Source organism: Nelumbo lutea, chromosome 1, assembly GCF_056320005.1.
Source record: "Nelumbo lutea isolate HS-2025 chromosome 1, American lotus-T2T, whole genome shotgun sequence".
NCBI lineage: Eukaryota > Viridiplantae > Streptophyta > Magnoliopsida > Proteales > Nelumbonaceae > Nelumbo > Nelumbo lutea.
Window position 1 is genome coordinate 177,345,041 of NC_142684.1, and position 144,179 is coordinate 177,489,219.

The window sequence follows — 144,179 nt, forward strand, 5'->3', positions numbered from 1 at the left end:
TTATTATTTAATTTTGTTAGAATATTTAAATAATTCTTAAATTTTTTTAGTCCAAACTTTCTTTAGATAGATATAGATAAAAAGTATGGGAGAGGATAAATAAGAATTAGAGATAATTTAGAAGATAAATAGGAATTAGAGATAATTTTGGAGAAAGTGGGGGATAGTGAGAGAGGTAGTTTCGGATAAATTTTAGGAGAAGAGATTATTTAGGTTATGGGGAAAGTGCATCTCATTGGTTGTTTTGAAAATGACATGGAATAAAAAAAATTAAAAAAATTCAGAAAAATGAGAAAATTTCTTAACCGCTTTATATATATATATATATGGGGTAGCTATATCAACCCTATTTCACATTCCTCTCTATTTGGTGCTATATTAATTTGATCAAAAGTTCAAGACATTTATTGATGAAGTCCATGCTTTGCACCAATTTCAAACAAACAAGAAGATGAAAAAAACGGGTTACACTTAAATTCATTTTACATTCTTAAACTGAGAAAAAAAAAAAGGTATTTATATAGAGTATATATTTGCATTTGCATCACAACCACTCAGCCTAAATCATTTATTACTACTAGGGGTGTCAATTGGACTGGATTTGGTCCAATCCAATCCAGTCCTATGTGAGTCCATTACAAATGGGACTGGTCCAATCCAGTCCAATGAATATTTTGGATCATTTTGGACTGGTCCAGAGACTGTCCAATCTGTTCAAATTCTTGTTAATTTAGATTGGTTTCAACTCAAACCTGATCCATTGACACCTATGTTCTTATCTTCTATCAATAGACGATATCGGCTCAATCTAATATAAATTCATTATGGACAGACCAGGTCCAATCCAATATGTCATTTTGATCCATCTAATCCATCCAAATTCAATATATATTATTGGTCCATCCAATCCGTCCAAATGAATTTTGATTTAAACTGAATCCAACCCAAAACCAGTCCATTAACACCCCTAATTACCACTTCAACTCGTATTGATATAGGTATAGAACAGGTTGTGCTTGGTAGTTGGCACAGTGCCTGTGTGTATAAAATTTCCTGCCAACCCATGTGTTGGGCCCCTCCCTGATTTATTGGGCCAGTATGGCCCTTTACAGCGAGGACGCCACACCAAAACCATTTCTTCTAGATGGTATCACATTGTATTGATATTAATAGAAAATTCACTAACATTCTTCAGGATACTTTTTCTTGAAAATTTTCTTCTTTTTTATTTTCATGCGAAATTATGTCTTTTATTGGTTCATCAGTTTCATTCTCTTGCTCATTTGTTTCTTTCTTAGTATTTTCTTGGCTCATATTTTCCTTTTATTTTTCTGTTTGAGCCTTTAATTAATTGTTAAGGTTGTGTTTGGTTGCAATGCAAATAAATTTGCACTGATGCAAAACTATGACAATACAAGTGATTTGAGTGTATATTCTGACCTATTTTTATTTCAAATATTAGCCTATTTTGTTTGATTGCAGTGCAAATGAAGTAAATTAAGACATGAAGCAGAATAAAGTAAAATCCAAAACAAAATTAAATAAGAATTTGCATTTTCTTACATTTGCACTCCCATGTATTTGTATTAGTGCAAATAAAATTGCACTGACACAGCCTAATGATCACATACTCACTAGGGAATGGGGATATGTATGTATCCACCATGAAAAACCAAGCAGATGATACATATAACCTTGTGGTTAGCTTTAGAGCTTCTGCAGCCTCTTTACTATCACTGGGGAAGTTAATTTCATACACACACACATATATATATATATATATTTATATATATGAATACCATAATAAATAATGTTAATAAATATAATTTTGATAAATTTTGTCAATAAATATTACTATTAATTATCGTTATTGACAATTAACATTATTGGTAATTGTTGTTAATTATTAGAACATTTTTGAAACACTGGAATTAAAAATTACAAATTAAACATGTGTCCTTATATACTGGTAATGGGCACTAATAATAAATACTATTTATAGGATAAAGTTTTAAAATATAAACTGCTATATTAAATACTGTTAATTAATACTGCTAACATTTAAAGAATGTATTACACGTGGGATGCATAGAGTGTTGGATTTGCCTTTTGCTATTTAATCATTTTTCTAATTAATCATATTTAATTATTTAATCATTTTTCTTTTATCAATTTTTTTAGTTTTTAAACATTTTATTAATTGCTCAATTATTTTCTTATTGAATTAGTCAATATTAATTGCTTGATCAATTATTTATTTGAATAAAATAAATTATTCAATATTTTTCTTGTTGATTTAATTCTTAATTAGTAAATTACTTAATCATTTTATTATTTAACTATCCATTAAATAGTGATTAATCAATTATATTTGTTTAATCATATTATAGTACTTGTCTCAATTTATTAATTGTTTAATAATGTTTTGTTTAAGTAAATGTTTTGAATTATTTAATCATTTTTGTTTATAATTGAATAATTTTGTATTTCTCTTATCAATTTGTTACTTATCTAAATGAATTAATTAATTCAGTTAAATTAATTGAATTAAGGTAATTATTGATTATGGAGAAAGCAAAGCGTGCTTATTTTTTTGTCTTCTAAAAGTAAGCAACGTGTGTTTACCCATGAATGAATTGAAATTGTGGATAGTTGAATTTAAATTCTATTTTCTATAGAAATGGGAAACTGGGCAGTTGAATTGAAATTTTATTTCTTGTAAAAATGGGATGACACGTGTCTGACTAGGAGGAGGCTTTGGCCTGAAAGATTTACGTAGCTAATCATACTTTCTTTACTTGAGTAGATAGAGGAGAGGCATCTCAAAACTCCTAGTTTTTTCATTTATGTAACTATGTAATTTTTTTTCAGTTCAAAATGGTACGTATTTCTTTTTAAACTAAACCATTACTTAAGGCTACATTTGGTTTGTGAGAAGATTTTGGTGAGATGGGATGGGATGAAAAAGGGAAAATGGGTGGAAATTTTTAAGTCCCATTGTTTGGTTCCAAAGGGAATGATAGTGGGAAAATCAACCCTAGTAACAATTATTAAGTAATAAATTAGTATTATTTTAAATTTTACTATTATTAATTATTAATATTTAAATGAAGTAATTCAATAATTAATTAATATTGATAATTATCTCATTAATTATTAATTACAAATTAATATTTCCAAAATTATTTTATAAATATTTACTATGAATTAATTAATAATTTTGTTTGTGTTATTAACTATTTTGAATTATTAATTTTTTTATTATATAATTATTTTTATTCAATCATTAATTATATTAATAATACTAGTTTATTATTAATATTATATTTTATTAATACCCGGGACTTAATTAATAATTTTAATATTTTTATATTAACTCTTGACAAATTATTAAATTATTTTTCATTGATAAATTATTTCTTTTAATTTCTTTTAATTAAATTTTTAATTATAAAAAAATCATTTAATTATTCATTAATTAGTAAATTAATGAATTAATAAATATTTTGTCTTTAATTCTTAATTAATTAATTAATAATATTTTATAATTTAGTATTTTATTGTTAATTATAAATTTGGAATTAGTTAATATTTTATTTTTTAGTTTATATTTATTATTATTTTTTGTTAATACTTATGAATTAAATAATAACTTTAATATTTTATTTTAAAAAATAATTAATTATTAAATTTTTATTAAAACTATTGATGTATGTTATTTATTAATTATTTTAATTAAATTGTTTTACTAATATGTTATTAAATAATTAATAATTTATTTGTGGATCATGGATCTAATATTAATTCTTAGAAATACTACAAGGAAGGTGTTTTTTCTTTTTTGTTAAACAAGCTTCCCCCAACATTCCCAGTTATTTCCTAGTGGGACTTCACATCCCAAGAATTGGGATCTATAATCCTACCTTTTTCCATCCCATTACCCATAAACCAAACATGGGAAGGGAGAAATATTTTAGAATATTCTATAATTTCTAATGTTTTCAAATTGCCATTGACGTGGATGGTCAGACCATTTGGCTCGGAAACCATCCAAGAAATTGGTTCTGTTTTACCCCAAACCTGGTCCCTAGCCAAAAATCGTTGAATTGATTGGCGACCCACTGACCTAAGTGGTCGAATCGTCGACCCATTCAATGGTTTTGGCCACTTTTTTATTTTTTTTATTTTTTTGTTAGAATGGGTCATCTGTTTGAACCGTCAACCCAGAAATCGATGGCCATAACGGTTTTGATTCCTAGCCAGTTTTTGAAACCTTAATAATTTCCCTTCACATTCCACAAACCAAACAGAGCCTAAAGGCACAAACTAAGGCTTCTATGGTACTAGTAGTCTGAGAGCACCAAGGCCATGGATGCAAACAGATCGGGTCAAATTTAAATCAAGGTATATCCGAATCTAATACAATCCGAATATCCAACCCAATCTCATAAATTTGGATTTGAATTTGAATCTAATGAAACCGTCGAATCTTCATATCTGATTTGATCCGATCTAATTTGTAAAAAATAAATAAATTATTAAAAGAAAAAAGAAATATAACAATTTAAATAAAGAAACATAAAAAATACAAGTATCTTTTCAACTATTTTGATCATATATACATGTTTTATAATAAATAAATAATATAATAAATTTACAAAAATGCAATATAAATAATATATTTATAAATAAGTAAATAAATAACATATATATCGAATCGGATAGGGGTGATTCGAATCCGATCTTATTTCTTATCAGATCCTATTATCCAATCTAATCCGAAGATCCAAATGGGATCCAAATTCAACAAAATAAGATCGGATCTTGGATCGGATCAGATCATTTGCACCCGCAACCAAGGCTATTAGAAAATAAGAGAAGAATGAAAGTTGAGTGAAGGTTCAAGGAAATTCACAAATTTTGTTATTTTGTTAATAGAGAAACAGAAAGTTTGGAGGAAGTTCTTTGAGTAATTTTACAAAATCTTTTAAGAACTCTCTCTCTCTCTCTCTCTCTCCTATTTTATTTATTTTAACTTATAACAAAACAACAGAGACAAAAGGAACCTCCACGTCTCATATATTGGCCAACAGGTCAGAAGGGAGTTCCGCAATGGACCCCAGTAGATCCCTGTCACTACAACCAATTTTGCAGCCTCTAATTCAAGAACTTAGGCATTAGACCTGTTCAGGGGATTGACGGTCCAGCCTGGCCTGGCTCATTCTTGGTCAGGCTTGGACAGGATTTTAGGCCCACAGGGTTAGGTTTGGGCTCAAAAAGACTAGGCCCGATCTTCTGTCAATAAAAAAATGTATAATACATGTTTTCTTCTTTGTCCCTCTTCTCATTTTTTCAAACGAGATCTTTTCAGTATTTTTAGAGTTTGAGGCCATTTAATATAAATAAATTTGTTTTATTGTTAAATAAAAATTAAAAAAAAAAAAACTATGCAAGATTTAGGCCCGATGGCCAGACCGGGCTCGGACTCATTAATATAAAGGCAAAGCTCCGCCCGTGAATTTAACACAATAAAAACTTGAAAAGACGAACTCAATTGCCCGGTCAAGGCTCCAGGAACGGCTGAACTGAACTGGAACCATCGTTTTCCAGTAGCTACTATTTTCCACAGAACCTTGATGGTGGAAAAGTTTTTTGCTCCAACCAGTCAAGAGACAAGACTAAAGCATTCAAAATAGCTATTGTCACTGGAATGGAGTTATTCAGCTGCTTGACCACTGCACATTTCTAAGAAAAAAGTTGATGAATTCATAACATTCTGATTCTAGTCATTATTATTAATTAGTCATATTAAAATCTGTTGTGTTCATTGTGTTTATGGTCTCTACAGGTTCTCCCCCATTGGCTTGGCTTCATTCCCCGTCAATTGCAGTCCTTCCCCAGCACCCTACTGGCTACTGATTGGACGCGTACCCAGCACGAAATTTTTGTTCCAGGCTGACGTGAGAACGACTTACGTCTTCAGTCTTCACAAGTGAATGCTCGGAAGTCGGAAGGAAGCTTGCTCGACTAATATATATACAAATTTCACAGTGGATTTCAGAGTAAAAATCCTTCATTTCACAGTTGGCCGTTGCTAGTTGCGACCTTTAGAGACATGAGTTACAGAGAATGTTGGCCGTTTCTCATCTTTGTTGTTCTCTCGAGTGTGTGCATGAACTCATCGCCATACTCAGCGTCTTTCGCTGCCACCACTTCGGCCACAACCACTGCCATCACTTTTGGTGGAAATGAAACTGATAAGATTGCCTTACTAGCCTTCAAGGCTCGAATCACCAGGGATCCTCTCCTGGCCATGAGCTCGTGGAATGATTCTCTCCATTTCTGTAAGTGGGAAGGTGTTGAATGCGGTCGTCGACACACAGGAAGGATCGTATCCTTGGATCTGGAGTCACGGGGATTGGTGGGCTCCTTGGCCCCAGAGATAGGAAACCTCAGCTTCCTTAGGAAGATCATGCTCCTGAACAATAGCTTCCATGGTGAAATCCCTCAACAAATCGGTCGTTTGTTCAGGCTACGAGTTTTGGACCTTGCCAATAATTCACTTGGAGGGCAGATTCCAGCCAATCTGTCTCGCTGCTCCAACCTCAAATTCCTCTGTTTACATGGCAATAGTCTTACAGGTAAGGTTCCAACAGAACTTGGCTCTTTGTACAAGCTTCAGGTCCTTGCAGTCCACCACAACAATCTATCTGGTCTGGTTCCTTTCTCACTGTATAATCTTTCATCCCTTACCCATCTTGATCTAGGAAATAATCAATTGAAGGGGAACCTACCACACGACATTGGCTTGACTCTTCCCAATCTTCAATTGTTTTCAGTTGGGGGAAATCAGCTAACTGGACTTGTTCCAGTTTCGTTCTCCAATGCTTCAAAACTTGAGCTCTTGAACCTGAAAGCTAACAATATTTTTGGGAGAGTGCCTATTGATTTTGGAGGCTTACCACATCTCACAGAGTTGATTATAGGTTATAATCATCTGGGAAGTGAGCAAATCGATGACTTGAGTTTTATGAACACCATGACCAACTGCAGTAATTTACAGGTGCTTTGTTTAGAAGAGAACAATTTTGGGGGACAGTTGCCCAATTCTATAGTCAACCTCTCAACCCAACGCAGAATATTAGCTCTTGGAGAAAATCTAATTCATGGGAGCATTCCGTTAGGAATTGAGAACCTTGTCAACTTATCTTGGCTGGGATTAGAACAAAACACATTAACGGGCAGCATTCCTAGCTCCATTGGAAAGCTCCAAAAGCTGCAAAAGCTTTTGTTAAATGGAAACAAGCTATCAGGACAGATCCCGTCATCTCTAGGGAATTTAACACTATTGAATATACTGGGTTTAAATGTAAACAACTTCAGTGGTAACATACCCCCATCCCTGGGCGAATGCCAAAATCTGTTTGAGTTGTATCTCAATGAAAATAATCTTAGTGGTGCCATACCTCCCGCGCTTTTTGATCTCTCCTCCCTTCTGGTTTCCCTGAATCTATCACAAAATCATTTGGCTGGCCCCCTACCTGTGGAAGTAGGACAGTTAACAAATCTGGGAGAATTAGATGTTTCAGAGAACATGTTGATTGGTGAAATTCCCAGTACCCTTGGTAGTTGTAGGGGTCTACTATACCTTTCTATGCAGGGAAACTTAATTCGTGGATCCATTCCACCATTCCTTGGTTCATTGGAAAATCTTCAATTTTTAGATCTTTCACACAACAGTCTTTCTGGTACCATTCCAAAATATCTACAATATTTTGATTTACAGAGATTGGATCTTTCTTTCAACAATCTCAACGGTGAGGTACCAACAGATGGTGTCTTCCAAAATGCAAGTGCAATTTCTGTTACAGGGAACCCTGTGCTTTGTGGAGGTATTCCCCAATTGCATTTGTTGGCATGCCCCCAGAAGACGAAGGAAAAAATAACGTCTCAAAGAATTCAAGCTAATAGTTATCATTAGTAGCACTATTGTTATCTTGTGCTTTATTTCAGTCCTGGCTTTTCTTATTCTTCACCAGAGGAAAAAACCAAAGCAGGAGACTTCTTTAGCATCATCAATGGAGCATCGTTATTCAATTGTATCTTATGAGACCCTTCTAAAAGCAACTAGAGGATTTTGTTCAGCTAATTTGATTGGTGCGGGTAGCTTTGGATCAGTGTACAAAGGAATTTTGGACCAAGATGAAACAATTGTTGCAGTCAAGGTATTAAACCTTCAACAGAAGGGAGGTTATAAGAGCTTTGCATCTGAGTGTGAAACATTGAGAAATATTCGCCATCGGAATCTAGTAAAGATTGTAACTTCTTGCTCAAGCATAGATTTTAAAGGCAATGACTTCAGGGCTTTGGTGTATGAATTCATGCCTAATGGGAGTTTAGAGGAGTGGTTACAGCCAAAAGAAAATTGTACTTGGGACAAACCGAGGCATTTGGACATTTTTCAAAGATTGAACATTGTCATTGATGTGGCTTCTGCACTGGATTATCTTCATCACCACTGTCAAACTCCAATAATTCATTGTGATATAAAGCCAAGCGTGGCTGACTTTGGCTTGTCAAGGTTTCTTTTGAAGAGAAGCAACACAACTTCTCTGGACCAAAGTAGTTCAGTTAGAATAAAGGGGTCTATTGGGTATGTTCCTCCAGGTAATGTAGGCTTTAAACAAGTTTTCTTGAATCTTTATCATATAGACTAGGGATAATAACATCCTTGTCTCATGTCTCATGTTATTCCTATTAATTAGAACAAGATTTTGTTATTGTATGGATTACAGAGTACGGTGTTGGTGCCGATGTATCAATCCATGGGGACATATACAGCTATGGTATTACTTTGTTGGAGATTTTTACAGGTAAGCGACCCACAGATGAAATTTTTAAAGATGGTTTAAATCTTCATGACTTCAGTAAGATGGCTTTTCCTGACAAAGTGATGGAAATTATGGATCCAATGCTTCTCCCTGAGGAAGAAAGCAAAGAAAAAGCGGCAGCCATTCACCCCATCGCAAACCAGAGATACATAAAAGATGAGTTGCAAGAATTGTTGATTTCAGTATTAGGACTTGGAGTTGCATGTTCGGTTGAAACACCAAGAGAGCGAATGGACATGACAAATGTGACCAAGAAACTACAATTAATTAGGCGCATTTACCTTGGACTCGACGAAAAAAAAGGACAAATGAATGATGACTGAACTGCCATTTCAAAATTACTAGCTGGGGAATGGGAATCGCTTGCCATGTTGCATGCATACAGAGGTGGTTGTGGTGGGGTCTGTAAATAAGCCATTTATGGAATGTTGCCAATGTTGCAAAGATTTCTTAAGATTGGAAGAGGATTCCAGAAATAGACTTGCGATAAATGACCCTTTATTTAGTTTCTAATTTGGTGATTTGGGTCTAATCTACTTAGCCCTTCTATGGGTTATTCGAGTAAAACTTCTATCTTGGAGAAGTTCTACTCTTTAAAAATAGGATTCATACTTCAATCTAATGAAAACATGCTAATAGCCTAATACACGAAATTGCTGGAATAGGAACTCTTACACCAATACTTAGGATGTATAATTTGTCTTGAGTAGATAATTAGGAACTTCAATTTATGCATTGATACATTCGATACTGAAAAAATCAGAGCATTGAGCAACTAAAGCATCGATATTCAGTAGGTAACCTTCTGTCCATTATTCACACCTACTTATACATCGACATATGTCCCCAATTCTTAGTATTTAGTGTATCGTTCATGCAACACCATATGCATTGCAGTACTGTAAAGTGTAAAACCTTGTATATAAAAGCAACTAAGCACAGAGAGACAGAGAGAGAGAGATTTACTGCAAAGCAACATAACGTAAGTCCTGGTACCCAAACACCACAAATTATTACAGGAATAGGGGCAGGCAAAGGATTAAGACAAGGGACTACCATGCACCATGGCAAAATGGCCTCAGAGAACCGCTAGAGAGCGGGCTGAGTGAGCAAAGAGTCTGAAATTGAGAATTAGGTTATACAGATCTTGCAATCACTGTACAAAAAATACCATAAGCACAAGACCTGACTGTTGCATTTCGTTGAAAAAGAGGACGCCTCAACATAGATGCGACGTGACTAGTTTTTTACAAACTTGAGTCTACAGACTCAAAATTCAAAAGCCCCCAACTTGTTGCTTAAAACCACCACCATCATATCGCCCAGCAACACCAGTACTTACATATGTTGATGTTACACCGCTTGATCCAGGACAGTCTCTCGCCCAGTGCCCAAATTGGTGGCATTTGAAGCACTCTGAAGAGCTGCCACCACCTGCTCCAGGAGGAACTCTATTAACAAAACCCCCGCCCATGTGTTGTCCCTGTCCAGTCATGATACTGGGGCAATTGTTGGAATTATGCCCTGTACCACCACAGCTGTTACAGCTAAGATACCCACCCATAGACCCAGCCACAGGCACCCTTGCACTACCATATTGGTTTCCATACTGTCCCACTTGATTAGACTGTGCACCTATGCCCCTACCAGCATTGTTGCTACTCCATGTGTTGTTTGCTGCAGGAGCAATAGGTCTTGATCCCATATTCCCGTATCCAATGTTGGTTATTCCCGAGTCTGGAATGACAGCTGCTCTTTGGGGTAGAGCACTAGGACCTTCACCTTTAAGTTTAGTTATCATATCCAAAAGAAATCTTGACTCAGCTGAGGGATCCACCCTCTCTGCTTTGATCACTGTTACTTTTAAACGTTGTTCATCACTGAAAGTCTCCTCCTTTACCTTCAACTTGAATAAATACCGAGTAAACAGAACCTTCCGTATAATTTCGGCAAATTTCTCATCATCTTGTTCTTCATATTTCAAATAATACAGGTCTCTTGCTGAAATACCCATCATTTCCTCACCACATTCTTGGAATGCAGTTACCCAAGTTAAACCTGTATGGTCCTGTATCTGGAACTGTATAAGGTATCTGTACTCACAATCATCGACAGACTGATCGCACCTGTCACACCGCCATTTCCCATCTCCATTATTAATGACCTTTTTGTTGCATGGACGATCCCCAATCATGATGGGACAGGCTGTGTAACAGAAATTATCAACCTTTATGAATGAAACTGTAGCATTAACAGTAACCCAATCTGGCTTATCAGATGTTCCAAGCTTCTCATCTTTGATTTGCGAGACAGTCTTGCGGACATCAGTCTTTCCAATACCTGATGTTTCCCTGGAAATAGAGACAGAAGGAGTGTTCATTCCTTCATTGTCAAACCACTGTCTTAACCTGTGGGCCTCTGGGAAGTCTGGATTTATGAACAGCTGACTTGAAGAGATTGTCCCCACTGCTTTCCCATTAAAATCACTTACTCTACCGGTTTTTACAGCCAAAACAGGAAAAATTCCTGAATCACATATTTCTTGCATCCTTTGTCCTTCAGCATTGCAGAAATTTCCCCATAGAGTCAACTCAACACTTCGGCCAGACATGTCCTTCAACTGGAGTGTTCTCTTCTGAGTTTCAGTTCCATTTTTCCTCATTATTGAACCAGAGGGATTAATGGATGAAACAATACCAATCACATCCACATAAGAATTATTCTCCATGCCTTCCACTTCACTTATAGGGCGAAAATTAAACTGCTGCCGGGGTATGGAGCTGTCATCTTCCATGCAAAGCTGTACTGTTGAAGTGCTCTCTAAAAGAATCTCATGATCATTATTAAGATGATTGAAGTTCTTTTGAGCTGGTTTCAAACTCCCCTTGGATATCAAATATACTCTTCCTACCTCAATTTGGTTGTAGAACTGATCAGCCACTGCATTGAAGCAGGTCACCCGTATCTCTCCACCATGAGAGTCAAGAAGATCAAAAGAGAATACCTTTCCATCACCCCGAGGGTTGTTATAGTGTCTCAGTTCCCCCTTTGCTGTCACCCTGGCTTTGATTGTCCACCTACCCTGGTAGGGATTTAGAGCTGCAATGGGGATGATCCTGGCCGGTGCTTCATTTTTAGCTACAGGCCCCCTGTTCACGTACATTGGGGGTGGTTGCTGATATGAAGATTGCATTGGGCGTGCACAAGTATTTGAAGAAGCACGTGATCCATCTGTTCTTGGATTGCAAAAACCTTGATTCTGATCACTGTAACTTATGGGTAATGGTCCTGATGCTGGAATATTGCCACTTGGTTCGGTTTTAGGATATACAGGAGGTCCATTATTCACAGTATATCGTCCTGAGTCAGGATTTCCAGCAAATGAACTATTATAAGATTGAGGGTTTGCAACAGGATCTGTCTTAGAATGATGCAGAGGAGGTCCACCAGAAACATTTTGTCCACCAGTTTGACCACCAGGAAGTGAAGTGCCAACATAAGATTGAGGATTTCCAGTTGCTGCCCCAGTTTGATTCACAGATGACTGTATGGGCATGGAAGGTCTTACTGCCTGAGAAGCACCACTAGCAGCACCACCTTGCACGTATTGCTTTGGTTCTCCAATAGGATCACACTTTTCCAGTATCACCTCCAACTCAATTATAATAATTATCCTGATACAAGTGAGCATGATCAGAGGAGGATATACAAGAAAATACCAAATTGAATAATGAAAGCAGTTATTAATATCAACCAAGGACAGAATTTGGTAGCACTATGTAGGAAAAGGAATTCATGATGCCGAGTGTTTAGAAAACCAGACAGGAGGTAGAACCACTTCCCCCCTCTGGGTCACTGGAAGTCCAAGCACAAAGTTATGCCCTCCAGTTTGATCAGCCAATTTTTTTATGACTTCCAGTACTGGGGGTATGACCAAGCTGGCCACTTGACTGGTTCATGGTTTTTCTGAACCAACCAGCCAGTCCAGCCGATTCTCATTCTCTAAACACTGCTACCAACTACACTAAAGTGAGATAAGAAGATGACAATAACAATAAGTGCATCCCAAAAATAGTCTCACTTGTTTAATAAACTGTGGCATATATTTTGGTACTTCAATCTGAAAACAGAAAGAATAGAAGCTAAGACCAAGGTTCAAAGTATCAATACAATAAGCCCCATTTCGAGTGTATGGTATTATCTTTTGGTTGCCTAAATGTCATTTGAGGGAATGACCATTCCTTCCCCCTCCCTTGGGAATGACAACCCCATTCCAGCTTATTCCAATTCTGATTTCAATTCCCATCTGAACCAAACAGGTGGAGAAATAGACCATTTTGGTTCTGATTCTGATTCTGATTTTAATGGATTCCGACTGCAAGCCAAACATACCCAAAATTTTGATAAAGTATCAATACTTTGAACCTTGGTTGAGAATTTTAAAGCTTACCTTAATTAGCAAAGCAACCTAATATACAAAATACAAAAATAAAAGTCAATTTGAACTACATAATGAGAAAACAGTTAGAAAATTACAATTCTGGATCTAAATATAAGGTTCTCCCAAGACTCAAAAGCTTTAGCCTTTGTTGCCTTTTTTGCAAGGTACTTCTTTTGCCTTTTTTACAACTCGTCGCCCACATCTAAACCCTAGATCCTTGGAGATTGTTCCCTTGTGCCTTCAAGGCTAAGTCAAGTCAATTGCCTCAATTGAAGATTTCAGAATAGGCTGGTTCCACCTATGATGAGGGAATTCTGTTCAGAAGTGTTCCTTTTTTTTTTTTTTGATCAATAACTGGAACTCATTAGATTAAAAGAATTTAGTTACAGCGCTCCGAAGAGAGATAAACAGGCTTAACTCTCTCTGGGAAGATAACAAAAAGGAAAAATTTACAGAACAGCCCAAAAACGTTTGATCCCTTCCCACCCCCTGCTTTGCCAAAGCATCAGCAAATGCATTTGCTGTTCTCTTGACCCACTGAAACTTGATTTCCAGTCCTTTAGTTAGCCACTTAATCTCCCTCCTCTCATTCTAACAACAATCCCAAAACATCAATCCCAAAGCTTTCATTCTAACAACAAACCCAAAACATCTGCACCCTGTTTAAAGTTTTTTCATCAACTATAATTGAAGGAAACAAAAGTTGTATTTAGACCATTTACTTATTTATATTAAAGGGGAAAATGAGTATAATTATTTTTATCGGTAACAGTGAAAATTTTATTAACTTCAAAGGCTAAAAGTGCATATCTGTAACAGAACCGTAAGCCTCAACTAATCATCCTTACGAGATTAATAACACTTGCCCAAAGCTTTCATTCTAACAACAACCCCAAAACATCTGCACCCTGTTTACCCCTTGCCTAGCCATTTCATCAGCTAGCCTATTTGCTTATCTGCAAGTCCAAATGAATTTTGCATTTACTTCAGCTGCCAGCTTCCTAAGCCCCTTCAACTGATACCAATATTGCTATGGGACTTGCTTGTTTTGATGCAGCCATTGCACAACCACCCTTGAATCCCTCTTCACTGTCACTGTGACATCTCTCAAATTCAGAGACCTCGCCATTATTAGACCATGCAGCACTTCTGGCAGTTCTTCCCCCATTGAGTTTCCCATCCATATACGACCTGAACATATTGCCATGATGATCCCAGTATAATCCCTATAGAGTATAGACCCACCTATACCATATTCCCCTAGATTCTTCAAACTGTATTCATCAAAGTTTAACTTAAATTCACCAGAAACTGGTGGAGAGATGGGGACCACCCCAAAGATATTAAACCTCTTTGGACAGGTGCCTGGTATTAATGTATTATACCCCAACTCCTTGGCAGATCATCACAGGAAAAGTCATCAAATTCATATAATCATTTTATTCTTTTATAAATGGAAGAATGTATCAAAGGTGAAGTGGAGGGAGATAAAAGGTATCATGAAAGGACAAAAAAAAAATTCAAGGGTAAAAGAATGAAAAAGATAGACAGGGATCCATACAATGTTGGAATCCAGCACCTGTTTGATAGATGCTTCATCCAAGTAAAGGAGCATGTGAAACAAATTCAAAAATTGTGTAATTTACTCACCATTAGAACTACCTTTCTCCAATATGTTCAAAGAACATCCTTACAGTCGCTTTTTTGCTAACACTGATTCCCTGAATGCATCTCTACTTAAATTGACCCAGCAGCATGCAACAGAGGAAAACACCAAACTTCAGCTTTCCATTACTCTATCATCTTCTTGGTTAAAGTTGCAATTTCAAATGAAGGGGCCTTCTTTTGGATAATTGAAACTTCTATTAGGTAAAAGGGAAAAGGAAAATGAAAAAAAAAATGATGAGAAGACCAACAAAAATGAAAAAGAGTTGAGAACCAAGAATTCCATCCTATGATTTCCAAAGAGACAAATGGTAATCGTAAGTCAAGGCTTCCCTCAAGTTGGAATCCAGTTAATGTCATATTCATGAGAATGACAAGGCAAGTGAAGAGTACAACCTAACCAACTATTGATCAGTTTACTGCTTCCTACTTGTACAGTTGTACTAGGTTTTGGTTATACCTAGTAATTTAGTATTTGGATTAGTTCTGAACTGTAACCATCACAGGGTCCATCTGGCAGATTAGTTTTTCTATAGAAAGAGGAGCAAGCACTTAGGCCACATAAAGAAGAACCACTTGGAGACCAAGAAAAACTAAAATACATAGTGTTTCTCTCATACCAAAGACAATCATGCGATATCTTTGAACCATCTAAGATATTAACATCAATAAGGCTATTTTTGGAAGACACAAACAGAAATATTTATCAGATGTCCCCAATTGACTTCAGAATGTCTGAATTCTTCTCCTTTTCAGACATCTGCCCTCAATGAAAATAGAAACTAGATGACACCGATGCTCAAAAGATATGCATAAAAGCTAAGCATTACTGAGATCCACTGGAAAATGGAATCGAACCTATTATTCATTCTTGTCCTCAGAAATTCCAAATCAAAGGTATTTTTCTGCTTCGAAAAGAAGTATAAATAAGCCTGAGCAATTGATTTTTTTTTCTTTCTTCTTCTCCATTATTTAATAAACACGGCTGCTTGCTAACAACAAGAAACGATTGGAGCAAGTTGCAGGAAAACAAAGTAACAAACAATTAGATAAAAGGACGAAAAAATCTAACCTAATGGACTTTCATAAAGCTAAACACTAGTGAGAAAAGAAAGGATTCTGAACTCACATTCGGCCCTGTATTACATTGCAGACAAACTGGGTAAGCCGAACGACCGAGCCTTTCTGCAGTTTCCCCGATTTAACCAAACTATTCATCTGGGTTGCAAGCATTCCTTGCTGCAGATGCGTCGCATCCGAGAGCAGTATCCGGTACCGCTCGTTGTTGCTTTGCTGCTGGGTGTTCACTAACCTAATATCGACAACTTGAAGAATGGGTTTCAAGTCAGCTCCTTGCGCCTCCCCATTAGAAAGCATGGCTATGGCACCATCCGTCAGATTAATCGCCATTGCGCTTCCCAATAACTTCCCCCTCACTGAAGAAAGATATGAAAAAAGAACCGCAATATTAGATCAAGATCTGCGACCGAATCTTCTAACAACCGAGGCTTGTTATCCCCAGAAGAACATAAAGATACAGTACATTTCAGGAAGCAAACTTTTTTCAGCCCTTTTTTCTAACTTAAATATCCGATCGATGAACCCTTCCTTGTTATAACCTTCTTTGTCGACGTTTCAATCTCTGCAACTTGAAACGAAGAGGATCTTAAATAAGCAAATGAGTAAATCCTCGTAGTCGTAGATTGGCAGAGAAATCGATCATAAATTGAAATAAGAGATAAGAGTTTTAAAACCCTAGAAATAGAACGAGAACCGCCACATTTGAGAGGGAAACCGCGAAACCCACTTTTTTTCAGAATTTGAGTTTCATAGCTTTTTACACTATAATATAAAAATGATAGAAATTTTTATAAAACCCTGTTAGCGTCTTGTAGAAGTGTTTGGTACGTCATGGAACACCGTACTAAAATGGTCACGAGAAATCAAAGCTTCCTCGATGCATATGATCTGAGACCTATAAGCCCTAATTTAAGAATTTTCTTGTGTATGTATGTTCCGTATTGGTCAATAAAAATCGGACGTTCAATATTAAATCAGCACATCAGCCATTCAACGAGCTTGCAACTTCTTTAGTAAGCCAATGATAACAAAAAGGGTGCCTCTCCCCGTAACGAATGGAGTCCCGATCGGCAGTGTTGCTTAGGTTCTTGATGTGGTTGGGCAGATCAACTTAGCCAACCGGGAGATCTGTCTGTTGTAAACCCACTTTGGATCTTAGGCCTCTCACCCTTCAAGTTCAAGTCATCATATTCATCGGTCCCTTGCACTTCAAACCCACTATAGTGTCGGCCCACACAGATACAAGCCATTCGTTATTTGCATGGTTTAAGCGCTTCAAGCACCTAAATGGCTGAACCTGAACGACAAGGGTATCTGAAATGAGAAAACAAAATATCAGAGAACAGGGGTAATACCTGATCAAGGTGAACTCACCGAAGCGTCACCGGTACCGAAGAAGGGGAGCTCAGGTGGAGGTGAGAAGAATGGGTCAGGGGACGACTAGTTCAAGCACAAGGGATCAGTTGAGCTGTCCCGTTAACCCTGAACATGGGAATGCTGACCGCATGCGAGTGGACAGGTGGTGGACGCTCGGTGTGTGGGGCACAAATTTGAACTCCATCTACTTACGTAACATTACAATCACTCATCGAAAACATTTCATCCTCTTAATTCACAGGATAGTGTATTGTGAGTAAACATGATTTAGAGATTCGAACTCATAACAAAATACCTCTAAACATTTTTCAGGATCTTATTATGAGATTGGAATCCACTATGTATGAGATGTACGATGTCAAATCATGGTTAGAAGGTTGTTGTAACGTGGGAAATCCCAACTCTAATGCTGAACATTTGTTTGCATGTGAAAGTGTGGTTAATATTGGAATTGGAATTAGTTGAATGCTTTGCCTGTCAAGCGGGTTGTATAACAATGATAGTTTTCTATGGGATTTGAACCTTTTTCTTAACTAGCAAGTGTATAAGTGTTTGGTACATGACAACTCTAAATTATGATAATATATACATATATATATATATATGATTTTTTATTATTAATCAGATATAAATTGCAAAATCCAAATCTTATTATATAAACACTTCATCTAAATATGCATAATCATATTGAATTGTAAAGTTTCAAATATTATTGAAAGGCCTATCTTTTTGTGCATCTTTTTTCTTTGGGTAAATTACAAAGACCCCCCTTGTCTTGTGGGGTTAGTGATAAAGTCCCCCCTGTACTTTTTTTTGCAACAAAGACCCTCCCTAAAATTTAACCATTAGACAAAGACCTCCTTCCATTAACGTTCTGTCAGTTAACTTCAAAAAAAATCATCCAACTGTTTAAAGTTTTTTTAATATCCAAACTACCCTTTTATATTGTTGATTCTCTTCTCCATTGAAGTTAGGTGAAATGGCTACAATAAAAGCAATAGTTTTGAAACATTTAGGGAATTTTCTCGGTTAAGGAATTGGATTCTATAGACAACATTATGAGACTATGTAGATTCCCAATTTCTTTTGGTATATTTTCCTTGAAGATGATTTTCACCCATTGCTAGCAGAGAAAGCTGAGTTGAGAGATTACCTATCGAGGAGGGAATAGGACCAGTGAATTGGTTTGTAGCAACAGAAAAACTTGTAGAAGGGTGGAATTTTGCAATGAGGTGATGAAATCCAATCCGTTTTCACTGTTGCTTACCAAACCATTGACCTCAAGATTCAGAATTAAAAGATTTGGAAGATTCCAGAGTAGGGAAACCTGTCTTGTCACTTCAGGCTTGAAGCATTGGTGTCGCAAGTTAGCACCCACAAACAAGGTATCTAGATTGGGTAAAGTAGAGAACAAATTGGATGGAAAATGACCTGAAAACTTGTTCTTGGCCAAACTCATGATTATTAAAGAAAGAAAGGTTGTATAGAAAGGTGGGAATCTCACCTGAGAGATTGTTATCAGCTAAGCTTAATTGTAACAAGAAATGGAGCTGACCTAATTCATTTGGAATGAATCCCTGTAGATTGTTTGAGAGAAAGATGAGATTGTTAAGAGAGGAAAGGTTTCCAAAGGAAGAAGGGATTGAACCCGTAACTTATTCTTTGCAATAGTCAAATCTTGAAGGCTGGATAGCACACCTAATTCTGGTGGGATTGACCCGTGAAACTGATTATCAGACAAATCAAGAAGTCGAAGTTTAGAATAGAGGCTAAGCAAGGAGGGTATGGTTCCACGGATGACATAGGAAGCTAAGAACGAGCGTCTCTAGCTGAAAGAGCTTGCCCAAGTCTATTGGAAGGTAACCGCTGAAGCTATTGTACTACAAGTCGATTAGGCGGAGGAAAGAGAGATTGGTGATGAGAGGGGTGATTGTTCGGGCAAGAGTGAGATACCCACCCTTGCAACTATCCAACCCGGGTTTATTGGGGTATTTTAGTAATTTAACACTTTTATCATCTGACTTAGCGGATAAGAGGGTCTCTGTCTAATGGCTAAAGTTCAGGGGGATCTTTGTCATAAAAAAAAAAGTACAAGGGGAATTTTGTCACTAACCCCATAGAAGAAGGGGGTCTTTGTAATTTATCCTTTTTTTATTTATTTATCAAAAAAAGGTAACATTTAAATAAAGTGAATTGAATGAGATGAAGACCTGGCAAAAAATTGACCCAACCCACAAACCCGACCCAACCTAACCCGAAAAAGCAGGGTTACGGTCTCATATTTAGCTACCCAAATGTGAAATGACCCGACCCGACCCGACCCGAAAAAATCAGGTTGGGTCATGGGTCAACCCGCTAACCCGATTGTTAAGTCTAATTGGGATTATTTATGCATTATTAGAAGTTTCCACTCTTTAAATTTTTTCTATTTAGTCTTTACTTTTTATTGTTTACTCTTTAAATTGTTAAATGTTCAAGTTTTTTATTTTATATTTGGAATTTTAAGGTTAATTCTTTTAATTTTGACATTTTTCATGTATTTTTTCTTTATTTTTTTTTATTTCAATTATTTTTTGGGATGTCTCAAATTGACCCATGGGTCAACCCCAACCCGAACATTTAGGGTTAGGGTCTAGCATGTGACAACCCAACCCGAAATCAACCCGAAGTACCTTGACCCAACCCGAACCCAATCCACCCAACCCAATTGCTAGGTCTAGATGAAAAGTAGTAGTTCAATTTACAATTTAAATATGACATAATTAAATAGGGAATGAATTCAAAAATGAGTAGTTTAGTCACTCTTTTAAAAATTAAACCAAACTGAATGGTCGGATTGTTTGGCCTGGGAATCGGTCAGGTCAATGGTTCCGTGTTGGCCTTGAACTGCTATTTTACAAAAACAACTATCGAAATGGTTAGAAAACCATTGACACAGGTTGTTTAAGAGTTAAAATGTTTGACCTTGCTAGCGGTTCTCAAGTTACTTTTAAACTAATTCCAAAATTTTTATTTATTTTAAAATAGAAATTAGAAAATAAAAAAAATGGAATAATGAAACTTTCATATCTCATAATCTTATTCAGTTATTCCGAATGGCCAAAATTAGTTAGGTTTTTTAGTTTGTCTCAATGTTTTAAAAACTGACTCGAAGGCCAAACCATTTTTGTTTTCGATCGTGGGTCACCGGTTTGATCGTCTAGGTCGAACGGGTCAAACCGCCGCACATATACCTAAGGGGTGTGTGTGTGTGTGTAAATATATATTTCATCAATAAATAATGTATAATTATGTTTTAGATATGTTATATGTATTTTATATTTAATTTATGTTGTTTTAATTAGTTTTTAATTTTTTATTTATAAAAATATCAAAAAATGCAAATTGATGTCAAAAGAGGGGGTTTTCACAAAAATAGTAGGGTAGTGTTATGGGATGCATAGATCTCGAAGAGTTACCCAAAAAAAAAAAGAAAAAGATCACCCCAATCAGACATCGAAGTACAAAGTTATGGCCTCTGAAAGTGTATGTATTGAGTGTTCACCCCACACCCCGATGACTAGGTCAAATGGGTCAATGGTTGAACCAAACGGGTTAAACAGTTCTTGACCAAGTAAATGATTTTGGATTGCCTGACGGGTTTTAAGTGAACTGGACTTGGAGTCTTGATTGGGTGATGGTTCGAACAGTTCAATTGGCCGAGTCACTGGTTTTTCCATTTTGATTTTGAGTTTTCTCATTTATGTGATTCTTTTTTAGGACCCTTCTTTTTAAGTTGTAATAGCAAAAACAATTATAACTCCAATGAAGAAATCGAAAAAATCGATGCAAGAGATGAGAGATTAAACACCAATCTTATATTCAAAAATTTAAGATACAAATGAAGCAAACAATATACGATTTGAGAGAGATTTAGAGAGACGAGAGAGATGTAAAGGGCAAACAGTGTTGTAGCGGCAGTGATGATGAATATAGATAGCCACTAGTGGTGATTCCTTCTTCCTCTTCTCTTTATTTTTTCTCACTTATCAACTTTAATAAGCCACCTCATTCACAAAGTTTCACACTCCCCTCTCATAATAATGTATATATACGATGGACCAAGGTTTTTAAAATCGGATTGGATAGGGAACCATTATGGAGACCAATTCCTGGGTTGAACGGTTTGATTGTCCGATTCACACGAGCAACCTATTTTGACTTAACAAACACAAAAAATAATGAAAAAGGCCAAAACCGTTGTCCAAGTCGATGGTTTCACTACTTGGGTCAGTGGGTTGTTGACCAAACCAAAGGTTTTTAGCCAAAAAGCGATTTTAGGGTGAAACGAAATCGATTACCTAATCAATTTCTGGTTTTTCCAATCTGGTCCAATTTTCAAAACCATGCGGTCGACTTTAACCTAATCTCAAAATAAAAAGTTACATTATATTATACATCTTACCAGTTTGACCGACTCAAATTGGACAGTTGAATCGTTGACCCAAAAACCAAAAGCCAAAGTGTTCCACAATCTTATTCATATTTTTAATAGTCGTGTAAATATAGAATAATAGATACGTTTGATTTTTTTTATAATTTTTTTTGTATTTTTGTGTATAAAAATAATTATAATATGCTACACTTACTTTTTGTTTAGCATGATAATTATATGATATTATACATGTACTTGAATTTTTTTTTTCAAATTTTAGGTATTTTTTCTTTGTGCATTTTTATATTTTATTAATTTTTATTATTTATTTCTGATATTAAAGGTTAACACATTTAACCCAAAAGTTGAACTATTTATTATTAAATTTTATATTTCATTTGTTGTCAATTCTAAATTATGATTTCATTTTCATTATTAATAAAAATATTTTTCGTTTATTACACTTAATTTTTAATTTAATTAAAAATATCATTAATGTGTCTATTTTTTTTACACTTTTTGTAATTTTCTATATTTATTTCTATTTTAAAATTTTTATTATCTAATTATGACTTCATAGGTTGATTAATTTAATTCAGATGGTTGAATTGCTTAGCCACCACTTGGATAAAGAATGGTTTTGTTTTTGAGTCAATTTTAAAATATATGGGTTTATATTGTTAAAAATATTGACATAGATCTAATTAGTAGCATTTATTAGTGAAAAATAACTTAAAAAATATAGAATTTAATAAGAGAAAATGGGATTTAATACATTAAGTATAAGACTTAATGAAAGGGGATTAAATGAGGTGGAAAGTAATGATTGTAGTTACATTTTCAACCCTTACAAATAGAGATGGATTAAAGACACAAATATGATCATTTTAGTAGCCATTAAAGTTGGCATTAAAGCTATAATAAAATAATATTTATACCATTTCTCAATTAGGGAAATAGAGGGTAATTTTAGTCCAAAAAAATTTCACACTACATTCACATTTTTACATATAGTATAGATATCAAGGGAAATCTATGATACAAGAAGATACATGATGTGCACCCATGGTTGAATTAACTTGTAATAGAGTTAATTTTGTTTAGGCCAGGGTGCAATTGAAGCCAAAGGGCCCATGAAATTAAAGTAGAAGTATTGATGAATATGAGTCAAGCTAATTCTAAGACATTTGATTATCAGTTCGGGACCTGTTTTGAGCGGTGTTGGCTGTTTTGAACCGACTAGACCCGAACCGATTATATATATCTATTATATTTTACATATTTTGTTATTTTACATGTAACAACATTGTAATGTTATGCAGGTTTAAAACCCAAAATCCTTTTCATTTTCCTATTAGTCACATGTACTAATTATAGGTTATTGAATAAAATAATTTTTCTTATAAAAAAATAGAGGTCTTAAGTATTAATAGGGTTTTTTGTTTAATCAGGTCCAGTCGGGTTAGACCCGATTGTCTCAGTTACTAAATGGTTCGGTACCGGTTTTGAAATAAGAGAACTGATCGAATCTGATTCAGTTCCGATATTATCGATTTTAACAATCGGTTGAAAACAGTTCTACCTTGTTTTGAACCAGACCCGGCCCATTGACAGCTCTACTTTTAATGCCCATTTGGGAGGGTTTTTGGGACCTAGCTTTCGGCATTTTGAGCTAGGCCCCACACGGAAATGCCAAAAGTTGTGTTTTAAAAGTCACAAAAGCCAACATGAGATTTCCAAACGCCCAACCCACTACTCAAATATAGAGCTACTTTGAATAGCTTCTCCAAAACAATAATCCTCAACCATCGCAACTCAATTCACTCAATGCACCCTAAACGAAGAAGCCCTCCCACCGATTGCAAACTTTGTAATGAGTGTTAGATTGAAAAAGTATGCATCCTCACACATAACACCCCCATAAAAAGTTTAATTCAAGGTTATAAAATCCGATAAAAAAAGGGAACCACTTTGGCCCCCAGTTTTCAGGTCAGCGATTTGATCATTTTGGTCAAATGGTTCAAACGTTTTAACAGTATTTCATCCTACCATTTGGATTGGAATATTGGAGTAAGATGGTAGATGAATATAAATGATGTTATGAGATGGGGTGAGAATGAGAATGAAGAGAATTCTATCAGCTCTGATAGGGAAAAAAAGAAGGTTGGAGGAAGAAAGAGACTGGAAGAAGAAGAAGAAACGAGGAAAATGAATAGGTGTGGCTGTGTGGGTGACTTGTGCGAGTGATGGTGATAGCGACGGTGACCTGCAGTAGCAATAGATCTTGTCTCTAAGATCTCTTTCACATACTCATCTATGAGATCTCTCTCCTCTCTCTCATATATGATTTATCCCTTGGATCTCTCTCTCTAATCTCAAATCTTGATATCGCTTTCCTCTATTTTCTTCTCTTTTTTGTTATTTTATTTTTTTAATTTTAAATAAGATATATTAGATTGCAAATCATTGTTTGGGTCAAACGGCTTAATGATCAGACCGTATGGATCAATAATTTGTTGACCAATTCAATAATTTTTAATAAAATAGTGGTTCACCACTAAAATGGAACCGATACCTTGACCAATTTCCAGGTCAAACGAACCAACCATCCAATTCAACGACAATTTTAAAGCATCAATGAGTATCACTAATATGCTCACTTTTTTTTTCAAATTAATTTAATTTATTAATTCAACTTTGAATTTGTTTCTTTAATTCAACTTGGGATTCTAAGCCAATGGCTCAGTTTGAAAGGAGTACAAATACATACAAAATAATATAAAATATAAGATTTTATACTCTATATATTTGTATTTGTACTCCTTCCAAACTGAGCTAAAGGAGAATTGGGGGCCTAGGCGTAATTGATGTGGGTGGAAGACATAAAGCCTTAGTCACAAAATTTTAATTGTTGGTATTTTTGTACTCTCAGCTAAATACCTCTCTTTCTCTCTAATGGAAGCAATTTTTGGACAATGGAAGGAAAAGTTAATATTCTTGTGCTTGGACTAGCATGCTGAAATGTAGGTAAGTCATTGTCAATGGTAGCAGATGGAAAATTGGAGATGGGTTCCTAATAATAAGGGTTAGCTGAATCCATTAACTCAAGTAATAAAGAGGGGAATGTCAAAGTGGTGCAATTAATTGACCATATATGAAACAACGCAGTGGAGAAGGGAGATATTGAGACAACATTTTGAAGAAAATATCAAAATACAGTTCAAAGAATATTAAATATCCTACTCCCTCACCCTGAAACTTTTGCTACCGATTGTCTTGCATGGATTTACACCCCAACATATGAGATCAAATCAGCCCCCCTACAAGATTGTCCCTCACAATGTCCCACAACACATCCTCGTCGTGTATTGGAAACATCGTGAGAGGTGTTCCCAATATTGAGTATTCAGGTGGAGCTGCTACACACTAGGAAATCCTTGAGGGATTCATTGGTTAGAGGTGTGATGGAACAAAAAGTGCCTACTTTAGCCACGAAGTTTGGGTTGTAACTATGGTAAACATATTTACTCACGATTTATTCCTCTTCCTTGTAGCATATCATTGGTGGAGGCGATGGCATTCTTTCTTGGGATCAAATTTGCTAATGAAGGTGATGCTTTACAAGTAACAAAAATCTTCTGTTGGTGTTGGTGGAGTCTATGATTCCACCGTGGCGCATTCATACAATGATTGCAAGCTACAGCCTACAGGAGTTTCTCAGAAGCCTTCAGTTCATCTCAATCAACCATGTTAAGTGAATTGCAAATCAAGTGGCTCACTATTTGGCTCGACTTGTTGTGATTTCTTCCAGAGTTTGTACTTAGGCGATAGGGGTGGCCATGAGCCGAGCCTAATAAAGCTCGGTTTGTGAGGTTTACGAGCCGAGCTCGAATAGCTACATACATACATACATACATATATACATATAATAATAATAATAATAATAATAATAATAATAATAATATTATTATTATTATTATTATTATTATATATAATATTTTTATTCTTATATATAATAATAACTAATTATTATAATTCTTAATTTTAAAATATCAAATGAAAAATATTTTTATGTATCTTTTTTTTATTTTTGTAAAACATTTTTCTTAAGTCGAGCTCAAGCTTACGAGCTTTTGACCCGAGCCAAGCTCGAACTCAAAGTTCTAGCTTGAACTGAGCTCGAGCCGCATACTACCTTGGCAAGCCGAACTCGAATAACTAGCTATTCGGCTCGGCTCGGTTTGAATCCACCCCAACTAGGCAAATAGCCTGAATTTAATTGCTAACTCTCTAGCCATTGATATTTCAATGAGATGAACGAATTTTGTGCTTTAGCACTTTCAAAAAAATGTTTATTCAATTAACTCTCATTTGCTCTATGCATTAACTCGCACCATTGACTCTCGCCCCTTTCAACAACTCACACCACTAATATCCTCTCCCCTCTCTCTCAATAATTCCATTAACTCTCTATACTATACCTAATAAATCTAATCTTATGGTTACAAAAACCTGAAAGGAGATATCTATAAGTTAAAAACAATAGATCTACCAACATGACATGCTTTAATCACTTATTATAACCATTAGTTTTAAAGTTCAACTTATATTGTATGCTTATAAACAAGTGGCCAAGCAGATTTCCTAATCACTTTCTCTACCTGTGTCTTACCCATAATACACAATGGCGATGTGTGGTTGGTTGCAATTTGGGGCGGGTAGAGAGTAGTGGGCAGGAAATCTGGTTTGTATCAACAAATTAAAAAAAAATGATTGTTATAATTTATATTTATAAATGTTTGCAATAGTTATATTATTTTCCTAATAATTAAAATATACACATTTATCAATTTTTTGCCCACCTCACTCTAACTAACCCAACGATATTCCAACCCACTCGGGATTTCTTACTCACTTTTCCTATCCACTCTCTACCCGTTGTGAATTGGAGCCACACTTTTTATTATGAACTGAGAGATGTATAGCTCCAATTCATGACGGGTAGAGAGTGGGTAGGAAATGTGGGCTCTATTCCAACCACCATCCTTATTTCCCCATCCGAAGTTATGATGGATCTTAGCCATTTTCTTGCACATAATTTTAGGGAGCAAACATAGGCATCTCTTGAATTCTTGACTACTTCTGCTTCTATTGTCAACAAATAATTGAGCAATTTTGTATTGGACCTACCAAAGTCAGTAGGAATATCCCAAGACAAATGGGCTTTTCAACTTTCTTTAGGACAGTTTTTGCAATCATTCTTCAATTTATGATATAAATTAGAGTTGAAGATTTTTTTTTTAATTACTGGAAGTTAACCTACTGACCAAAAGATCTACCATCCTTGTTAACTGCATCCATGATTTTTTCTTCCCTTGGGGTCTGATTTGGTGAATATGTACAAAATCATTGCATAAAAATGACATTCAAAGCAAATGAGCAATATGTAGGGAGACAACTCTGTGGTATGCCTTCATTGTATTTGGCTTAACCATTTGCTATTTGTGTGCATATCTCATCAGTAATAAGAATGTTGTTACTTGTTATATATATCATTATATAGGATGGATGTACTTTGATTTGGAATAATGATTTGGATCAAAATTGATTTCTACCTGTCAACCTAAATTTGTGCAATGATATTCACCAATATAAAACTTATTTGTTTTTTTGGAATCATAGCCATGTAAGTATTAAAATTTTGGAGAAGTATGGGCAGGTCCAATGCAGATTTCTGATTTCCACAGCAGAATTATAAGCATTTAAAAGGTCAAAAACCCACACTTTATGCACCCATATCCGCCCGTGAATTGGTATCAATTCCGAGTTAGCATCTATCCCAAATATACTTTGAGACTACAAATTCTGACCCTGGGCTGAATCGTCATTCTCCCTTAAAGCTTTCATTCATAAACCCAAATTGAAAAAAAAAAAAAAAACTCTAGACTACATTAAGGATGTCACACCCCATAATGCTTCAATGTTTTTTTAAGAATTTAACAAATCATTTATCCCGGAAGCCTTGTTTGGAGTCATTTGGAAGAGGAATTTCCTCGGTAGCTTGAGCATCACCACCCGCCACATTTCCTATAACACTAGCAACTCTCATGAATAGACCAACTATATTCAAATCCAAAAGGTTTTCTAATTTTCTCCAAGATTGAGATTGCATTAAGCAAAACTAATTGATGGTTCAAACCTCCAAACACTAAATTGATTACTCTCACTTCTTCAAGCAAAGTCCTCGTCCAATTCTTGTTTCAAAGATAAGTTAATATTTTTATCATTGACTTAAAGGCCGGAAGCATCCTCCCAAGCATGATAGTCAAATAATCAGGTAAACCATTAGTTTGAGGGGAAGATGAAAACCTTAATGATGTTGTCTGAATCGAAGTGGACGCACAATAGATAAATCCTGCCAATTTGGATGAGGCAAGATGAAAGGTGAGTAGAGCTGTAAAATGGATCTTGTGCCTTCCATCATTGGGATATTTTGGGGGGTCAGCCCATAACGACCCACGGCCCGAGCCCGCATAGGCTAGTGCCATAGGTCTAGGCTGGGCGGGCTGCAGGCCGTGCCACGAGCTTGGGCTCAACCTTGGGCTAGGGCCAAACCAGGCCAAAAAGCCCAAACTTTTTTTTGTTGTTTTTTGACATTTTGATTTTTTTTTCATTTTTTTTCTAAGCAAAACTAAAATACTTAATTTTCCTTTGGAAACGAATTGAAAAAAAAAATAAAAAAGAAAACAAATCTAATAAGGAAATAAAAAATGCTTACCAAAATACAAAATGGACAAAAAATTGGAAAAAACAGAAATTTTATTTCATTTAAAACATAAAAAAAATTACAAATTGCAAATAAAAAATTACATTATTGAAAAAATAACAAATAATTTAAATAAAACTGAAAAAAACTACTCCATCTCCTTGACTTCAATCATCTGTTATTCTGCTTCATCAGGTGTAGTAGTGTCATGCCCTTCTTTATCTTGTAATTTATCCTCAACATCCAGCAAATCTTTAAAGTATTTGTCTTTTTCTTGTTTCTCATGGAAGGGCAAATGTCTGCCCAAGTGGCCAGTACCACCCTTGGTACTAAAGCTAAAGTCAATCTTACATCTTTGGCAAGTGGCTCTTTTTCCCTTCCCCTCAACCTCCTCTCTTTTAAATACTTTCCAAATCGGGCTAGTGAACTTACTATTGGGAATTGGTTTTAGGAGGAGGAGCCAATTATTATTTTTTAATTCTAAAAAAATAAAAATGTATTTAATTGCACTTACCCGGATGCTGGATTACCGATTCAGCATCTCAACTTGATTTCAACAATTGAAGCCTTAAAGGCCAAAGCCTCCTAAATTGGTAAAATTGCTAAGTGTATGACACTGTCACAATATGAGATAAGAGACTAATAGAGTATGAGATAATGAGAATAAAGAATTAAGAAGAGAATTCAAAATTGCTGAATTATGAGAATGGTGGAGGATAGGGCAATTTATGAGAACTGAAAATAATTCAATTGCCCCAAATACCCTAAAAATTAGTAGTTTTTTAATTGTTGGGAGGGCTATTTTGGTTATTATAAAGTCATTTATCGCTTTACCCAAATGCCCTCAAAGTCCCAAACTAGTGGTTATATTATAGGATATATAGTTGTAGAGGAGCATTAATGTTTTTTTCCTCCCCAAAGCAAAAATACATAAATACCCCCTGTATAGCTATTTATAGACTTATAGTTGTTGATTGAGGGGTATTTCTATAAAGACCCCCTAAAAAAAGCTAAAACTAGCCATTTGGGGGGGTCCCCCAAGGACCCTAATGGCTAGTTTTCTTGGACAGGCTGCACTCGGCCCGTTGTGGGCCCGTGGGCCGGGCCATTCCACATCGTGCTACGAGTTGGGCCATACTGGAACGTGGGCCAAGGGGTGGACCTGAAACCTCCCACTGAGCCTCACATGATCGCGTTTTTCTTGGCATGGCCCGCATGCCATCATGTTGGCCCATGCTGAGTTGCAAGCAACATGGCTCGATTTATAGCTCTAACGATGAGGAGCACTAAGTGGAATCTGCAACCAAAGTGTGGTCAGAGGTCCCTGGGGAAGGCACTTTGATGCTCAAGTTAATAAGTTGTGGGTAAAGGTCAGTCGGGCCAAGCTGTTAAGGGTGAGCTAGTTTGGGCCGAGGAAAGTAGAGGAAATAGAAGAGCAAGAGGGCTGAAAAGCATGAGAAATTAGAAATCTTGAGGAGAGATGTCTTTAAATAACCGAGTGCCATGGTGCACTGAGACTAGTCCCTTGTGGGGCTTAAGGGAGGAGATCACCTGCCAAGGTCTTTGGATGGCTTTGTATTCCCCGATGGGGATGCTTATCAGTGAGATATATCACCCATCACGCTTCCTTCCAAGGTTCTCGCTTGTTGGATCATCTGCTAACCTCGATGCGTTGTATATTAGCCTGCTAACGTGGCCCAAAGAGGTCAATTGAGCCTGGAACATGACAGTAGCCACGTGGCAACTTCAACCGACTGAGACACGACCCGAACACTTAAAATACTGATTATATTTCCATCTTGATGTGCTCAATCCTTCATTCAAGGAGCAATATTAAACTCAAAAGGTTACATTATGAGTATTTCAGTATTTGAAGAAATGGTTTGGGATGAAATAAAATGGGCCAATTGACAATTGCATATATAGATCTATGTAGCACCACCAACTTGGAATAAAATGAGCATCCACTATTGGTTGAAAATCAAATGCATCATCTAACTTGTTATGGGCTGTGCAGCCTAAGCTGGACTTTCTAGGTTGGGCTAAGAATGATGAATTTAGAGGAATGGATCTGCTCCTCACACATGGGGTGCCTCATAGGCACATCCACCCTGCATTGAGAACATCTCCCATGAATAATAACTTATAAGTACGAGAGATGTTTCCAATGCATGGTAGGATGTGCGTGTGAGGTTGGTGTGAGGCACCCTATGTGAGAAGTAGATCCGGTCTCGATTTTAGATTAACTTCTCATAGATTAGGAACATCTCCTAATACTTGTTATGGGGAATTGTTCCCAATGCACAGTTGGGATGTGGTACGAGGCATGTGCCGGACATGTTCTATGGGGAGGACATCTGAATTTGAAAATGATCACCCCCTAAACCCCATTAAACAATGCAAATTGCATACACTTTATTTAAATCATCATGATCTGAAACAATCTTATCAATAATATTTAAGTACATATGCATAAAAGTAATATGCATCTATAAACAAAGTTGATTTGTATGTTGTATTTTGTATGTTTACTAATCAGGAATTATAGTTTAAAGTGTCGCAGAAATTATTTTCAAGTAATTTTTTTATGATATACAACATTATTTTAGCTTATTTACATGGTGTTTGGAAGCGTGGGCGCTTTTTGGGACCGATTTTCAAGAAAAAACGCCCATGCTTCCAAGACCCATTTTTCACAAAAAAAAACGCTTCTGCCACGTAGGCAGTGAGCAACATTATACTGTTTGGTAAGGTGATTTTCATCACCGTTTTTCACGTATGTGCTGACAGGTAAGCACCACATCAGTGGAGTCCGCATGCCCGATTTTTTAATAATCGACTGAACAAACAATGAGATACATGGACGTTTCTTGAAATGCCTATTAGGATCTAACGTGGCATCATTTTTTTTGAAAAACGACCACGGTTCCAAACATCCCCTTAATTAATAACATATATTATTTTAATGATTTTACATTTGATTCATTAATAATAAAAATCAATTGTGGTGCATTTTGAATATTAGTTGTACATTAAATCAAAATTTCAACCAATCATATTAAACATGTCACATGGTCTATTTACTTTTCTTTGATTCATGTTTCACAAGATGTGTTTACCATTAAAACTTTAATAACACTAAAAATTCAATTGTAATGTATAACTTTATCCCTATTTTGTTTTTCCTTTTTTGCTTAATGGTACAGTTTATGTAGATTTTGCATTAATAGTATAAGTCAACCTTAACAAATTTCCTTGGCAAAGGGCTAAAGGCAGGGTTCTAGCTACCAATAACCTTCTGAAAAAAGATTACGGAGGTTAATAACTCCTAATACTTTCGATTTAGTTGACTACTCCCCTCTTATGTTGATTGTGGAGGATGATGAATTCTGACTAATGGAACATCCCTCCCAAGTTCAATAACCTTTTGAAATTCCTTGTATCACCTTATTGCTTTATAATTTCATATCGTTAGAACAATTGGAAAATATACATTTTCTTCTTCTAGTTTATATCAACCGTGACAGTGTGGTGTGGGTGTTTGGCATCAACACGTTTTTAAATGATTCCTTTTAGTCACGTGGTTATAGACTTATAGTGCCACATCAACAAATAAATGGAATCACTTGAAGAATAATCGCCTTCGGAAAGTTGTTTTTCAAAAAAAAAAACAAAAGAATCAAAAAAACACTTATGCCGTTGCATTCACCGGCCAAATCCAGTCTCGTTGAGCAAGGTAAATGCCACCATAACCATTATTTTTTCGTGTTTTCCGTTATTTTCCTTATATTAGGCTATTGAATTTTTTATGTCATATTTGTTATTTTTAAACTTTTATCTTTTAATTGGTTATGTTATTTACATTTTTCAATCCTATTTAACAATATTTTTTAGGATAAATTTTTAAGCTACCCTTACGATTTAGTTAACTGACTAATTCTATCCTTATTGTTTATATATTCTCTTAAAATAAATTTTAAGTTTTTTGACAATTGACTAATTACTCTCCTCGGTTAGTATTCCCTCACAATTCACTCATATGCCACACTACATGACTAACATATTCTAGAAAATGATAGAAATACCCTCAAACTCATATCTATCGTTGTGATCTTCCTCACCAATATCTTAGGTATATCTTTGCTAGTGATTCTGCTTTTGTCTCTACATGTCAAAGATGTAACACCGGAAGATCCTAAATTCCTGATGTTGTTGTTGTTGGAAGATTAGTCACTATTACGATCAAAAACCACCAAGTGTCTCAGATTTTGGCGGGTGCGAAGAATAGAAGCTCGAAGAAGACTAAAAGGTTTTCCGATCCACATACACACACATAGAGGAGGTGAGAAAGTGAGAAGTGAGGAGCAGCGTTAGCCCAATCGAAAAGCAAGTTGCAATGGAAACCTTTCACCCTCTTTCACTTGCCCTATTCCGCCACTGTCGTAGTATTCAAACCGAAAAGCAACAACTGTGTATCGGTAGCTCTAATAACTACCAAAAAAGTGAAATTTCACAATCCTAACTCCTTAATCGAATAAACTAAGCCCATATCTTGCAAATAATAAAAAAATAAAGACAATTGATAACATTGTTCAAGCAATCGACATATATTCTAAAGTATAAGCCAAATAGAAATAAATGCATTGTAGACAAGTCGGTTTAAAGAATACTTCATCAGACTCTTCTCTCTCTTCCTTCTTTGACTTAGCCGTAGTAGGTGCAGCAACAGCTCCGGCACCAACGACACCACTGGTAGAAACAACAACAGTGACACCATTGTCCGAAGGAACCAAGGCAAGCTTCTCCCTACCATAGGAGATGAACTCGATAATGTCCTTTCCCTTGATTTTGGTAAGGAGTTTTATTCTATCATCGTCTGCTTTTGCCCCAACTACAAAATGAAGAGATGAAAAAAAAAATAAAGATTTAGAATGAAGATGAAGATGCAAAAAACCCAACTCCAAATCTATAAAAAAACCCATATTCAAATACATGACCCCACTATCCCAGGGTGATTTTAAGGTCATCAGCGAAAGGTTGGAGGTTTCTACCCAAGACAAAGAGCAAGTACGCAACAATGACCTTCATCTCGAAAACTTGGGGGTACTTTAAGACAATATGTAACAATAAGGGTAGAGTTAGTCAATTAGCTAAACCAAAAGGGAGTTTAAGAAATTTTCCCTATTTTCTAACGCATATTTGCTTTTAGTGCAATATTTTAACAAAATATTTTAAAATCTTACTATTAATTTGTGCATATTAATGGTATTTCAATCTATACTATATATAAAAGTGCGGATGTAGCGTGAAAGTTTTTTTGGACTAAAATTATCCTCTATTTCTTTGTTTGAGAAAGGGTATAAAAGTCATTTTATTAGATTTTTAAAGGTTGAAAATGTTCATATTTCTATATTTAAAGGTTGAAAATGTAGCTTTAATTATTACATTCCACCTCATCTAATCCCTTCTCATTAAGTCTTATAATTAAGGTATTAATTCCTATTTTCTCTTATTAAATCTTATATTTAAATTATTCTTCACTAATAAATGCTACTAATTAAACATATGTCAATATTTTTTAACAATACAAACTCATATATTTTAAAATTGACTCAAAAACAAAACCATTCTTTATCTAAGTGGTGGCTAAGTAATTCAACCACTCGAATCAAATTGATCAACCTATGAAGTCATAATTAGGTAATATTTTTTAAATATAAATACATATAAAAAATTACGAAAATTTTAGAAAAATTACACATTTATAAAATTTTTATTAATCGAATTTAAAAATAAGTGTAATAAACAAAAAATATTTTATTTTACTATTTGGAAAAGTTCAATAGTTCAATTTTTGGGTCAAACACGTTAACCATTAATGCCATAAATAAATAATAAATTTTAATAAAATATAAAAATAAAAATAAAAAACATAAGTTTTGCAAAAAAAAAAACATTTCAACACATCTATTATATTAAACAAAAAGTAAATGCGACATATCAAAATTATTTTTACACAAATAAAAAATATAAAAAGTTGAACACATCTATAATTTTATATTTAGACTATTATTAAAAATATGAATAAGATTGTGAAACCTTCTTTTGACTAAAATACTCATTTTTAAATTTAGTCCATGTATAATTGTGATGCTTAAATTATAAATTGAATTGCAACTTTTCACCTCATTCGATTTTTCCTATTTAAATCTTACATTTTTTTTTTTTTGTAAATGAACAGAAACAAGATACACCAAAAAGAATAAAACATTATAAAAAGAAATGTCTAACCAAACAGATAAGCCTATCAATGATATTTGAAACTTCACAATTCGATCTGATTATCACATATTTAGATGAGGCATTTATGTAATCATATTTGGATTTTGCAATATGCATTAAATTAATAATAAAAAATAAAAAATAAAAATAAAAATTTGAATAACATAAAGTTTATAAAAAAACTTTGAATACATTATTATTATTATCGTTTTCATATCTAGAATTGTTATATAGAAAGCACGTGCATATTTATCAATATTAGTAAATGTCTAAAATCTATAGTCGTTACGCTGGGATGGTCCAGTGCATATCATGCATTTAAAATTGTGTTTCATGGTAGATATCAGTAAAAAAAAAAACGCCTGAGCAAAAACACCTCGGCAACAAATGCATTTTAAAAACAAAAAATCTATGCTGTAGATACAACAAAGCCAAACAAACGGTCCAAAAGCGTTTCTCAACCTTTTGCAACTCTCCGAAAAAATGCAATGCTGTGAAACAACGCTATGATGCCAAATACTATGAATATATAATATCCCTGAAAAGCGTTCCCATGTGAGATATTTAAGGAATCATGGGCTAAGCAAATGCAATCTGTCGTTGAATAAGAATAATTTTTCAGCATTCTGTAAACATGTTTTTGCCTTGTGAAAAAGTTGGTCTGTCATGACTATGACCCTAGCTAGAAGTGAAAGACCAAACATCTCAATCTCATATTCCCTGACATAGAAAATTACATACAGGTGCTGTTGTGCAAAGGTTACTCAGAAGTCAAGAATCAACAGTAATGGGTAGGCGGTAGACCGAACAATGAGGGGAGGAAAAAAGAAAAGAGCAGAACCAACATAGAGACACGAGTGCCGAACCCCATTCCATTACGGCTGCTTTTTCTCTTGACAATTGACGTTTTCTTATTTGCTTTTTATGATATAGATAATTTATCTTCGTTCCTTGTCATTCTGCTGTCATTAAATGGAACGACTTTATTTTTATAGATTGACCATTCAAAACCTCCCCCACCTTCACTGACCATGTCCAAAACTTCCCCTCAACTTAAGATACCTTCAGGAAACCCCTTAGAAGGTTGTATGAATTACATATACAACAATGTATAGTTAACCCATAAATAAGCAAAAAAAAAAAAATCACATTAATCTGGCTCTCCAACTGTAACCTAAAACCTAAGCATTGAACTGGATCACCTAAATAGTAGCACAAATCTAGGTTGACCAGTACCATACATTTAATGTACCAAGGACCTAGAATTGATCTGTCCTCAAGCATACATTCATATGGAGGGTACCCAGTGAATGATGAATAGAGTAATAATTTATGCTAATTGATATACTCTCTGATACACATCTAGAAATTGGGGAAAGTTTTAGACACTGTCACTAAAGTCAAGGGGAGTTTTAGATAATCTCCCATCAACTTGTAAGTAAATCTGGATAGCAAAACACTGAGATTTCAGTCTATTGGTTGCCATAAATGCACAACTGCACATATTTCTTCTGACCAAGGCAAAACAATTCCAGTTCTGTTCCTCAGAAATAAAAGAGGAAACAAAAGTGTGATGGTGCGGTGGACTGGTGATGATGCTCAATAATACGAAATGGATAGAAAATTCTGTACCAGCTTGGTTAGAGATATTGACTAGTGAGTAGAATTATTTTCCAACATGTAAAGTCCTATACTGGAACTTATGTTGCTCTTCGCTTTTGTCAGTATTTTGAATCACTGCAGTTTGTGATGCCTTTCATGCTGTCAACACATCATCCCCATGCACAAAATTTGTATGCAAAATGCAGGCTATCAGGAAGGCATTTGTCTCCAAGAACAATCATAAATCTAGAAATTATGCATTTTGGTAAGAACATTTCAAGACACTTTATTATTTAATTTTCCCCCTTTATAGCAGAGCAAAATGAGAGAATTAAAATGTTAGGAAATACTATTTCAAGAAGCATGCATATTATTCGGAAACCTTGTTCTTCAATTTGGCAAGGGCTATCAGGAATACCAACCTTAGAAGCAAGGGATCAAAAAAAGCAAGGCTTACAGAAGATATTTTTGTTAAGAAAAAGAAAAGAAATTTATTAAAATAAAAAAAAAAAACAGAGAAATACAAAGGAAGGTGACTAGAAGCCACCCAAGAGAACAAAAACAGAACTACACCTCCAAAAGACAACTCTAGCATCTATAAATCAAAACAGCCAACCACCAGACACAAAGAACAAATACCAACAAACCACCCCTAACAAGAACAAGATACAACAGCACCCTACATCAACGGAACAAAAGTGCCCAACTCTCCACATGCTTAATTAGAAACCCTTGGAATTCTGTAAGGCTTAAGATCACCAAGCTGAAGCAGAACTAAGTTACATTTAAGAACCAACTCAGCAGAACCTAGATGACTACCATACTATTGGAATTCCGTAAGCCCTACACAAGCAGAATTTGAGAGCATAACATAGCCCCTCTTGGAACTCCAACCCAAAATACGGAATTTGAAATACCGTGTCTCAAGTTCAAGACTTCAAGTTCCATCAATCTGAGAATATCCTAGAACCCAACAAGGCAGTACTCAGATCGATGAGAAAAAAGTGATGAACAACCAGTTTCATGTTGTTCAGATGCAAAAACCAACTAGCTACGTTCTATTCCAACCAAAAAATGAAACAAGTGTTATATAAATGTTGAACTGTTTGTTAGTTTCTATTCTTTATGGTAGGCAAGCTTTCTCTACTTATGGAAAAGACTTTTTATAAGAAAATGATATCTGGGTCCAGCATGTGCCTATATACCTCTTTTATTTATCTACCCTAAACCATTCTAGTCAGACCATCTGCTATTACTTCACCACTTGCCCCATTTATTTAGGTTGAATAAATAGTGATTCATTTCAGATTTGTGAATATGTGAAACAAAAGTAGAATTCAGAAAAGAAACAAATACAAGCAAATCATTTCCAAATTCCAATGCATGTGACCCAAACCCAACCCCTTTTTTGTTTAGTATTTGAAAATAGGGCAATGCTTACAGGCCTTGTCCCTCACATATATCTTAACTCACAAGAGTGAAAAATGTTGAAAATACAAAATTACTCCAATAGAAAAGAAAGCTCAAGGAAGATAATTGAATGAAGCTCACAAGATTGACTACCAAAATATCATCATCATCACCCAAGCCTTGTCCCAACTAGATGGGGTCAACTACACGAATCCTGTTTTGACATTCCATTCTATTTAGTGCCATCCATTGATTAGCTACCACAACATACAGGACAGATTTGATTGACTATGAAAGGCAGCCAAGACCAAAAGAGATTTTGTTCCAACATACCAAGCATAACAACAGCATGAAGTTGTGTGACTACTGTCAGCATGTGTTCCTTGAATACATGCAAGAAGGCTGCCAGTAATGAAATAATATGATTCTAACTAACAAAAATGTAAACTGAATGCAAGAGTTCAATAAAGCTAGGACTGCATGGCAAAAGATAGAACCAGAACTAAATCCACATCACTAAAATGCAAGTGAATAAGATTTGAATCCAGAATAACAGATCATAAATCAATAAAAGATCTGAATTGATTCTAACATTAAGACAACTAATAACAATAATTTAAACAAGGGCTAGGATGCACATGATGGTCACCTACAAAAAGAGAAGCTAAGAAAGCATGTATTATGCAAAGAGAACAAGTAAAAAAATCAGAGACATTTACCAGTTGAGAGTTGCAATTAAACCAGGATGCAACAAGCTAGTCCATTAAGCAGAATTCCTACAAGCTAGTCCTCTTTTGTACTCTAATCCAACAAATAAATCAGATAACCATAACAATATAGCAGATTACATGAAGGAGGACTCACTAAACCAATCATATGAACGTGACCCCACAAATAAATTGACTGTAAAAAAGATATGTATGTATATATACATCGACTCATAATTGTCAAGGTGATACCTAGGCTACAAGTAGGGTTGTCAATGGGTCAGGTCCAATCCAATGGACCCGAACCGAATGGGCTGGCTCTGGTTCCAAGATTCGTTATCGATGGGTTGGCTCTGGTTCCTGATCCATTTTATCGGTTCAGAACCGGTTCTACTAAATCCCATACTGACCTAGACCCAACCAGACCCATATATACCGGGTTCATTATGATTGGCTCCATCGGGTCAGACCCGATTGTCCCGAGAACCAATCAGTTCAGTTCTGGTTCCTTAATATTTCTTGCTGGGCCAGTTCCAGTTCTACCTAGACCCAGCCCATTGACAACCCTAACAACAAGGCACTCTTGGAGGGTCACCTCGCCCAAGTGCCCAAGTGCCCAAGTGCCTAGCCAATATGTATAAAGTATTTTTGTATTTTTTTTATGATATTTATAATACTAGAAAGGATATTACTGCACTAAATTATTCATTTTAAGGGTTTATGACATTTTAAAATTCTTATACTAGTTGCTTTGGATTATTTTCTTATTTGTCAGTTTAGGTTTTATAATTCTTCCTTTTATTCTCATAAATATGTTGATGATTACTTTGACACCTAGGGAATTATCCAAGGATTTATAATTTTTTATAAGAAATCCACCGCCTAGGCAACTAGGCAACAAGGTGCCTCCCCTATCACCTAGGTTCGCTTTGGTAGTTAGTACCTTGTAAACTATGGTAAAGTTATGCAATAGGGAGGACCTCTAGTCACCTGCATGGGTGTTGCCTAGGCAATGTATTAAAAAAACTAAATCATAGGGTAACGCTTGAGGTTCCATAGCAACCGCCAACCAGTAATAATATCTAACTAATAATTACCAATAATCTTCATCAAACAGGTATAACGTCCATATCAAAATATAGAAAATCAATGTATTCATGAGAAGAAAGAAAGCTTAGAAGAAGAAAGAAAAGGGGTGGAAGAAGAAGGGCTTACAATAAAAAAGGAACAGAGGTGGAGCCAATGAGGTCCCTAGAAAAAGAAGAAACAAAAGAGGTGAAGAAGAAGAAGGCATACCTCAGTTGCCCTTGTGTGACAATCAAACCCTAACAAGTAAGAAAATAATAAAAAGAAACTAGTATATGAATTATGAAAATATTATAAACCCACAAAATGACTAATGTAGTGTCATAATGTCTAGTTTAATATTACAATCTAACAAAAAATTTAAAATATATATATATATATATATATATACGGTACCTTATACGAAAACAACCTGGCACTTGGGCAACCACCTTCCATGGGCACCTTGTCGTCTAGGTGTCACCTTGACAACTCTGTATTGATCATGACAAAGAGAATCCTAATCATTCTATCATATTGATTTACTTATTTTTTGTTTTCTTTTTTTTTCTTTCTCATTTATTCTATTTGGGGGTTGGAGGCTGGGGTTAGGTAGACAAATGTTTTCAACCTGTCCTTACCCTAGACAGTTGGACCAGTTGACCCATTATCCAGACAGGATCCCAGGTCCATTTAACTCCTAAACCATTTTCTTGGACAAAAAATTGACAGGATCATGGTAACCTAGCCAATCGAACTACTCACCTGGTCAGCAGGTCACTTGTTAGACATTATATCTCTTTTTCTGTATTTTTAGCCATTTCCATCTTTAATGACAAACTGGCAATTTTCAAATTCATTGCATTTATTTTTGTTTAATATGGTGAACATACAAGATAGGAGATATGCCCAATTTATGCAAAATTTCTGTGTTCTTACATTTTTTTATCTATTTTCACATTTTCATTATACGATTTATGACATCATAAATTGACCCATTTGACACAGACAGTTGAACCATTTTTATCTAGTACATCTTCAAGATGGAGTCCTACCTACAATGTACACTAACAGCTTTTATTAATCACGGTTGCTATCTACAGTACCGATTACTGAAATCATCAAAAAGAATGAAATGAAATGACCAGAAGAGAACTCTAGTTGTTGTTTGACCGATTGGGTATTTAACAAATGACAGTTGATTTAATTTGACAAGGAACATTAAGAGAAACCAATATCATACCAAGTGAACGAGTTCTTACATTTTCTTAATCAAGAACCAGGCTGTACGTAATAATCAAACATTAGATTACAACTGCATTCGAAACGGAGATAGATAATCTGTCATACAGAACAAACAGCAGAATGCCAAAACATGTAAATACAAGTCCATGTAGTAAATCGCCTAAGATAGATCACTTTTCTCCCGGTACTTACTCCTCCGCACCGTTGTTGGTCCAGAGTGAAACAAGGCTCTGGACATAAGTATGTGTTGGGTGCATAATCCAATTTGGTAGATCATGTATCGCGAGATGTCTAACCATTTTAGTGTTTGGATTGTAACAAAACAATCTCTTGATTGTGTGCTCTAGTAGTATTTCACCGTTCTTCAACAGGCACAGTAGTTGAAGATAATTCATAGGTGGGAATACTGCTCCTCGTTGGATGACAAATTGTTTAGTCCACGACTCCTTGACTCCATATTCTTTCATCACCCAAACCACAAGACTTCCCCCATCATCAGGGGCATAAGCTAAAGAAAGGCAGCCTTCTAACACAACAAGTGAGGCACAACCCTTCTCTCGACTTGGGTTAAGTTCAGAAGGAGGATCCAGAACTCGAAACTCTTCATCCCCAACATCAAAATAGACGATTAAATAAATCCCCGACCCAAGGTGATAACCCGACAACCAATGTATAGCTCCGTTGACAAGCGAACTTGGAGAGGCCCAAAGCAGGAACTCTGTATCTTCCAACCTTCGCCACGACTTGGAGCCAAGGGTATAGACTTCGACTTTGGTTTGATAAGAGCCGGTCAAAGGATTAGTTCCAGTGAAAAGTGTTCTTACGACCTTGTACTCATCAGTGGCGGGATGGTAACCGAATGCATAATCAGCTCTGGAAGTGTGTGCGATGCAAGGTTCCGGAAGCATCGTGCATTCTCTAGTGATGGGATTGAAAATGTAGATATCGGGATCACTCGGCAAACTGAAGCCACGCGCTACACATACCAAACCATTGCACGAACCCAATATGGAAAAAGGATTCGGTGAACCAGAGGAAAGGAAGGGCAACTCTATGGTTACTGCCTCACAGCCCTCTTCGTTGAGATCAAAAAGATAAAGAACACGATTTCCATTAACATGGAAATTGAGGATGAGATTAAGGTCTGCGGTTCCATTATCACGGAAATTGAAGATAAGACTAGGGTTTCTGTGCTGGGATGCTCGAGCGAGGTGCATTTTAGCGAGACGGGGATCGCGTACCAAAGTGAGCCAGGATTTGCATACGCACCTGCATTGAAGGAGAAACCTAGCGGGAAGTCTTGAGAGGATCTCGAGGAGGATATCGTAAGGGAGGTTCATCAGCTTCCCTCTTCTTTGCCCTTCCTTCCTCTCTTTCCCCATCGCCGCCTTCTCCAAACCAAAACCCTCTAATTGCAGACCTGAATTCTGATGATGATCCATGGCAGCATGCCCTAGACCTTGCTGTTGCAGGGCTCCAGGCTCCAGGCTCCAGGGAGTGTCGACCCTCTCCCCTCACTTCCACTCATTCAACGATGACGACCATTTTTGCTTTTCTTTTTTTTTTTTTTTTTTTTGATCCAGATTTGTTTGTTTGTTTCTTTGTTTTTAACCCCAGTTTCAGAACTCAGCACAGGTAGGTCTGCCTCCCGGCCCCGGGATGCTTACTTGCGTGGGCCCCACCCCGAAACTCGGCCTCCCCAAAGCTAGGGTTCCGGTACATGACCCTACCTATTTCTCTGCTGACATGGCGCTCAATCCACACCGTCCATCCAAGACCAAAATATCTTCTGCTTTTTCTCTCTGCTCTGCAAAACGGGGGAAATTCCTTTTTTTTTCTAACTATAATTTTTTTTTTTTTTTGCTTTTCTTGGAAAATAGGATATTCAACAGAAAATCGAAAACGATTTATTTTTCTTCAAACGTGAATTGTTCATTTATTCCTCCTCATAAATATACGGGTGCCATAATAAATAAATTTGATTGGAACCAGGAGGACCACTCGCAGCCGCGGGAGACGCATTGGGATTTTTCCTAATCTCAAGCCAACAAGGCAATAAACACGTTCTCATTGGCTCCCCACAGTACATCACAGCACGTAATCTGGCATAACACAATTGTTATAGGGAGATGTTTACAAATTACAATGCACCGTGAGGATGTGGTGTGTTCTATGGAGGTCAATGAAAATTCAGTTCCAACAACCTTCTAACAACTTGGATGTATTCACAAATCACAACAAAATAATTTTTTAACATATTTACATTGATTCGGGATCTGCTACCCACAAGTTGTTCTTACATTCATACTCACAGAGCACCACCACTATGTATTGGGAGCATCTCCCCATAAATGACGATGGAAATATTTTCAATGCACAGTTGTCATGTGCGGTAGGTAGAGAGATGTTGGAACATCTCGTGGGTAACTGATCGAAGCTCATTCACATCTCACTATGGTAGTTCCAGTTTCATGGTCAGATATTGGAAAAGTATTTTATTGTGAGCATATTCAGATTCCTCAACATGACATTGGGATTCAGCAATGGATGAGATGTACAGTGTCAGATGTGTCCAATCATCTAAACTGATTGGACCAACCCTCATTTTAGAAAACGACTAATAGAAAATCAGAAGAAAAAAGAAAAGCCATTTTCTTACGACCGTTAGTCACTTTCTGGAAAATGTTTGATTTCCATCGTCTTTTTATTTTTTAATCTTTCATTTTGAACTCATGAGATGATGATATTATAATAGAATAAATACCCATTTTCAATCTAACTTTTGTCCTGAGGTCGTTTCCAAGGTCAGACCATCCGCTACAACTATATTAATCAATCAATTTATTCCATTCGTTTCTGTTTTACTGGGCATTTTTAGAATGTGATGGAAACTAAAGGTTCTGTTTGTTTGTTTTTTGCAGTGCAAACCTGAATTGGATGCAAAATTTGCACCTGATTCAGCTCTGCATACATTTGTTTATAACTATGATCTACACTTTAACCCCATGCAAAATTTGCACTTTTTGATTTTTTTTTTTTTATCTCATTGTTAGTTGTTGCCCATTGGTGGTGCAAATATTGCACTACTTTCCTCTTACATTGATTCTCTCTCGCGTAAAGTGAGCACTATATCATTTTCTTTTCCCTCTTATTCCTTTCAAGCAATAACTTCCTGCTCCGTTCTCTTTCTAGGGATCGACCACATCATTTTACTTCTCACCAGCCAAAAGAATAGTTCGAAGCAAAACTAAATCAGACATTCAGCCCATTTGCACTCCCTTGCATTTACCCCAATGCAAAAGAAATTTGTTAAGCAAACAAATGGAGCCTAAGAAAAGAATAAAAATCTGAGCAATTGCTTCTAAAGTTCTAATGCATATGATTTAATTCCTATTTTTTAGCTTTGTGGTCTTTGAAAAAGTTAAATTCAAAAGCTTCATTCTTGATTAAGGCCATCTTGATCAAGAATTTTATCAATATTCCAATTCACCAAGGTTCGAAATTCCGTTATGTATCAGGATGCACCATGCATATCATATCATTCCCATAGCACCACAAAAATATTTTGGGTTTTGGGTAATTTCAGGGTGTGGTCAGACCTAAGACCAACACCGTGTAAACTTTTTTGAGTTTGAATACGTAGATTTTCTACTAGGGACCTGACCAAGTGACCAGCTCAAAGGATAAAATATTCAAATACTTGAGATGCCAATCAAACAAACAAAAATAAGATCATGCAGTTGAATGCAGATTGATTAACCATGAGATACAACAAGGGCCAGGACTCAGGAGAGAAACATCATTGTACCATGAAATCAAAATAAAGGGTAGAAACTAATACATAGCTTATATTTCTTGAATCAAGGTTCAAAAATCATGTAGATAGATACATACATACATACATACATGGACTATTTCAATAGTTTATACTTTTTTATATGGAACGTACCTCAGAGTTCTTATCTTCTTGTATTGTCAAGTCTGATTCCTGGAGACGAATCGCATTCTGATTCCTGTGTTCATGCAACACTGGCATGAATTGTCAACCAATTAAAGAATGAAACAACCAGCCCTTGTTCAAATTCAATCATGATGCAAAGCAGAGAGTAATAAAGCAGCTACAACAGCATGAATGTGAAAACAGAATGGCAACCAAATGCAAATGGCCAGAATGGACAACACTCTAATTTAGACCAGCATGCCATGATTCTGTAAGGTCTCATTGGGTCCTAAAAATGGCACAACTGAGCTACAACTTTTCTTTTCTCTTGGGTAAAAGTAAAATTCCATTACAAATTTAAGAATGGTACATTTAAAAGGTAAAGAGATTTCAGACTTTCGGCCAAGGAGAAAACAAAAATAAAAGACAAACAGAAGACCAATTCTACCTTTCAATACCGTTTCTTCCATTTTATTGATCTCAATACCTTGTACTGAAACAAAGTGCATTGTTCCTGGTTTTGGCAGCACAAAGCATTCTCTGTTTCTGGAGGAAGCTCCAGTAACGCTCCCCTTCTGCTTTCTTTTTCCTCTTGCACTTTCTTCAACTTTACATTTCTCCATTTACATCCAGTTAGATGGATTAAATTGTCTCACGAGACTTCAACCAATGTGGGGTCTGGGGGAGGGACAGATGCATGGCCTTAACCCCCTACATATTCTAAGAGCCGCAGAGGTTGTTTCCAAGATTTGAACCCTGATCATCCCAGGCGGCACTAGCACAATCCAACCATTGCGACACGGCCCCACCATCACAAGTCACAAGGCAATTCCTGTTTCTCTGCACGTTTAAGCCATTACTAGAAGGTAAAATTAACTCTTAATTAAATGAAAACGATTTAAACTCTTTGAATTTTTTTTAGCAAAACAAATTAGAAATCTAAGAGGGTACAGAGAATTATTTGATCAGTCGTTACATACATGCATTACATTCCAGATGGAACAAGAGCCTTGTATCATTTCCTTCTTTGTGTAAGCACAGTGACAAGTAAAACAAGATTGCACTCTCTCTAATAGGGAGACCCCTTGTCATTTAATCCCCAGCCTTCATTCCTACCTTGTACCCAAAGCTATCCTTTCTTCAGAAACAGAATGGCATGGAAGACAACAGTCATTCGGAACCCGTGACTAATTATCGGTGAGTGGTGACCAAGAACATTAAACTACTTCAAGTAATAGTTTCACTGTAGGGTCAATACTGTAGTCTGAATTCTAACTTGGAACAAAAACAAAAGTTTCCTTAACAAACATCTAAAATCATCAATTAACCATGGATATGAAAAATCAAATAGTCTACTTTGTACACTGTCAAAGGCAGCAATGAATCTGGCCTCCAAGAGAAAGAAAGACTTTGTAATACTCTTTACTCTTTTTTTTTTACTTTTTTTTAATTTGGAAGTAGAAACATTTCTGAGAATGGTACCCAACTGCATAAACAAATCAAACACTACTAGCATCACTCTTCCATGGGGTGATTCTCCTCTGACTGCTGATGGGCAACCTTGACTTTGATCTTTGGAAGGGTGAGTGATGGTTCTTGTTGAAGCACAGCAGGAGCCTTGACCATGTGGATGCTCTGCTCCAACTCCTTTGTTGCCTCCCTCTGCTCCTTGGCTTTCTTCCCCTTCATCCTGACAATGTTTTGAGAAATTGCTTAAGGAAACTAAAGACAAATATCTCCTCGTGTATATAACTTGAATGTACAAGTAAAATAAGAGAAACCTCAATGCATGATGTCTGGCCTCCCTGTCCACTCTGACTTTGTCAATCTTCTTAATTGCCTTCAGGGTGTTCTCTGCGAGATTTCTGTCATATCTCTCTGGCCTGTTTCGCTTTCTTTCAAACTCAAATGTCGAATCCTTCAAAACACAGGATGAATGAAAAGAAGTGAATTGCCTAGTTACATTTTGTCCAGGATTAACTTTGAACCAAGGATTCCTTACTTGTGTCATATCTTTAGCATGTAACCGCCTGTATGCTTTTGTCCATTTTACTTTGCGGGGATTCCTCTTCATCTTGAAATTTTTGTGGCATTTGGATCTACAAAACCGAAAAATCTGCGAACATGTTTGTGAGGAACCAGTAAAATGAAATATCAACTCTCAAATAAGATATTACTATACAGTAGATCAAGTCATGAACCACGGATCCATGGTTTGTGGGCTACATCAGGCATAAATCAAAGAACTCATACAATCACATTAGTTACTCCTATGCTGATCATCTTTAACATCTTAACTGACTTTTTTTTTTATCAGTGAACATCTTAACTGACTGTTCAAGAGATACTAACATATGCAACATAAGGAAAAATCCTCTGTTGGCCGTAACTCAAACAGAATAGCATTAACCCCCCATCCCTCAACTTGTTTCTTTTTTCAGGAGGTGGAAAATAATTCAAATGCATCCAAAAATCTTGCGTATATATATATATGGACACAAGTGTACTTTACCTTTTATTACACATCAAGCAACAGATATGTACACTTATCAACTAAGCTATTATCTTTTACCAAATAAAGCAATAACCCAAAAAGGGGATACCTGCAGCTAAAAAAAGCAATTGATCATGGGTTCATGGCATGAAACAGAGTGGCCTTAATGCACAGGACACTGCCAAACTACAAAAGACTCAACTTCCCATTTGTTTGAACTCATTACCTCTCTATTGGAGTAGGGATGTTATGACCATCAGATCAAGGGGCATGGCTGCAGATGGAGCGGAGCAGTCTTCCTCTTTTGTGCATGAATGGAGCAACTTAAGGAGCTTCTATTTATTTATTATCTTTTTGTCCCATAGCAACCACCAGAGGTTGTACATGCTAATAGTTAGCAGGACATATTCTAAACTAGATATTGAGAGTTACAATATTTAGAAATAACTGGGAGTTATCACTTGAAACTGTTTTAAAATAGGAGATGCTACTGGGGCTATAAAGCTAAAAAACTAACTGATAATTAAACAATAATGTAATATTAACTAGCAAGGTGCCAACTTCTCTTATTGGTCGTAGCGGAGACTTGGGATCGAATCCCGCCTGCACTTGGGTTGGGGGGGTAGGGGGGGTTTATGGCCATATAGGTTAGGGGATAGGCTACCCCCCCTCCCGGTTGTGAACCCCTTCAAAAGATATAAAAAAAATAATAATTAAGGGTAAATTACAAAGACCCCCCCGGTACTATGGGGTCTGACAATGACCCCCCTATACTTTGTTTTGTGACAAAGACCCCCCTGTACTATGACTGTGAGACAAAGACCCCCTTCTGTTAGCCTTCCGTTGAAGTCCGCCGTTACAATATTTTTTAATCCCCACATTACCCTTATAATAAATATTCAAATGGAAGAAAAACACTGTTCATCTTCCCCAACCTCATGTACACGAACAGAAGCGGCGGTAACTATTGCAGCGGCAGTGGACTTCTGTTGAAGTCCTCCCTCTCTCTCTCCTCTCTCTCCCCATATCCCTCTTCTTCCTCATCCCCTTTCTATCCTCCCCCTTCTTTCCAATTTCCTCTGCTTTCCGTTCTTTGCATATGGAGAAAAATCGAACTGGGCACACCAAAACAAGATTTCTGGGTGAACATCAACACCATAGGCAGCTTGAGTTGGGTCCGATGCCAACCCTGTACTAACTGCTCCAAAATTACAGTTTAATAGCTGCAATAGCTACTGCCATTCCTGCTTCTGCTTCTGGATTTTCTGGGTTGAACTAGTCACTTCATCCCCACCACACTTCTTCCCTGTTGTGGTGAACATCCACCCACAACGTTCATTCCTGCTTCCCTGTTGTGGGACATGGCATATTCTCGGAGTTACTGAGCCATCCGACTCCTGCTTCAAAGTGAAATTCAAGTTCTCCAGAGAACAAAGAAAATGGTGCATCATCCAAACTAGGCAGCAGTTCATTCAACTTGAAGTCTACTTCCAATCATGCCGTTGATGGAGCTACAGTTTCAATAAAGCTTGATCATAGCAATTATTCGGGATTGGAAGATTTCCAGTGAGGAGTCATGGTTTCAGGGATGGGAGCAGAATACAGACTGGGCTTTCATCACGACCAGATTCTGCTATGCTATTCGCAAAATATCCAGCAGCATTCGGTGATTATTCAGCACCATCCTACAGGGTAGGGAAGCAACCAGTGCCAGTTGTTAAGATGAATGACCTGAACATGGGTTGTGTCAGTATTTCCAACGAAGGATTTAGATGGTGTTGGGGATTTGGCAGATTATCAGACATACAGAAGCTATGATGGAATGAAGTTACAGCCATATAAGACGGTGGATGTGAAGGGACATGGCATATTCTCAGAGATGGAGAAGAGGAATGGATTTGAATTGACTAGTTTTCAACAGGGAATAAGTGCGGTGGGGATGAACATTGTGGGTGAACTTCAACGGAAGTCCGCCCCACTGTTGTTCGTGTATCGTGAGGTTGGGAAGATGAACAGTGTTTTTCTTTCAATTATTTGAATAGTTATTACAAGGGTAATATGGGGATTAAAAAATATTGTAACGGTGGACTTCAACGGAAGGCTAACGGAAGGGGGTCTTTGTCTCACGGTCATAGTACAGGGGGGTCTTTGTCACAAAACAAAGTACAGGGGGGTCTTTGTCACACCCCATAGTACGGGGGGTCTTTGTAATTTACCCAAAAATTTTACTATGAATCCATAATTAGATAGATTTTAAGAAGTTGTCAGTTTGGGAAGAGTACAAATACAAATATTTAAAGTGCAAATACAGGGTTGACAAATACATTAGACAAGGATTTGTACCGTACATATTTGTATTTGTACTTTTGGGAAGAGTACAAATACGTACGAAATAATATAAAAAACAAGGTTTTGCTCTCTATAGAGTTATATTTGTACTCCTTCCGAACTGAGCCTTAGATACAAAAATTTAAGGACAAATCTTTGACTGCCCAACCCAACCAACTCAAGTTGCGCCCTTAGCAGTGAAGAAAGAAAGTGAACTTTGCATACGCATGAAATTTGAGCTTTAATAGGTCATTTAATTTATAAATTATAAAGATTATACATTATTCTAAATCCTGCAATTCTAAGGGTAAGCATAAATCATTAGAGATTAGATGTTACAAATCCTGCATAATAGTGCAATACTTCCTATTATTTTCCTACATAAATCATTAGAAATTGGATATCAGGAATGTAATATGTTTCACATCACATTAGCTACTTGAAATGCAATTGAGGAAAAAAAAGAGATGTGGGTTTTACATGCTTGAAAATGTTTTATATGTTTGATTGTATTTTTGAATTCTCATTTGAATATGCTTTACATGTTATGTTTGTGTATTTTAATTTTAGATAATAGGTTTTTACTTTTTTTAAACATTTATTTAAAATTTAAGTGTATGTTTGTTATTAATATTATGTTTAATTTTTATTGAATTTTTTGGCATTTTTTTAATTTTAACTTTTTCTTGATTTTTAGCATTTTTTATTCTTGCGCCTTGCTTCAAAAAGGCACGCGCCTCGCCTTGCGCCTTGTGCCTCGGGTGCAAATTGACCCCTATGCCTTTTTTTGCGCCTTGCGCTTTTAAAACACTGTTATTTTCATGAACCATCCATGACACACTGAACAAAAAGAAATAGGTGGGTGGTAGGTCCATCTCTTAGTTTGAAGGACTAGATGAAGTTCAAGCCAGCAGCAAGATGGAGGAAGGGATGGGATTGTGAGGCTAAGAGGTTTGTGTTTGAAGATTGCAGGAATAATAGACAGGTCTGCCTGAAAATCTGGGAAGAAAAGAAATCCACATTATTTCTAGTTAGGGAAGCGGCAGCCTGGGTGAAAGGCTTTGTTGACGGAGCAGTATACTCAAAAAAGGTAAATGGCTTGAAAGGGCAGATGAACATGGGGAACAAGAGTTTCTTGGCGGAACTGAGAAATAACAGAAAGGGACGGTTCATAATGTTAATAGAGTGTTTTGGGAACGGGAAGAGGAAGTTGATTTGCATCCCGGAAGGTAACAAGCAAACGGGATGGAAAGGGTTTGCAGATAAACTGCAGGATTATCTGGTGGTGAGGAGAAGGCAGAGGCAAGACCACAGAAATCCATTCGAGACAAAGAAAAATGGGAGGTGAAGAGGAACTATAACACTAACTTCCCTAATCAAATAAATGTAGCAGATGAAGAACAGGGTATGGAGTGTGATAGCTTGCTTTGTTAAAATGCATAAACTGAAGCTGGACGTGGAAAAAATGAAGTGGGCGAGTAGGTTTGTGCTAACAACGACCAAAAATATTAAAGGTTGGCAGCCGATTGTGGAGATAGGAAAGAAATTTGGCTTCACATCGCCTGTGGTAGTGGTGCCGTTCAGTGACAGCAAAGCAATACTTGATGTGGGGAGTGAAAAGTTGGACTTCTCTTCCATTGTCACCCAAGAAGGGGCGGTCGTCATCAAGAAATGGTGCATGTCTTGTAATGACCATGACGTTAAAGTAGATAAATTCTCTACCAAGCTCGTCAGGTTGCTTCAACTTTTGGAGAAAGTCGGTGGTGGAGAAGATAGTTCTAGCACGGGAGCTAAACTAGAGGAATGCAACTTTAGTAACATGTGAGCGGTCAAGGTGAAAGTCCAAGGGATCAGGCCGGAGTAGATTCCTCAAGTGATAACTGTTTTCTCAAATGAGCTATGGAGGAAGGTTTGGGTTCTGACGGAAGTGGAAGCGTCGATGTGGAAGAGTTGCTCGACGGGGGAAGATGATGATGAGGTGGAGGGTGAAGTCATACATGGCAAAGAAATACTGGTTGACAGGAGAGAGGGTGAAGGAATGCTTTTTTGGGAAGGGGAACAGTCAGGTGTAGGAGGTGTAGTAGGAGGGCACCTTGAAAAAGAAATCCTTTTAAATCCAAAATCTCAAGGGGTGGGGCCCACATATGCTGACATAGCAAAGGAGCCATTGCAAGTCAGTGTTAAGTTGAGACTAGTCGAGCCGAACCGAGATTGAGTAAGCCAGACCAAAGGGTCGACCATGGCCCTGAGAGCATGTGAGTGTTTTAACAGTCACGTGGATGGATGTCAGGTAGGAGCTTTGCTAGACAAAGACTGTGGTCTATCATCGACCCCAGTTGAGACTGATTTGAAAAAAAACAAGGGGAAGAAGGAAGTGTTTCGGTGGAGACCAAGATTAATCCACAAAGAATAGGAAGAGAGCAAGATTAATAAGGATCGGCCTAATCCGAGGTATTCTAGAATGAATAAGGAAGATTTAGAGGTGGAAGATAAGGGATGGATTGACTGTGGAATTTCAGATGATGAGGAAACAAATTTGGTGGAGTCGTCTAACACAGAAAGTTTGGAGGACGTCATAGAAGTAGTAGTTCTCGAAGATGATTTGCTTGACACTTCCTTGTTGTTCGGTGAAAATGCTTTAGCAGCAAATGCAAATCCTAATTTGTTGCAAATGAAGGAAATGGATGAAGTAGACACTAATTTTGGTCGGAAGAGGTAATATTTTGAAATCGATAGGGGAAAAACTTAACCAAGTGGAGGGCAAAGTGTTGAATACTAAGCAGGTAGGAGCGATTCACCGCCAACCAATCATTGATGAGTCACAAAGCCTTGGGAGTTCGGCGAAAGAGAACTCTTCTACGGGAAACGCCCCTAAAATGTTTGTTCCATCCGAGGAAATCAGCTCAAACCCAGATTCCTGTTGCCTTAGCCTTGGAAGGGTGTATTCCCTCTTCTAACGAACCTATCCTGGTCTCCACACAAGGTATGGCTGTGAATTTTGTTTTTGGTACTAATTATTTATCTTTTGCCTATGTCCCAGACTCCCAGCCAGCCTTATTGCCACAGAACATTCAGACTGTTGGGGTGGAAAGCAGGGGGGACAAATGGGAATAGTGAAGAATGGGTGGAGGTGGGTGAGAGAGTTTGTAAGATAATAGAAAATTTTTTGAAAGAAGAAAAAAAGAAAGAAGTTGAGACAAGTGATTTGGGTGGGATTATTGGGAAGGGGAATACAGAAAGGAACAGGCAAAAAAGGGAGGTTGGCGAAAAGGAGAATAATGTGAAGATTGTCTTTGGAACGAGACAGACTTTGGCATAGAGTGATTATTAGCATTCATGGATTGGCAGACAATGGTTGGGATGCAGGAGTCGACCCAAGGGCTTCCTGGTGCTCTCCTTGGAAAGCTATTCATGGTATTTTACCTTCATTCTTTCCTTGTGTCAAATTTGATACTTGTGCAGGAAATAAGGTCTTATTTTGGGAAGATGCTTGGGTTGGAGACACTCCCCTTAATGAAAGGTTCCCTTTTATTTATTCACTCTCTGAAAATAAAAGAAAAGTGACCTCTTCAGTCTTTAATGATAACTCTTGGGACTTGGGTTTGAGGAGAGGTCTAAGGGAGTCGGAAATGACAATGGTGGATGAATTAATTAAACTTCTAGGGTCAACTTACCTAGATCAATCTTATGTGGACAGTAGAATTTGGAAACCTTCCCCTTCTGGTGTGTTCACTTGCTCTTCCTTTTTTAATATCCTCATTCAATCATCAAACCCTGTAAGGAGCTTTCCTTCAAAGGAGATTTGGTGTCAGCCTGTACCCCCAAAAGTTCGGGCTTTTTGTTGGGAGATGGTTATCCAAAAAATCAATACTCTAGATTTGATGCAAAGAAAAAGGCCAAATGTTGGACTATCACCCCATGTTTGTAGCCGCTGCTTGGGATCTGGTGAGACGATCACACACCTATTGATTTCTTGTCCATTTGTATGTTTTATTTGGACTTGGTTCTTTTCTATCTTTGGTTGTAGGTGGACACCTCCCCCAGATGTGGCAAGTCTTTTTGACCCAAGCTTTTTAAGGCAACTGAAGAGGCGTGGAAGATTAATGTGGAGAGCCACAAGAGCAGCTATCTTATGGTCAGTTTGGGAAGAAAGGAATTATAGAAACTTTAAAGGCGTGGAGAAGTCCAAGGAGAATATTGTAGAAAGGATAATTATTATGACTATTCATTGGTAGAAAACTTTGGATTTGTTTAAAGACTTCTCAGTTGAAGACCTTTACAGGAATTGGGAAGTGGTGGCTTCTACAACTTCCATGAAACCTACTGTGCAGGATTTGTGGTCCCCACCAACACGAAATCGAATTTTTGATGGGAGTTCAAGAGGTAACCCAGGCCCTTCAGGTATAGGAGGAGTTTTCAAAGATGAAAATGGCAGAATTGTGGCTTTGTTTTCAGGACCAATAGGAGTGGGAGACTCATTGAGAGCGGAGGTGATGGCTTTGCTTCAAGGTGTAAGATATGCAAAACACTTGGGGTTACACCAAATTGAGATTGAGGGAGACTCTAAATTGTTGATCAAGTGGCTGCAATCTGGTTAGTTGGGAGCCTGGATTTATAGACAGCCCATAAGGGAAATCCACAATACAGCAAGGGAGATCGGTGCATGCTTCAAATGGACAAGGAGATCAGCTACATTGAGAGCGGAGGTGATGGCCTTGCTTCAAGGTGTAAGATATGCAAAACAGTTGGGGTTACATCAAATTGAAATTGAGGGAGACTCTAAATTGTTGATCGAGTGGCTGCAATCTGGTTAGTTGGGAGCCTGGATTTATAGACAGCCCATAAGGGAAATCCACAATACAACAAGGGAGATCGTTGCATGCTTCAAATGGACAAGGAGATCAGCTAATGGTTTAACTGACACGTTGGCTAAACAAGGGACTGTGAGGGAGAGTATGTTCTGGGCAGTTTCGTAAGAAAGATAACTGGGGCTCAACACCTACTTAGGGGTTGACGGCTGTACTTAAATCTGGAAAGTTAGTTTAAAGTTATTTAATGAAGTTACCGTTTCCAATCAAAAAAAAAGGAGAATAACGTGAAAGAGCAGGGAGGAGCTTCCAAGGAAATTAACAAAAATGATTCGGTTGCAGAATTTGTGGAGCAGATGGGGTGTGTTTTTGCAGAAAGGAAACATGGAAAGTAAACCGAGAAAGAGCAAGACGAGTGAATCAAAGAGGCTGAGGAGAGATGTAGAGGAAGATGAAGAGTTTAGTGAGAGAAAGGGGAGAAGAAGATGGATTAACTGAAAAAAGGATAGGTAAGGGGTCAATAGAAAGTGAAGATGAAGATTCTCAGCTGGAATGTGAGGGGATTGGGAGGAGTTAGGAAAAGGCCATTAATAAAGGAAGTAATAAGAAGAGAAGATTCGGATGTAGTGCTGATCCAGGAGTCTAAATTGATGGAGTTTGATAACAGATGGGCTAGATCTGTATGGAAGGCAATGGGTATCAAATAGGATGTCTGCCCTTCTTGGGTAAGGTCAAGAGGACTGGTGACACTGTGAAAAGAAGAGGTTATGGAGGGAGTGGAGGAGTTGATTGGAAAGTATACTGTCTCCTTGAAATTCAAACACAGGGTGGATAATTTTGAGTGGGTACTAACCAATGTATATGGCCCAGCGGGTTACAGACAAAGAAGTGAATTGTGGGAGGAGTTGGGAGATATTAGAGGACTATGGGAAGGCCCATGATGTTTAGGAGGAGATTTCAATGTCATCAAATTTTTTGAAGAGACCAATAGTGCGAGGAGAGGTGGTATAGCCAGGATGAGAAATTTTAATAGCATCATTAATAGTTTTGAGTTAAAAGAGGTGCCTTTGTTGCATGGTTTGTTCACTTGGTCTAATCTTCAGGAAAACCCTATATACTCTAAATTGGATAGTTTTTGTTCACAGCAAACTGGGAAGAGTACTGGGGGCTGTTATTTCTAGAGCACTACCTAGGATTACTTCAGATCATTGGCCCACTATTTTAGTGAAGGAGGATCTTGGTACTAGAGGGCCTACACCTTTCAGATTTGAGAACATGTGGTTGTCTCACCCAGGGTTTGTTGAGTTAATTAAGAGTTGGTGGAATGACTACAATCTAGGGGCTAATTGGGAGGGTATGAAATTCCATTGGAAGTTGAAGGAGTTAAAAAAGGAGGATCAAGGACTGGAACACATTATAGTTCGGAAGGATGAAGAGAGGAAACAGGCAGTGATCAATCAAATTGAGGAGTTAGATGCCAAAGAAAAGGGGAGTAATTTTGGAGAATGGGACAAGCAAGAAAGATATAACGTCAGGAAACAGCTAGAAGACACCTTGTACAAAGAGGAAGTTAGCTAGAGGCAAAAATCTACGCATAAGTGGGTGAAAGAAGGTGATAGGAATACTAAATTCTTTCATGCAATGGCTAATAGCAGGAGGAAAAGTCTAATTCATAAATTGGAGGTTGATGGGGTGTCTTTTACTCAGCCGGATGAGAATGCTATGGATTTTTTAGAGCACTTCAAGCATAGTTGGCAAGGCGACGCTTGGCAACTATGCGGTTTTTTATGGTCACCTCACCCAAACGCCCCAAATTTTATATATTAGGCACCCGCCCAGAAACTTAGGTGGGTGCCTATAATACATATATAAATTATTATTATTTTTTTAATTTATTGGTTTGATATTTTATTGATGGTTGTATTCTTTTAAAATACATCTGCTACATAGTGTCATTTTAATATTAAGACAAGTTAAGAAAACCCTTTGACAAAAGGGTTTTAGTATTAAGACAAAAGGGTTTTCTTTGTTCGATTGGAGAGGGAGAAGAACCGAACCGAGCGTCCAAGCCCCAGCCCAACTCCATCGCACCTCAGCTTCGGCAGCGACAGGTAAGTTCTTCTTCTTCAACATTTTTTCCTTTTTTTTCGAAAAAACAGTCCACCAGGCCAGGCGCCAGTCCTCCCTTCTTCTGTAGTCACTTCTTCTTCTTCTTCTTCTTCTTCTTCTTCTTCTTCTTCAAATTTCAGTTGAAAAAACAGGGGCTACGCCGGACCTCCTTTTCTTTTCTTTTTTTTTTGAAAAAACAGGGGCGGAGCCCCTTTATTCCTCTCAGTAGTCAGTCCTCTCTCCACTCTTCTTCTTCTTCTTCTTCCATTCCACCCCATGAGGCCATGAGGCCAACAGTCGTCTTTTTTTTTTTTTTTGAAAATCAGATTTGAAATGTTTTAAGTTTTATTTTGTTTCATTAATGTTTTTTTACATGGCTGAACTACTCTAATGCTCTTTTATTTTTTTATCAGTTTTGTTTCGATTGTATGGCTGATTTTTTTTTAATTTCTATTTGTATAGAAGCATATTGCAATATTTGCTGATTTGCATTATGGTTGCTTGCTTACTTAGGATTTAGGAAATACATGAATATTGCAATATTGAATTTTCTGATTTGCAATATGCTTTATTTTGAAAATCTGAATTCTGAAACTTGATTGTATGCTATGCTGAATTGATTATGCTTAGTGTAATGTGTAGCTAGTAAGCAAATATAACTTATAAAATAGTTTAGGTCCTTTAGGAAGTATAAAAATCTACAGATTTTAAATTTATAGATTCCATCGCCTAGGCGCCTGGGCACCCCATGGTCGCCTAGACTCGCCTAGTCGCCTTGACACTATGACTTCAAGTCAATTTATAGAAGGCCCTTAAATCAAAGAATCTGGGTAAAAGGGTTGGATTGACCGAAATTGTTTGAAGAGAAGAAGAGGTGGCTGGAAAGGAAATTTGAGCTAGAGGAATATAGGGAAGCAATCTTTTCGATGGATAGATCTAAAGCATCGGGACCTGATGGATTCACCATGGCTTTTTACCAGGACTGATGGGAGATACTAAAACAAGATATTATTGAAGTTTTCAATGAATTTTTCCAGAGGGGGTAATAAATTTGGGACTGAACTAAACTTTTATTGCTTTGGTTTTAAAGAAAGTGGGTGCAAGTCAACCGAGTGAATTTAGTCCCATCAGTTTGGTGAATAGTTTGTATAAGATAATTGCTAAGGTCCTGTCTAGAAGAATTAGAGAGGTGCTTCTAGATTTAATTTCTCAGAATTAATAAGCCTTTGTGCGAAACAGACAGATTGTGGATCAAACATTAATAGCCAATGAGTGTGTGGAGGATCTGAAGAGAACGAGGAGGAAAGGGATTGAATGCAAGCTAGATCTAGAAAAGGCTTATGACATGGTTGATTGGTCATTTTTTATCCAAGTATTGGATTGTTTTCGTTTTGGGGAGAAGTGGTGCAAATGGATATTGGAATGTATCGAGTCTTGTAATTTTTCTATCCTGGTAAATGGAGCTGTAGTGGATCACTTACTTAGGGGAATTAGACGGGGGGATCCCCTCTCTCCCTTCCTCTTCACTTTGATTGCAAAGGCATTGGGGAGGCTAATTGAGAGAGTAGATTCAAGAGGTCTAGTGAGGGGGTGGAGTGTCAAAAAAGCTAGCGTACCCATTACCCACTTACAATTTGCTAATGACACTATTTTGTTCTGTGAGGGGGAGAACGTGAGATGGGCCAGAAATTTGAAGCTGGTGATTCAAGTTTTTTAACATATGTCAAATATGAGGGTGAATTTTGATAAGAGCTGTGTGATGGGGCTGAATATGGAAGAAGGAACTACAAGGGAAAGGGTAGAAACTTTGGGGTGTGTGGTGGCTCAATGGCCTATGAAGTATTTGGGGCTGCCCCTTGGGGAAAATTCGAAGAAAAAGAATTTTTGGAGGCCTGTAATTGATGGTTTCTAAAGAAGTTAGCCTATTGGAAGAAGAATTATTTATCTCTGGGCAGCAGAATCACTTTGATTAAATCTACATTGGCAAGTTTGCCTGTGTATTATTTATCAATCTTTAGAATCCCAGTGAAGATAGTAGAATTTTGGAAAAGTTTATGAGAGATTTTTTGTGGGAACCAGGGAAGGAAAAGAATGATCACGGGGTAAATTGGGAATTGGTCTCTAAAAGTAGGGCTGATGGAGGTTTGGGTTTAGGTAATATTCGAAAGAAAAATGAAGCTTTGTTGGGAAAATGGCTGTGGAGGTTGGAACGTGAAAGGGGAAAGCTGTGGACTAAAGTAATCTTGAATATTCATGGTAAGGCAGAGGATGGCTGGGATATAGGGACTTCGGCAAGATCAACTAGTGCCTCTCCTTGGAAATCCATACATGCAGTTCTACCCTATTTTCTGCAGCACATCAAGTATGACCTTTGCTCTAGGAATAGGGTCAAATTTTGGGAACACATTTGGGTGGGTGAATTACCATTGAAAGAACAATTTCCTCCCCTTATTTCACTTTCTCGATATAAAGGCATAGTTGTATCTAGATTTCCAGTTCCTTCCCAATCCAATTTTGGGTTTGATTGGGATTTGGGGTTTAGGAGAGGCTTAAGAGATTCAGAAACTAGAAGTGTGCTGAATTTGATCAAACCTTAAATAAGGTGGTGTTGGATCCCTATGAGAGGGATAAGAGACTGTAGACTTTAACTCCTTTCGGGTCTTTCTCTTGTTCTTCCTTTTTCAAATCCCTTTTTCCCTATAACAATGACCCTTTCCCGATTAAGGAAGTTTAGAGTGAGCTGATTCCTCCAAGGATTGGAGCTTCTGTTGGGAAGCTATCTTGGGAAGATTTAACACATGTGACTTACTCCAAAGGAAAAGGCAGTATTGGTACTTGTCTCCGAGTTGGTGCATTCTCTGTAAGGCCAATGGTGAAAGCTCCTACCACTTGTTAATTTCTTGCCCTTTTGCTTCTACTATTTGGGAATGGTTTCTTTCTCTTTTTGGTTGCAGGTGGACCCCCCCGTCAAACATCCAAAGTCTTTATAGCTCCCCATTCTTTAGATGGCATAAAAGAAGGGGAAGGATTATGTGGAGATGTGTAAGGGCTGCTACATGTTGGACTTCATGGGAGGAAAGGAATTCCAGAATTTTCTCCGAAAAGAAAAGGAGCAAAGAAGGAATTATTGAAGCCATAACAGTTAGGGTGGTGCATTGGCTAAAATCAATGCAACTTTTTTATGATGTGCCTACTGATATGTTGTTGAATAGCTAGGTGTAAGTGGTCACTTCAGCTTGGGCTCGGTCTACGGCTTCTCTGGTGTGGTCACCACCTAGCAATGGCTTTATAAAGATAAATTTTGATGGGAGTAGTGAAGATAACCCAGGCCCTTCAGGTGTAGGAGGTGTCTTCAGAGATGAGGAGGGGAAAGTGTTGTCATTGTATTCAGGCTCCATTGGGATTGGGGATTCTTTGAGAGCTGAGATCTATGCTGTATTGGAAGGTATTAGAAAGAGTAAGGAACTGAATATACAAAAAATAATTATTGAAGGGGACTCAAAGTTGGTGTTGAACTGGCTGCAAAGGAGAAGTAGTCTTTGGAAGTTCGCTAATGAAAGAAAGGAAATCAAGGGTTCATTTGTACTGAAAGAAAGGAAATCAAGTGGTCTTTGGAAGTTCGTTAATGAAAGAAAAGAAATCAAGGATTCAGTGGTGAAAAGAACAGCAAATGCCTTTGCAGATGCTTTGGCAAAGCAGGGTGTGGGAAGGGTTCATTTGTTCTGGGCTGTATTGTGAGCTTGTTGTTGCTTTCTTGAGAGTGTTAAGCCTTTTTAACTCTCTCTGATTGCTGTACTATTGTTTATATATTAATTTAATGAAATTCTGTTATTGATAAAAAAAAATAGGTGGGAAAATTTTACCTTTGCATCATTGCGCACATATTGAATACCATGCCCAGGATAAATAGTGGAGGAACAGAACCAACATTTCTCTAATCTCATTGTGGACCAGGATCAGGATCAAGCAGCTCTCTACAGTGAGGAAAAAAATGTAAGAGAGAAACCAAGCATTAATAAAAAGGAATATGATATTTCAGAAACAATGAATGGAGGAGCAAGCACAGTTGTAATACATTATTATTTAATGTGAAAAGTCTACTAATGAGTCTCTCATAACACATGGGTTATAGTTGACATAAGTATTCTTATCAAGTACAAACTAGGCAGGTCATTTCCAGCACAAACATAGCACACATTTTAAAATGTCCATGTAAGTTTGGTTTCAATAACTAAGTTAACTACCTTGAGGAAAAAGCTACTAATTTAGAATTGGAACTTATAAGAAAGAGTCCGCTTGCAAGCTTTGCAATTTCCTTTGACAGAAAGGGAACATGCAGTCCCTCTTCAAAAGGCTGCTCTCCCTCTCCTTATTGCAAGTAACTCCTTCCAGGTCTAACGAAGAAATTTTTTTGGTTAATAAGTAAACATGTTCCATTAAAAAAAAAAGGTTCATTTGGTCAATGGGTTTTACCAAGCAAATGAAAACATGCATCCAAATTGGCATACAAAATCAGAATCCAAATTCAATTCAAACACCCCAATTAAATAAACCCAATGTTGACCACATACTAGCCCTGCATGCCTCTCTACTCAATTCTCTGAGTTCTGGATGAGCTAAAGACTTGTCTACGATCAAGGAGCAAATTTAATCAGTAAATGGATGAAGAAAAATGCCTGGATAAACTCCACCCAACAACAATGAATGAAAAACTGTATTTTTTTTTGTGAAAATTGATGATTTGTATTAAACAAAAGGAGGGTGTACATGAGAGGATGTAGAAGGGCCTTGGCCCTTGAAAGAACAAAAGAAACAAGAGCCCAATTTATTTGGTAAAGCATCCTATTTACACTATACAAAACATCCCTTCGCAGCCCATGTTTAGCTAACCTATCAGCCACTTGATTCAGATTTCTTGGGATCAATCTGAAGCTGCACAACTTCTTGGATTTCATGCAAGATGTGAGACAGTTTCCAGGGGCCAGAAACAAGGGCTTTAGCCCATTTTATAGCATTTCTAGAATATCCTTCCACTTTTCCAAAGAAAAAGAATCTAACTGCTAAGGCCCTGTTTGGCATCAATTCTCCTGTTTCTCATCCTCGGAATCCATCCAGAAAAAAATGGATTCTGGATTTTTTGTATTCTAATAAACTGTGAAGGTGTTTGGTATAAAGCTCTAATTCTCATTTCTCGGAATTAGAATGCTGTTTGTCATGATCCTGTTTCTTTGGATTAATTCTCTAATAGTCTAACTGACAATGAATAAACTTCAGTTTTTTTTTTTTGAAAATGTAAGGTAATTTATTAAAACAAGAACCAGTACAAAGGAGCCTAGGCCATTAGAGGCTGCCTAGAGCCACCACAAATTACAGATGCATCCAGTTCTAAGATCTAAACAACAGACTGACACCTTTCTTGCTGAGACCCTCAATCTGCCAACACAACAGCAGATCCTTCACAGAATTTGGCATTACCCAGCTGATTTCCAAAGCTTGAAGAAAATGCCTCCAAATATAATTCGAGACTGGGCAATGTAAGGCCAGAAGTTCAGTAGTTTCTACTACCCCACCACATAAACCACATGACATGTCCGAAATCCGTATGCCACGTTTCACTAGATTAACTTTGGATAGACATTTATTTAAAGCCATTGTCCAGAGCAAAAACTTCACTTTAGAAGGACTGATTGAGCTCCAAATCTGCCTGTTGCAAATAGTACCTATTTGTCATTAGAGCTCCAAACTTCATCTCCCTTATATGTTCCATGTAAACCTGTCAACAGGTTGGTATGGAGATGAAAGCTGAGTGAGAAATGAACATTTGAAGACAAAACAGTGATTGGAGAAGAACCAGGTAGCAGCAAAAACCCTTATTAGCTGCAATGAAGTTTCGATATTCTCAACAGATGGTGATCCTATGCAGTGGCAGCAACACCTTTTCCTCCAATCACTTGACAGAAATGGGTTAGTAACACTATACAGTTTCTGTATGCTACGAGTCTAATATCTCTCTGACAAAAACCAGAAAAATACCCAAACTTGTATTTATTTGTTTCAGCCTTCCTGTTTTAGTGTTATATTTCCCCTTCTTTCAAGAAATTGGACATGAGAGAAGCTGAAGTTCTTTTCCACAAAAATCCACATCTGAGGTCTGCATCTTTGGAATTCCTTCGCACCCGACTTCTTACACTGCATTCCGTTGGGATTGATGGCTTTTCTCTCTGTTGCTTGATTACCAAACATCCTGATGTACTAACGGCAGAAGAAATAGGTCCGCTGCTCTGCTTTGTTCGGGATGAGCTGGAAGGTCATCAAACCCTTAAAGCTCGAAAGTCTTTTAACTGTTACAGATCCCCAATTCTTCGTGGGTTTTCCCGGGAAGGTTACTTTGTTGCTTGATCATGGAATTCCCTGCCAAGAGCTAGCTCATGTTCTCAACAATGTCAATCTCACCAAGGTGTTCTGCCATAAACCAGCCAAAGAGATCGAAAAAACTATCCTTTTCCTGGACCAGTTTGGTGGTGTCGATTTGATCTTTCGACAGCCTGGGATTCTTAATTTGGACTTGCAGCAAACTGATGCTCTGCATACCATTAACAGATTTGTGCATTGTACACTAGAGCTTGATAAAAAGGTCATTTGTAGATAGAAACAAATGCAGGAGCTTGGTGCCGGGAATGATGCCAATTTGTGCATTGTGCACGAAAACGAAAACACCATTCTCAAATGGTCAGAGCTTGATGCCGAGAGTGCAGGAGAAGCTAAAACTGATATTGTTATTACTATTAATTTGGAAAAAGGGAGTGCAGATGTCCAGAGCTTGGTGGTGGCAAGTTGAATGGTCACCCAAGAAGAGAATAAACATGGTTTTGAGCCATTGAGGAAGAATAGTAGAAGAGAATCGTTTGAATGATGGGGGTTAGGCTTTTTTTCTCCTTTGAATGTTCTGATTTCATGTGAAATTACAATAATACACCTCTTCTCACGTAGAACATGTAAACATGTGTTCGTTATTTTAAAGGGGACGTAGCAAGAATTGGGATTCCAAGAATCCTCATTCTCAGAAGTGAAAATTTTTCACTTCTGAGAACCACGCTCCAGGCCCAATTTTTCTATCCAGAATTGAATGAGATTTTGGTAAATGAAACCACCAAACACCATTCTCATCCAGAGGATCATAAGAATCAGAAGAATTAATCCTCTGGAGTGATGCCAAACGGGGCCTAAGGATATGATTTGGCGAACTTTGGCTATTCTGAGACCTTCCAGGAGGGCACGGATTTCTGCACCTGAAGCATCTTCAGCTGAAATTGGCCCACTATAGACCAAAGATAAGTCACTGTTTTGGGTTGTAAAGCAGGCCTCTGATGCCAGCAACAGCGGGAGTTTCCAGACCTTTTGGGAAACTACCATCAAACCAGAGGATGTAATCACTTTCCTGCCCTGGAGAAAGGTTACAGGGATGGGGATCAAGAGGGGAAGTATGCAGGAATTCTAGCCAATTCCTTTGTAAGTTCCCAAAATTAATTCTAGCAAATTCCTTGATGGTGAACATCCAAGAATTGAGCAATGTCATCACTCGGCATCTTAGGGTCATCAAAGGAGGAAGCTCTATTCTCAAAAATCATGTTATTTCTTTCTTCCAAGATTCCCCACATAACAGCATGAATTAAAGCTCTCCAATAACATCTGTCAATTTTGTCCCTGATAAACTGTCTTACTTCTTCCTCCTGTTTCTTACAAATAAATATTGGGCAACTGAAAATCTCTTGATTTGAAATGGTACAATGTTAATTACATTCCAATGCTAACAAATCGTGATGATGTAGGGCTAGAAAGGGGAAGCTTTACTAGGTTGAACATGGTGGATAAAGAAAGGGAATTAAGGATCTGAATTATGTGGAAAAATTCAGATCAGAATAGAGAAGAGAACATCAGAGAGAGACTGTAAAGAGAGAGAAAGAAGAAGATAGCACTCTTACTAACTCCAAACAACTTTCTGTCTTATTAGTTTAGCCCCTGTTTGGGAGCACTTATTTTAAGTACTTATCTATACTACTATTAAAAGTGTGAATGAGTGTGTGGAACTTTAGTTTGACTAAAATCCCCTAATTTTTTAATTTGGTCTCTGAATGAGAGCAGGATCTCTTATCATTTTTCTAATATTTTTGGGCAGGGGTTTGGTCTTTGTTGGAAATGGAAAACATAGAGGGGCTAATTGATTGTATTTTGTTTTATTTATTTTTCCTTTTGAGGGAGATGGATTATCACCGATTTGGATGTAATTTTCTATGTTATTTTAATTGTTTAAATGGTCTATATTATCAGCCATTCCAATGTTTTTATCAATAACTACAAATTTGATTAATAAATTAAAAGAAAGTACATGAAGAGCAAAAAAAAAAAAAAAGAGGAGAGATAAGCTCTCTTAACTCTCCTCAAAAGTTTATAACAGTGTTACAATTGAACCCAAAAAAGTTGGTTTCTTTCCACCCCTTGCTTTGCTAGTACATCAGCAAAGGCATTAGCAGTTCTTTTATACGATCCCATTCTCACATCCATGTTTTGTGTCAGCCATTTGAATTTCTTTCTTTCACTAATGTAGTTCCAAAATCCAGCTTCTTCCTTTTGCAGCCATCCCACCACCAGCTTTGAATCACCTTCTATAATCAACCTATTAATGCTCATGTGCCTTCCCTTTTCACTCCTTCCATTAGAGCCAAAATCTCAACCCATAAAGAATCACCTACACCAATTGGCCCTGAAAATAAACCAATAATTCTACCTTCCTCATATCTGAAAACACCTTCAATACCTGATGGACCTGGGTTCCCTACACTACTCCCATCAAAAGTAACTTGACAAAGACATTGGTGGAGACCATGATGGGCTTGTAATAGACTTATGTCCAATTCCTTAGAATAAGCCACTTCTTTCCAATTTCTCATCATGTCACCTTAGAACAAGGCCCCCCTTCAGCTAGTGCTATGCATCTTCATTCTTCTTAATATAAAAGATTTTATTAAAAATAAAGAAAAATGAGATCCTCCTTCCACTTTTCCTCCTCCCCTTCCTCCTCCTTCTTCCTCCTCATCCCCCTCTTAAGGAAGCTTATGCCTCTTATGTTCTGAACTACGCCTCACGCCTATAGGTAGTGCAACGCCTCGTGTCACGCCTCCGTGTTTTAAAACATTACTTGTTTCCTTGTCAGAGAATTGAATATCCTTAAATTCATTTCCTCCCATATGGTCCAACTCATAGTAGCCCTTAGACATCTCCACATTGTTCTTCCCCTTTTGTTTGACCAACTAAAAAATGTAGAAGCAAACAAACCTTGCACATTTGGTAGGAGAGTCCACTACACCCAAACAACAAGAAAAACCATTCCCATATAGAATTTACAAAGGGGTAGGAGATTAATAAGTGATAGGAAGTTTCTCCATAAGCCTTACAAGGAAGGCAGCAGTGCAAAGGAAAACACCATTAGAAGGTTGAATTAAAGGCTTAAAGAAGGAAGCACAAGAGAAAGTACTAGTTGGGGGAAGGGTCCAAATTCAACTGTCAGTTTTAAAGGGATCTAAGAAGACCCCTTCAAGGATATGAAGCAAGGCCAAGACACTATTCACTTTCAAACCCCTTGGTCCTTTTCTCAAAGCCAAGACCCAATCAAAACCAATTCTTGAACTATAAGGAACAAGAAAGGTGGAAATAAGCTCATCGTTGTATCTTGAGAGGGCAAAATTGAGGGGAATTTATCTCCCAAAGAAAGGTTCCGCACCCAAGCATGTTCCCAAAATTTTATAAGAATTCTAGAGCACAAATCACACTTGATAAACGGAAGAAATGAAAGGTAAAATAGTATGGATGGTCTCCCAACTTCCCAAGCCCAAGGAGAGGCCCTTGTGGCCCTAGTTAGTACTCCAACGTCCCAACCATCCGCTGCAAGCCCATGAATGCTTACTACTACCTTACCCACAACTTATCCCTATCCAAGTAGTCTCCACGACCATTTACCTGGTAAAGCCATGTTTTTTCTGTAAATTGCCTATGCGAAGACCACCAAATTCCTTTTATAAACCACCTTCCATCAAACTCTATGATCCCTTTACTCCTTACCTGGCTCCCACAAAAAATCCCTCAGCAACTTTTGCAGTTTCTTTCCCACACTCTCCAACATCTTAAGTATAAATAAATAATGCACATGCATGTTAGTTAAGATGGATCTTATCAAAATCAAAGTAATCCTACCTCTTAATGATAGGTAACTTTTCTTCCACAAGGCAAGTCTTTTAGCAAACCTCTCTACAATAGAATCCTAAAACTACTCTTCTTTGGATTGTCTCCCAAAGGTAAACTCAACAACACTGCACAACCCAAAATGCTAACACTTATTTGACAAATCCCTTTCTTCCATGTTTACTCCAGTTATACAACTCTTATCAAAATTCACTTTTAGATTTGGCGTTTGCTCAAAGAGTTGTACAGCTGAGCACAACCCAAAATGCTAACACTTATTTGACAAATCCCTTTCTTCCATGTTTACTCCAGTTAAACAACTCTTATCAAAATTCACTTTTAGATTTGGCGTTTGCTCAAAGAGTTGTACAGCTGACTTTAAGTTCCTAACCCACCTTCTATCCCCTCCCTTACAGAGCAAGATCATATCATTAGCAAATAGCAAATGTTTGATTGGAACCCTATCCCAACCAACTCTCCAACCCCTCACTAAGTCTCGTGAATTTGCCCTAGTAATTATTTTCCTAAGAACCTCAGCAATTAAAGTAAAGAGAAAAGGAGAGGGAGAGAGAGAGAGAGAGAGAGAGAGGATCCCCTTGTGATTCCAATTATTAAAAATGTTATTATCCACTTGATTCTTTTTTGTTTTGATTTCAAAATTATTAGATTTTTTTTGAAGAATCAAAAAAAAAAATCATTAAAAGAAAATGATTACATCCTAACACCCTTGGCTGTCTAGATGACACACCCAATACATTCTCAAAGCTTTAAAATGAAAAGGATTCTGCATTACAAGGTTGTAAATCAAGGGAATTCCAGAAATTTTCAATCAAATCAGCTTTGGAGACTTGATCAAATTGCCATTCCTGCTATCAAACATTCAATGATCCACCCATTCTCCTCCCCACTTCTTCCTTCTCTCATACCCCTCACAATCCAGCTAAGAACCCTCATCTTCCTCCCCCCTTCCCTATCTTCATCACCAACCCCAAGACCACTCAATCTTGTCCAGTCCATCTTCTCCCGTTTCCTCGTCCCACCCCTTGATTTTTTCTAAGTATTCTTCCTTTTTCTTTTTCTTTTTTTTTTTTTTGATCAACATCCTTTTTCTTTCTCTTCTATTTTCTTTTTCCAAACTTCTCAAATGCTATTTCCACGAAGCCTTCCCCTCCCAAAAAAACTAAATCAAGAGACTTTCCTATCTCAACCTCCCTCTCCGCCAATTTATTGACATTCACCTTCCCATTTTGTATTACTTCCTTGACTTCTTGGTCCTTTTGAATTTGTTTTGCTCTTTCTCTCTCCCTCTAATCCTGTCCCGTCTTTGAAACCTCCTCTTCTCCTTGTTTTTCTTCTTCTGGTCTCCTGATCGCAACCTCTCTCTCCACTAATCTCTGGAGAACTACATCACCTGACTCTCCATCAATAATATCATCACTTTGTGGCTACCTGTTCACAGCTGAATCAGGTTGCACCCCACTTATCTCACTTTCCTGTTGTTCCTTTGTCTTAAGGGGGCCAAAGGCTGATTTTGATTTGTTGCCTCCCTATGGTCTGTGCCAAATGCCCCACTACCTCTCATTCTTTTCCTCTTGTACACCCATTTGTATTTTTTGTTAAGTCCTGCCCCTGCCAAGCCGAGTTTTAGCCTTGAAAAAATCTTCATCACATGTATGATATTATGGTTTCTTAAATTACGTGGCTTCTTATCAGTCATCTGATCATCTCATTAATTTGTTCCCCCTACTCCTGAAAATTGCTCCCTCTACCCAAATCGATGCCCACCCTTTCAACCTTAACCTCCTTGTAGGGTAGTCTAACCCCTCCCCATTTTTGATTTATTTTTGTTCTCTTGTTTAAAAGTGTTTGCTAAATCAATTTGAGAATGAACAAGGGCTCACTCAGATATGAAGTGAGTTCATTCTTGTATGCTCAGAAATGTGGAAAACGACAAGGGAGAAGTTGCCCCAGTTGACACCACTGCAAGCAACCGAAAAATGGAAGACTGATATGGGTGAGGTACTAAGGTGAGCAATATGGAAAAACGGGAAAAAATGAAAAAACAAAATGTAGAGAAGCTGGGGTGAGATTGAACCTATATGGGGGAAAATTCACCCAATCATCATTGTTGCAAGTATAGAAGTGAGTTCGGAGAGAAACGATGGGATTTCTATCATTTTTGAAGACGGGGCATTTTCTAGAAATAGTGAAAAATATTGGGGGCACTTTCGTCCCAATAAATTTGAATAAGTGCTTGAAAAAGAAAGCCACCCAACTGTTGCTTATTTTTTATGCATTTATTTCCCAAATAAGTGCTTATTCATCAAATGCATTTAAGTACTTAAAATGGGCTTTTGGTGTGGTTCCAACACTTATTTTAAGTACTTATTCGAATAAGTACTTAAAATAATTGCTCCCAAATAGGAGCTAACTATAAAATTTCAATTACAATGACCCTATTTGTAGGCTAAGCAAAAAGGCTTGAATATAAGGGTGGCAATTGGGCAGGTTGGGTTGGGTTGGGTTTGGGTTGAGTTTCAACCCAACCCGTCTAATCCACCAACCCATTAATAACCCAGTTATATAAATTAAATGGGTTGGGTTCAACCCAAACCCGCTTTAACCCAATCCAACCCCCTCAAACCCATTAATCTTATATTTATGGACTTAAAAAACAAACTCTCTCTCTCTTAACAAATAAGTTGGTTGTAGCTTGGTAGTTATTGTAGTTACCATTTACATAAGTGGTGAAGGTTCAAATCACATTACATGCATGTTATTTTTACACAAGCAGCGAAGCCATTTAACTATGTTTGGATTCCGGATTTGACCAAACCACTTAGGTTCAAACCGGTCAGACCAACTTAAACCGCATAGGTTCAAGGGTGGGTGAACCATTTAGACTGGACCAGTCCGGTCGGACCGGACTGGACCAGTTCAGTCAATGGTGGATTGACTTGGACTGGACCATATCAGGTTTGTGCATGGGTTCGGGACCGAAGTGTCTGACCCGAATCGGGGCAATGTAACTAAATCGGGTCTGACTGGATTTGGGTCGGGTCGTATGGATGTTGGTCGAATGGACAGTCCAGATCAGGCAAAGCACACAGAGGCCAAATCATCCCACCCAAAACTGTTTCGAATTCGGTCAACCCAGATCGACTTGTACTGAGTCGAGTCGGACTATGTGAATATTGGTTGGGTCGGACGGCCCAAATAGGACAGAGCAAGCGGCACCGAACCATCCCGCTCGGGGTCTATTTCGGGTTTGGGTCAACCCGGATCAGTATATGCTGGATCGGGTCAGACCGCGTTGAACTGGTCCATGGACAGTCCAGATCAAGCAAAGCACGCAGAGGCCAAATCATCCCACCCAAAACTGTTTCGGATTCAGTCAACCCGGATCGACTTGTATTGAGTCAAGTCGGACTATGTGAATATTGGTTGGGTCGGACGGCCCAAATAGGACAGAGCAAGCGGCACCAAACCATCCCGCCTGGGGTCTATTTCGGGTTTGAGTCAACCCGGATCAGTATATGTTGGATCGGGTCAGACCGCGTTGAACTGGTCCGAACTCGAGTCAAATTGATTTGGATTTATGTTGGGTGAAGTGTATTGATTCAAGACAAAACTAAATTTAGTCAATAATTAATAGAAAACTAATGCATTAATTATAAATTATTTAATTCAAATGAAGAAAATTAAAAAAAAAAAAAAGCTAAGGAATTAATACTTATGTCTATAATGGTTATCCACAACCCAACCCAACCCATTATGGGTTGGGTGATGGGTTGATCACACAACCCGCCAAGTAAATGGGCGGGTTGGGTGGGTTAGATACTGGGTGGGTTGGGTGGTTTCAACGGGTTGGGTTAAAAATTGCCACCCCTACTTGAATATCCCTAAGGGACAAAGTCTTTGTTCTTCAACAGAGGAGGACAATGATATGTTTTTCTTACAGATATTGAGAGAAAAGGAAGTTGAAGAAGAGATTTCTTATGAAGAATACCATGATGAAGGCCACTAGCTAAAGCTCTATCTTAGTGAACACATTACAAACTAGGAGTGCAAGTCGGGTTGGCCAGAGTTAACAGTTTACACTGTTTCGGGTTCAGGCTTTGGAAATCCCAATCCGAACCCGGAAAAGTTGCACCCCTATTACAAACCCTATTTCATGGTTCTCCGAATTGAAAATTGGTCTTCCGAAATGTCCCTTTATTAATCTATTTACACAAGAAGTATGGTAGATGATAAACCAGTAATCTATGCTGTTATTGATCAAAAAAAATAACAATAATAAAGCTGTAACCTACACCTTGGTAGACTCTTGCAGTCTTGTGTAAAAGCAAAGGGCAAGGCACAAGGTGACTCCAAAAAATACCTTTTTGCCTAGGCGTCTACCTAGGTGACACCCTGAAAACTATGACTATGTTAGAAGAGAAAGGCAGGATAAAGAACATGGGAGAGAACAGGCTAGAAGGGTGATGTCAGAAAAATCCATAGCCCATTCCAATTCATCATGTTCAACCAATCATCTGGCCATCAAAATCATAATATCATTAAAAAAGCTGCTCCTATTGGACTAAAAGGATAAATTTCCTTCATAAACTAGTAAAAATTCTCAGAAGCCTGGCCTGATGTTATATGTGAGAACCAAAAACATCCATCCAAACAGCAAAATACAAGGTCCTCAAATAAAATGATCCAAACAGTATAAACACTGAGAACTTCTTTGACTGATCAAATGAAAAGGCATTCAGAACTTCTTTGAAGGTTGGTTTTTTTTACATTGATGACATCAAATGCCTACCAAAAAAGCAGCACATAAGGAGTGAAAGAGAATCTTGAAGCTCCAGAGATCCTGGGATTAGAGTGTTTTCTTACTGATAAAAAGGATGTAGCTGTCTATCCCATAATACCAGTTAGATCATTTCTAAAGCAAAAACTGGCCAAGATATGACATACAAAAGGAGATGTTTCAACTGTACCACATAAGGAAGTTTCAGCAAGCAGCTAAAGAAAATTTCCAAACACTATTTACCCAAAGAACGTATTTATTTGTCAGAGGTGGAGCGAAGTCCAGAACTGAAATCTCTATTGAAGTGCAGAGTTCTCCAGATACATATATGGACTTTATATTACACAGAATCCATAATTGACAACGTTGTAAATATCTTCTACATGAATTTTGTAGGTGACATGTTTTCAAGCCTGGACCTTTCTCATAGAAGAACGTGCTAACCAGAAGTAATTGAACCTATCATAGTGGCAAAGCTCCCAGGCAAAATTGGCACAAAAACTAATCACCCATCAAATTACTTTTAGAAGTATCTGACTGTCTAGAACGGTAGACTTATCAACGATCATATAGGTTTCTTGCAGGTTTCTTGCTGGTCACCGGCGTGGAAGAAGAAACGGAAACAGCACTACATAGCTACCGGTCATCGAAAACGGAGTGCAACTCGCCCAAACGCGAGGTACTAAAAAACGTATGACTCGAATGAGACTCCAAGCAAGCCATCGTGGTGTGTTAAGACCCGACTAAGCATAAATAAAACCAGCATAGCATTATGAAGATTCACAACGTCTATTTATAATCCATGAAGTTTAGATTTTTATACACAAACCCGGGGATCCCAATTCAGTACCCTCACTGGCGATATTCCACCTAAATCAGCAATATCGAATCAATTTAGCATGTTAAAATTGCCCCATCACCAATACGAAAACCCTTTTATCAGATACACTGGAAAAATCCATCCCAAGGCTAATTTCGGCCTCCTAATTGTCTTTCTAGAACCAAGAGAAGGAAGATGAAGACAGTGAAGGACCAATAACAGTATCAATTCAGACAGGGTCAATAACAATTGAAGAGATTAAAGATGGAAAGTTACCCGGGCCAGCAACGTCTTGGGCTATTGGATCTGGTTGCGGAAAAAAAAACCCTAGATCCCCTATTTTCGACGCAGGGCAGATAAGAGAGAGGACGAGAGAGACGAGAGCTGGAGAGGGGTGGACGGCTTAAGGGTTTAGGGTTTTGAAAATGAAGAAGAAACACTGAATTTTTGGGTAAATTATAAAAACCCCCTCCTACTTAGTTAGGTCGGTCATAAGAATTCCCTTTTTTTTTTGTCAGCGCGATAACAACTCCCTACATAGGGGTGGCAATTTTCCAAGTCCCCGACGGATATGCGGGCTCCCCGACTCGATGGGGTTGGGGATGGGGGTACCTTCGCGAGGTCGAGGTCGGGGATGGGACTACCCTGAATCCCCGATCGAGGACGGGGATGGAGACGGGGAATGCAATCCCCACCCCGATCCATCCCCAATTAATATTTATAATATTATATATTATACATTTATATATAGTACTATTCGTTTTTAAAATATTAATTATTAAAACTTGAAAAATAGTAAAAGTGTAAAATACTAAACTAAAGTCTAAAACCCTCGACAAAGAGAAGTCGAGAACTCTCAACTCGTCTGTCTCTAGAATAGTTTCGCCGATTCGCCTTCCTTCATCTTCGACTCTTCGTCGTCGCAAAAGATTCAGAACCCTAGCTTCGTGCTTTCTCGAGTGATAGAGAATACATAAAAAAGAGTTTCAATCATCAGTCCTTCTAACCTTCGCCTATCATCGTTGACCGCCATCGCTGTGACCCCATTGCTCATCAGACTCTCTCTCATCGCCGATCTTAACTTTCCCAACGGTCCTCTCTATCTGTCTCAATCTCTCATTCTCTGTCTCAACCTCTCAATCCATCGGGGATTCGGGTCTCCGACGGTCAATTCATCCCCGTTGGGGTTGGGGATGGAGGGGGGATTCCTTTCCCTGCCGGGGATTAGGGACGGGGATGGAGGGTGATTTAGGGGTTAGGATCAAGGATGGGGAATATAATCCACGCCCCAAACCCGCCCCGTTGCCATTCCTACCTACACTTTCATTTTGCAACAAATACGTAGTGGGATCTATTATTTATAGAGTGTGCCTCACACTGATCTCACAGCCACATCCCTGAAGGGATGGGGGATCCAACATATGGATGGCTGAACCCCACAAGAAGGTTGGGCGAAATTTCAAAAATTTATTTACTCCCATCCGTGAATCCCTATCAGAAGCCCTATCACCCGGACGATTTAGTGTAGGGTTCTTAGCAATTTTGTCAAATTTCTCAGATATCAGAACTAGCATAAGGTTACGATACTACTTAGCGTAATTTGGGCCCTTAAGCTTATTATCGTCTAACAGTTTGGCGAATTATTCGTTTGCCATTTCTGATAAAAGGCAAAGCAAATATTAATCCACAACCTGATTTAATTAATGTTATCTACATAAATATGACTTTTAATCTATGTTACATTTCCACTTATTCATCTCTAAGATTTCCCTCCTATCTCAGTGATAGAAACTGCGAACTATGTCTTTGTAAATGTGGGAAACCACATATAGTGCATGGAGCCAACTATTTCAGCTGCATAACCCCACCACCTTTTGTGAATGATCACATTCACTCATCTCATGAACTTTCCATTTGACCTCTGCTAGACAAGGTTCATTGTCATTTTAGGTTAAACATTTATGTCTAGTAAGTGCTTACCAACCATATTCGTGAACGCCAAGGTACCGTGAGAGAGTCTTCCATTTTAGAATAGGCCCCTTCTACATCGGTCTATGATGCCCCTATCATCTTATGAAACAATCCAATAGATCTAGTAGCAAATGGATAGACCAATTTTATGGTGCATCTCCCCATTACTGAATGACCCATTTTCATGCTAATGATGAAAGGCCTTTAAAAAATTCATCATATGAATCTTCCTATCACGTGCACTTAGATTTCAATGGAGGGAACAAAATATTACGCCCTAGTTTTATTTAGGTCAAACCAAAGTAGTTCCCACTGGCTTTCTTAAAGCCATATTTAAATGGGCCCTAAATGGCTAAGGTTCCGCACGGTTTCTTCTCAGAGAATAAGCTGATGTAAGGCCCACCAAACGGGGAGATCATCCAATGATCTTATGAACACCATGGCAATGATGTGCATTCAGCCACGGTGTGTGAAAGAGCCACTATCGAAATAATCATGGGCCAAGTACTTATGGTCCATGTATGTAGCACATCATATATCCATACATCACATGCATGCAACAAATTGATTCAATTAATTAAAATATCTGTAAAATCCTTAATTAGTTAGACTAAATCAGTATCAACCCAACAAAACTCATAATGTTATCATATAACATTATCTAGGTATATGGCTGTACTACAAAAAGCAGTTTGTCCCATATAGCTAAATTAGGGTTGATTCAATTGTATCATATTAAAGTTAGGTTTTTACAGAGGTGGGCCGAATTAAAACTTGAAGTGGGCCATCAACCCTTTGGTCTAAATCGAATTAGCGTCAGAAAAACCAACCCCATTGAACAAACAATTTGGTCAAACAAGTTTGGACCAAATATAGTGTAAATCGGCCCAAGTTTTGGTGTCCAATTCAATATTTAATTCAAGAATAATAATATGAAAAATAAATTAATTCAAGATAATCAAATTATCAAGAAAACAAAATCAGAGGGTTGCACTATGATTTTCTTGGATGTCCTGCAAACTTGCAAAGAACAATTAATCGTAGATTGCATAATTGATATCTACAAAATCGCAGATCGTAGAACTCCCTTCTACAAAATCTTCTTCTCCTCTGTTGTGCACTCCAGAAATCTCCAGATGGAATTAAAATAGGAAAACCTAATTTTTCTATTATTACACCACATCGAATTCCTATACAATTTGTCTAAAAATAAAATAAAAAAATGAGAAGGCCACTTGTTTGAATGGTGGTAGTGGGTTGTAAACTTTAACAATGACTTCTCATAAAATGCCATATGCCTAGAATTCCAAAAAAACGAGAAGGCCACGTGTTTAAATGGTGGGGGTTGTAGCCTGAAGACCTTCCCTTTACCTACACGTGTCTAGGTTTCCAAAAAAGCCATATTCCCAATAAGCGGCCAGGACATGTTGTGATGTCGTTTTGAGGCATGCTCTATGAGGAGTATATATGAACTCGACAAATACCTCAATAATGCATTAAATTATAATGACCACCCAAACTTTCCCTATTTTCTTTCTCACCTATTTCTTTTAAACCCTAATTAACCAAAAATACCTTTATGTTTACCCAAAGGAACCAAGTAAAATAACAAAAATCATTTCATTGGCATGAAAAATTACAATAACTACGTGTAATTACATGTGGACGAAATGTAATGGTATTATAATAATAGGGGTAGAGTTAGTCAATTATTAAAAAACCTAAGAACTATAATTGAGATACATAATGATCCTAATGCAATAAATAAATAATTTTTTGTTGATCCTAATACAATTTTATTTGAGACACATAATGCAAATAAAACCTTACAATTCAACCAATTTGGTTCAATTCTATTGGGTTTTGTCCAACATTTATAGCCTTAATTACAAATGGGATACATGATGCACATGGAAACCTTAAATAATTGGATTGGTTTGGTTATATTGATAATGGGTATATTTGATGGAGTTTGGATTTGGTCCCAATAACCATTACAATTGTATATTGGTAACATCTAGCCACGAAGGACAAGGGGGATATTTCCAATACATTGTTGTAATGGCTATTGAGCCTATGGGTGCAATCGAACCGATACAAAATGAACTTTGGCATGTCTTGGCTCAACTCGACTAAAATAGTCAAGTTTGAGTTAAAGTTCAGCTTAAAAGCTCGAAAATAAATATATTTGTATATTATATATATATATATATATATATATATATATGATATTTTTAAGTAATAGGTGTATGTTATTATATTATATAGAATATAACAAATATTTGTATATATATTATATAATGTATTTTTATATTCTATAATACATTTACGTACATATGTATGTATGTGTTAATTAAGCTAAACTTGGGAGCTTCCAAACCAAACTTTTTATTGGTTGAGCTCCAACTCAAATAACTAATGGATTAACGGCTCTAACAACCCTTGTACTATTCCGAAAAAATAATTTTGCCTTCAAACCGAAAAAAAAGGCCAATTTAAACTCCATACTTAAAAAAAAAAAGGCCAACCGTAAGCAAATAAAGCCTGGTGTTAGTGATGTCGTTCACAATTTGTTAAATAATGAATAAAATAATAGGAAATGTTGATGTATCATTGTTAAACTAAAAAAAAGCTAAAAATTTGCAAGTGGGTCCCAATGAATAAAACAAAAAACTATTTAATGTATAATCATAAGTGTTGAAAATAATATATAAGTGGGTCCCACTTAAATTTTTCTCTTTTAAGATAAATAATAAGTGGGCCCTACTTGAAATTTCCTTTAATAGAGAAAAATAATAGGTGGCCCCCACTTAAAATTGTAAGTGGGTCTCTCTCCCCCTCATCCATTAACTTGTGTAATCGCTTAAAGGCAACAAGCTTATGCCCTAGTTGCTAGATAAAGTTCCCTTGTAGATTGTTCCACAATATCCCTTCCTTATCTCTTCCTTGAAACTTCCTTGGCTAACCCTAATCAAACTTGGAGGTAAAAGTGATATTGTAGCCCAAAACCTAAACCCTCAACCTTGAAAGTTTACCAACAAAGAGGGGATACTTTCCCCTGAGAACACCGCAACACGGCAACAAAAGGGTGGTACGGGAGATACTGAGACAAAATAAGATGTTTATTGCAAAACCCCTACACATGCATTTCTTCCCTCCTTTTCCAATCATCCGAACAACTCCAATTCTAACGCTAACATCCTGTTCCCTTTGATCCACTTCTCTAGTCCTCACTTTTCCTCTTCTCAAATCATCAATTTCATCAACGAAACTAGCAATATCGCCACTAGATCCATCCCTTGCTTCAACATCAAAAGTGATAGCTCAAACCCATGTAGATATCCTTGCGGAATCCCTCCCATTTATCTAGATGTTTTGTGGCAACACATCCTCTTCAAGTACAATGGTGCATCCATGAAGGATCAAAGTCTTTGGGCATCCGTCATCAACAATCTCGTCCTCTTCTCTTGCATTGGTCTTTATCTTGTCTTCATCCATGGAGGTGGCCCTGAAATTAACTCCATGCTTGGATGACTCAGCTAGTAACCCAATTTTGTCAAAGGTCACTTAGTGATTGACTCTTCCACCATGAAAATAATTGAAATGGTCACCGTTGGTAAGGTTAATAAACACTTAGTTTCTCTCATCAACAAGGCTAGAGCCAGTATTGCCGGTCTCTCTGAAAAAGATGGTTACCTCCTCACCACCTAGACGTCTGCCAAAGCTGCTCAACTTGGGTTTTTTTATGACATTGCTTGGGTAGATCCAATCATCCTCCACCCACTTGTTGCTAGCGATTTCATTCCAGTGATTGTCATAACTAGTCTTGAAGTTGATAATAGATTGAACTTCCTCGGGTTGGGAATTCATGATTCCAAACACATACGCTTTGTTATTCTCATTGCTTAGATCTATAAGAGATGGATGATAGCTCAGAATTGTATCCTTGGCATCTAGTCGAGTGGTTTGATTCAGAGATGCTAGATTTCAATTTCACCTCGGTCAACAAAGGTTGGCATGGCAAGATAGATAGATAGATAGAGAAAGGACCCACTTACAATTTCAAGTGGAGCCCACCTATTATTTTTTCTTAAAAGAGAAATTTTCAAGTGGGGTCCACTTATATATTATTTTCAACATTTATGATTTTACATTAAATAAATTTTTATGTTATTTAGTGGGACCCACATGCAAATTTTTAGTTTTTTTTTAGTTTAGTAGTGCCACATCAGCATTTCCTATTATTTATTCATTATTTAACATATTGTGAACGGTGTCACTAACACTAGGCGTTATTTGCTTATGATTGGCCTTTTTGTTGAAGTTTGGGATCTAAATTGAATTTTTTTTTTTCGATTTGAAGACAAGATTGCATTTTGGAATAGTACAAGGGTTGTAAGAGCCATTAGTTAAACTTAGGAATGGCAATGAGGTGAGGCGGGGCTAGGTTTTGCCTATCTTGTACCGACCCCGAATTCAAATTCCCCGCACCATACCTGCCTCAAACCTCGGCAGGACTAAAAATCCTAACCCCATCCCCACCTCGTAGGGAATGGGGATCCCTGACTTTGCCCCACCCTGCCCTTATTATTCTTACTTTTATACTTATTAATTCCTCGCTCCATACCTGTCTCGAACCCCAACTGGACAAATACTCTCCCCGCCCCATTCCCGACCCTAGAGTTTCGAGTTTTCCCTGAACCCACCCCCGAACCCCGACCAGTGGTAAAAAAATCTGCCCTAATTGGGGTGGGGCCCACAGGGACAGGTCGATTTGCCATCTCTAATTGAGCTTACCCAAAAGTTTAAACTAGATTCGATTATAACTCAATTCAATTGCAAGTTTGCAACCTTAATTGAGCTCACAGGATAGGTAGCCCCAGTGTTGTTCGAAGTTCGAACAATGAGTTTCCATTTTTTGCAACCTCATATGGTAGAAATCTATCTCCCCTAGTTATCTTAATCATCTACTCTATTAGTAAAGGACTACCAGTTGCTCCTTAGGGACTGGGTGCCTGATATATCCCCCAAGAACTTAGTTTTTGAACATCTAAATATTTGTCATCGTATTTTGGATCTTCCACCAAAAGCTCCTTAGGAGGAGGATGACATCAAGGATATAAACTCCTCAGAATGGGACATTTATATGGGTGAAAATCCATTTGAATATTAATAAGCCACTTGAGAAGGGTGTTTACAGAATGAAACAGGACGGAACAAGAGCCTGACATGCCTTTCAATATGAAAGACTCCCATTATTCTATTACAGGTGCGGGAGGATTGGACATGGAGAAGAAAAGTGTGGCTTTGAGGATCGAGCCTATCCTATTGAAGACTGCATCCAAGCTAGCTCAAAATGTAATGAACAAAGAAATCAATCCGATGGATTATGGCCCCTGGATTCGAGCGGAACCCGACGCAAGAAGAAGATAAATTCCTTAATAAAGGTATGAAGAAGAGTTTTGAAGAAAGGAAAGGACGTTCTGAGAGACCAAATGACAAGGGGAAGCAGAAGCTAGTTTAGGATTCCGAGAACTCAAGTAGTGATTCGTCGAACCTAAAGCAGCTTGACCAGAGGGGTGCTATGTTTAGAATAGGATCATTGTCCTTATGTATCAATTTTCAAACTAGATTTGAAAAGGATTTAACAAAGTCAATTGAGTTCTATGTGATAGATGGTTAGAGTTTCAATATGTTGTTTGCTCTAGTAAATGCCCTCGACAAGATGATCAATCTTGGAAAGGATCCAGGATGGAAGTTCGAGACCAGTTTACCTATGACTCAAGTCTTGCCATTCTAGGGAGTGTTAATTAGATCCCCTAGGAAGATGGCCTAGAAATTTACCCTTAAAAGAAAAATTGAGTATTATGATAAAGAAAATATCACATCAATAGGATGCAACCGACACGAAAGCGAATTTAATGCTGCAAAAAGATTTTGAGGGTGAATAGCACTTCAATACCTTGGCCCCGATTTAGTGGTAATAAAGGAAGCCTCGGTCAACCCTGTCCTTTCAAACTCCAAATTGAAACAACCAATGCTAGAGATGAACGGAGTAGGATTCCAATATGGGTTTGTAGAATCGATGCAGGAAATAGTCCCCTGTTTCAAAAAGCAAAAGTTTGAAGTTGAAAAAACCCCTCATTCCATTAGAGAGCCTGGTCGATGGTGCGTTTGTTTTGGGAACTTCAACATGGACTCAATAAACTATAAAAATGATATCAGGTCCTATGGAGGTCAGTAATGTTTTACTTAACACAAATGTTTTCCCCTTACTTTATAACTTTTGGTAAAAGTTTTAAAAAATCTGGTCATCCCAAGAAGAGAAGCTCACAAACCCATGGCAAAAAAGAAACCTTAACCATTAAACCCAGTCAGTCGCGAGTGTGTAAGGAAGATGAAATGTCAAACTTTGAGGCTAAGTGCCGATGGCCAAAGAGACACTTAACATCGGACTTTGTGTTTAGGAAAAGAGGCAAGTTTAACCGTCACCTTCTACTTGGTAGGGCTAAGACCTTTCGTTGTTGTAGGGGTTGACTTTAATGCATGTTTGACTCAATGAACCTTAGTGTTGTTCGCCACAATGTTCTAAAAATCTTCTTCTATGCTCCTTCTCATTTGCCTAAATAAATGGGTGTAGGTTGTTGTCCCAAAACAACCACCAAGAAGAAAATGAAAGCGGTCAATAGGAATTATGAGGGTGTAGGTTCCCCCCTGACAATTTGTTCAAAGAAGAGGATCATCAATAAAGAACAACCTATCATTCTTTTTTTCTTATGGAAATTAAATGTAAATTGATGAACTGTGTTAGGAAACTCAAGACGCTTAGAAACTGGAATACATGGGGGTAGATGCAGTTGGGAAATGTGGAGGTTTGGCTCCGTTATGGAGAAACGACGTAAACCTCAAGGTAATTAGTGCAGATTAAAATTTCATCCACACTCAAATCACTAACACAACGAGTGGGAGCTAGTTTTATACTTTCTGCTATGGCCCTCCCCACAAAAAAGATAAACCTCTCTTCTTTGATCAATGGACACAAATAGCTTCAATACGTCAAGGGCCGTGGTTATGCATAAGTGACCTAAATTTGATTTTTCACAATGATGAAAACTAGGAGGTAAAGATTGTGAGCATTGGGTTTTGTAGTGAAATGTGAATTTGGTTAGGAGTTTAGGTATATCTAATATTAAAAGTGTTGGTCAATTGTTCATTTAGTGTAATGAAAGGGAGTCCCATGACATGGTTTTTGAAGTTCTAGACAAAGGGATGGGTAACAATGAATGGAAAGCTGTGTTCCTTGATGCATGTATTTACCACCTGTCCATGGGAGGCTCAGAACATCTGCCAATTCTCCTAAATACTAACCCTGGTTTGGGGAGAAGACGAAAACCCTTTAGGTTTGAGGAGATGTGGATTACCCACAAAGATTGTGAAACGGTAATTGAGGAGTCTTGGAATAAAACCTTTAGAGGTCAAAATCATCATGTTTTGAGAACAAAAAGTATGAGGCTCTGAGATGAATTGAAGAAATGGAACAAGAAATCCATTGGATTGCTTAGCAGAAAGATTTAAGAAGCAAAATCAAACCTAGAAAGAGCCTTGCATGCCACTGTAGCTAGTTTCTCTATTGAGAAAGTTAAACATTGCGAGCAAATCCTATATAAGTGGTTGAAGTAATAAGAGATTCATTGGGCTCAAAAATCTAGGTGTAATTGGCTAAAGTGGGGTGATCAAAATACAAGGTCTTTCCATCAATCTACTTTGAACATGAGATAAAGGAATGGAATTTTGAGAATTAAAAATAATCAAGGAAATTGGGATGAGGATAATAGAAAAAGTGAGATGATTTTTAGGGATCATTTTTATAATTTATTTAGCACTTCAGACCCCACAAATATGGAAGCAACCTTAGATCATTTTAAAATAGTAATAGCTAAAGAGGATGCTAGAGACCTAGAAAGGAATGTTTCTGATGAGGAGATCTATGAGGCGTTGTTCTAAATGAACCCAAGAAAGGCCCCTAGGCCGGATGGGTTCCCTAATATGTTTTTTCAAAAATATTGGCATGTAGTTGGAGGGGATGTTAAAGCATCAATGAAAAGTTTCTTTAGAAATGTGGTTATCCATAAAGATATGAACTCAACTTTCATAACCCTTATTCAGAAGGTAAACCACTCAGAGGAACTTAGTCACTTCAAACCAATCAGTCTTTGCAATACTGTGTACAAGGTTGTTGTAAAAATCATTGCCGATAGGATGAAAAAATCTTTCCCTAAGTAATTTCACATAATCAAAGTGCTTTCCTAGAAGGGAGATTTATTGGGGACAACATACTGATAGCCCATGATATTTTTCACTTTATGAGGAAAACAAAGGCTAGGAAAGGTTATATGGCCATTAAATTGGATATAAGTAAAACTTGTGATAGAATAGAGTGGCATTTCTTGAGGAAAGTTTTAGAAAAAATTGGGTTTGGGCAGACTTGGGTTAAGTGGGCCATGGAGTGTGTGGCATTAGTGTCCTATCAGATCTTGATAAATGGAGCTCCAAGTAGAAAATTCTACCCTTTGAGAGGGCTAAGACAAGGGGATCCAATGTCCCCTTATCTATTCCTCTTATGTCTTGATGTCTTTTCGAGCATTTTATGATTTAGTTGAATGTAGATCGATTTCTGGAATCAAGGTGTCATGGGGGCCCAATCATCTCTCACTTGTTTTTTGTAGATGATAGCTTCATTTTCTTAAAGGCAGATTTGGATGAAGGCCAAAAAATTATGGAGGCCATTAAACTCTATGAATAAGCCTTAGGCCAACAGGTGAATCTTAGCAAATCTGAATTTTCTTTTAGCTCCAATCTACACCCTAAAATCGAGAAAGTCATAGCTAAGAGCATGCATTTAAAAAAAGTTGAAAAATCCTCAACATATCTTGGGTTCCCCTCTCATTTTTCTAGATCCAAGTCAAGGATGTTCGAGTATTGTGTGGACAAAGTGGATAGGAGGGCCTCAAACTAGAAAATGTAATTTACTAAACCAAACAGGTAACGAGGTGCTTATATAAAATCAATTTTGAATGCCTTACTAGCTTATAATATGTCATGCTTTCTTTTACCCAAAAACATATCAAAGGATATAAAGAAATCACAAAGAAACCTCTGGTGGGATAAAAGTAACAACTCAAAAGGCATACACTCATTTAGTTGGAATCAAATTAGTTAAAATGAGTTGGATTGTGGTTTGGGGTTCAAGGACCCAACTTGTTTTAACAAGGCACTCTTAGCTAAACTAGCTTAGAGGTTTGCATGTAATGATAAGAGTCTTTGGGCTCAGGTTTTGAGAGCCAAGTATGTGATGCATAGGTCTATACTAAATGACAAATTGCCCCAAATGGTTCATGGGGTTGGAGGAGTTTGCTGGAAGGGAAGAAAGTCATCTCCAAAGGTGTATGTTGATTGGTGGGATCGGGAAGGAAGATTTCCATCTGGGTGGACCCGTGGGTCCCTGATTTGCCTCGCTTTAGAATCTATGGGCCCAAACCTATAACTCTTGGAGTATCCTTAGTGGCAGACCTAATGGACCAAGGATCCAGAACCTGAAATATCGAGCTAATAAACTCACTCTTCATTCCTGAAAATAGCTAGCCAAATTCTTAGCATTCGGATTCCTTTGGTTGAGCAAGAAGATAGAATGATTTGGATTCTAAACAAAATGGTCACTTTAATGTAAAATCAGCCTATTTTGTCATGAAGAATGCAGATTTTAACTCTTTCCCAACTAAAGAGAATGATAGATGTCTCTAGAAATCTACTAGTCATTGGTAGTGCCTCCGAAACTCAAAACTTTCATATGGAAATATTGCATTGGAGCCATTGTAGTAAATTCAAACTCGTTCAAAAGGAAAGTTGTAGGTTCCCCTTTATGCCCTATTTGTCTAAAAGAGGAAGAAATTGTCTTGCGTGCTATCTGTAGGTGTGACTGTGCAAGCAGGTGATGGATTATGTCTCCCTTGGGTCTTGTTTTTTACAATGTAGATGCAAATGCAAGTTTTAAGGATTGACTTTCTAGATGGTTCAGAGTTTGTAGTGGGTAAAAGGATAAAAAAGAGGAGTTGCTATCTCTAACAACTTCTCTGATTTGGTGTATATGGTTACATAGAAATTATGTTATTTTTAACGATGAGTCTAATATTGATTCTTGCTTGGTAATTAAAAGGGTTGTCATGCTAGCCAAGGAGTTTCAAGGTCAAGTAGCTTCATCACCACCAACACTGCCCTGTTTTGAAGGTGGTGAAGTTGCCGAGTCTCGCTGGACTCCCCTCACCAGGTTGGATAAAGATTAATGTAGACAGAGCTTCTATAGTTGAATCTACTCTGTTTGTGACTGAAGCTGTTGTAAGGGATAGTTTTGATACTTGTTTATTTGTCAACTCAGTTTGTTTAAAGGCAGGTTTTGCTGTTTTTACTAAAGATCTTGCAGCGTAAATGGTTTACTCCTAGCCTTTGAGCTAGGATTATCCCAAATCATCATAGAAAGTGAATGTAAACTTGTTGTGGAATGTTTGAATTTTGTTGGTGTTGATTATGTTTCTGAAATCTCTACTTTTATTCAAGAATGTCTTCATTTTTCAAGATCTATATCATATCGTTTTGTCTCTCTTGCTTGATCCAAAAGGATTTAATCCCTCCTTAGCGTCCTTTGTTTCTTGTTTTCTGTTGTTTTTTTTTTCTTTCTCTTTCTTGTTGTTTTGTTTTTGTTCCTAGTTTGTCTTCCACTATTGTTCTGGTCTTGTTTATTGATATCAATTTTCTACAAAAAAAAAAAATTGAGCTCACTATATTGATTAGATTTTAACTCGGTAAATTGAGTATTTCCTCTAGGTTGTGTTTGGAAATGATGCAAATAAGTGTGAATGTAAATATGTAGAGTGTAAAACGGTTTATATAAATTACAAAGTCGGGTTAGTTTTGCACCGACAAATTTACCTTCTTACCAAACTGACTTTTAGCTGTAATGGATACAAGCACGAATTCCAATAAAATATATGCCTTTTTTTATTCAAAGCCCACTTGAATGCAAATTCATTTCTTTTTTATTGATGTATTTTTACATCTCATTATTGATGTAAATATGCATTGAAAAACATGTTTTTTGTCATTTGTAAATACAATCAAAACTGAACGTGCAAATTTATCCTAAACTGGGATTTACACTCCATTTACATCATTTCCAAACACAACTTTACTCTTCATTTTCACACGTGCGTGCAGACTTTTTACGTTAATTCCTTGCGAAGTTACGAAGAAATTGATTTCATTGGTGCAAATTGATTCATACATAATATATTTATAAAGTTTTATTCAATGTCATAAGCCCGTCTAGCTCAGTCGGTAGAGCGCAAAGCTCTTGACAACCCCTTTTCATTAAACGGTTGAAACTTGAAACTATGTCATTGATACAATACAGGCTCTGCACAACCAATGCTCCATAACTTAACCATTGGATTAGAATCTTCTTTTACGCAGCCTCTGAACGCATAGAAACCTTTTGGCTTTTATTCCAATCTGATGGACCTTGGATAGAGTTGACGGCTCTCCCAGTCTCCCATCCCATCCGACTGCAATCTTGAATCTGTCCAGCGTATCAAGAACGCCTCTCCTAAAAAAACTCGGTTTCCCAATTCACTCTATTTGATTGAACAAGTTCGTCGGTCGTCTCATATAAAGGCCGCGGGTCCATTTCGTCTTTCTAAACTAAATAAATATCTCTTCGTTTTCTTTGGCATCGCGTGTCCGATCACCGGAAAAGATGATTCCGGTGGCCGGAAGTTGCAGGGTGGAAGCGAACTCTGTTATAGCTTTGCTGTGATGTTGGATTTCATGGATTCTCCCGAGATCTCTCAGGCAGCCGGGAAAGGTTCCTACCACCTTCTGCTGCGTTGCTCCTTTGCTCTCCTTTTCTCTGTCGTCGCGACGTTTTTCTTATCCTTCGTCGCCGGGTTCGTCGTTATCTTGGTTGGAAATTTTTCAATTTCTAGTCCGATTTCAGTGGCGGGGCAGTGCAAGATTGTCTCAAGTGGTATGTTTTCTGGTATTTTCTTCTTTCCTGTTGTTGAGTTGTATTGATCTTTTCTAATTCAGGGCTTGTTTGGTTCAGACCTTTTTTTTTTGGAGCTTAAATGTTTCTTTCCTATAAATTACTCGAAGGAGCTTACTGATTTGAATTCGAAAGAAGGGTTACCTCCTTAATCTATCAATATATGGAAGCTTACATGCACCGGTTTCTGAGACTTTTAAACGAAATAATGCCTTAACTTTATATACCTTTTTGGCCTTATTTTCTCTATTCTGGTTACTGGGTTATGACTGAAACTATGGAGTATGAACATTATAGAATAAATCACCAAAAGAAGAAGGTAGACACCTTACCTTATATGTTAAAGACTGGTGTAGGAAGATAGAAAAAGGATGAAACTTTTGTGGTTATATTTTCATGAATAGTTGTTGGAGTGTGTGAATTTTAAAGACTTCACCGTAACCTCACCTTAAAGGTTCAAGACTGGATAAGAGGATAAGAAAAGGTTACAGCTTTTGTAGTTATATGTGAATGCAAGTCCGTAGTGGAGTTGCTAAACCGTGTGAATTTTATGGATTTTTACTGCTCTGGTTGATTTCTTTTGTTTTGTTTGTTTTGCATTCATATGAAATTTGATTTCTGAAAATAAAATTTGTTCCATTTATCCATTGGGATCAGTTACTTTTTGAATTTAACAAGGAAAGAAGTATCTCAGACTGAAGCCCAAGGTTCAAAATATCATAACGTATTGTTGCGTATCTTACGATGCATATTGGTTTTGAACCACCGAAATGCTAAATGAGGGGATTTAGGACATGTGGCCACTCTTGAAGGCTAATAATCTTCCTAGAGATGCCCTGGTTCAATTCTTGAAACTCAAAACATTTTAACCTAAGATTATTTCCCCTTTGAATCACGCGATACACAACTTTTGCGTATCAAGCGAGTCAATACTCACCATGCTTAAGTCACTCTTTGATTTTGCAAACCAGGAATTCTTGAGTTTTTTATTTTTTATTTTTTTTATGATGAGTGTTCTTGAGGGTTATTTACCTCTGCTGCCATTATATTCATACTATTAATGCTCTTCATCCTTCTTATTCTGATCATGTTCTCGTTTTGTTAGCTGAAATGACATGGTAGAGAGTTGGATTTGTCTGCCAGCTCTGTCAACTCCTAAACCATTAATGCTCTTGATCAACTGGAGGTTGATGAAATTGGTGTCCCTGTTCTGGCCAGTTTATCTTTGGTAACAATTTCACCCAAGGCAGCACAACTATGAGTCTATGATGAATGTAAAGTAAATGGTATGAGTGAATCCCAAAGTTATGTAGCATAGAGAGACTGAGAGATCCTCTGTTCATGTTTTGAAGCTTCCTATAGGAGCATACTGGGAATTAGCTAGTTGGATCACATAACCACATGCTTCAGTGACAACTGATGACCCCAAAAAAAACCACACAATTGAGCCCTTGTCAACTGAGAGAAGATGATTTTGAAGTAGTGGTAGTAGGGAGGCAATTTTATCAACTTCCAGATCATTTATACGGCACTTCAATCATTTCAAACCATTTAGGTTATGCTGCAATGTAGAACTTCATACTGAAATTAATCTCAAAATTCCATGAGATTATGACACCAATCTGTTGTCTCATATAGTGCTAGGAAAACCTCATTAAGTGGTCTGTCAACCTACTAGGGATCTGTCTACCATTGAGCCATCTCTGATCTTGTGTCTTATAGTCTTATACCCTTTATAATTCTCTTTATACATGTAATCATGCTGCTGGTTGGCTTTTTAATGCAGGACTTTAACTGGCTATTCTGTTTGCTCTTTGAAATCTTGGAGATGGGTCCTTTTAATATCCTTTACACTGATATGCCTTGTCCACATAATTAAATAAAGGGATCCTTTTAACAGAAAGGAAAGAGAATATGTAAATGGTCTACTCTATTTAAATTTAGCTTGTGGTAAAAGTTCTGGGCTAAATTTAATGAGCTTACAAGTAAAGCTATAATCTTGGAATGTCTTTCAAATTCGGGACTAGATAAAAGAATTGGTGGGCTTTGAAGAAAGCACAAAGCACTACCTTAGTGCTATCACATCCACTGCAATTCCTATCTCCATGCACCAGATTTAGCCAAACCATTGGTAACAATATTGGCAAGTCTATGTCTAATTGCTTAGAACTTAGCGTATATGTATTAAACTGGTCTTAAATCTTAATTTACTGTAGTTGGGACAAGTAGCAGCACTGACAACGTTGGTGCTTGCACAATAGAGATAAGCGAACTAAGTTTGTTTTCTATTGAAGGGAGAAACATGCAGTTGTTATGGATTTGGTATCTCCATAGCCTAACTAAGGTTGGCTTTCATGTGGATGGTCTATCTTAATAAATCATGATAAATGTCTACCTTACCTCAAGGGGTTGAGACATTAGAAATGTTTGCATGCCTGTCAAGCCTCCTAGAATCAGTGTCCATCTCTTGATTATTCTAGCTTCTTGAGTCAGGTTTTGAAGCATGCTTTTAAGTAATTCAGAATGCAATGAGCTGTTCTGGTCACTTGTTGAGCTTGATTGATTCTTTGCAAGGGGTACAGCAAACAAGGTCATATCTGATTCTTAGTGAGGGTACACAGCAAACAAGGTCATATCTATATCCTATGAAACTTGACCCTGTTTACAATATGCTGGTTTTATACGGACAGAAAGGAACTTGTGAACAACCAATTTTTAATGGGAAGGTTGAATGGTTTTTCTAGAGTTTGGAAAGACAGGAAGTGCAACATTAACTGGGGTTTCAGCAAATTTTGGAAGAATGAATTTCTACACTTTTTTTTGTCATGATTATGAAAATATAGGTGATGTTTGGTACTGTGGACGTTTCTACTTGAAATGCTGCCACATCAGCACCACCTATGTGTTTTGAGTTCAAACATCATTTTTCTGCTTGATTGTGGCTGTTTTGGTTTTAAAACAGTCATAAAACGTTTCTATTAGAAACCTGAACTGGGGGGTGTTGGGTAAATATCAAATTAACATTTATTCCATCAGCTGCCCATTTGAAGAAATAGTCCAATGACCTGGCTATTAGTTGGTGTCCTATGTGGCAGTGTAAGATACTTCTGGTTCATCACATACTAGCAAAGATGAATATACACCATTAAATACCCATAAACCCTACCTCCAAAATAAAGGTTCTTTATTTGGTTTTATGCTTCTAGAGCCATTATATCTGCATCCAGATGTTAATCCATGTGTCATGTGTGATAATGAGCCAATCATCAGAAAACATTTATTTTTAAATTTGACCATTAGATGAGAATCAATATGGTAGGGCGGTCCACATTGAATATGAACATATAAATGTTTTAGGTAGCATTCCCAATACCAAACACACTATTGCTCAAAACACTTGTTCAACACCATGTGAACATTGCTCTTTCAAATGCTAGAGGCTTTTTGACATGAAATGGCATTGCTTCTCTAAACGTTTGAGCCTGAAATGGCAATGGTGTTGAACCATTGCTCTTTCAAATGGAAAATTTAAAGATGCAAAAGCTAAAATTTCTGTATCCTTGTTATTTCTTCCTAATCTCTTACTTATTTCTTCATCTTTATTCATCATTGTTAATAATGAAATGTCTTACTTAATCCTCCAAAGCCTGCCATCAGATCTGAAAGATGTAGGTCCCTCTACCTCCCCTATGTCATTTTGGTATTAGAGTCAAACCTAGAGGTATCTTTGAAAAACTTGGAAGTATCAAACCAAAGCCTGGAGATGTGGGATATGTCACATGCTTGCTGAAAGCATTTAAATCTCAAATTCACAACAATATCTCTGCAATATGAGGAAAAAACAAGGTAAATGTGAAGATGTATGGTCAGAGTGTCAAAAGGAAACTGTCCTTTGTAAAGCATAAAAAATCCTCATTTCTGAATTTGTATGTAAGAAGAAGTTCTAGAAAAAGGAAATATCAGTTGTAGAGATATCTGTTATTGAAGCAATAAAGCATCTTTTTAAGCCTATGGAAGAAGCTCCCAAGGAGATGGGCTAAGTATTCAAGGGAACAACTTCAACATGAATCTGGTGACAATCTGCTAATTGGTTTCTCTGTGGTTTTATTGCAGATCAGGATGATGTTAAACACATTTGGATGGTGATCTCTATTTCTGAAACCTTGAGACTTTTGGCAGAATTCTTCAAAATCAAATTTCATCCTGCATATGATGACGAATGTTGGCTCCTATGTTCAAGTCTTGGATCTACAATTCATTATTCCTCACTTCAAAACTCAAGGACGTTTTTTTTTTTTTTTAACTGTGGAAGAATGATGCAGACATGGAAAGGAAATCAAGTTTCTTCAAATTCCTATACTAGAGGCAATTTCATAGTATTGGGTTATCATAATTACTTTAGGATTTAAAGCCCTTATTTAATTATTCCTACTGTGTTACCTATAAGTTTATAAGAAATTAGATGTTGTTTTGGGCCAATTTCTCTGTTAAGTTTGGAGTCTGTAATGGGAGCTCTGTGCCCTAATGTTGGGTCCATAAATAGAGTCATTGTATTTGAAGTTTAGAAGAATTTATTTGATGAACAAAAGTTGTTGTTTATTTGTTTGATGACATGGTGATGAAGCCAAAGAAGGATTAAATGCGAATTTAGATTTGTTTAGAAACAAGAGGTTTTAAAATAAGTAGGACTAAAACAGAATATTTGTGAATTTAAATTTAACAATAATAGAGTGAAAAGCAATGTACACTAAGGATTGGAGATCAAGAGGCATCTTCCATTATCTTGGTTTGATAATCCATAACAAGGGATAGAGTGAAGAGAATGCCACTCATAGAACCAGAGCAGAACGAGCAAAATAGAGGGGTGTGTTCTACCAAAAAGGCATGTGTTGAAAGTAGTGAGAAATGATTTAAGGGCAAATAATTTGACAATAGAGTGGCTCTGAAGTCTGAACAGAATGGAATAGCGGAACAAAAGTCATGTAGCCAACCCCACATAGTTGTGACAAGGTTTAGATGATGATGATGGAAAATGAGAACCCTTGCACTCCAAAATGTTGGACTACAACAGACTAGTGCAAGCAGCACATCCTTGAGTTCAAATCACTGGCCAATATGCTTGTTTCAGAGATCCAATGATGGAGGTCCAATTCCCTTTAGATATGTGGCTTACCCATCTGGAATTGAAGGAAAAGGTTAAGGAGTGGTGGGATACCCAGATACCACAACCTTTTTGGGAAAGTTAGAAATTTCTGAAGAAGCTGCAGATCTTGAAGGGAGAAATTCAAGAATGGAATAAAGTTAAGTTTGGGAGATTGGAAGATAAAAAAGACAATATTGTTTCGCAAATTGAGGAGGTTGACAAGAAGGAGATGCAAAGTGTATTAGATGATCATGATAGGGAGAGGAGATGGTCTCTAAAAAAGGAGCTAGATATTACTTTATTGAGAGAGGAGATCAGCTGGAAGCAGAAGTCAAGGGAGAGGTGGATTAAGGAAGGGGATGGAAACACAAAATTTTTCCATGCTATAGCAAATGATAGAAAAAGGAAGAGCTCAATCTCATCTTTATTGGTGGTGGGGTGTGTGTGTATTGGGGGGGGGGGTGGTTGAAATAACAAATCAAGGTGAAATTGCCAAGGCCTTTGGCCCTTTGCAAACCATTTCAGATATATCGTAGGCCTATTGGTGGAGCTTTCAGGGGTGAAGAAGGTCAAGTTATTGCAGTGTATTCGGGGCCAATTGGTTGGGGGGATTCTCTGAGGGATGAAATACTGGCAGTGTTGGAAGGAATTAAAATAGCATGGCAGCTGAATATCAAAAAACTGGTGGTGGAAGGTGAGTCAAGTCTGGTTATTGGGTGGCTGCAGAAGGAAGACTTCAGTTTGTGGAAATACTTAAATGAGAAAAAGAAAATTAAACATTTGACTCAAAATATGGAAGTTCAGTTTCAGTGGACTAAAAGGTGTGCTAATTCCCTGACAGATTCTTTGGCTAAGCAAGGGGTGGGAAGAACTTTTCTTTTCTGGGAAGCTTTGTAATATGAAGTAAGCTTTTAGGGAGGGTTAAGAGATTTTACCCCTCCCTCCCATTGTATCCTCCATTTTAATCTTTCTATTAATAAACGTTTTCTGTTTTATATATATATATATATATATATATATATATATATATATATATATATATATATATATATATATATATATATAAAATAGGCAAATCAATGAGAGCTGGTTATTGGATAGGCTTGAGTGGGATTTTTTGGAAGAAAATCAATTGGAGTTTTTGGAGAAAAGGTTTGAGGAGGTTGAAATTAGGGAAACAGTTTTCTCCATGGATAGATCTAAGGCTCCTAGGCCTGATGGATTTACAATGGCTTTTTATCAAGATTGTTGCGAGATAATTAAAGATGTTTTGATTAAAGTTTTTAGGGAATTCCACAATAGGGGGGTAATCAGCTTAGGAATGAATTCAACCTTCTTAGCCTTGATACCAAAGAAGAAAGATGCCACCCAACCAGGGGATTTCCAGACCTATAAGCCTAGTGACTAGTATCTATAAGATAATTTCCAAGGTACTTTCTCTAAGACTTAAAAAGGTCCTCCCCCCTCTCATATCCCAGTTCCAAGGGGCTTTTATCCAGGACACACAGATAGTTTTCGGATTCTAATTGCAAATGAGTGTGTGAAGGCTCAAACAAGGTTGAAGATGAAGGAAATAGCAATCAAGTTGTATTTGGAGAAAGCTTATGATTTAGTGGACTGGGATTTCTTGATCAATATTATGAGGAGGTGTTGCTTTGGGGATTTATGGTGTAAATGGATCAGAGGTTGCTTGCAAACAAGCCACTTCTTTGTTATAGTTAATGGGTTGGCAGTTGATTTCCTTGAGGGGCTTCGAGGTCTTAGACAAGGTGATCCACTCTCTCCCTTTCTATTCACTTTGATAGCTGAGGTTTTAAGTAAGCTAATCTCTAAGGCTAACTCTATGGAGCTGTTTAAGGGTTGGGTAATAGGAAGAAATAGAGTTTTGGTCTCCCAGTTCCAATTTGCAGATGATATCTTGGTTTTTTGTGATGGGGAAGGCAGAGAAGGGACAGAAAATTTGAAGTTGGTAGTGAAGCTCTTTGAGAGGATTCCCAATTTGAGAATCAACTGGTTTAAAAGTCTATTGGCTGTTATCAACTTGGAGGATGATGATCTGAGAGCAATGGCAGAGTCGTTGGGTTGTGAGAAAGGGAATTGGCCTCTGTGTTACTTAGGATTACCCCTTGGTGGCAACCCTAGATCAGGTAGTTTTTGGACCCTAGTAGTGGAGACTGGAGAGGTTTGAGAAAAGGCTAGCAAGCTGGAAAAGGAATTATATTTTGATGGGAGGGAGAATAACATTGATCGAATCCTACTCATTGACACACACGCTTGACACCCACACCAAGGTCCATGTAAGTTTGTAACATGGGTGTAAAGGCTTGCTGAACTTATACATAAATACTCTCTCTAGAGCAATATATAACTAACAAGAAGCTCATACAATTTGTGGACCTAGGTGAAAACATCAGAACCACCATATAATGGAAGACTTTTTTTTTTTGTGGGGGGATGTTTTTTAATAAAACATTAGTTTTGTTAATTAAGTTGAAAAAAATAAGAATGCAATGTCATGTTTGTTTTGGATCAATAATGCTGTGTCATGGTATTTCTACATGAAGTCACCGTTAACATATAGACACAATAAATACCTTACCTAAAGACTCAAGCAGCCACCAGCCACTAATCATACTGGATGCAACTTCTATTTTATTTCAGTTAGGTTACTGTTCCATATTTGACATAAACTTTTTGCTAGTTTTCTGGTCTCTTTGTTTGGGTTTTGTCTTATCTGGGATGCATAATACAGAACCAGAGAAAAAGAATAATTAAAAAAAAACACTTAGCCTAGTCTTTAAACTTTTACCTAACCCCATGCTGATAGAAAAAAGAAAAGAAAAGAAAAGTTTTACTTAACTCCTTCAATTAGACCCATTACCTAATGCTGGTCATGGCTCTCAAGGGTCTTAGGAAGGGTTTTGATGTTGGACAAGGTAGGGGTCCTACAGATTTCAAATCTGGTTATGGTCTTTGTGGGGTGATAAAGGGAGATTTGGGTGATAAATGATGAATAATAGAGATGGAGAAGCAAGTAGACAGTTTTCTGTCCACCAAAGAAAGAGTAATTAGATTTGAAAGGGGAAGATTCAAACTGTTATAGAAACCAACAATGAGATGGGTTGCTTAGAAGAAATAAGCGAGAATGTTTTTTATTTATAGACTCACTATGCGAACTAGAATGTTTCTTTACAGACTCCAATTTGGACTAGGAAACTGATCCAAAGGAACTTATACTTGTTTTATAATTAGGACAAATCCATGGGGAATCCGTAGGACACTCAAATAAGGACTTTAACTCCTAAACTTATAAAAAAAAAGCACTTCAACTCCTAAAAAACTCCAATAACACTCAATCAATCCTAATGAAACTTTTTTCTTTTTTCTATCAGCAACACAAAAAGATCATTAGATTATCAGAATGTGTACAACAAGAAGTTGTGGGTAGACATAAAGTCTACGTAAACCCAACTAATTACAATACAGACCCAAACTTACCCAACAAAGAAATTCATTAGTTACAAACAAGCCCCAAAAGGACCCAAGGGATATCCCACTAGCTACAACATAGCTCAGAACATAGATTGCCTTTGGACTCCTTGCTTAGCTAGACCATCAGCTATGCTATTAGCTGACCTCTTAATCCATCTTGTGTGAATTTCCATATCTTTAGAAGCCTGCTTAAAGCGCCTGAACTCATTTCTTAATCTCCAGATTGCTCCTTCCTCTTTTTCCAGCCAGTTTACAATGACTTTTGAGTCCCCTTCAATAATCAACCTGTTAATCCCCAACTCTTTAGCTTTCTCAACACCAAACACTGCTGCCTTCAATCTTAATGAAACTTATTTAATGTAAAGAAACCAGAAATTACTACAAATAGTAAGTTATTGTGTTACTATAAATATTAATTACAGGAATTACTATAAATTGTAAGTTCAGAAATTATTGATAAAAAAAAATTGTAAGTTCAGTATAAACAGTGTTGCATGGACATGGATGTAGGAATTGGAATCTGATGCATGTCCAAGAGACTGACTTGGAAAGATGAGAAAACATGGATTCCTGGACACATCTATGGACAAGTATATACTTTAATGCAATGAATATTTTTTGAATTCTATGGAGAGGACACAGCTCATTTCACTTCATGGGAAGCTTGTAACTGAACCACTCATTCTATTAATGAAATTGTAATTTATTTATCAAAAAAATGTTGCCTTTATTACTAAATGACATTTGATATGAAAACTAGCATTTATCTTGTATATTAGCTGTTCATTTATGTCAAATAAGGCTAGTAGATAAAAAGGAAATGCTGCATAGAAGTGTCCTCGAGAGTCCATGAAATGCCAGACTCAACACATGTCCAACATAGACACGCCATCCATTTAGGAGAGTCCATGCAATAGTAACCATACATAGTGATTTCAAAATAACAGTAAATTTCTAGAGAACTTAAAATACCATTCTTAAGACACCTATAACTAGAAAATAAATTTAAAAAATCAAAATACCAATATCTCTATCACTCAGAAATTTTGAAATTGGTGTAGGAATTTAAAAACTGATTTATTTCTCCATTGATTCTTTCCTTCTGTATCTGTGTCAGGTTGATTGGATACAGACCTAACCTTTGGTATTTTTTTTTGCATAGTGTCTGCTCTCAGAATTAAACCTATGTTCTCGTGCTTTCCAGTTGAGGTTTTACCATTGCACAAAGCAATGGCCCCTAGGATACATGAATTATATTGAAGTTAATATGATGGGTACTTAAATATATGTTTCTCAATTCTCACTCAACAAATCATGCAATAGCATGTGTTTTCTTTATTGTTCTTTCTTCCATGCTTTCTAGGAAAGAGAATTGAATTATTACATGGACATATTGTATTTCTTGCAGGTGTTGATCTGAGGTCATCCAAGGTTTGCGAACTTGGGTTGTTGAATTACAATGCCAAGCATGTCTTTTATCCCTTAGAAAGAAGAAAGTTTCGATGCCATTATGATTACTATTGGGCTTCAGTTTTCAAGGTGAGATTGATATTTTATTTCATTATCTTTGACTGATTGAATAGAAGAATTTATTAAGATGGGAAAAAGAGCATGCAAAATCAAGAAGTCCTTTATAGAAAATGGACATTAACATTTTATTTAGTTCAAATTTATGGTTTGTATCCTTTGCTAAATTCTCAAAATTGGTTTAGAAGAAATTTCCATGACCTATGGCAGTTCCAAAATTGAATAGACGTTAAATTTGTACATGAGGCTCTGTTTGTTTGCAGTGCAAATCTGAACCAGATACAAATTTTGCACTCAGTTTAGTTTTGCATTTTTTTGTTTGTGACTATGACTTGAACTCCTACCCCACACAAAATTTGTACTTTTTGTCTCATTTCCACTCACTGGCAGTGTGAATTTTGCATCCCAAGAACTGATGCAAAACTGCACCACCTTCCTCCTACATAAATTCTTGCTCATTTAAAGTGAGGACCACATCATGTTACTTCTTACCTCCCAAACAAGTAACCCTCCTCCTACCTCCATTTTCTTTCACAGAAGATGGGGAACACATAATTTTACTTCCTATTTTACCTTTCACAAACGAATAATATAAAGTCAAATCTGAAGCAGAAGTAAACCAGAATTTACACTGAGCTTATCTGTACTCTCCCATGCATTTATGCTAATGCAAATGGAGTTTGCACTGCAACCAAACTGAGTCTAATTGATGAGTCTCTATTGCATCTTTCATATTTATTTGAAGTCAATGCACCTCTACCTGGTTGCAAATATAATAATACTCTATGAATGGTGAAAAAGATAATAATGAATCCACTTATGTAAATAATAACACTTAAGAACTAAAACAGTAAAATACCAGAAATATCCCCATGTCTGAACACTCTCTCCCTCAAGTTGGAGCTGAGATATCAATCGTGCTTAACTTGATATCTCTAACAAACAATCTTGAAAAATGCCTTTAGTAAAGATGTTGATTAATTGTAGCTGTATATGGGGTACAAAACCAAAGGAACTAGTTTTTCCTTGATGAAATGGTGATCAACCTCTATATGTTTTGTTCAATTATGATGAATAGGATTGTGAACAATGCTGATTACGACCCTAGATATGAACTTTATGAGCAATAATTTCAACCGATAGTAAGTTACAAACTTCATAACCCATCGATTTGGACTTTGCTCTAGCACTAGATTGGGTGACCATAGATTGTTTTTCACTCTTCCAAGTAACTAGGCTACTTTCTAAAATGAAGTAACTAGAGGTTGACCTATGATCTATGAAAGAGCCTACCTAGTCTACATTTGTATATGCTTCAATACACAAATGCCCATGGTTGGTAAACAAAATCTGTTTCCTAGATGAAGACTTAAAAAATCCTATGAACTATTTCGAGATCTATTTTCCTAGGTTAGTACATGAATTGGCATACCACATTCACATCTAGTGCTTAGGAAACTGGACTGGACTGGCCAGTTGGAATAGTTGAACCCTGACCAGTTTGGTTGCACCCCAAGAACAGGAATTGCTAAAAACCTGATGAAAACTGGTTGACCAGCCAATTTAACCAGAAACCAATGAACCTACCAGTTTCATGAAACCACCCAAGTCATTAAATAATAGAAATTTCAAAATGCATGTGACAAGGGTTGAATCCATGACCTCCTATTATTATGTATTGCTTAATTACCATTATCCAATTCTTTATTTGTCCTAATTAATGACTCACTATTGTATATATTACTTTATTAAACATGTATTTTAAAGAAAATGTAAACAAAGAGACTTGAACCCTGGTCATTTGCTTTAAAAATTAAGGAACTTGCTATCCATCCACCATATTTTAGTATGATAACATTTGTAAAATATATTATATATAGTAGTTATGTGACCCATATTATATATACGTATTTGCCACATCATGATGATTCGACCTCCAGTTTGATCCTGGTTGAACCTCTGACCCATGAACCTCTCTCATTTCTGGTTCTATGCGTACTCTGATTCTCTGAAATTGATACATAAATCAGATGTCCTGATCTTTGAAGCTGACCTTAATAAATAAGAGGTTATTCACATCGATCACCTATTGATGGTTTTTCTCAATAGGATTCAGCATTGTAGCTAGGCATCAGGATGAACTACATCTATTGACCCCACATTCACTTCTTAAATGTTTAAGTGATGCAACCATTCTAGTATGATAACCATCTGGTTCATGTAGCAATGGTTTGATTGGTGATCCATTCTTCTGTTTAGACTTTCTATTTAAATTTGATTTGTTTGAAGAAGAAAAATATTTTGAATACAATGTTAATAGTGAAACCAAGAATAGTAGGTAATGGTGGTCTGAAGGAGTTGATGGTAAGTGATGGAGTGCAATCCAGTCGGTCCTAGCTGTCAACGATCTTGCCTCTGATTGGAGCAAAAGGTGCCTGAAACGAGGAAGTAAGCGAGTAGTCTCCAGGGAGGAACCCGGTGAGAGTGCTCCAAGCTCAAGTTAGTATTTTCTCAAAGGCAAGATAAAAAACCAGATGGCACAAAGTTATCACGTACCTCCATTCTTGGGGGGAAGGGGGCCTTTTATAACCACTTCGCGCATTCACTCCCAAGCTCCTGTCAGGTCGGGTATCATTACCTCTGCACTTCTACCAGCTCGGGTGCCATCACCTCTGCACTTCTGCTAGTTCGGGTGTCATCACCTCTACTGGGGCAGACAACCGCCGCTGCTCTCTGTTGGAGCCGTCTCTGTAATTGGAGATGGCGGTGGTAGGTGGCCATTGAAGTGCGGCTGTCAAGTGTCAGATCCTAAGTCAGTCAGGTGTGCCGCCTCAGGATACAGACTCCTTTGGTGTCAGGTACGATTGTTCAGTTTGGCGGCCTGGAGACGAAGTGTTGGAGTGGTGTGCGAGGTGAAGTCTTGAGTTCGGATAGAAGTGTGGCCCGAACCGCCCTGGGGTGGGCCAGTTCGGGTTGTTGCCCTTTGCGCTCCTCGTAAGGCTCGGGGTCAAAGGGAGAGTTCGGGCTCCTTTTGGGGAGCTCGGACCGCTGGTTCCTCCTCTCGGAGCTCGCACCTTGAGCATACTGTTGTGTCGAGCTGTTGCTCCTACCAAGTCACCCTCGGTTGCTTCCACGTGTTGGGTGGCCAAGAGGTCGGGCCAAATCTTCCTCCATCAATTGCCCCCTCACTCCTCGCGCTAAGGGTCTTGCCCTGACATGTGGAGTTCGCGAGATGACGGGTGGATTTCACCCGTGCTTCAACCGGTTGACTAATAGCGCGAAGTGTGCGTATGTCAGGAGATTTTCTGATTCCTCGAGCGCCGAAAAATCAGAAAATGCGCCAATCCGTTTTTAAATGCTGGGAGATGTGGTGACAGGCGTTTATTTCAAATTCAAAAAATGCGCCACTGTTGCCTTCAATGCTGGGAGACGTGATAGCGGGCGTTATTTCAAATTTGAAAAATGCGCCGCTGCCGCCTTCAATGTTGGGAGACGTGTGCTGGCGCTGCTTCGATTTCCAAAGACGTGCGGTCAGTCACGTCTCGGTCTTAGGAGGCGTGCGGTCAGCTTGATCGTGGGCCGTTGGATTCGCCTCGATCAGAGTCATCGGTTTTCGGTCACTGTGGGTATAAATAGTGGGGGACCCTCAGTTGCTTTCCATTGCCATTCTCCCGCGTTTGCTTCTTGAGCTCGCGTCAACCTTCCGTAGTCCGTTTGCTTTTTTCCGGGTGAGTCAGTACTTTCTTCCTGGTATTCTTTTCCTCCCGATGTCTAGCTCAGATAGCTTAGGCAGTTTCTCGAGGGGGTCAGATGCAGGTTCTACGAACCGAGCTGCATCCCCCGACAGCCTTAGTGAGCCCGAGGTAGAGCTCGAGGAGGAGCTCGAGGAAGAGTTCGAACCCATAGGTCGAGTCGCCTCGGGTAGTTTGGCATCCTCCTCCTGTCGAGGTCGGACATTAGACAAGTTTGGGCCTTCAACCATGACGCCTGAGGGGCTTTACTCCCTTATCACCCAGTTCAACCTGCCTAGGGAGTATACTTATTTTATACCCTCGGGCGACTTCCCTTGGGAACATGGTCCTGACGAGATCGTGATATTCCGGGAGCAACTCGTCGTCGGGCTGTGCCTACCTTTCCACCCTCTCATCGTCGAGGTTATGAACCACTTCGGCGTCACCGTTGGTCAGCTCTACCCGAATTCTATCTGCAATTTGGTTGGGACTATCTCCCTCTTTTGCGAACACATTCTGCCTTTAGACCTGGAGATCTTCTCTTCCATTCTCACGCTTAAGAAGCAAGCGGGTCCCCTTCCTGGGGTTCAAGCTTTTACACGATCTTCCCAACAAGGTCCCGGTGTGGAAACAGGACTACTTCGTGGCGGGTCCCCTTCTCGAGCGTAGGCTGGCGTACTATCTGTCTCCTTGCTCGGGGTTCAAGCTTTTACACGATCTTCCCAACAAGGTCCCGACGTGGAAACATGACTACTTCGGGGTACGAAGTGCAACGGGGTGGTCGTTCCAAACCGGGTGGGGGTATGCTGCCCCCGACCCCGGCGTTAAGCTAGATAGGGAGACGGCGAAGGGCCTCCAGGAATGGGCCCGACTTGGGCTAAAATGCCACCATTATCTGGTGGAGGCCAAGCTCGTCCAGGCCGGCCTGAGTTCGGGTAGGTTCCTTGCTTAGAGGATTGCCTTTTGTTTTGCTTTCCGTTCTTTCGTTTTCCTGATGCCGAGCTCTTTTTGCAGGTGTGATGGACGTAGAAAAAACTTGCGGTGGGAACCTGTTTCATGCCATGAAGAGGAGGAAGCGAGTTGCCAAGCGGCTCGTGCCGAACTGCCCCAAGATGTGGAGCCCGAGGTACCGGGCTCTCCGCCAGTGGATCTGCCCAGGGAGCCCGAGATGGCCCCTCCAGTACAAGAAGCGGAAGGGGCCCCTTACGCCGAGGCTGCTTATACGGGGGCTCCTTATGCTGAGGCTGCTTATACGGGGGCTCCTTATACTGAGGCTGCTTGTACGCAGGCTGGGCCTTCAGGCTCGGGAGGCCAAGACGAGTTCAGGAGCGTGCTGTCGCCGAACCATGCTCTTCAAAAAAGTAGGGAGGCCGTCTACCCTGAGGAGGTCGCGGCGTGGACCGAGCTTCCTTTGAACCACGTAGTCAGGCGTGCTGCCTCCTATACCATGGTGGTAAGTCAACAGCTTCTTGTCGGGCTCCTTGTCATTACCTTTCTCGCTATTGCTCTCTTAACATTCTCGTTACTTTTCCTTTTGGTAGGTGAACTCCTCCATCCATGCCTTAGCGGCCCAAGCAGAAAGGAGCTTGAGGCGGGCACGAGCTGCCGAAGCGGCTTTTCGCGCTGCACAGGCTAGGCTGGCTAGGTCTCAGAGAGACACCTAGGCCATGGGAGTGGTGGTGAAGCACATGGCGGACCTAAGGCTGGACTTGCAGCATCAGGTCGAATACCTTCAGGAGGATATTAGAGAGAGGACACAGATATTTTCTTAGGGCATCGAGGATGCCAAGAAGAAAGCCGTTGAAGACTATATCGCCTCGCCGCGCTTTGACGACCTGATGGTGGGCTCCTACAGAAGGGGTTTTAAACTGAGCCGATGGATGATCATGAACATGTACCCCGAGCTCGACATCAATGCCATAACTACGCGCATTACTCAGGAGATGGCCAGCGCGGCTGATGGTGATCCGGATTCTGAGGATGAGGCTGGACCCTCGGGTACCGTTGAAGTGCCTTCCGAGGGTGAGGACTGAGATTGTCAGACTGTTGGAATGTTTTTTTTTTTTTTTGAATGTAAACAGAGTATGCTGTAATGAAATGTCCCCCTTTTGGTTAAGTGTTGTTTTGTCACCCTCTTTTTTCCGAATTGACTATATGCCTCTGATGATGAGGTGCCGAGGTCCTTATCAGCTCGCTATTAGCACTTTGGCTTGGTGTTAGCATTTTGCCTCTGCGTGCCCATGCTGAAGAGGTGACTAAGTCTTATGGTGCCGAGGTCCCTGTTAGCTCGGCATTCTAGCCCTTAGGCTCTGGTAGCGACTCCTAGTCCACTTCGCTTGGTGATTTATAGGTAGTATCGTCTTAAGTTAATGACGTTCCACGCTCGGGGTACTTGTTTGCCTTCTAATGTTTCGAGTTCGTATGCTCCCCCGAGCGCTTTCTTTACTCAGTAGGGTCCTTCCCAATTCGGTCCAAGTTTGCCCACGCCGGGCTCGGGTGCCATGATCTTACGGAGAACCAGGTCGCCGACGCGGAAGTTCCGCTTTTTTACTCTGGCATTGTAGTACCGAGCTACTCTTTGCTGGTAAGCTGCGGTCCAGATGTATGCAAGGTCTCTTACCTCATCGAGTAGATCGAGGTTGGTACGTAGCTCGTCTCCGTTTGTCTGATCGTTGTATGCTTCTAGTCGCAGTGTAGGTACTTCGATCTCCGCCGTGATTACCTCTTCAGTGCCGTAGGTGAGGTTAAAGGGGGTCTCTCTCGTGGCGGTTTTTTTCCGTAGTTCGATGAGCCCATAGAACATTTGGTAGCTCGTCCGTCCACAACCCTTTAGCTTAGTCTAGTCGCGCTTTCAGCCCACGGAGGATAGCTCTGTTCATAACTCCTGTTTGACCGTTTGCCTGCGAGTGCGCGACCGATGTGAAGTTCTGCCGAATCCCCATATCTTGGCACCATTCCTGAAATTTGATGTCCTCGAACTGCTTGCCATTGTCGGAGATTAGTACCCGAGGTAACCTAAAGCGACATACTATGTTCTTTCAAAAGAAGTTTTGTACGTTTCGAGCTGTGACTGTTGCGAGAGGTTCAACTTCTACCCACTTTGTGAAGTAATCTATCGCCACCACTTGGAACTTCCTCCCACTTGTTGCTGGCGGGAATGGCCCCAGGAGGTCGATGCCCCATTGCGCAAAGGGCCATGGACTGGTGAGATACTTGAGGTTGGCGGCAGGCTGATGGTTGATATTGGCATGCTTTTGACACTTGTTGCATTTTTTGATGAGCTCGATGGCCTCTGCCTTCATCGTTGGCCAGTAGTACCCTTGTCGAAGTGCCTTCTGGGCGAGGGCCCTGCCCCCCAAGTGTCCGCCGCACAGACCTTCATGAGTGTCGCGGAGTACGAGCTTGGCTTCGGCAGGTCGCAAGAAACGCTAGTAGGGGAGCGTGTAGGATCGTTGGTACAACTGTTCGTCTATTATGACATATTTGGTTGCCTGGCGCTGCACCCTTCTGGCTGCATTGCGAACCGCAGGGAGGGTCCCATCTAGCAAGAAGCTCGCGAGTGGGTCGATCCAGCTTGGCTCTGCTTCAAGGATGGGAGCGACCTCCTCTGCCCCCCCCGAGAATGCTAGGCCGAGGTAAGTCCTCTATGTACACGGTTCTCATGGCGTTGTGACTGGTGCTGGCTAACCGGGATGGGGCGTCGGCCTCGGTGTTCTTTGACCTCGGGATTTGCTTGATGAAGTGTGACTGGAAGTTGAGCAGATCCTCTTTTACCTTTGCCAAGTAGGCGATCATAGTTAGCTCGCGTGCTTCGTATTTGCCCGTAACCTGATTGACCACAAGCTGGGAATCGCTGCAGATAACTATGTGTTTCGCTCTTACCTCTTGCGCTAGGGCTAGCCTGGCTATCAATGCCTCGTACTCCACCTCGTTGTTGGATGCCGCGAACTCAAAGTGTAGCGCGTACTCCAATTTCGTGCCACCCGAGTTGCGTAGGATTATTCCAGCCCCACTGCCCTGTTGGTTCAAGGAGCCATCTACGTGAAGGATCCAGGGCTCCTCATCCCAGTTCGCGTTTGGCCTAACTAGGAGAGATGCCACCCTGGCTGCTACCTCACAGGGTTCGGACTCTATTGGCTTGGGAGCTCCGGGCTCACCCGAACTGGGGATCTCGGGCTCAACCGGCCTAGGGATTTCGGGGCTGAATGTGCACTCAACGATGAAATTTGCTAAGGCTTGGTCCTTGATAGCAGTTCGTGGCTTATACTGGAGGTCGTACTTGCTGAGCTCGATGTCCCACTTCGTCAGCCGACCGGAAACCTCGGGCTTGAGTAAGACATGCCTCAGAGGTTTGTCAGTCAAGACGATGACAGTTTGAGCCTAGAAATATGGGCGGAGTTTCCGAGCTGCAATTATCAGTGCGTATGCCAACTTTTCTATCTGCGGGTATCTTGTCTCTGCTCCCTACAAAATTTTACTAACATAATAGATGGGTCGTTGGACCCGGTCTACTTTTATTAGTACCGAACTGACCACCTCGTCGCTTGTCGAGAGGTACAGTTCTAAGACATCGCCCTCCTCGGGCCTGGTTAAGACCGACACACTAGCGAGATAGTTCTTTAGCTCGTCGAACGCGAGCTGGCAGTCTCGGGTCCATTCGAACCCTTTGCCTTTAATTGCTTTAAAGAAAGGCAGGCGGCGGTGTGCCGATTTGGACATGAAGCGGCTCAGGGCGGCTATGCGGCCATTTAACCTCAGAATCTTTTTTACTTTTCGGGGTGGTCTCATATCTAGGATGGCCTTTATGTTGTCCGGGTTGGCCTCAATACCGCGCCGGTTGACGATGTACCCTAGGAATTTACCTGAGGTGACACCGAAGACGCACTTGTTTGGGTTTAGTTTCATGCTAAATTGACGCAGAATTTGGAAGACAGAGTGCAAGTCTTGTATTAATTCATGCGAAAACTGTGTCTTGACGACCATGTCGTCTACATAACATTCTATCTTCGTGCCAATTAAGGGCTAAAACAGCTTATTCACGAGTCTTTGGAAGGTCGCCCCAGCATTCTTCAGTCCGAAGGGCATGACCTTGTAGCAGTACAGGCCGAACTCGGTTATGAAGGTGGTTTTTTCCTCGTCGGACTGGTCCATCCTGATTTGGTTGTAGCTCGAGTAGGCGTCCAAGAAGCTTTGCAACTCATGTCCCGAGGTCGCATCCACTAGGCGGTCAATTTTGGGGAGGGGGAAGCAATCTTTCGGGCAAGCTCGGCTCATGTCGGTGTAGTCGACGCACATGCGCCACTTGCCGTTTGCCTTTTTACCAGGACTGGGTTGGCTACCCAGCTCGGTAATGAACTTCCCTTATGAAGTCTGCTGCGAGGAACTTCTTGACCTCCTCATCAACAACCTCCAACATTCTGGGGCTAAGTTGCGTTTCTTCTGTCTAATGGGTCTGACTACAGGGTTAGTATTAAGTTTGTGAGTTATAAGGCTGGGGGCAATACCGGGCATATCGGCCGCAAACCATGCAAAAATATCTAAATTTTGAAGTAAGAAACTTACCAGTTCGGATTGTAGAGGTTCCTGGACGGAAGCACCGATCTGTAGCGCTCGAGCTGGGTCCGCAACTGAAGTTGGGATCGCGACCGTTTCTTCTGTGGGCGCAATTCGTTCTTCGCCTTGCTCCGTAGGCCGCTCCAGTTCGAGGTCGTCGGCCACCTTGGTTTTTCCCTTCAGGGCGGCAACATAGCACTTGCAGGACTCGAGCTGGTCGCCCTGCGCTACTCCCACACTGAAGTCTGTAGGAAACTTCATTGCCAAGTAGTAGGTGGAGACCACTGCCCGTAGGACATGAGTGATTGGCTGCCCTATTATGGCATTGTATGGGGAGGGGGTCGAGACCACCAAGAAATCGTGGTTGAGTCTAACCGCACAGGGCCATGTGCTGACTTCCACAGGTACTGTTATTTTTTCGAGGGGCCCGACTTCCTCTCCAATGAAGCCCACCAGAGGAGTGTTTGCGGGCTTCAACTCGCTTCTCCGCAACTGAAGCTGGTCAAACGCCGACTTGAAGAGAATGTCCGCCGAGTTGCCTGAATCAACAAGCACGCGCCTGACTTCGAAGTCGTTGATCCTTAGTTTTAAGACAAGCGCATCATTGTGGGGGTAGCAGACCCCTCGTGCATCGTCTTCCGTGAAGAAAATTGGTTCCTCCGTCTTCGGCCTCTTCGAAGGGTTTTGCTCTTCTCGGGCAGCTTCGCGGACTGACGCCCGGGCTGCTGTCGAAGTACGTGACGAAGTGCGCGGTGAAGACTTGCACGAACTGGGCCCAACTCCTTATTGACCAGGGGGCCAGGTTCTTGTACCAGGTGCGAGCCACTCCTCTGAAGGTGGTAGTGAAGGCTATGCACATACAGGACTCGCTGGCCCTAGCCAGGTGCATTTGGGACTGGAAGGCATCGACATGGTCGCTGGGGTCAAAGGACCCATCATACTTGTCGAGTGGGGGGAGTTTGAAGTCTTTGGGCATGGGAATTGCAAGGAGTTCTGATGACAGCGGGGAAGGGACTGAGAGGATAGGGGTAGCCTTTACCTCGTCCGAGCTCGCTTCTTCACCTCGGAGCTCGGGCAGGATGCAGGCTGCAATTCGGCGGCTTCGCCGGCGGCGCCTCTGCTGCTTGGAAGGCCCGGCGTTGGCACTGCTTGCCTCGGTGTTCCCGAGATCGGTGGGCCTCGACTGCTGGAGGTAGTTCGCGGATAAGGCGCTGAACCAGTTTTCATGTGCAGGGGCCCGTCCTGAGAGCGCTGAGGTGATGCTGACTTAATGGATCGGGTTCCCGGTCCGCCAGTGCGTGGCGAGGCGGGGGCAGCCGCTCTCTCTCTCCTGCCTGGTGATGAAGCCTGGCTTCTAGAGGGGCTCCGAGCTTGGGAAGCCTCCCGGTGGGGGCGCCCACCTTGAGGGGAGGGCTTGGCTCGCCTAATGGCGGGGTACCGAGGTGGGAGCTGACTTTGAGGCAGTTGGGGGAACTGCTGCTGGTAGTGGTATTGGGATACATGGTGCAACATCTGTTGCTGGTAGATTTGATGTTGTTGAAGCTGTTGCATTTGGGCTTGGATGGTTGGTTCAGCAAAGGTGGTTCCAATAGAGGGAGGAAGGGCGACGTTCATGGGGGGAGGATTCATGGGCGCCACTGTTCGTGGCGCATTCAGGCTGGGGATCCCATCAACCGGGAGGGGGATGGTGAACTGTCCGATGCACACCACGGGGGCTTGGAGTTGTTCCCAGTGGCGCTCATCTCCGTGCTACGTCTGGCATTGCTGGATGAAGCCATGGGTGTTGGGGTTTCTTGGAAAAAGGGGGTTATGAGAGTTTTAGAGGGAGGCTTTTAGAAGCGTTTCCCACAAACGGCGCCAATTGATGGAACGCAATTTGGTCGGTCCTAGCTGTCAACGATCTTTCCTCTGACTGGAGCAAAAGGTGCCTGAAACGGGGAAGAAAGCGAGTAGTCTTCGGGGAGGAACCCGGTGAGAGTGCTCTGAAGCTCAAGTTAGTATTTTCTCAAAGGCAAGATAAAAAACCAGATGGCACAAAGTTATCACGTACCTCCATTCTTGGGGGGAAGGGGGCCTTTTATAACCACTTCGTGCACTCAATCCCAAGCTCCTGTCAGGTCGGGTATCATTACCTCTGCACTTCTGTCAGCTCGGGTGTCATCACCTCTGCACTTCTGCCAGCTCGGGTGTCATCACCTCTACTGGGGCAGATAACCGCTGCTGCTCTCTATTGGAGCCGTCTCTGTAACTGGAGATGGCGGTGGCAGGTGGCCGTTGAAGTGCGGCTGTCAAGCGTCAGATCCTAAGTCAATCAGGTGCGCCGCCTCAGCATACAGACTCCTTTGGTGTCAGGTATGGTTGTTCAGTTCGGCGGCCTGGAGACGAAGTGCTGGAGTGGTGTGCGAGGTGAAGTCTTGAGTTCGGATAGAAGTGTGGCCCGAACTGCCCTGGGGTGGGCCAGTTCGGGTTGTTGCCCTTTGCGCTCCTCGTAAGGCTCGGGGTCAAAGGGAGAGTTCAGGCTCCTTTTGGGGAGCTTAGGCCGCTGGTTCCTCCTCTCGAAGCTCGTGCCTTGAGTGTACTGCCGTGCCGAGCTGTTGCTCCTGCCAGGTCACCCTCGGTTGCTTCCACGTGTTGGGTGGTCAAGAGGTCGGGCCAAATCTTCCTCCATCAGTAAGGTTTTGGATCTGTGCCCTCAGGTGTAATCTCCATGGGGTGGAGGTGTATGGATCCAATGGAAAGGTGGAGTGGAGATCAAGAATGGGGCAGTAGGTAATGGTGGTCTGAAGGAGTTGATGGTAAGGTTTTGGATGTGCCCTCAGGTGTTATCTTCATGGGGTGGAGGTGTGAACCTTCATGGATCCAATGGATAGGTGGAGTGGAGAGCAAGGATGGGGCAGATGGTTTAAGGAGAAACCAGAAGGGGATGGTTGAAGGTAATGGGGATAACCAAGTGAAGTTTCAAGGAAGTGAGGAATGGAAGCATGACTACAAGATGGAACATGCCGGGTGAGAGAAGGGGATAAGGCATTCTACTTGGTTTTGGTTGGGGAAGGAGACAATGCAAGAATGGCTCGTCTGCGGCAGTGCCTGGTTATGGAAGTTTGAGGGGGACTGGTCAACATCATTGGCAGGGGTTGCTTCAAAGCTAAAGAAAATATGGCAGTTAATATTCTTACTGGAAGTTAAGACGGATGCTGAACAACTTGTTGCTAGTCGTGTTGCTAACAGAGAGGTCAGCCTAGTAGTTTGTCAATGGCATCAAGTCTGGGTGGTGGGCATACACTTTGGATAGACAGGTGGTATCTCAAGGTTTGAACACAATGAAGGATGACCAGAAGGTGATGACTTGTTGCTGTTGGATAAGGGTGTTTGGGCTCCTAATGTACCTATTAAGTGGGGAATTCATAAAGATGATTGGAAAAGTTTGTAGTGGATTTATCTGTGTTGATGACTCGAAGCAGGAGGAGAGTGTGCATGGAAGTCCAATAGTGAGGCTCTTTTTCATCAATGGTAAATGTGGTTCCAAACGTCCTGAGAGGCTGGTGTTAGAACAACGAGGACCTGTGGGTGACATTCCTTGGATAATCCAATAGAGAGGAAATGGTGTTGAACTGTTGATAGGTTATGGTTTAAAGCAACATTGCAGAATCCTATTGGTTTCACCGACTGCCATGTCATTGTGCCACTGGCACAGCATTTAGTTGATGGAGGGGGTGAAACAGCATGAGCTAAAGAATTGGGGAACAGTGGCTGCAGAGAGGAGAATTGCAGGGGTTGGAGGCTAAATTCCTAGCTGCTAGAAGGAATACCTTGCTATGTTGGATGAGATCTACCAATGTCCTAGCTGATTATTTAGGCTAGATGTGAGGCAAGTAGAAGCAAGTTGCATTGTGGCACTGCTTTACCTAAGTACGAGCTTTATTTATTATTGGGTGTATACAGTCTATGGTGTCTCATGTCAACTCTGCCTGCTTGGGGTGAAATCAAAATTGTTGAATTTTCCTTTCTCCTGTTATTAATTCTTGTAATATCTACCTCTTCTCTAAGGGGCCTGTCTGAGAAGCAAGTGTTTCCATTTAATCAGTTTCATGATCAAATGTTTTTTTTTTCCATTATTGCGATTGATTTTGACAACTAAATCTTTGACCTCAGTTGATTTGTGCATTAAATAAACAAGCATCTTCATCCAAGTAAATAGTTGGTAAATTCCACAGCTTCACTTGTCCCTTCTATCCAAGTAAATAGTCGGTAAATTCCACTCACCCACATTGTCCCTTCTATGCATATATAGTCAACACTTGACTGATTGTATACTCCTTGAATTTCCCTATAAGGCGTGTTTCTTTTATAGTCTTTATTTTTTTTATTTTTTCCTGCAGACAGTCAACATTTTATTGAACTTTTTCTCTGATCTTCCTCCCTTTGCTGATGGACAGAATCATTATAGCCTCAGACAACTTCATCAGTGTTATGCTTAGAAAGTAAAGTTGGATCAGGTTTCGTAGTTTACATGGTTAATTTTACTAAACTGAGGGGGCATTTAATAATGGCTGAAGTGGCAGAACTGAATGACTTATTTTATGACTATTCTATCCACTAAAAGACAAAGCAACAAGTTGTCCTGTTCAGCCACTTACGCCATTATCAAACTCTGACTATTTTCTGAAATCTGAACATGATTTTCAAACAATTGGTCACATTTTCCCTCCCTGCAGTCACTATCAAAAGCTCTCTTCTATAGAATTCATCTTACTGCTGTAATCCAGCCCTTTTCTTGTGCAGAAATCAAGTTTCTTCTGAATGTTCTTGATGAGTATCAGTGCTGGCTTATGATTGATTGCAATAAGATGTTCATCCACACAAAAATTGAGAAGACCAGGGCATAAAAGATGCTGGCATCTCATCCCTGCCTCTTGGCCTGAAGGATAGGCAATCTATAAGCTTCCTATTTACTCCTAGGATGAGTAGATTTTTGGGATTAATTCCCTGCAATTATGAGCATGAATTGGTCTTTCTGATGAGTGTTTGTGGGCTTATCTTTAATGATAGTCCAAGGCTTCCTGTAAATGAGGCAAAATCCCATGGATGATGATTCTTCATGTAACTCAGTGACAGAATATATTCTTTTGGGAAGTAGCATTATTCTTGTCACTTCTTGCTTTAGGCTCTTATTGCCAAGGATTTATAGGTATTATCTATAATTCTTATACTGGCTTTTGCCTGTTTAATCATTTGTTTGTGCACTATCCTTTCAAAGTTTTAATAGAGAAGGTAATTGGATTCAAGTAAAAATTTTAAGTAGTATACAAACATCTGATGATTTGTATTGGAGTAGTATACAAAAACTGGATTTAAGTAGTTGTCTGTACCATTGGACGTATTAAACAACTTGGATGTATTCTACCAGAATACATCCAATGGTATATTGCTTGAATCCAAGTTGTTTAATACAAACAACTATATGGGGTCAGCTATATGTCTTATCCCAACCAAACCATTGGATGTTTTCTGGTATTTAAGTAGTATACAAACAACTGATGATTTGTATTAAGGTTTACTTTAATATTCTTATTTCAGGTGGAATACAAAGAACATTCTTCAGGTCAAACACGGCTTGCATTGGCAGAGGCTCCAAGGGAAGCTCTACCTCTTGATTGCAGGCCTAGTTTTGGCACTGCATGGTTGACCAAGGATAAGTTCAAGGTAGTTGTCTGTATTCTCCTGCAATGATGTGTTTTGACATGAACTTATTGAATATCAGATTTAATAACTTTTCAACCCCATATAAAAAAGTTATGATTCCGGTAGGTTCTTGAGAACTGTAAACTAACAGCTTCTGTGCCACATAACTCTGATGCTCAAGTATCACTGCCACATGTCCAACAACAGCTTGATATGTCAAATTACTGAAAGAAGCAATGTAGACAGAACCTTTCAAGTTCAAATGAATAAAGAAAAGCTGCTTATTTTTATTTTTATTTTTTTTTGCAAATTTCACACTGCAAAACAATTATTTTTTCTATGCAAAAGGACAAAAGTGGATCTGAACTATTGTTCTTTATATTGCCAGGTTTATATCATTTGAAATTTTATTTCTTTCTTAATATTTTAGGTACTGGTTGACCTAAAGACGTTCTCTTACTCTTGCTTGCTTTCTTTAGGTAAATGAAACTTATAACTGCTGGTATACACCTGGCTTTTCCAAAGTGGGCATTTATTCTGACAACCTCTTCAATTGTCAAGCAAAAGATCCATCTATTGTTGAAATGATGAGAAGATCCTCCATCCTGTGAGTACATCCCATTTTAAATTCGATCTTTCCTTCTATTTTATTTATTTTTCTTTCTGCACGTCCCCATATAGTTGAGATAATGCTTGGATGATGATGATGCTGATTTTTCTTTTCTGCATGTCCATCTTAGTGAAGAGCATGCTTGTTTTCAATGCAGATTCATGAGTTTCATAATGCCTTAACAGAAAATTCTCTTCAAGGAAAGACAAATTATACCATGGATATCTCTCATACTGTATAAGGCTAGACCACTAGAAAATTAATTGTACTCATCAAGCTATTGTTCTTTGTTTAATAGTCTCTCAGGAAGAAACATAAAAAGAAATGCTTCATAGTCACATTACAAAGCTTGTCTTGATTCCAAACATCTGTATGTCTACCACTTTGTTGTGTTGAAGTTTGGTTGTAGGGTTGGGGTTGAAGTTTCAACACATTGAGTCCGGTTAGGATTGACATCAATCCAATACAATCCAGTCCAAGTTGCAAACCTACCTATGTGACTTGCAAATTTTCACAGTAAAATACTCAAACATTTCATTTTTACCTGGACGATGCAATTACATTGGACGCTTAAGATAACCCAAAAGTTTCTTTATTGTTTTTTCTGTGTGTTTGTGTGTTGGGGGGGGGGGGGCGGAGCAAAAATGGTTGTTCTATTGGAGGAAACCTGGACACTTGCGAAACACAAAAGGTTCTTTTTTCCTTATATCATACATACCATGAAATCTCTCTTTTTGATTGTAGGAGCATATTTCATTTATGTCGTTACCAAAACAGATGATATGGGAAACATATGCTCCAATGGTAAATTGACTAAGTTCTGGCTCCTTTTGGACTGACAGCTTCACAACGATGGTATACTCCTCTTTTTCTGGCAAGGGAAGAGCTCGGCACATATACAGGGAAACATTAGCTGGACTTGTTGCTGGTGTGTTAACCTCCTTTATTAGTGTCATCTTAGTTAGACTCCTATATGGATTGAAATCCCGGCTGAGCAAAGTCTGGGAATCAAGGAAGCTTCATCTTGCTGTCTATGGGGTTCGCATAAAGCGAGCTTGTTTTCTGGTTGCATACTTCTCTTTTATGGGTTGGTTGACCATTCAATATGGAAAGATGCTTGGCTTCCCAAAAATGTTCATCAATTCTTAGTAGTATTTGTAACAGCACCAGTCTTAATACCAAAACGTTGAAATGCAAATTCCCTGAGAAAAGCTGTACCCTCCAAAATCTTCGCTTGTATGCTGCTTTTAGTGGGAAAGTAATACGCCCTTCAAGTTTTGTAGGAGGCATGGCCCCAAATCCCAATGCTTGTTTATGTTGAATTTTATATATACAAGGCTCATTGTAATTATAGGACATGTCAAATGATTTAGAGGCCAAGGCTATTGATTATTGTTAGCTTTCTGAACTCACCTATCTTCTGCAGTGTGTATGTTACCAACCCAGAATATGCCTACCTCGAATAGAACTAGATATCTGTTTGTTGCCGTTGCTTTAACAGTTCACACTCAAGGATGCTAGTTATGCTACTTTCACCCAAGACTATAGTATTGGTGTAATTAGGGGTGTCCATGGGCCAAGCTTGTCACGAGTTATTCGAGCTCATCTCAAAAACCGATTTAAACCGCGCTAAACTGTGCTTTGAGCCGAGTTCGAGCCTGATATATAGACTTGTTTGTTAATTGAGACGAGTTTGAGCCTAGTGAAGTTAGGTTCGCGAGACTAGTATAATAAATAAGTAAATTTTTATTATATACATATATACATACATACATATAAATATAAATATAAATATATATATATATATATATATATAATAAATAATTTTTATAATTCTTATTTTTTGTATGTAAATAAAAAAACATTTTTATATGTAATTTTTATTTTTTTATATGCATAATAATAAATAGTTTTATAATTCTTGATTTTTTGCATGCAAAATAAAAAATATATTTATATACATATATATAATTTTTACTTTTTAGAAAAAACTTGGCTTGTAGTTGAGTTTGACCCGAGTGCGAACTTGCAAGATTGGAACGGAGCCGAGTTTGAGCTCAAGTCTCTAGCTCGAATCGAGCTCGAGCTTGAGCCTAATGTTGTTTCAGCTAGGGGTGAGCAAAAAAAAAAAAAAGAAAAAAAAAGAAAAACCAAACTGAAAAATCGGTTAATTGAACAAGTCAGTTTGGTTTCGGTTCGGTGTTTTGAAGAAACCAAAGGTACCGGTTTGGTTTTGGTTAACCAATTTAAAAAAACCGGCAGTTAGCTGAACTGACCGATATACATGTTATTCTATATATTTTTTATATATATATGTATATTATATATATCTATATATATTATATTATAAATTAATAAATTCACATTATATATAAATGTATATATTTATGATATATTATATATTATATATTATTTAAAATATAATATTATATATATTTATAATTTTTATTATATATTTAAATATTTTTATAATAAATATTATAAATTAAAAAAATGAAAAACCAACGAACCAAACTATTGGTTAACCGACTAGTTTCGGTTTGGTTCTGGTTATTGGTTTTCTAGAAACCGGTACTACCAGTTTGATTCACAAAAAGCCTATGGTTTGGTTACCCGAATCATGAGCACCCCTAGTTTTAGCAAGCTGAGGTCAAATAGCCAAGTATTTGGCTTGGCTCGACTTGGCTCGGCTTGAATCCACCCGTAGGTGTAAGATACTCGAGGACAGGCGGGAAAGCTCACATAAATCTTTAAAATACATCAGTACGCATTTTTTTTTTTTGATAATTTAAATTTTGGGTAATATCGTATAAACCTCCCATGTTTTGGTTAGAACAAGTAAAGTAGAAACTAAAATTATCAAAATACTCTTATCACCAATAAAACATTATCCTACATAAATTTAAAATTCTAAATTTACCTTCTGCTACTTTACCTTGAACTTGCAACTTTAGAGAGAGAGAGAGTAAAAAGTTAAAATATAAACCATGGTTTTTAAAAACGATATGGTGATTGTACCAGTCAGGATCCGATCATTAAACCCGAATGGTCGGCCCGTTCTGACAAAAAATAAAAAAATAAAAAAAAACAAAAAAAGTCAAAACTGCTCAAATGGTTCAAACGGTTAACCGCCAAGGTCAGTGGTTTACTGACCAAAATCAACGATTTTAGGCAAATTTCCGGTTTTGGGGAATATCAAAACCAATCACCTGACCGATTCCTGATTTTTTCTGTCCGGTCCAATTTTGAAAACCATGATACAAACTCTCTCACCATCCACAAGGTGCGGTGTGGATGGTGAGAGAAAATCACCCTTCTCTAATTTTATTTTCCCGGTTACCCAAGAGCGAAAGCCCAAGGCAGAGATTGGAGGGCACATTGAGGATAAATTTCCAATATCCTAGATTTCTTCCTTTCTTGCTTGACTCAACGATCAATCTCAAATTTTTTTGTTTCCTTTTTTATTGTTGATACTGAGCTCATGAGGTTTTCTTGTGGTCTTAATTATGGTGGCCTTCGTTCTCTCTTTGTTTAAAAGTCTCGTGGTTTTATTTTTGAGGTTAAACTGCAAGTTCAATCACCCTTCTCTAATTTTCATAACTGTGGTTCAATTCACTGTTTTGCATTGGTATCTTACTACTTGATTTAAATTTCCATGCCTCGAATTTGTTTATTGTTCTCTGTTTCATGAGCATGATCTTATTTTTCACTTTTTTTTTTTAATTTCTGTGTCGAAAAAAAAGAGAAAATGCTGACATTTGTGGTATTTAAGTTTAATTTTTCTCACCTACTTACGTATTTACATTGCCGTTAATATATGTATCTTCTGCTGCTGTACGTGGACCTCCAAAGATGCATTGGAAATTAAAATTCAGCAGATACGTTGCTCGCCATTTTCTTGACTGTAAGCTTGACGTTCTGTATCCATGTCAAAGTGATGAGCACTGGTGTGAAATTCCACAACCTTTTCATTTTTCATCACAATATCACATATGTTCTTGTCAGATGGCAGTGAAGTAACAACAAACTAAGCTAAATATGAATGCCTGAAGAGCATTGGTTGGGCCACTATAGTTTCACTAAAACTAATAAAACAAACTTTGGTTTCTGGAAATCAAGAATTTTTAGTACACTCTTGAACGACTGCACCAAGGTTCATGCATTTGGAAGCATTAATGGAAGAAGAGGAGAATCTTTCAGGTTAGAAGCTGTCTCTTTGGTCTCCTCAGAAGTCAGAACACCTCACGAAGACAAAGATGGTGGCCGGATTCAGTGGGGAGGATTTTTGTGTTTTGGGATACTCTCTTTTAAGTTGATTTTGCGGTTCAAGGAAACAAGCAGAACATGGGTACAAGAATACCACAACGCCGAAGCAAATGAAGTTTATGCTAGCTCATGGTGGTTCAGTTTCACCACCTTGTGTCAAGGGAAGAGGAAAGATTTAGCGGCGTTTAATAAATCTGAAAATTCAGATTTGAAAAGATATTAAAAGTGTCTGAAATCTGAAAAGAGGCATAGATGCTTTTCTACTTTTTAGAGGATTTGAATCCATAATTTTGTTTGTGTTGGATCAACCCTTTACCATCTAAGATTTATTGATTTTACTATTTTACCCCTAGAACATACTATTTGGAAATGTTGAATTCAATTTGCATTATCTCATAAAAAATAATTTTCAACCTCATAATAATATTGAAACAATATAAATAAAAAATAATAATTTAATACTTACTAATTAATAAATGAGACGATTAAAATTAAAAAAAATTAATGACTATAAAAATATTAAAATAATTAATAATTTACACAAATAAAAATTAAAGTAATTTTTAAAAATAATGAAATAATTAAAAATTACTAGTTAATAAAAATAATTAATAATTAAAAAATAGCACAAGTAAATTTAATAAAAATATTAAAATAATTAATAATTAATAAAAATAATTTATAATTAATAATTAATAAAAATTTTATTATTATTCACCAAACCACCGCTATTGCATGGGAAGACAAGGGAGGAGAGAGAGAGAAGACAAGGGGAGAGAAAGAGCTGCTGTGGTGGTAGGAAGACAAGGCGGAGAGAGAGAGAGACTAGGGAGGGGTAGTTTTGACTTTTGGTAATGTCTGAAATGCATCTGAACGCATTAAGTGACTGGCCCTATTTCAGATGCAACATCAAACAAAAGTGGTGTCTAACAAGCAATATTTTCAGATTCAAACGTCTGAAAAGTGCAATCAAACGCCACCGTTGATTATAAAGGGGTCTTGTGATTGAAGGAGAAATACAAAGAACGAGATTTTGTTATTTTGGGATGTTTTAGTAAATGTATATCTAAACAAAGATAGTTAAGGGTAAATCTGGTATTTAAAAAAAATAATGTATTACATCAGCGTTTACCGATAGAAATTAAACTAACAGAAGAGAAGAGAGGTAGTTGCACCATTTTTAAAAAACTTACAGAAGGGATGTTTTTATTACTGTCAAGACATAGGGGAGGTTTATATATATGATTGTCAAAAAAACCTAGGGGAGATTTTTATGTTTTACCCTTCAAGTTTTATTGGAAAAAACTGAAACAAAGGGTGAAAGTTTTCCTTGAAAAACTACAAACATGTGCACCAAGGTTATTCCATGAATAATGTATACAAATATTTACTTTGTCGTAACATATTACAATCAATATATTGGACATTAATCAATTAAAATTTACATTTGTATGCAAAAATCACATAAATCCATTATATTTTAGGGTAAATTGCTGAAAATTTCCCGGAAGTTTCCGACTGTTGCTGAAACTTCCCATAAAGTTTGATATTGTAATCACATTCGTTGAACTTTTTGACATAGCTGCAATTAGATTCCTTTTGTTAGAATCCACTAACAAAAGACGCAAAATTGTCTAAAACACCCATGCAATTACTATTGAGGCTGGTTTCTATAGACAAACAATAACAATAAAAAAAAAAACATTTAAAGTTGCAATTTTACATTTGAGTGATTGATATGAAGGGCAAATTTGAAAAATAAATCAATTTCAGAAAAAGAGTTTGGAAGGGTTTGAGCTAGCGATTGATATGAAGAGAAAATTTGAAAAATAGACATTTTTTGTGAAAAGTAACTATATGGGTATTTTGGACATTTCCATGCCTCTTTTAGAGGGTTTTTTCAAAGGGGGTCTACTTCCAACTGTCACAAAGTTCAGGGAAGGTGATTGCCATTATCAAACTTCAAGGGAGGTTTAAGCAACAGCCAAAAACTTCCAATGAGGTTTTAGCAATTTACCTTTTATTTTATAAAATTTGTGTAAATTTATACTGAAGATAATCGTACACATAATTAGACCAGTTCATGGGCCAGGCCAAGCTTTCACTCTTCATTAATAGATTTTTTTAAGGTCCGAGCCTGAGCCTAGCCTGACCATCGGGCCTACAATTTGGGCCCGAGTCCGGCCCTCATAAAAAGCTTGAATCTTGGGCTCGGGCCCAAGCCCGAAGTCTAAAACTCATGCTGCTGCTATCTGAACACACACACACACACACACACACACACACACACACACACAGAGAGAGAGAGAGAGAGAGAGAGAGATTATAAAGAAAAAAATATATATATATTAAATTATTAATATATATATATATATTAATAAATATTATATATTTTATATTATATAAATTAGTCGGGCCAGGCTTGAGCCAAGCTTTTTTGACAAATCTCGAGCCCCGCCCGAAACACAATCGAGATTGGCGTTTTTGGGCCCAAGGTCAGGCCCATGAGCCTAACTACATGTCCAAGCCTGACCGGGGTGCGGGCCGGTCCGTTGGACTACCCGACCCATGAACAGGTCCACACATTATCTCAAAATAAACATGAATCCTTTATTATGAACCAGCTGAGAGGGAGATGCTTTGTACGTGCAATATAGTTCACATAATAATCGAATTATAGATAAGTAATAAAAAGTATCTAACATGTACAAAAAAAAATGAAGTAAAATAACATCCTTTTTCTTTTTTATTTTGATGGAGATCTAAGATGGTCTATTCAACACCCAATAAGCGCATCCAAAAATCCTAAGCATTTGTTTGAAATGTAGCTCTCTTCGGTTCACACCATGTATAGCATGGATTGAATTAGGCCATCTTTCAATTTATTGTTTACATTTAAAACTTATCACGTCATTATAGATGCACCCAAGGTTTTTTAAAACTGAGTTGGATAGGGAACTGTTTTAGAGTCTGGTTTCGGGTCGAACGGTCGATTGTTCGAACTGAATGGATGGCCCGTTCTAATAAAAAATAAATAAAGTAAAAAATGGTCAAAAACAATTGTCCAGGTCAACAGGTCAATGGTTCACTGACCAAGTCATTGGTTTTTAGCCAAAAAACAGTTCTGGGCTGAAATGGAATTGGTCAGGTGACTAGCTTCCCGGTTTTTCTGGTCTGAACGTCCGGTCTGATCCGGTTTTGAAAATATTGAATACAACTATTTATGTAAAAATCTTGCATTAAATTCTTAAAGCATTTCATAGAAAATTTTGTTTGACAAAACAATCCACACTGTCCACGTAATGGTGCAAAACCTCTTCGTAGAGTGTGAAGTAGTTTCATCCACTCCATGGTGGGACCCAATGGGTTGAAACACTTCAGCCGCAGTACCTAACAACCCTAAGTATTCCATTTAAATAGCTTTGATGGTCACAACCAAAGGAGAATTAACCGGTCAGGGTCCAGCTCCTGAGTCGAACGGTCTGACCGTTTGAACTAAACGGTCATCCCGTTCTAACAATAAAAACTAAAAATAAAAAATGGTCAAAACCGTTTGAACGGTTTAAATAGGTCAGCGGTTTATTCATCAAAATCAACCATTTTTGGAAAAAATCCAGTTTTGGAGAAAATGGAATCGATCACCTGATCAATTCTCAGTTTTTCCGGTCCGGTTTTGAAAACCATGATCATAACATACCCGACAAGGTCATCTCAGTAATGATGTCATTTTCTTTGCATCTTACAACACCTTGAGAATACTTTCTCGTAGGAAATTATGATGACATGCAAGGGTGTTAATGGACTGGTTATGGATTAGACCCCATCCAGTTCAAAATTAATTTGAATGGATTGGACAGACTAATAAGACATATTGAATTGGACCAATTCAGTCCAAAATATTTATTAGTTTGCATTGGACCTGGTCCGTCCGTAACAAATTTATATTAGATTGGGTTGGATTAAGACATTATTTGGTCCATTGATATGAGATAAGAATATATGTGTCAATGGACCGGGTTTGGGTTGAAATTAATCTAAATGAAAATGAATTTGAATAGATTAGACCATGGTTTTCAAAAGCAGATCAGACTGGATGGTCGGATCGGAAAAATCGGGAACCGATTAGGTGATCAGTTTTGTTTTTCCCAAAAATCATTGATTTTGGTCAGCAAACCACCGACTCGGGTGGTTACGAACCGTTTAAACTGTTTGAATGGTTTTGACCTTCTTTTTGTATTTTTTTTTATTTATTTTTATACATTTTGTTAGAACAGGCCAACCGTTTGGTTCGAATAATCAGATCGTTCGACCCAGAAACCAAACCCCTGACCGGTTCGTTCACTGTATCAGTTTTAAAAACTTTAGATTAGATGGTCTAGACATTGAATTGAACCGGGCCAAAACATTCATTGGATTGAATTGGACCTGATCCATTTATAATGGACTCACATCGGATTGAATCGGATTAGACCAAATCCAATCCAATTGACACCCCTATAAATGACATGTGGATCCAAAGGCTCCACATATATAGAGCCAAACTCCATGTTTCATATAAAATTAATGAATTAGAATTCAACTATGATACTTGAAAGATATGATATCCGAGCCTGAGCCTGAGCTCGAAGCCTGACGTTTCTGAGTCTTCTGGCGTTTCTGCTTCAAGCATTAACAAGTTCTCAGGAAGAAACAAGCCACTTCTACGGTTCTGCCTTGTTCTTTTCAACAGGACCAATAGTTATAAAAACAGTAAACACTGAAGATTGTTATAGAATAAAATGGTAAAGAGGACTCATTGCCACCGCCGGTGATTGTATTCGCCGAAGAGTTCGCCGTGAATCGGTGACTGTGGTCTGTGAGCTGCGAGCTTGACCTGTGATTTTGACAATGATCACTTGATCAGTTCGCGTTTGAGAGAGAGAGAGAGAGAGAGAGAGAGAGAGAGAGAGAGAGAGAGAGAGAGAGAGAGAGAGAGAACTAAAAGTCGTCGCCGGAGTTGTTGCATTGGTGAACGTTCACCGCCTCGCCGGTTGTGGCTGCCTGAGAGTGTGAGGATGAGAATTGTGCAGTGTGGAGGATGTGGAGAATTGGAGATTGGAGATGAAGGGTCGGCTGAGAAAAAGAATGGGAAGAGACATAGATGTCACGACTAGGGGTTTATTTAGGTTTAAGTATAGGTCGGGCTGAGCCGGGCTCGAGCCGAGCTATTTCGACAAATCCCGAGCCTGGATCAAATTTATTGCGGGCCGGGATTTTTGGCCCGAGGTTAAGCCCATGGGACCATATACTTGTTCAAGCCTGTCCGGGGGCCGGGCCGTCCCGTCGGGCCGCCCGACCCATGAACAAGTCTACTCGTCCAAAAACAGTCCACCAGCGAAGCCAAGCCAACAAGTAGAGCAAGTTAAAGAAAGGGAAGAAGTGATCTCGGTGGCAATGAAGATTGCTCCTCCCTTGCTTAGCAGGTCATCTCCTCTATCTCTCGAGCTCCTAACAACCCCAATGCCGAAAGACTTCAAGGTTCCCCCACTAGATAAGTATGACGGGTCGTTTGACCCCAATGATCACGTGGACCCTTTCTAGTCTCAGATGCACCTAACCAGAGCTGATGAAGCTTGCATGTGTGTGGCCTTCTCCACCACATTCAGGGGGGTAGTTCGGACCTAGTATAAGACCCCCGCACCGGGTTCCATCAAGAGCTGGGCAAAGTTTGCCGACCTATTCAGTGCGCATTTCATTACTAGCAAGAAATGCCTGAAGTCGCAAGAGAGCCTTCTAAACATGGTTTAGAGGGTAGGAGAGTCAATTAGAAGCTACATCAAGCGCTTGAATGATACTTGCTTGTAGATACCAGACCTCGATCGAATAGTGCGTCTCACTGCGGCAAAGAAAAGAATCACCCATAGAGAGTTCAAGTGGCATGTGGTAGCCAACAAACCAAAATATATCACCGAGTTCCTTAAGTTGGCAGACCAGTTCATCGGTACCAAGGAGGATATTAACCAGAAGGCTGATAATCCATCGACTAAAAAGAAGAAGAGAGAGAATGAAGGGACGAGCAACAATGGGCAGAAAAGAAAGAAGAGCAAGTCCCTGAGTAGGGGAAGAAGCAGGTCCCCCTCGCGTGGCCACAAGTCAAGTTGGCATTGCAGGACTACACCCGTAGAGAGAATGAACTATACACCTCTGAATGCTAAGAGAGAGAGATCTTAATGGCTATTAGGGACTCCTCCTTCGTCAAATGGCTGCCCAGGCTAAGGGGAGACCCAGCAACAAGAAACCCGAATGTCTATTGCCATTTCCACCAATATCATGCACACAACACAAAAAATTGCAGGAATCTCCACGATAAGATTGAAGAGCTTATCCGCCGTGGGTACCTGGAGAATTACATCCTGTAGGAAGAGAGGGGGCAGGCAGATCGACAGAGGGATCGTTAGGGGGACCAGAGGAGGAATGCCCTTGAGACTAGCAGGCAGAATGAACAACCACCTCAGTAGCTACCAGAGGAAAGGCTAGTTCGTGGAGTCATCAATATGATCACTGGCGGGTCCATCGCCACGGGATGTACATCAACAACAGGGAGGACCTCGGTCTACGAATTGGAGAATGAATGCGAAAACCCGCCAAAGCGACATCGGCTTGAGGAACCTATCTACTTCATTGAGGATGTCACGTGCGGGATCCAGTACCTGCATGATGATGCTTTAGTAGTGAAGTTGAGGATCAACGACTTTGAGTGAAACACATTTTAGTAGATTCGGGCAGTTCAGAAGACATACTCTTCAAGGAGGCCTTTGACAAATTGCAGTTGCAAAAGAGTGACCTGAAGCTGGAAGATATACCCTTGATAGGGTTTAGCGGCGGAGAGGTCAGACCTCTTGGCCAGGTCACAGTACTCGTGGAGGCAGGCACGTGGCCAAACATTGTACGATTTGAGCATCCAGTATTGGTGGTCACGATTCCGTCCCCCTATAATGCGATAGTAGGTTAACCTATCACACACGTTTTGCGTGTGGTAGTGTCTACTTACTACTTAGCAATGAAGTTCCCAACTGACTACGGTGTGGGGGTCGTGCGAGGTGACCAGCTCGAATCCTGTAAGTGTTATGTGGCCGCTCTGAAAGGAAAAGCAAAGCTATCGAAAGACGTCGAGCTCGAGAAACCAACAGAGAACACCGAAGAGCGAGCTGCCTAGATAGAATAAATGGTCCACATACTGGTCTTTGACGCTGAACCGACCAGAACTCTTCAAATCGATGCCTCGATCAACGAGCCACTTTGAACTCAACTAGTAAGTTTTCTACTTAATTTAGATATTTTTGCTTGGTCTATGGCAGAGATGCCCAGGATTGACCAAAAAATAATAACTCACAAGATTAATGCTGACCCTTTAGTCAGGCCAATAAGACAAAAGAAACGCAACCTTGCCCCAGAACGTTGGAAGGTAGTCGATGATGAGGTTAGGAAACTCCTCGCGATAGACTTCATCAGGGAAGTCCATTACCCGAGCTGGGTGGCCAACTTGATTCTTGTGAAGAAGGCCAACGGCAAGTGGCGCATGTGCGTTGACTACACCGACCTAAACAGAGCCTGCCCAAAAGACTGCTTCCCACTGCCTAAGATTGACTGCCTAGTGGACGCGACCTCTGGGCATGACTTGCGGAGTTTTTTGGATGCCTATTCCGGTTACAACCTGATTAGAATGGACCTTGTTGACCAGGACAAGACTGCATTCATAACTAAGCTCAGGCTATATTGTTATAAGGTCATGCCCTTTGGATTGAAAAACGTTGGGGCAACATTTCAGGGCCTTGTAAATAAAGTTTTTGAGCCATTGATCAACAATAAAGTAGAATGCTATGTTGATGACATGGTCGAGAAGACGTAGTTTTTGAACTCCTTGTTAATTGATTTAAATGATGTTTTTCAAAATTTAAGAAGATATAATATGAAATTAAATCCGAATAAGTGTGTCTCCGGATTCACTTCGGGTAAATTCCTAGGCTACATAGTCAACCGACATGGCATTGAAGCCAACCTAAAAAAAATAAAGGCAGTTGTAGATATGAGACCACCTTAGAAAATAAAAGAAGTCCAAGGCTGACGAGCTGGGTAGCTGCCCTAAGCTGCTTCATGTTTAAATCGACGGGTCGATGCCTACCCTTTTTTAAGGCAATAAAAAAAGCAAGAATTTCAAATGGATCGAAGAGTGCCAACTCACCTTTGACGAGTAGAAAATGTACCTATGTACCACACCAGTTTTAACTGGACTTGAAGAAGGGGACGAGTTAAAACTATACCTCTCCACGAGTGATAAAGTACTTAGTTCGGTACTGATCAAAGAAGTAGATCGGGTCCAATGACCCATCTACTATGTTAGTAAAGTTTTGCAGGATGTAGAGACTAGGTATTCGAAGATCGAGAAACTAGCATATGCACTGGTCATAGCATTCCGGAAACTACGCCCATACATCCAGGCCCACACTATCGTTGTTCTCACCAATAGACCCCTAAGGCAGATTTTGCTTAAGCCCGAGGTATCTGAAGAATAACGAAGTGGTCCATCGAGCTGAGCAAATACAACATCTGGTTCAAGCCACAACTAGCAATCAATGCCCAAGTCTTGGCAGACTTCATAGTAGAGTGCACGTTCGGCGCACTGGCCCGCTGAACATAGCAAAGGAAATGAGAGCAAAACACCTTATCGTATGTAGCGATTCATAACTGGTGGTCAACCAAGTCATTGTCAACTATGAATCCCTCGACCCGATTATGGCAACTTACCTGGCCAAAGTCAGAGAGATCCTGCATAGCTTCAGCTCCTGTTTCATCAGACAAGTTTTGAGGTTTGAGAACACTGAGGCCAACACCTTATCACATCTAGCAAGGACGAGTGGCAACACTATGCGAACTGTGTACATAGGGGATTTACCTCGTCCCAGCATTCTCGATGGGTAGAAGAGTTTGCTCTCGTGTTGCAAGCGGAATTGAGCTGGATCAACCTGCTTGCTGATTACCTACTCCACGGGACCCTACCTGCAAAACGCAATGCAGCTTGGAGGGTAGAGAATCAATCGACCAAGTACGTCCTCATAGATGGATGGCTGTACATGAGATCCTTCATGCTCCCCTCCTTGTGCTACCTGCAACCCTCAAAAGCTGAGCTCGTACTTCACGACACCCATGAAGGTTTGTGCGGTGGACACTTGGGGGGCAGAGCTCTTGCACAGAAAGTGTTAAGGCAATGATACTATTGGCCCACAATGAAGGTAGACGCACTTGAGCTCGTCAAGAAGTGTGACAGATGTCAGAGGCGTGCTAATATTCACCATCAACCTATTGCCGATTTGAAGTACCTTACCAGCCTGTGGCCCTTCGCAAAGTGGGGAATTGACATCCTCGGTCCTTTCCCGCTGGCAATCGGGAAAAGGAGGTTCCTAGTTATGGCAGTAGATTACTTTAAGAAGTGGGCACAAGCCGAGCCCCTAGTAACCATCACAACTCGTAACATATAAAATTTCTTCTAGAGGAGCATAGTATGCCGCTTCAGACTACCCCGAGTGCTGATATCTGACAATGGGAAGCAGTTCAAAGATATTAAGTTCCAAAACTGGTGTGCCGAGATGGGGATTCAGCAAAACTTCACCTCAGTGTCACACCCTCAAGAGAACGGACAAACAGAAGTAACTAACAGGGTGATACTTCGCGGATTGAAAGCTCGCCTAGCTTGAGCAAAGGAATTGTGGGTGGATGAGTTGCCCAGTGTCCTTTGGGCCTACCAAACTACTATCAAGACCGTGACGGGTGAGACCCCCTTCAACCTCATGTATGGTACAGAGGTGGTGATCCCGACAGAGATCGAGGTACCTACATTGCGACTTGAGGCCTATGATGAGGAAGCAAACGACGACGAGCTCCGTACCAACCTGGACCTGGTGGAGGAGGTGCGAGACTTGGCCTACATCCGAACAACGATGTACCAGTAGAGATTAGCTCAATACTATAATGCTTGGGTCAAGAAGCGGTAGTTTCGTGTTGGTGACCTGATTCTCCAAAAAGTTATGGTACTATAAGTCATAGTTGCCTCTTCGGCATAGGCAGACAAGTCATAGTTACCTCTTCGACATGGGCAGATAAGTCCTAATCGCCACCTCGGCATAGGCGCAACAAGTCACAGTCACCTCTTCGGCTTGGGCAAGCAAGTAGTTCGTGCATAGATAGGTTGGGTACATACCCTACAGTGTCCATCCACCTCAGCATACAACAATATTGGGTTAGTCTTACTTGGAGTCTAGCTCGTTAGCTTGGCACTTCAGGATAACCAACACTTAGAAAAAATTTGGGATAACCAACACTTAGAATTTTTTTTTGTACACAAAATGTTCTTTGAATCACTATGCTTCATTAAAAAAAAGTTTCGAGTACATGGCAAAAAAAAAACAACTACAACCAAGCTCGGAAGCCTAGGACATACACTATATGGGGGTCCAAGAAAAGAAGCAAGAGGTATCGATCATTTTGGGGCTCTTCGTCCCCAGTAGCAGCATCGATAGGTTGATTAGTCTCCATGAGATTGTTGGCAGCGTTGGCGGCATCACCTCCCTCATCTCCTTCCACAGTCTCCTCACCGAAGAGGTTGTCGTTCTCCTCCTCCTCGGAGTCGGGGTCCTTAGATGTCTCGAGGGCCATCTCCTCGGTGATCTTTGATGTTGTGATGGCACTGCGGTTGAGGTGAGGAAACTCACATTGGGTCAATCACCTGCTAAGCTTGAAGCCTTTGTGGTAGCCCGCCGTTCTGGTCTCGAAAAGCAGCTCGCATTATTCTGCCGAAGACTTATACTCCTCGACAGCCTTGATCTTCGCCTCCTCCATCGAATGAAACAAGATGTCAGTCCGCTCCCTCACCAGCTCCTCGAGGTTCTCGTGCTTCTTCAGCTCCTCCTTCTCCGCCATTAGAACTGTCAACAATTCTTTTTGAGCTCGCACATCCCTCAATAATTTGCTGTTCTCGGTGCAAGCCAGGTCCAGTTTGGAGTGAGCCTTGTGAGATGATTACTCAGCCTCGAGAGCCCGCTTCAAGTTCATCTCGAACTGGTAGACCATGGCGTGGATCGAAGAGTTCACCTGACAAGAGAAGAAACGAGACATAAGTATTGAGAAAAAAAAATCTAAGTATAGAAGGATTGAAGGTTGGGTACATACGACCATGCAGTGTGTCGTCGCTCTTCCCCCGAGCTGAGCGGCCGGTTGTTCGGCCCACCGAGTAACCTCTTCAGGGAAGACTGCGTCTTTGCTCTTGAGGAGACCAAGCTTTGGGCTCAAGACGCTTTGAGCTGGGATGTCGCTGCCCAATTGGGCAGCCTCTTAAGCTCGTTGGGCCTTGGAAGATGTAGTTTCCTAGGGCAATTGGCATGGGGAAGCCCTGTCCTGGTCCTCCTCGACCAGGTCGATTATTGGGTGCTGTTTGGAATTGGCTAGGGGTTCGGAGGTGGTGACACCAATGCCCGAAGTGGGAACCTTCTCTTGAATGCGGGCCTTTTTGGAGGCCCTCTTCTTCTTCTTACCCTTCTACATGCCTTTGAAGAGTTTTTCGGTAGAGAAGTCGGCCATGATGACTGCAAGAAAGCAACGAATAGAGTTAGATGCAACATCAAAGTAAAACAAAATAAGAAAAATAGTACAACAGTTAACAACCTACTGGGAGGACTTAGGTCGGCCTGCGTGAGCTTCTCTTCAGTCACGAAGTTGTCAAACTTCAAACCTAACTTCACCCAAGCCCGGACTTCCTCCCACACTTTTTTGTCCAGCCTAATGCCGGGGTCTTGGATGGCAAGTCTCCAGTGGGTTGGAAAAGGCCACCCTTCCGCATTACGAACTACAAAGTAACACCCCTTCCAGGCTAGGACTTTGTTTGGGAGCTCGTGTAACAATTTGTACCCATGGCAAGGAGACATGTAGTAACTACACCTGTGCTCGAGTAGAATACATGCAGAATTCTTTTCGATGGAAAAGATCGAGGAAAAAAATGGTGAGGTCAAGAGGTCGGTTATAATCATGAGAAAGGGATATGGTACCTACAATGTTGCGAATTGAGTTTGGGTGGAGCTGGTCTATGGCGATGTCAAAAAATTTGGCGATCTCGATTATGAAAGGGTGGAGTGGAAAGCGAAGACCAAGTATGAGCTGCTCCTCGAAGACCACGATCTCGTCGTGACCATGATCCCAAGGAAAATTGCCTAAGGGGATACTATAAATGAGGTTGTTAGGAAGTCTATAGCGATCAACTAAGGATAGGAGTCCGTTATCATTATAGACGGATCGAAGCTTTCTAGCAGGCGACCTCGGTGTGAGGAGGAGGCTGATTTGCCAGAAGCTTCTCACTCTCGCCGAGGTGAGTCTACCTTTGACAGATTGGGGTCCTCATCCTGTGCCAAAGTTTCCACCTCGACAAGATGAGGCTCCGCAGTTTGTACCGAGGTACCCTCCTCGACCCCAGCGGACTCAACACTCCCATCTAGAAGGCTATCTAAATTAAGGCCAAACATAATGAATAAAAGGAAACAAATGAACTCACCGAAAGATAAAAGAGGAAGCGAACTGCCCCGAATACAAGACGCGAGTTGAAGAATGGATGTGCGACCTCAACTCTCCGATGAACTTTGAAAGACGAAGGAAAAGGCTCATCCTTACCCCAAGGTGCCAATTCAGGACCAAAGAACTGAAGCGCCACGTAATCAACTCCAGAAGCTTCCCCAACGGACTCTGAATCTCCCAGGATCACGACATCTAATAACAAGGCTCATTCTTACCCCGTCCGAATCGAAGGAAAGTGATAAACCTTATCAATTGGCGCATTGCTCTCTTTTCGGAAATGGAACGGATCTTACCTATGCAACCCAGGGGTCCCAGAGCCTTTTCGTAAGAATCACGACTACACAACTATATAAGGGCATTGATCCTCAAAACGAAGGTATGCGCGATTACTCACATAGAATACTGACTTAAGCATCGGAGCGACCTCATCGAGTCTTCCACTCCAGTCTCTCTGAGCAATGTTTTGCAGATTGATCCAGCTCACCACGTGAATACATCCAGGTAGTTGTCTAGTTAGGAGCTTCCAGATCGCGCACCATCAATAACAACTGAACTCTTGTCTTTTGTCTTTAGCTAAAACTACTGTTCCTTGCTCTGTAAATCGCCTCACTTGAAATATACATTCTAATTCTCTACCTTGACACAAGAAACAATAAATGCACTGACAATTAGTCTCATGATAAATTTTGACAACCCTTCATCAAGAATACTATTTAGAGTTCAATTATAGTGCATTCATTATTATTAACTACATGTTAAATCCAGATCTCAACCAATCACGTTAAAGTTTGTTTAATTTTTATTAGGTTAGTTTATATTTCATCAATCACATCTTTAGTGTACAATGCAATAGATGCAACATAGATTTTGTCTACTATTTAGATATTTAACCTTGTTTTATGAATTAGAGGAATCCCTATTGGGGATTGATAAAATTTGTAAAGTTTTTAATTAGAGGAATCTATATGTTTTGACAAACATAGATTTATCATTAACATTGTGTGAATTAAATCAACTAAAGGTTTTAGCCAAGAACTTTCATGTACAAAGTCAAACTTGTCCCCAGTGGGAATCATAGCAAACTTGGAAGGCATATGGACAATTAGTGAAAAGATGGGCTAAAGTCTACAGAAAACACATAGCTTATCATCCTTCCAGAGTTTCTCCTTGGCAGGAACAAGTTGCCTTACTGACTCTCCACATAAACAATTTGCATCTAATTAAGGAGGGAGGGTATTGAGAGACCAAACACTTTTTTTACCACTCTAACACGAATTTTCAACAATTGTTAATAAAATAACTTTTGATTGAACCTTTTCTTGCACCCACCAAAATCTATAGACAATATCTCAATAATTTTTGTTTCTCTAATCCAAGTTCCAACACATCAGTGTTCATGCATTACATCCATTATTCTGATACTAACCTGGTTCTTAATGGGTGGTCCTAGAAGCTAGCTAAGGTTATAAGAATTATTTTCATTTCTAACCCAAGAGGCATGCCAAACAGAAAATCCATCAGTTTACCCACCATCAAACCAAACTCATTTGCAAGACTCAATTAAAGCCTTAGCAACTGATTTCCAAGTGGTAGGCCATTCATCCCCTTTCTAGGTGTTATGAAAAGGGATATGTATTGGCCAATACATTATTGAAACTTTAAACCCTCATTAATTATATGATGATCATTTGGATATTTACCATTCTAATTATGAGGACCATGAGTAAGTTGGCTAAGGGAGCACAAACCCCATTAAAGTTTTAAACTGTATTTAATTAATTCGTTAATTAACATTTTTTCTATTTTCTTTTGTTTGAAAAATATTAAAAAATAATCATTGCACAATATTAGAGAGAGAAAGACCTTTGGATTTTTCAAAGCCTCTTATTTTAATGCATATTATTATTACATTTAAAAAAGACATTTAAGAGAGAGAGAGAGAGAGAGAGAGAGAGAGAGAGTGAGGAAGGGAGGGAAGGAGTAGTAATAATAATTACTCTATTTTAAATTTAAAGTATTAATAATAATTACAATATTTTTAATAATTAACAGTATTAACTGTATTTATTAATTAACAATTAACCATATTTTATAGTATTTTCAATAACTACAGTATTATTAATTACAATATTTATTAATTAACAGTGTTTATTAAAATAATATTTTTTATTATAAAATATTAATATTTTTTATTAATTCATTAATTAATAATTTTTAAAATTTTAATTAATGTAAGTTATACTTTAAATTGTATTTTAAATATTATTTAAATTACATTTTAATTTAAGCTATAAATATCAAAAAAATACATTTAATGAATAGAAATTAGCCAAGAAAATAACCAAAAAAGTAAAGTACCAATAATTTTGTGATAATTACCAAAAATGATCCAAGAAATTACTAAAACTGGATTAACATGATTTCCAATAAATATGATAAATTACCAAAAATTAAAAATATAACCATTAAAATTACTTTTTGAAAATATGTACTGATTATCAATAATCTTCAAGAAATAAATGTAATTAGTTCATAGTGTATTTAAACATTATAATCCTTGCCAATGATGATATTAGTTCATAGTATTACAATGGAAAATAAAGAAAATGTGTTTACTATTATATATCTCCATTATTCCACTTTCACTCAACAAAGCCCGTGCATCCCACGGGTCCCTGCTAGTATGGTTTTATATTGTACACATGAACCACACAATTAATACTAATATCCATTCGTTCAAAATATGAACCACCAATAAAACAACTTCTTTTGCATTGTCTAATTCATAAAAGGGAAAATTCAACTTTTTGTACCTTGAACTTTGGGGGTAGTGTCAAGTTAGTACCTGAACTTTCAAGCGTGTCAGTGCAGTACCCAAACTTTCAAAAAGTGTCAAGTTGGTCCAAAACCTTTAATGGACATTAAGTACCATATAAAAGGACAAAAATGTCCTTTACCTATCATCTAATTTTCTTATGATTGGTATCCGATCTCTAACAATAACCACCTCCAATATCAAGCTAGTTAACGAGCTTCTAAAACCATATATCTGCAAATGCTCTCTGAAGCTGTAGTATCTTACACACATAAAACTCAAAACCATTGTAGATGACATAAAATGCCTATTGTGACGAGAAGAGGCACTGACAAGAGCAGAAGTGACACAGTCTTAGACCTCCTTCTAGCCAGGGATTTAAATATCAACACAATATTGGGCATATCGTATCGATATCAATTGATACACGCAAAATGTCGTGTCCCTCTATACATCATAGAAAATGCAACTATAACTATTCGAACCAGGCCATTCGCGCTTATCTTTCGCCACACTCTAAACCATCAAGCCAAGCTTCATCTTGCAATATTAAATAGAATAAAATAAATTTTATTACGTGTGTCGACATACAATTTAAACAAAAAAACACATGTTTATATTTAGCAATTCTAACTATTCCAAACAATAATATTCAAAAATAGTGTTTTATAAATTAATAGAACAAATAATCTATCAAGTCCATATTTATATAAAAAGATGATTTTTAATATCAATAAAATTATACAAATAAAATATTAATAATAAAATAATTATTTTAATATTTAAATTGAACATGATATACATCTTAAATTTTTTATATATTTTTACAAATTATTAATTAATATTTTAATTTACATTAATAAGTAATAACAACACATTTATTATTTATAAAAGATAAAAATATTGTTTACAAAATATTAAAGAATATAATATTAAATTGAATCTATCAAATCCACTAATCCACATTTATTTCAAAAAATTATTTTTATTTTGAATTATTTATAGAAATAAAAATATTAACAATGAAATAATTATTATAGTAATTAAAAATTATGAATTTTTATAGGATATGTATCTTAGAAATTTTAAAAAAATTGATATAGTTTACGTTAATATTATATTTTTGTGAATTATTAATTGGTATTTTAATTTGCATTTGAGAATTTGATATTTAGTTGATTTTTTGTTAATGCTAAAAAGTTAAAATAGTAAAATAAAAATAACTGATATAATAATTAATATACAATATGCATATGTGTTTAGTGTCTTGGACTCTTGATTAATACAATATAAATAAAATTATATGATATATAGGCATCTTGATATATTAATTCTAATATATTTTTTCATATGCACCATTAAAATATATATTTTTTATGTATTTAATTACTATTTGTGACTATTTTGGTCTTAAATTTAGTGCTATTAATGTATTTGTATAATTTGTATGTATTTCCTAACATATCCATTTGTTTTTATATTTTTATCTACATCCATGCATTTTTAAAATGTATTCATATCCAAATTTTCCTATATGATACTCGATGCCGATACTTTAATCTTTGCTTCTGGGGTTAAGTCCTCGCAAATTTGGAAATGGTCGGCAATGAACCATTTCATGAAGGAGGTCATCGGGTAGCCAAAACAATTAGGAACCACCACTAATGGGTGTCTATCCCGACCTTGTAGAGACCCGAGCCCATTACCACCATGTTCGACATCTCTCCCAAATCCTAACAACCTGTCTCAGTTTGTTCCCCCATTTGCATCGAGAATATATATAATCATATTGTAGTTCAGTATGTCATTAAAGCATTTGATCTGGATTTTAAGCTTGTGGAATTGGACCAAACAAAAGGTCAGATCATGTTGGGGTGGTGGATAATCGTCCTAATTGGCTTTGACAACCAATACTTTTTGGATGATTGAGCGAGGTAAGAGATGGGACCGAGTTTTGTTTTTGTCTGGATTTCTCAGAATTCAAATGATGCTGAAAACTTGGTAAGTGAAGGCTTGTAACCAAGTTCCAACTGTATTTCTAATTCGGGTTGGGATTTTGTCAAACTGAGAAATTCAAGCAAAGGAGGATGGATTTCTTCGATCTTTGGCTTGTTCACTTGTGATAGGAAAAAGAGTAAAGTTCATACGCTTTTCTTTACTTCATTATTTTTTTTCCTTTTCGTTACATGATCAACAAGACAACAACTCCTTATAACCAACTTGGGGAGCAGAGATGTGCAAACAAAGTGAAATAAAATCAAAGTTCTGTCCCTTGGCATTGGATGATGCTTGCTAACAGAGCCATGAACGGCTATAAGTATGGTTGTATCGGTGAGTAGATTGAATTATAAATAAGGGGTTTTACTGTTTTAGGTAGAAGAAATAAAGAAACAGATTCAAGCAGGATTCATGGCTAGACTCCAAAGAGAGGAGTTGTTTGTTGGGGTTGTTGGCAATATTGTTGTTGCTGCTGTCCATGAGTTTGTTATGAATTGAAACCAATAGCCACTGTAATGGGAAACAAGAGTGATGTGGGGAAGGAGGAGAGTGCCAAACTTGCTGGTTCTGATGGGGGGTAATTTGGTCATCCGAATGACATCACGACAAGTGACTTCCAAATGACACCTCGGCGCTGAGTGGGCTGATGACCTTATCACCTCTGCAAGTTGGTTGGAAGCTCCTCACAGGGCCGACCTAAAAGTACCTCAGCCCAGCCGACCTGAGGGGACCTCCGACTAAGGAGCGACCTACCTTGGGGATAGGCTGAGGTAAAGAAAGTACTATCGATGACCTACGAGGCACGCTCGCTGACTTGTCAAATAGATCTGTTACCTACTGAGTTCTCTGGAATATTAATAAGTCGACTGTTAGATCGGCCTACCGGCATCATGCGCATCAGGACCAACCGAACGAACCTTAATCCTTTGCACAGATTACATAACCAATGTCATTACTCCCCCGACTTAATGGAAATGGCTCTATGAGAACCTAAGACCCGTTACAAGAAGGTCCCTGAGTATTCACACCTATATAAAGACCTCATTTCTACCTAAAGAGGTATGCGCGATTAAGCTCTCGCATATTCTAATTACTTAAAGCATTCTAAAAAATCCTTGCTAACTTAAGCATCGAAGTGCCCATCCCAAGTAAAACAACCCGGGCATTCTCTCTCCTTTTGCAAAATTATACATCTCGGCCAACCTTAGCTCGGCCACCGATCACAAGCATCTGATTAGGCGTCCGAGTCATCTGCCACATGAAGTTCAATCTCAAGGTAGAAGACAATGAACAATATCTTCTTTTGAAGGGTAATTTTGATATTTTCAAAAAGTTTAAGTTGCACATATTATCATGCGATTAAATAACTGATGGTCAGTTATGGACAAGGACTAACTTGATACTTTTTGAAAGTTTGAGTATTATTGCGGCACATTTGAAAGTTTGGATACTAACTTAGCACTACTCCCAAAGTTAAAAGTACTAAATTAGAAAATTTCCCTTCATAAAAAAGGCACTATCATTTTCAAAAATAAATGTTTTTAAAAATTGTGTTTCTCCACAAGTTAATTAGATGGAAATGGTATTTTAATTTATGAAAATTCATTATAATTCATAAGGCTCAGTTTGTATTATATTATATATAAATAATTGTATATTTATATTCTTTCCGAACTGAGCGTAAGGGAATATTACATAAAACATGTTCCTTTCAAGTCCTCCATAAGTGAACAGGAAACGGCAACACTTGTGGTGACTAATTGCAGATACAATCCATACAATAGCAAAAGAAAATGAAATGGTGGGAGGAAAAAAAAAAAGACAAGAAGAAAAAGGTTGATTTGATCTCAAAGATGCAACAAATTAAGTCACTTTGATTGAATACAAAGAGTTCATTTTCGCTTCTTCAAGAAGGACAAATAGGACCATTGCCATTTGGCTAATGAGAAACAGGATTACTTGGAAGTATGTTATGAGGTTAGGCCAAACATAATGACGTCGTCTCTTGGTCATCCACCGTCCAAGCAGCGAATATCAGCTTAGGATTAAGAACAAGTGTACCTGTACTTAATCAATCTGGACGCAGGTGTCTCCTCACCTCCAAGTTGCAAACCCTTTTACACGATTGGTCACGATTCAAGGTGGTTTGGTGTCAGCTTTATCCACAGTGTCTTCACTCTTTCATTTTCTTTATGTAAGGATTAATTGGTGGGTGGTTCTTCACTTCACAGTGAGATCGACAAGAGCAACCATGAAAGTGCAACAAGTTCTTCACATGATAGGAGGAGAAGGAGAAATGAGCTATGCCAATAACTCAACATTACAAGTCACACTCTCTCTCTCTCTCTCTCTCTCTCTCTAAATGTTAAAATATTAAAGGAATAAATAATCAAACTAGAGGGGAGGAATGAAATTTGCCTCTTAATTTATTTTATTGCATAGTAAATTCTAATTAAGAAGAGATGTTTCTTGCAATGAAAAAAATGGTAGGTTCCTCGGGGGCTTGAGGGTGTAACGGGCATTTCCTTGGATAAGGGGAACATTTACATTGGGGAATCAACCCCTCCAGACGTGATCGATGCTTATGTCAATCAATTTAAGATGGACTTCACAGTATTTCTCAAGTCGCGTTCAGAGGAACTTGTTCCTGGAGGTCTTATGGTCCTGAACATTGTAGGAAGAAGAAGCTGTAATCAATGGAAGAAAGAAGTTTTCAAACTCTGGGAATTGTTGTCTATGGCACTAAGAGAGATGGTCTCAGAGGTAGGGTTCAGTTCATGCATGTATTCCTTTTAATTTTAACTCTTCTTATCAGCTATTCATCATCAAACATTGTTTAATTTCCTTCTGTATAATTTTCTTCAGGGGCTTGTTGAAGAGGCCAAACTGGATTGTTTTAATCTCCCTTACTATACACCTTCTGCCCAATAAATAAGAGACACCATTCAAATGGAAGGATCGTTCAGGATTGATTCACTAGAAACTTTTGAAATCAGCTGGGACCCAGATGACATGGAAGAAGATGATGGAGATGACAAAGATTTTGCGATTGATACATTCAGAAGCGCGCAGAACGTGACCAAGTGGATGAGAGCCATAGCAGAACCAATACTCAAGAGTCACTTCAGAGAGGTAACGATGGATGAATTGTTTCAGAGATACACCAACAAGGTTGCAGAGCACTTAGGAAGGGAGAAAGGCAAGTTTGTTACTGTAATCGTTTCATTGACAAATATTAAGTAGTGAATATACATGATCATCAAAATGTAGATTGTGCCTTAAGCAGCAACCGTCATAGCCTGGAATGGATTACCGAGTTAAAATAATTTCAACCAAACCAAACTCAGTCCCATTCAAAATTTTACAAATGCTCAACCCAACCTATCACTTGATTCGTGGGATGAAAATGAACCCAGATTGGACTTTATTTTGGACGATAATCAACTTATAGCAGCAAGGTGGACGCTGCATACGTAAGGGTAATTGCTAGATTGCCACGAATACGGATAAAGGTTTGGAGGAATAGTTTTATCATATACAAATTTAAGGCCAATTTTTAATGTAGGCCCCAAGGTTAGATGCAGGGATATATATCTTGGTGATGCGAGATAAAATGGCATATTACTAAATGCGCTTGCCCACACAGCCCACCTAGAAGACCTGTGAATTCGAAAACCAACAATCGCTTAAGGTGCTTATATATGGGGGCAGTTGGATTCCTGATCGCTACCCTTCAAATTTGAAATCTCCCCTGAAGATCAAAACAAGTCCCACATTAATTTGATTACCTGCAACAGTGTCAAGGTGTATATCTATAGCCTGCGAGAGTCAAAGGCAGTCAGAGAGTGCTCAATTCAAAGCTCATCCTACCCCTATAAAGAAAAAAAGAAAAGTGAGATTCTTGCGAAAAATCTGTTTCCAATTGTTTTCAGCCATATTGTAGTATGCTGTCATGTTTAACATGATCAGTAAACGGAGGCATACTGACTAGGTCCCAGTGTCCGTAACTGCTTGTTAACAATCAAGACAGATTAAAACTTAGTTGCTCTCCAGGCGGTTCCTCATGAGTTTTTCTCTACCTGAGTGACTGACTATAAGAGAGAGAAACAACCTTGCTCAAAGGATAAAGGTTGAAATCCATCCAACATTCTCTGCAAGCAAGCAAGATGGACACTGCATCTTGATGCTTGTTTAACAAAAGATGGTGCATATTCTCTGCAACAATCACGAAAGAAAAATCAGTAAGAGCTATTACTTATTCCACTTGTAAGTAGCAAAAACAAAATACTGCTTTTTGGGTGAGTGAGAAGTGATTAGCACACACCCCATTTTAGACAAACTTGGCACAACATCCATGGTGAAAATTAGGACGTTGTGAGCTCTCTCTTTAACAAAACTGGGATGCCTCTAAATCACTCCCTTTTTTTTGTACAAGTATTGAATTGTACTGATGGAACAGAAAACTAGAAAGTCAATACAAAAACGTCACAGCAGCTTAGTTCCATGCTGCAAGTCTCAAAAATCAAAATACAAAGATCAAGATCAAGATTATTCTTGATGATTCAAAGTAAATGAGAAAAGAATTTCCTTTTGGTACCTGCCCATTGAAGAGCGATACGTAGGTTCTACCCAGCTCAGAATGGGAAATAGATCTTAGTGTATATATATAAACCTTCTATTTATCATTTTCCTTCCTGCTTCTATTTTGCTTCTTCATGGTTGATTAGCATTTTACCATTTCTAAGCAGAGGATGATCTCATTATTTTAAGCTAATGGGCAGGAATTCTAAGATTTTTCACCATAGTTCTGATGTTTGCAAGGGGTTAACAATAGAAGTACAAAGATTTGTCATCCGGTGAAAAATATCTTAAAAGCAAAAAAGAAGACAAATTTAATACTGGTGTACAGTTGTTCATTGTACAAAGGACCGGTTGATCAATACAATAATACTTTACCTTTTCTCCAAAAAAAAAAAAAAAAAGAAGTCCTAGGTCTTTTGCCAGAAATTATAATCAGATCAATTTTAACAGAGGGCCTAAATATTTTGAAGGTCCAATGCACTGCATCACCTAACAAGACAATGCATTTGCCTAGACTAAATGTGATATACCGATATCTATGTACACCAGGCATAGGTTACCTATATTTATCAATGTTCTTCAATACTAATTATCAGGGGAAAAAATAAAAGGAAAAGAAAGTTGGAAAATATGCAGCAAAAGGATATTTTTATTCAGTATAGGCAAAAGTAAGTGAAATTTCAATTAATAAAAATCAGGTGTAAGAGCCTTTTCGAATGGAGGATGTGATATTTGAGAGCATATTGACATAACTAACTCGTGATATTTGAGAGCATATTGACATATAACTAACTCAGTAGGCACACCATAGATGATAATTCACCAACTTGAAAAAAAAAATCATAAATCAGAACCACATAAAGCTTTACATAATCAATGTCTAAAAGTTTTATTTCCAAATACATAACAATGCAGCCATCCATTTCAAACAACTGCAGCTCATATAAAAATTAAAATATATGTATATATATATATATATATATATATATATATATATATATATATATATATATATATATATATAATATAAAGATAAACAAAAATTGTAAAAAGAAAATGTTTTACCTGTATCAAATGCCCTCAATCTAGTATATCTCATCATCAGGAATATCTGGCGTCAAGAATTTTTTGGGGTCTTTACTTATTTCCTCATAGTTCAGTCTTGATTTAACCTTTTTTGGCACAGGCACAAGTGGTATAATGCTGTCTTTATCAATAACTCCATCTATAATTCCATATTCAACAGCTTCAATTGGAGACATGTAACGATCCCTATCAATATCTTTCTGGACTTGTTCAAGTGTTCGACCAGTGAAGCCAGAAATAATTGTTGTAACATTGTTCTTATTATGCATTATTTCTCGGGCCTGAATTTCCACATCTATTGCTTGCCCACTAGCACCTCCAAGAGGTTGATGAAGCATTATCCGTGTGTTAGGCATCGCAAGACGTTTGCCTTTTGTGCCGCCACCAAGGATAATAGAAGCTGTTGATGCTGCAATACCAAGTGCAACAGTTGAAACATCTGCCCTCACAAGCTGCACCACATCGTAAATAGCCATTGTTGCACTGAACATAGGAAGAAAAGGGAAACATCATAAGAGCAAACTTGGGGGAAAAAGGGGAAATATAACCAGTAAAACAACCAGGAATGCTAAGAAGTCCAAGCTTTTCTCTCAATCAAAGGTGACATCAGTAAAATGAAAGCTAAGAACTGGAAGCCTCAGCACCTAGTAAGCTCCACCAGAGATCATACAGTTGTGTTTTGCAAATCTGACTTTGACCAAATTTTTAATCATGTTCATTTTGCATCAACCTCAAGGAAATACTTGTCCTAAAGAAAGCAGTTTTTCAATGAAGCATGATGTATTCAAGAATCAAGATACCTCAATGAAATGGCAAGTAATGTGAATGTCATAATAGTTTATTGGTATTATACATATCAAAAAATAAATAGTTTATTGGTATACAATTTCTTACCTGCAGTTAATCCTATAGATTACATAGTTAAAAATTATAACCAAGAAATTTCTTTTCTTTTCATTTTCCACCTTTGCGCTTGGAGCAATGATGTAGCTAGTTAGGTATTAACAGAGGCGTGTCAATTGCTGGTTGAAAACTATTCCCAAGGCTTTACCAACATGCAAGATATAACATTTTTAAGCCCTAAAATTTACTCAAGGTGGAGAGATTAATAACTCTGAATTTTATAAAACAATAATAAAATAAATGGTACACCTAAGGAAGATGAGAGGAATGCACCTCAAACCTAACTCTCTAAGTCCCTATACATCCAAAATGTATCCCAACCACCCAGAAACAAAGAAGCTGGGAGAACAGCATGAATTTTACCTAAGCTCCCAAAACACCAAGTAAACATACTAAGAAATCTGCTAGATACAACATTCTTATCCTAAGATGTGGCCACAAAATCCAATATTTCTAAATTCAACTGAAACAATCATCACAGTCTACACAAAGTGACCAAGAATACCCCCAAACATAAAGACCTTCAAATGGTACTAGTTGTATTCACAATCAGATCATAAGAAGATAAGAGTGACTTTGTCGTACAAGGAGTGCAATAGCATGTACTAGAATTTGGCATGATAAAAGCCCAACCAAAACAGAAGATGTCTCTCTGGGCATTGATTGAGAAGAGAGATACATAGCATAACTAGGGTTGATTGTCCTCAAACAAGATAAGCTTTTTATTTTGGTAATCCTCAAACAAGACAAGGTTGGGGTTGTACATTTACTTCCCTGCAAACCCAACAAACCTATGAGGCTAATTGGGTTAGAGCCAGGTTGAACGGTTATCTTTGGTACAAGTCTACTGATGGACATCAATATATAAACAGAGGCTTACATGCTAAAATGGGATGAAGGACCAAAAGAATATCTCTATTTGCTAGATATATATCCTACTCTATTGTGATGAATTTAAACATACCCTCATTTTGCTAGATAATGGATTATACACTACCAACTTTCTAAGAGCAATATGAAACAATGCTGGAGTTGACTATATGGGACCACATTTGGAAATTGCTGAATTGGATGAAGAAGAAGAAGAAATTAGTATATAAAATACAAATTTAGTAAAGAAAAAGAATAAAATGTGTTGATTGGACAACATTTTATGTTCTTTCTTACTTATTGGTTCAGGTTTTGAAGTCTTTGAGGGTTCAATACAGCATTTAGCAATGTTTGTGTTGATTAAACCCTAACAAATAAGAAAATAACAAAAAGAAATTAGTATATAAACATACAAAATGAATAATTTAGTTTAAAAATGTCTATTTTATAATTATAACCTCAAAAAATTAAGAATTTAAAAGTTTTTTATAACACGCTATAGAAAACTGCTTGGCGATTAGGCAAGGTGAGACTCCAAGGGCGCTTTGTCACCTAGGTGTCGCCTTGACAACTATGCTTCCCCCACAAAAACAACAAAATTTAGAAAGAACCCAAAAACAAGATGATGATAACAAAAGATCAGAACAACAAGATGATGGCGATGGTCCCAGCCATCTGGAAAGGGTTGACTGGATACAGTCCTAACCTTTGGCCCTTTTTTTGCAAAAAGTGGCCGTTCTCAGACTCGAACCCATAATCTCACACCTAACAACCCAAGATTTTACCATTACACCAAGTAATGATAGCAAAAGATAACAACAACAATAAATAATAATAATAATAATAATAATAGTAATAATACCTTATATTGATAGACCACCAGCTTGCAAAAGATCATAACTTTGATACTCAAAGACCAAAACACCTGTTTGCCCACACTCCCTTGCATACCCCTGCCTCTTTTTCTGTAGCTCTTAGTCTCTTATCCCATTTAACTTTACCTTCTTGTCTTTGGCAACCCTCTTCTCAATACTACTCCTTACCTCTACAGCTCTACTCTATTCCCTGTTTCCACACTACTGCTTTACCCACTGTAGAGATATTAGGACGAGTGGGCCTTAGTTTCTTTTCTTTATTTATTAGTCTTTGTTTTAGATGTAGTGGGCCTCCTTTTATTGGCCATTAATATCCTTTTTTCTGTGTTTCTTGAGTCAGCCACCATACCAGGGGCACTCATGTAATTCCACTATTATTTTAACCAGTTCTGATAAAATACAGTTGGATGAATAGAGAGAGACGTGAACAGATCTCTTCTTCTTCCCTCTTTCCTCCATTCTCCTCTTCCTTCTGAACTTCTCCATCTTTCTTCCTTCTTTCTCCTTTTTCTTTAATTTAAGTTCAGATTCATTGTTGGTGTGATTCAAAACTCCCATCTATATTCCTTTCCTTTTAATCCAGCACCTTAGCCTGACCCAAAAATTTCTTAGCAGGGGCATCCACACCCATGAAGAGAAGACTACATTTTTACTCAGTGCAATCATTGTCTTGATTGACTCTTCAATTAATGTTCCATCATGCTCAAAAGTCTGTACCACATTCATATTCCTTCAAACTCCCCTCCATCAGATGTATCAGAAGAGACTTAGCTCCTCAATGGATTACTTTGAGAATCTCTCTCTACTGTATCATCAATTCTTCAAATCAAAGAAGATGAAAATGGCACAAATAAATCTGTAGGTTCCATATTGCAAAGCAAGCATGCATAGTTCTCAAGGCAACACCTAGGCAACAAGGCACCCTTGGAGGCTCACCTCACCTAATCACCAAGCAGCTTTGTACATTGGGCTATAAAATACTTTTATATTCTTAACTTTTTGAGATTATAAATTTATAATTATAAAATAGAAATTGTTAAACTAAAATATTCAATTGTGTTTATATATTAATTTCTTTTTATTATTTTCTTATTTGTTAGGTTTAACCAACACAGACATTGCTAAACACTGTATTGAACCCTCAAAGACTTCAAAACCTGAACCAGTAAGTATGGAAGAACTTAAAATTTTGTCTAACCAATAACTTTCTTCTTTTCCTCTAACAAAACTAGGGGTTCAGTCCATATATTTTTTTAGTTTTCTTTTTTTTATTCTTTTTCTTATCATGAAATATGTTGATTTTCTATACTCCAACATGAAGTTTAAACTTTTCTTATGAAAATTATGGATAAACTATTAAAGAAATATGGTTATGGAACCTAGGGAACTACCCTAGGATATATGTTTTCTACTTAAAAAAAATCCATCCCCTAGGCGACTAGGCACCCCCCCCTGTCGTCTCGCCTTGGCGCCTTGAAAACTATGCAGACATGTATGTGATGCCCCAAGTTTTTGACAAAATCTGGCATTAGAAAGTTTGTGCAGGTTGTGGTTGGTGTCAATTTATATGGGTTTTGGTCTTTAACCCTTTGCGTAAGTATGGATTATCAGAGCCCTATTGGCACATAGGAGCATCAATGGTCCAGTGAGGACCATTTAGACTGCCTTTGTCCACTTTAGAAAGAGGATACCAAGTTCAATATGCAGAAAAGCAATAATGATTGGTTTTGTAAGACTTGCATTTTGGCAAGTGACATTAATTCAAGAGATGCAAATTCATGCTATGTTTAAAATGGTGAACATAAGATAACATATTTGAAATAATGTATTTATGACACAAAAAAGTTCTTATGCACTTTATTGAGATGAAATGGAGGATAGATTCACCTCATTTAAGTGTACTAGATCAC

At 38.4% G+C, this 144,179-nt stretch overlaps 6 protein-coding genes, 1 long non-coding RNA gene, 1 other non-coding gene and 1 pseudogene across 10 annotated transcripts in view; 4 read left to right on the plus strand and 5 right to left on the minus strand.

Moving 5' to 3' along the window:
* The first annotated feature begins 5,903 nt into the window (after nt 1-5,903).
* On the plus strand, nt 5,904-9,401 carry LOC148879435 (receptor kinase-like protein Xa21). Its single transcript, XM_088966261.1, is given in 3 exon segments — nt 5,904-7,953; nt 7,955-8,667; nt 8,796-9,401. Coding segments are annotated over 3 exon segments (2,970 nt in total). The 5' UTR covers nt 5,904-6,115; the 3' UTR covers nt 9,215-9,401.
* A 451-nt stretch (nt 9,402-9,852) lies between these two features.
* LOC148879436 (replication protein A 70 kDa DNA-binding subunit A-like) lies at nt 9,853-17,611 on the minus strand. 3 transcript variants are annotated; one of them, XM_088960969.1, is made up of 3 exons: nt 17,433-17,611; nt 16,127-16,433; nt 9,853-12,565 (listed from the first exon to the last, which is right to left on the minus strand). In XM_088960969.1, the coding sequence occupies exons 2-3, from the start codon at nt 16,405-16,407 to the stop codon at nt 10,168-10,170; spliced, it is 2,679 nt and encodes an 892-aa protein (XP_088817095.1). In that variant the 5' UTR covers nt 16,408-16,433; nt 17,433-17,611; the 3' UTR covers nt 9,853-10,167. The 3 variants fall into 3 exon arrangements, with proteins under 3 accessions (XP_088817095.1, XP_088817096.1, XP_088817097.1); XM_088960970.1 differs by lacking the exon at nt 17,433-17,611 and adding an exon at nt 16,541-17,099; XM_088960971.1 differs by lacking the exon at nt 16,127-16,433 and having other exon boundaries at nt 17,433-17,609.
* A 15,551-nt stretch (nt 17,612-33,162) lies between these two features.
* LOC148879437 (uncharacterized) lies at nt 33,163-46,029 on the minus strand. The gene is made up of 4 exons (XR_016104227.1): nt 45,866-46,029; nt 45,334-45,725; nt 44,895-44,974; nt 33,163-33,525 (listed from the first exon to the last, which is right to left on the minus strand). It is a non-coding gene; the product is annotated as an uncharacterized LOC148879437 (long non-coding RNA).
* On the minus strand, nt 40,922-42,651 carry LOC148879438 (F-box protein At3g07870-like). The gene has a single exon (XM_088960972.1). The coding sequence runs from the start codon at nt 42,385-42,387 to the stop codon at nt 41,134-41,136; it is 1,254 nt and encodes a 417-aa protein (XP_088817098.1). The 5' UTR covers nt 42,388-42,651; the 3' UTR covers nt 40,922-41,133.
* A 150-nt stretch (nt 46,030-46,179) lies between the features above and the next one.
* On the minus strand, nt 46,180-73,181 carry LOC148879439 (putative ribosome biogenesis protein RLP24). Its single transcript, XM_088960973.1, has 5 exons — nt 72,755-73,181; nt 60,488-60,598; nt 46,888-47,001; nt 46,667-46,803; nt 46,180-46,575 (listed from the first exon to the last, which is right to left on the minus strand). Exons 2-5 carry the CDS (start codon nt 60,566-60,568, stop codon nt 46,401-46,403), a joined length of 507 nt encoding a protein of 168 aa, XP_088817099.1. The 5' UTR covers nt 60,569-60,598; nt 72,755-73,181; the 3' UTR covers nt 46,180-46,400.
* LOC148879440 (uncharacterized) lies at nt 63,280-78,358 on the plus strand (annotated as a pseudogene).
* A 7,697-nt stretch (nt 78,359-86,055) lies between these two features.
* LOC148879441 (exopolysaccharide production negative regulator) lies at nt 86,056-113,693 on the plus strand. The gene is made up of 5 exons (XM_088960975.1): nt 86,056-86,537; nt 96,587-96,717; nt 111,567-111,692; nt 112,151-112,278; nt 113,124-113,693. The coding sequence occupies exons 1-5, from the start codon at nt 86,315-86,317 to the stop codon at nt 113,428-113,430; spliced, it is 915 nt and encodes a 304-aa protein (XP_088817101.1). The 5' UTR covers nt 86,056-86,314; the 3' UTR covers nt 113,431-113,693.
* A 24,136-nt stretch (nt 113,694-137,829) lies between these two features.
* LOC148879442 (ATP-dependent Clp protease proteolytic subunit 4, chloroplastic-like) overlaps nt 137,830-144,179 on the minus strand; it is a 7,777-nt gene continuing 1,427 nt past the window's right edge. The window contains exons 2-3 of the mRNA XM_088960977.1: nt 139,601-140,104; nt 137,830-138,169 (exon numbers count right to left, since the gene is read on the minus strand). Of these exons, the coding sequence (XP_088817103.1) occupies nt 139,621-140,104 (484 nt within the window). The 3' untranslated portion in view covers nt 137,830-138,169; nt 139,601-139,620. The remainder of the gene's footprint in view (nt 138,170-139,600; nt 140,105-144,179) is intronic.
* On the plus strand, nt 140,585-140,718 carry LOC148879443 (U4 spliceosomal RNA). Its single transcript, XR_016106030.1, has one exon. It is a non-coding gene; the product is annotated as a U4 spliceosomal RNA (small nuclear RNA).

Excerpts from the sequence above, each read along its gene's own strand:
- LOC148879438 (XM_088960972.1), bottom strand. The coding sequence starts at position 42,387 with ATGGATCATCATCAGAATTCAGGTCTGCAATTAGAGGGTTTTGGTTTG.
- LOC148879439 (XM_088960973.1), bottom strand. The coding sequence starts at position 60,568 with ATGAGATTAGAGAAATGTTGGTTCTGTTCCTCCACTATTTATCCTGGG. Across the intron at positions 47,002-60,487 it reads ATGTGCGCAATGATGCAAAG|ATTTTTCGGTTTTGTAGATC; the intron begins GTAAAATTTTCC and ends ACATGTTCGCAG. Across the intron at positions 46,804-46,887 it reads ATGCTAAAGATATGACACAA|GATTCGACATTTGAGTTTGA; the intron begins GTAAGGAATCCT and ends TGTGTTTTGAAG.
- LOC148879436 (XM_088960969.1), bottom strand. The coding sequence starts at position 16,407 with ATGGCGATTAATCTGACGGATGGTGCCATAGCCATGCTTTCTAATGGG. Across the intron at positions 12,566-16,126 it reads AATGTAATACAGGGCCGAAT|GATAATTATTATAATTGAGT; the intron begins GTGAGTTCAGAA and ends CACTTGTATCAG.
- LOC148879441 (XM_088960975.1), top strand. The coding sequence starts at position 86,315 with ATGTTGGATTTCATGGATTCTCCCGAGATCTCTCAGGCAGCCGGGAAA. Across the intron at positions 86,538-96,586 it reads CTCAAGTGGTATGTTTTCTG|GTGTTGATCTGAGGTCATCC; the intron begins GTATTTTCTTCT and ends TATTTCTTGCAG. Across the intron at positions 112,279-113,123 it reads ATGAGAAGATCCTCCATCCT|CTTCACAACGATGGTATACT; the intron begins GTGAGTACATCC and ends TTGGACTGACAG.